The 122,955-nt window shown below is 55.1% G+C and overlaps 2 protein-coding genes across 12 annotated transcripts; one reads left to right on the forward strand and one right to left on the reverse strand.

The window, feature by feature from the left end:
• The first annotated feature begins 9,956 nt into the window (after positions 1–9,956).
• CAMK2B (calcium/calmodulin dependent protein kinase II beta) lies at positions 9,957–98,601 on the forward strand. Of its 10 annotated transcripts, XM_068972868.1 has the most exons (20): positions 9,957–10,021; positions 42,484–42,578; positions 59,489–59,548; positions 65,309–65,363; positions 69,410–69,475; positions 74,741–74,813; positions 77,985–78,087; positions 78,180–78,263; positions 78,968–79,062; positions 79,226–79,348; positions 79,787–79,870; positions 80,665–80,707; positions 81,632–81,706; positions 86,597–86,634; positions 86,791–86,862; positions 88,323–88,367; positions 89,990–90,038; positions 97,792–97,867; positions 97,995–98,089; positions 98,369–98,601. In XM_068972868.1, exons 1-20 carry the CDS (start codon positions 9,957–9,959, stop codon positions 98,599–98,601), a joined length of 1,629 nt encoding a protein of 542 aa, XP_068828969.1. The 10 variants fall into 10 exon arrangements, with proteins under 10 accessions (XP_068828969.1, XP_068828977.1, XP_068828971.1 ...); XM_068972876.1 differs by lacking the exon at positions 86,791–86,862 and having other exon boundaries at positions 98,073–98,089; XM_068972870.1 differs by lacking the exon at positions 81,632–81,706 and having other exon boundaries at positions 86,594–86,634.
• Positions 98,602–103,525: 4,924 nt separating this feature from the next.
• YKT6 (YKT6 v-SNARE homolog) lies at positions 103,526–112,508 on the reverse strand. Of its 2 annotated transcripts, XM_068972663.1 has the most exons (7): positions 112,332–112,508; positions 109,883–109,965; positions 108,570–108,670; positions 107,452–107,556; positions 107,124–107,189; positions 105,695–105,796; positions 103,526–105,028 (listed from the first exon to the last, which is right to left on the reverse strand). In XM_068972663.1, exons 1-7 carry the CDS (start codon positions 112,433–112,435, stop codon positions 104,993–104,995), a joined length of 597 nt encoding a protein of 198 aa, XP_068828764.1. In that variant the 5' UTR covers positions 112,436–112,508; the 3' UTR covers positions 103,526–104,992. The 2 variants fall into 2 exon arrangements, with proteins under 2 accessions (XP_068828764.1, XP_068828765.1); XM_068972664.1 differs by lacking the exon at positions 105,695–105,796.
• Positions 112,509–122,955: the final 10,447 nt, after the last annotated feature.

Genomic DNA, 122,955 nt, shown 5'->3' on the forward strand with positions numbered 1-122,955 from the left:
AATAAATAAAGACATAAATTAATTAAAAAATAATGTTCAAGAAGGTGAAAAGGCAAGCCACAGAGTGACAAAAGATACTTCCAGTGCATGAATCTGACAAAGGATCCTGATCTAGAATATACAAAGAATTTCTACAAGTCAATAAGAAAAAGACAGACAATTAATAGAAAAAGGGGGGAAAATATGAACTGCACTTCACAAAAAGACATATCCAAAGGTTCCTAAAACATATGAAAAGGTTGTCAGGGACATGAAAGTTAGGATCACAGTGTAACACACACCCACCTGAATGGCCCAAAGTTTTACCAGTTTATACTCCCTAGACTATGGAGCAGCCCAAACTCACAGTGTCGGTAGGAACGTACTTGGTAAACACCACTGTGGGAAACCTTTGCAGATTATAAGTTGTCCTCTCTGAGATTCCAGTCTGGTCTGTCACCCACAGCCTGAAAACAGTTATCTCGTACATTTTGTCCAGTTTTATGGTTATCTGAGGAAAGGTTACTCTAGTTCCAGTTCGTCCATAATATTTAGACGTGGAAGTCACAAGTAAGCTTCTTTTTTTAAATTATTTTAATTGTAATTTTTACTTATTTATTTAGGCTCTGCTGGGTCTTTGTTGCAACATCCGGGCTTCTCTAAAGTTACTGCTCATGGGCTCTAGAGCTCATGGGCTCAGTAGTTGCAGTGAGAGTGTTTAGTTGCAGTTTGTGGGGTCTTGGCTTCCTGACCAAGGATCAAATACAAGTCCCCTGCGTGGAGCATGGAGTCTTAACCACTGGCCCACCAGGCAAGTCCTGAAAGCAAACTTCTTGATGGAGAAGGTGACGCTTGTCTCCACCCCCTGCTCCCACCACCTGTGATACTTCTCTGCCTGGACACTTCTCAGGCCTGGATTCCAGAACGTCTCCTCTCTGGTTCTCTCACCCTCAGTTTGCTTCTTATTTTTAGTTTTTTGGCTACGACATATGGCTTGTGGGATCTGGGATCTTAGTTTCCCGACCAGAGATTGAACCCAGGTCTCAGCATTGAACATGCTGAGTCCTAACCACTGGTCCACCAGGGAACTCCTGGCTTTTTCCCTCTGATCTCTTTGAGCACCCCTTCCTCACCTTCCTGCAGGCTTCCCCTGGAGACCTACAAATGGCCCTTTACTCTCTTCCAGGTGCATTCACTATTGCTCCCGCCCACCTCCGTCACATAATTCCCTGGTCCGGATCTTCAGTTCCCATCTTTGCTCTGGCCTGAGGGCCTATCTTCACGTGACGCTGCAGGTGGTGGTGCCAGGAGGCTCTTTCTCAACACCGAGAGGTGGAACTTACTACCTATACCTCAAAGCCGTTCCTCTCTCGTGCTGCCCCCTCAGCAGGGTCATGCAACATTCCCCCCTCTCCCGACTTCTCCATTGCAGGGGCCACCAAGTCATAATTCCAAATGGATACGTTCTGTGCTCGGTTGCTTCAGTCGTGTCTGACTCTTTGCAACCCCGTGGACTGTAGCCTGCCAGGCTCCACTGTCCATGGGATTCTCCAGGCAAGAGCACTGGAGTGGGTTGCTGTGCTCCCTGCAAGGGATCTTCCCGACCCAGGGACTGAACCTGCATCTCCTGCATTGGCAGGCAGATTCTTTACCCACTGAGTCACCTGGGAACCTTCTAGCTCCCTGCCAATGACAGTAGCTATTACTAGTATTGTTAATATTAACATCATGAAGAAGGTCAGATGTGCAGTTTCCAGGGTGTGGCCTTCAACAGTTTCTCTTGGGGGGTGAGGGGAAGGTGAGGAGGTTTCAATAGACCCTGGTTCCTAGATGAGGACAAGGATCTGCATGGCCCCTAGGCAGGAAGACCTGGACACCAGTCACTGTGATAGAAACCCAGTCATGTTGCAGGGAGCTGCTGAGGTGTGAAGGGAGCCTGCCTGGGGACTGGCTGCCGTTGGGTGGCTGCTTTAGAGCCTACCCAAGCTGCTGTTCAGCAGGCCGGCCAGCCAGTCTGCTGAGGCTCCAAGGGTATGGAGAGGGCTTCTGTAGTCACCTCCCTGAAGGAGAGGGACCTTCTCCTTCTGTGACTGTCCTGTATGTGTCTGTGTTAGTCGCTCAGTCATGTCTGACTCTTTGCAACCCTCTGGACTGTAGCTCTTCAGGCTTCTCTGTCCATGGGGTTCTCCAGGCAAGAATACTGGAGTAAGTAATCATTCCCTTCTCCAGGGGATCTTCCCGACCCAAGGATGGAACCTGGTCTGCCGCATTGCAGGCTGATTCTTTACCATCTGAGCCACCAGGGAAGCCCATGAGTGTCCTGTATGACAGCCCCCAAATTGTTGTGGCCTGCTAGCCTGGGGGTGTGGTGCAGAGGGGTCAGAGACTGGGGAGAGTGGCAGGAGGGCTGTATCCGTGGTGTAAAGCTTCTCCTGACCCACTAGGAAGGCCAGATGCAGGCGGGAGCTTGCAGAGGCCAAGCACCTTGGGCTGGGGTCTGGGCAAGAGTGAGGCTACTCCATTCTGTGGGCCTCAGGGCCCACCCACAACTTCGCTTCCACCCACTGCCCTCATGGCCTCTGGGTGAAGGAGAGCCCAGACACCTGGGAGACCCTCATGGGATGACTGCAAGAGGGGGAGGCCCTGCACCCAGGCACCTCAGAGCAGGGCCCAGGGGAGTCCTGGCAGGATAAGGGAACGTGGTCCGAGAGGGAGAGTTAAAAATGCTACCTCCCCTCTGCTCCCTGAGACCCAGGCTTTGTTCCTGCAGTTAGGAAGGAGGACCCGGCTAGCTCAGAGGTAGGCATTGGATCCCTGGGGCCAAGACCTGTGATCTTACAGCTCTGTTTCCATCATTGGACTGCTTTCAGGTGGCATCGCACAGCTACTGGATCACCTGCCCCGAGGCCTGGGGAGGGCTTCCCCCACCACTCTCCTACCCCTAATCCACTGGGCCCCACCACTATCAGCCCCATGCCTCAGAACCGTGTGTCCTCGTTAGCAAAGTGGTGACCACGTGCCCACATATGGAAGGCTCCAGCTAGACTAGCACTTGAGTTACTCTGGCTGTTTGCTGCCTGGCCGTGGCCTGACACCTGTAAGGGTGCGCATGTCTGCAGTGTCCCGTAATTACGGTGGCTGTGTGCAAACTGCATTATATTTGGCTCCCCCCACGCACGAGGCTCTTGTTTCCACGGAGCTCTCCCTCCCCATGTGTCACGTGGCCTGGTATCTCCATCCCTTCCTCCGCGGATCTGCCAGGCCAGTCCCAGAGGGGGGCGATTTGGGCTGTTTCCAGTTTTCTGGTTTATAAATAACACCGCTGTGCATGTCTTTATTACAAATCCTTCTTTCCTCTGAAACCCTGAATAACTAAGCCCCACGAGGCACCGGTGCCCAGTGAGCACATCCTTCCAAACCCTCCTTGCTTTCTGGCGCATCCTACCTGCGCTGCATAGACCCTTGCTATGGGCGCTGGCCTGGCAAGTGCACAAAAGGGCACAAGGGGCGGGAACGCAGCCTCTGCCAGGCTCACGGGCATAAGCAAACCAAACAAAAAGTAAAGGAGGAGCACCCAGTATTTCTTAATGTTTTATTCCTTTAAATTTGCAACGAACTCTTCTGTGCAGCTGGATAGAGGTCAGGTGCAATGCGCCCTGGTCAGTCCCCAGTCATGGCTGTTACTTCTGTTTGTTTATCTTTTTTTTTGGTCATATTTTCATTGGTTTTTTTGTAGTACAAATATAATATGTGAAAATATTCTTGTGCAAAGTTCACTATAGCTTTTGCATTTCTTCTATGGTATTTTACTCTTTTTTTGAGTCTCCATGAGTCATTTATATTTTCCTAGAAAATTTTCCATTTCAACTATGCTTTTCCATTTATTGGTAAAATGCTGTGCATGATGTTCTTTTGTGATCATTATCTCTTTGCTTCATTTTTGTCTTCCTTTTCAACTGTTTTTGGACATATTTTTGCTATTGGCCAAACTTGTCAAAAGTTTGTCTATTTTACTATGAAATTTTTTTTTCAAATTTTTGGTATTACTGGTTAGTTGAACTTAGCTTGTTTTTTATTTCACGAATTTCTCTTTGGTTTTATCACACTCCTCCCTTTACCTTTCTCGGGGTTGTTTTTCTTTGCCAGTGTCTTCAGCTGTAAATCTCAGCTTATTCTCAATTTCACTCGTTTTCTGGTAAATCAAACTGGCTTACCTCCTAGGAACACCGCTTGGCCACACCCTACAGCCTATGAGGCACGCTGGTTTCACTTGTGTCCGTCCATGTTTCATTTTTGTAGTTTTTGTAGTTTATAAGTTACATTTACTGCCGAGTGGATTTATTTGGCTTCCTTTAGTTATTTATTTTTTAATATTATTGCACTGTTGCCGCTGATGCCTGCTTTTGTCAAATTTTTTGAGACACGCTCTGTTTTCTGATCCTCGGCCAAGCACTGAGACTGTTCCATGTGACTGAGAAGAACATGTATTCTCCACAATTGATGCCAACATTTTGTGTAATTTTAAAGTTCGGGGTAATTTACATACATAATGATATGTCACTGGCATGTACATTACATTCACATAAAAATGCACTGATTTTAAGAGTATGGTTTTTGTATAGTGTATGATTTTGACAAATGCATACCCTTGTGTTGTTGTTTAGTCACTAAGTCATGTCCAACTCTTTTGCGACCCCATGGACTGTAACTCGCCAGACTCTTCTGTCCAGGGGATTTCCCAAGTAAGAATACAGGAGTGCGTTGCCATCTCCTTCTCCAGGAGATATTCCCGACCCAGGAATCAAACTTGTGTCTCCTGCATTGGCAGGTGGATTCTTTACCACTAGCGCCACCTGGGAAGCCTACCCTTGTGTAATCACAAAGAAATAGAGACCATTTCTACCACCTCAGAATCTTCCCTCAGGCTGCCGGGAGCTGATCTCAGCATTCCCTGAGCCTCTGCTGTGCAGCCGCTTTTATGATTTCTATAACCATGGGTTAGTTCTAGAATTTTGTAGAAATGGTATCTTGCAGCATGTGTTCTTTGTGTCTGGTGTCTGGCTTCTTTTATTCAACTTTAGTTCTGAGAGATTTGCTCATGTTGTCAAGTGTATCAGTAGTGATTCTTATTTACATCCACCGATTTGTTTACCTGCTCTCCTGTATACGGACATTTACATCGCTTCCAGTTTCAGCTGCCATGAATAGAGCTGCTATAAATATTGCTGTACAAATGTCTTTTTTTTCTTTTGATGTACTTTTTTTTTTCTGTTGGGTAAATACCTAAGAGAGGAATTAGAGGGTCATAGGGAACGTATTTGGTTAGCTTTATAAGAAACTGCCAAACAGCTATTGAAAGTGGCTGTCCCTAATTCTGTACATTTTCGTTTAGAGTATTTTGCATCTGTTAAAAACAATAAATCCTAACAGCTATTAGATATTAGCTCCTGTCACAAAGCAGAGACTCTCCGTTGGGATCAGAATTAGATCCCTGAGCTGGCGTGTACTCAGGCCCCCGCCTCTTTCGATAGCAGTGGGCTCTGCAGACATTGACTCTTTAGGACTGATACCCAGAGAATTGGTGGGCCATGTCACAGGCCAGGTGGCAGAGAATTCTGCTTGTCCCCAGGATGCATTTTCCCCTCTACTTCAGTGATGGCTCTCCATATTTTAGCTGGGTCAGGACTTTTTTCCCAGGATCTTTTGCAGCTAAGTGAAGTCATGGATAGATTCTGGACAATGGGCTGTTAGGGAGAGGGTCATGTGACCAAAAACGGATGAGGGCCCTCAGACCATCCTCCCTTTTGCTATCTGGCCACTAGGAACATGGATGTGATGGTAGGGTCACCATCACCACCATTATCACCACCATCATTATTACCATTACCACCATCATTATCACTATCTTTAAAACTTAACATTCAAAAATTAGGTCAAGGCATCTGGTCCCATCATTTCATAGCAAATAGATGGGGAAAAAGTGGAAACAGTGACAGATTTTATTTTCTTGGGCTCCAAAATCCCTGCAGACAGTGACTGCAGCCACAAAATTAAAAGATGCTTGCTCCTTGGAAGAAAAAATATGACTAACCTAGACAGAATATTAAAAAGCAGAGACATCACTTTGCCAACAAAGATCTATATAGTCAAAGCTATGATTTTTCTAGTAGTCATGTACTGATGTGAGAGCTGGACCATAAAGAAGGCTGAGGGTCGAAGAATTGATGCTTTTGCATTCTGGTGCTGAAGAAGACCCTTGAGAGTCCCTTGGACAGCAAAGAGATCAAACCAGTCAATCCTAAAGGAAATCAACTCTGAATATTCATTGGAAAGACTGATGCCAAAGTTGAAGCTCCAATACTTTGGCCACCTGATGTGCAGAGCCGACTCATTGGAAAAGACCCTGATGCTGGGAAAGATAGAGGGCAAGAGGAGAAGGGGGCAACAGAGGATGAGATGGTTGGATGGCATCACCAACTCAATGCACATGAGTTTGAGCAGACTCCAGGAAATAGTGAAGGACAGGGAAGCCTGGTGTGCTGCAGTTCACAGGGTGGCAGAGTTGGACATGACTGAGCGATTTAACAGCAACAACCATGATCACCATCACCAACTTCACCACTATCATTGTCGTCATCACCACTATCACCACTACCATCACCATCATCACCACTGTTTGTCATCATTATTATCACCATCACCATCACCATCATCACCATCCCCCACCGCTACCATCCTCTCCCCACATGCCTGCCACCATGTCCTGCACGGCCTGCTGTGTCAGGGCCAGTTGACTGGAGATTGATGAACTAGGGTCTTCCTGCTCTTCCAGGCAGACAGCGGGGCCTGGGAGAAGTGGCAGCAGTGGCATCCCTCCCATGACAGCAATCCCTTCAGGCAAGGGGGATAGGGAAGGCCGTGGCTTTCCTGGGAGAAGGAGCCCCATGTGCAGCACTTTTGGCTCTGCAGATGTGATGCTTGTTGCCATGGTGACCGTCCTAACAATAACCTCCCAGAACTGATCTTCCCCACACCCACCCCAGCTGCCACCTGGGAGGGAGAGCCCTCCTTACTGACGAAAGCCAGCTAGAAAGGATGAGGTGGGAGGTAGAGATGACGTGGGGGTGCGGGTGGAAGAGGGCCCTTCCTGCAGGAGGGGTGGGAGGCCGAAGCCAGATGAGAGGGCTTCTGGGGCCTGGTACTCCTGAAAGTGTCTTGGCTGGCAGCCTTCTCCCTTCCAGCTTTTCCACTCTGCTGGAGAGGAGCCTTCTGGGTCTGGAGGTGGAGAGTGGGGTTGAGAGGTGGGGCTGTATAGGCAGGGACAATCTGGGTCCCTTTGGTAGCTCACTCCTTCTCAACTGTGATGCTCTGATCACCCTGCTATTCCTGCCACCTCAGGGCCACTTGATGTCATGCCTTTAATGTCCCAGCCCAGAGGAGGGGCTTCCCTGTTGACCTCCAGTGCTCACAAGAGCGACATGGGGGCCTCAAATCACACCCTTTTAGTGACTCTGACTTCTCATGTAAACTTGATCTGGGCAGCCTCCCCACCCAGGGGAAAGGACCTCAAAACAGATACCCAGAGTGCTGTGGTGTCCTTGCCCAGTGTGGCAGGACATTGTGCATGTATGTGAGTGTGTACTGGGTATGTATTGTGTGTGTGTGAAAATAAAAGAGAAAAGCGTCTTAATGGGGAAATAAGGTTTGAGCCCCAGCCACTTCTTGGCTGCGTGGCACTGGACAAGTTACTTCACCTCTCTGTCGCTCTGCTGTCCCACCTAGCAGCATGGGAATCATAATAGTATATGCTTCCTAGGACTGGTTGAGAATTCGATGAGATAATACGTGTAGAGTGCATGTATGTAAGTCACTGCTGCCATCATGTTTTAATGCCACTGTGTCGTGGCATGGACTCGCACTGGAAGGAGCGTGTGTGACCCTGGCAGCGTGCAAGGTCTGCTTGTAGCCTGGAGAGAGCCTGATTTACTGAGGGGTGCAATTTTGTTTTGTTTGTTTGCTAATTGTATTCTATTGTGTGGGACTGCCTCCTTCTCCTTCCGGAGCTCAGAGCCGTGCAGATGGCCCAGCATGTGTGGGGAGAGGCCCCTGTGGGGCAGAACACAACCCCAAGAGCAAGCCTCTGTCAGTCCATGAGGGGCCTCCAGTCCTCCCCCGGCTGCCCCAGGAGAGGTGGGCGGCTGCCCATTGGGAGGCACCTGGGGCACTCTGGTTCCAGCACTGAGGCCTGGAGGTGGTCTCACCTCTGCCCTGCCCTGCAGAGATCAAGGCCACGCCCACCACGGGGCCCTATCTGCCCCCAGTCCGGATCTCACCTTGTCCCCTAAGTGTTCCTCAGCCTCCAGCCCTCTTTCGGGTACAAGTTGGGTCCGCAAAACCAGCCGGGACTGGGACTAGTCACCACCTGGTGTGCTCACCTGCCTGACAGCTGTGTGCCAAAGGCATCCTGGTCAAGGAGGCCCTGGGTCCACCCCTGTCCCCTAATCCCTGCATTAGATCTTCTATCCAGGAGACATTTATTGTGGGTTTTGGAGCCAGCCCTGGATTGGCCACCAAGCTGAGAGAGATGAGCAGGACAGGCCCAGACCCTACTCCTGGGGAGCAGTAGTGGCTCCTAGCAGGGCAGCAGAACGACCCAAATCCAGGGCTGGCGGCTGGAAGCTTTATTTCCTCTGGGCCTGCCCAAGACTCACTCTGGCCCTCTCCTCTCTGAGGAGTGTGGGGGTGTGGAGCCCAGTAGATTGTCTTTGCTGAATTTGGAGTCCTGGTTCTAGATGGCCGCCTAGGTGTGGCCCTGGGAGAGGCTCTTCTGTGGGAAACGGGGTCAGCCCAACCTCTCCTGCGCCTCCTCCTGCTCATTGTCCTCCTCTCCAGGGCCACTCGAGATAGACCGTCTTCTTCCAGGCCAGAGCTGGGAGCAGGAAGGTGGACTATGCCTGGGAGAGGAAGGACGGTACCTCTACCTGGGCAAGGGGGCTGTGAGCTCTCAGGACCCCAAGATGCTGATGGACCAAACACTGTTCCCCGATTCAGGGCCCTCTTTCTGAATAGGAAATGTCTGTTCCTGGGACCTCTGCTCACAAGCCTCCAGTGCCAAGTGCTAGGAAGAGGGAGGGGCTAAGACTGCGGTGGAGCAGACAGCCTCTACCCTTTCATCTAGTACTCCCTGTGTCCCCAGTGTGTACACCTGGTCCGGGAGGCTCCTGGCTGGCTCTGCCAGGGAGGCTGGACCGTGTGGTGTGCAGAGTGGTAGAGACGCGGGCCGGGCAGGGGGAGTCCCGTGCATGTTCTCGTGGGGCTGTTAGGAATGAGTCTGTAGAGGGAGGGCTCTCCCCCCTCCCATGTGCACCTGCGTCCCCTCTTGAGGTCCAGGTCGAAGCAGGCCTTCAGAGGAGAGAGGGGACTGCGTTCGTTGCGTGCAGTTCCCTGTGTGTGCGCGCGGCAAGGGGGTCGCCAGGAGGCAGCGGAGAAGCCAGCTCAGGGAGCCAGCGGTTGCCCGTGTGCGTGGCCCCAGGCGCCTGGGCGCGGGTGCGAGTGCCGGCGCCGCAAGTGCAGGGCGAGGGCGCGGGTACGAATGCCGGAGAAGGAGTAGGTGCGAGAGCGTGTGCAGGGCGCGAGTGCGGGTGTAGGTGCCGGCGCAGGGCTCAAGTGCGTGTGCGGGTGCGGGGCGCGTGCAGGGGGCGGCGGGCGGGGCGGGCGCGGCGGCGGCGGCGGCGGCGGCGACAGCGGCGCCCGCGCTCCCCGCGCGTAGGTGTGCGGCGCGCTCCTGGCGGGGACGGAGCGCGCAGATCTCGCGTGCGCTCGCCGCCCGGCGCAGCCCAGCCCGGCCCCCGCTCGGCGCCGCGAGCCGAGGTGTCGCCCGCGCCCGCGCCCGTGTCGCCGCCGTGCCCGCGAGCGGGAGCCGGAGTCGCCGCCGCCCGAGCGCAGCAGAGCGCACGCCGAGCCCGCCCGTCGCCGCCATGGCCACCACGGTGACTTGCACCCGCTTCACCGACGAGTACCAGCTCTACGAGGATATTGGCAAGTAAGAGCTGCGGCGCGTGCGGGCCGAGCCGGGGACCCCGGAGGGCGCTGAGCTCCGAGGGTGGTGATCCTGGCGACCCAGACCCTCTGCGCCGCCGGCTCCGGGCGCACTGCGGCCCCGCGCGCCCCCGGCTGCTCCCGGCTCGGGGCCCGGAGCGCACGGCCCCGCGCGGCTTCGACCCCCAAGCCCCGGGGCCTGGCCGCCGGACAGCGGCGCGTGCGGCCCTACCGGGCCCTGTCCGGCACGATCGCCGGACCGGAGGCCCCGGCTCGAGGCGCGGGGCTCGGCGCAGCGGGGGCGGCAGCAGGTGTCCCCGGAGCGCCCGGCAGACGTGACGCATTTGGCGGCGGGAGGTCAGAGAGGAGCCGCGCGCGGTTTCGGCCGCGGGGCCTAGAGCGCGGGGGAGGGGGCGGCCCTGGCCCGGAGTGTCGTCCCCGGCGCGGGCCACGTTGTCCCCACCCCCACCGGGCGGCCGGGCGCGGGGGCGGCGGGACCTGCTCTGCGCCTGCTTCTCCGCGTGGCTTCATCTACGCGGGGGGTGCCCGTTGCGCTCCGCGCCGCGTGGGAACAGCCTCTGCTGTGGGTCCTCAGGAGATTTGGGGTTTTGAAGGCTTTCCCCCTAGATCCTTCTGGAAAGAGGAGTCTGGAGAGCTGGGGGCTGAGGTCAGGGAGCTGGGATCAGGTCACGGGGGTGAAGATGAGGAGGTGAGGTGGGAGCTTGATGGCCTTCAGGGTCGTGGGGGTGGGTGGGGGCGCAGTTCTGTAGAGTTATTTGTGGGGAGGCAACGGGGCGGACTTTGAACGCTCTTTTCAGGTAGGGCATTGTGGAGGGAACAGGTGGCTCCTGGGCTCTGCTCACCGATGTGAGCCGTGTAGGGCCCTAGACGGGGCTCTGCCGCCGGGCTCTACCCCGAATCCGATCGGGGGCTCCTCTCTGGCCTGGGAGTCTCCACTCTGTGAATCAAGGTGGCTTCACCTGGCATCTCCTGGTCTGGCTCCAGAACTCCTGAAATCCCTCGGTTCCAGCTTGGCGGCGGCCAGAGCCCCGCTCTCCGCCATCCTCCCCCATCCCTCCGGCATGGTGGGGGCGCTGGCGAGGTTTCCTCTTACACCTCCAGCGGCAGATCCCTTTTTCCCTCTTTATTAAGAAACGTCTGTGGTGATACCTTGTGTTGGCGAGGGATGCTGATCATTGATAATTGTGGGTGAGAGCTGGGAGGAGTGTGGGGGCGTGTGAATTCCCCAGTTCTCCCTGTACGTGGGGCAGGATGGCAGTCAGGCCTGGGGGGCTGAGGAGTGGAGTGGAATGGAGGAAGCCCATGATGGGGTCGGAGGAGGCTGGGCCCTGGGGACTCAGAAATTCCTCGGCCCTCAGGTGGGGCTGGTTGGGTGCCTGTTCCCAGGGCGGGGGGGGGCCTGGAGAGCAGAGCAGAGAAGGGGGGAGGGGTCCAGCACCCAGATTGTGTATACAGCTGAGGCCCTGAGGAAGCTTCCAGGGCTTGTCTGGGACCAAGCCTGTGAGGATAGGGTGATGGGCTGGTGGTTCTCAGATGGGGACAAAGCAGGGGGCGGCTGTGGGAGGAAGGTCACCCCATTCTAGAGGACCTTCTTGTTGTTCCTCTGTGCCTGGGCCCTCCCGCCAGGCACGCCGGGTCCCCTTTGCAGAAGTGCCTTGTCCTGTTCACCCCGTCTCCTCTGCCTGAAGCTGGCTCCACCGACCGCTCCTTCACTTTTCTGTGAACCTCTTTGGGCCAGCGGCCTGGCAGGGTAGTCGTCCCAACCCCAGGCCTCTAGTTCCAGCGGCCACAACTGGTTGTCCTGGCTGCTGCCATCCACACCCACACTGGGGGATGGAGGTCCCTGGGACTGCCTTCGGGGAGGGTGTTGGGGTGGGGGGGTAGACCCTGCAGTGGAAGCCAGGCTCCTCTCCTGTCAGCAGGAGTGTGAGCCGTTGTGGAAAGGAAGCCGGGGGCCTGAGGCTTGATTAGGTGAGGAAGCGTGGCTGTTGGGGGGGACCGGGGGCCTGGGAGAGGAGGGGAAGGTACCCCATCCCATGGGCTGGCCTAGCACCCCTTGGCAGAGCCTCCAGACACCAGGCCCACTGAGGGATGCCCAGGGGCCTCTCATAGCCCCGCTGGGTGGGGAGGAGGCCAGGCCAGTGCAGGGCGAGCTGCAGTGGGGCAGGTATCAGGAGGGAGGGTCTGGCACTGGGGCCACCACCTCGGCCCAGGGCTGCGGTCCTCAGTGGCCATGTCGGCAGTTGTTGACAATGCCTGGCCTGCCCGACACACAGTTGGTATTGCTTCCTGGTCCAGGTGGATGAGTCCAAGTTTATTTAAAGCTGCAGCCCCTGGCACCAGTCAGGCGACACTGAGCTCCCTGCCCGGGAAGGGTCGGGCCTCAGGCCCACAGCTGCTCGCGTGACATGGCCACTGGACTGTCCCCTTCCTGCCCCGTCCCTTCTCTACATCATCGTTCCCCCCCCCCCCGCCCCGCCCCACCGCCTGCCGCTCCCCGCTGTCTCTGCGTGGGATCGGCCCTTGGGGGCCTGGGCTTTGGGTTCAAGGGCCAGGAAAAGCTGTTTTCTGGGGTTCTGTCCTTCCTTGCCTGGCCAGGGCACAGCTCTCCAACACCAGCATACAGGTAACAGCCTTAACTTTGGCTTTAAGTTACAGACAGTTATGGATTCAGGCTGCGGAACACTCAGCCCAACACTGAACTGGCCAGCAACATGGTTTAAAAATGTTTCATACTGGATAGATTTTTTTAAATGGAACAACTTCCAAGAGTAATAAAATAAACACTCGTATCTCTTCTACCTGGAATTGGAAACTGTTTCTTCTTTTTCCATTTTGGCTTTCAGTTCCGTTCAGTCCCTCAGTCCTGTCCGACTCTTTGTGACCCTGTGGACTGCAGCACACCAGGCCTCCCTGTTCTTTAGAGTTCTTTAAAAAAATATATCAGAAATAAAGCCTTACCAAGAAATGTTAAGTAACCATTCTCCACCAGCAGCTGTGATGTGTTCAGATTTATGCTTTTAGACTCTTGGTTCATTTGCACACAGATAGAGTCACAACTAGCATACAGGATTCTTTGGGGGTGTCTTTTTAACTTTATATAAAATTTGGAAACTTGCGCTTTCCCCAGCTTAGTCTTCCGGGCGTCTGTGTGTGGGGACACTGTCTGGCCTTTCGCTGCTGCTCTGTGTAGTGACCATAGTACCTGTAGTACAGTGTGTTCCTCTCCTCGTGGCAATCTCCATGTTGCCAGTGTTTCTTCCAGTCCCACCGTGGGTTTGCCTGTGCCCAGGGGCTAGGGTTTCCTCAGAGTTTATCTCTGGTGGTGGGGGTGCCAGTGGGGGTCTGGACCTCGGTCTCCCCTGGGCCCACTCCCCCACAGCCCCTTTCCTGGGCTTGGTGCTGACCTCCTTGTCTGGCTGTCTGTCGGGTAGGAATTTTGTGCATTTTGTGTTCAGGCTCCCGGAGCTTAGACTCTGGGGAATCATCCCCTTTAAAATCTGAGTGATCCCCCTCTCCAGGAGAAAGCTCCCACATGGCTTTGGCTGTAATTCAGGGGTTCATGGACCCCTCCCCTTGAGAGAAGGTGAGCCCCACTGTAACAACCTCTAAGTGGCACATCACTTTGAACGCCTGATTTTATTTAATTCGAGTTGCTTGGGAACCCTCCCCCCCGTACTCCCCCTCCCCATTTTATAGACACAGAACTGCAGCTCAGAGAGAGTGGACAACGTGCCCCCGTCAGCTAGGAAGGCCCCCCACTCCCAGTCCAGGGCACCCCTATCCTTCCCAGCTTCCCCCGAACCTCAGGCAGGCCTCGAGCTGACCTTGGTGTGTCCTTGACTCTATCCAGTGTGCCCCAATTGGGGGAGAGGAGGTCCTGTCCTGGGGTGTGACCCCTCAGCGGGAGGATCATCACCATCTACATTCTGTGCTTTCTTGACATCCTCTCCACTAGCCACCAGCCTGCTTGGTGGTTAATAGATAAACTCAGGAAATTCAGAGCAAATCGATGGTGAGCCTCCTGAGCGCCAAAGCCTGGTTGCCAGGGAAGAGAGGACTCCGGTGGAGGAGGAATCACTGTGTTTGCTTTCTCCCGCCCTCAGGCACATCGGGTGCTTCCTGCCCCAGGACCTTTGCCAGTGCTGATCCCCCCTCCTCTGATGGCCCCACGGCTCATCCCCCTGGCCGCTCCCTTGGAGAGGTTCTCATGCCCGCTTCCTGCTCCTCCCGCACCTAGCCTCTCCCTGCTTCTGTCTTCCCCTGTCACTGGGCACCATCTGACACAAAGGCGGGTGGGTGTCCGGCCCTGCCCACAGTGGAGTTTCCTGCACGCGTGAGGAAGGGGTGAGTGAACCTGCCAGTGGCTTCTGCCCACTGGGCTGGCCCCCGGGGTTGGAGTCCAGATGCCTAATGTAGGGTATTTAGAGAAGAAGTCGCACATGTTGAGGCTGCTGTGAGATGCACATGAAGGTGAGGCTAGTTTAGTTACTATTGAACGGTATTTTTATACCATAACCTACTTTGCTGAGAGCTAAGAATATATCTTGTGCTTGCTACCTGCACTCTTTCTCTCCTGGTAACAGTCGCTAGCAATTAAATGGTGCTTATTACATTAAGATGCTTGATCTGTGAAATAGGTACCGTGATTACTCCCAGTTTGGAGAAGAGGTGCTTGAGACTCAGAGACACTTCACATGGGGCTAGGGTTTGAGTCTAGGCTGTTGACTAGAATCTACTTTCTGCTTCTCTCAGAAGCTCATGACCCTACTCCATTCTGTGTTTTTAAAAGGCAATTATTCCGCTCTCTGACTCATGGCCCGCTTGTGGTCCACTCTGACCCTGGGCTTCTCAGGGTCTCACTTGTCCTTAACAGGCTGCTTGCTGAGCCCTCTTTGTGCTTTTCCAGCACAAGGCATTGCCCTATGGCTCCTTTTTATAAAGACATCATTTCCTGTGGTTGTCCCTCTGTGACAACCAATACTGTACCCCCATTTGGGGCCAGCAAGCCTTATTTGATTTTAACGATTAAATAGACAACAGGGATAATATCTTAAAAGAAAAGTCAATACACAACTATGTGCAGTAAATGTGACTCCTTCACACTCAAGTTTATTCATTCCACAGAGGAACCTGGAGTGCCTGTTTTAATGTTAGTATAAGGATATGTGTGGTGCATATATATGTACACATTTGTATACATGCATAGACGTCACACACATATATATGGTTTTAAAACACAGTGGAATCACCATATATGTGATTCTGCAGTTCGTTTGCTACTAACACTTTTTCATGATGATCCCTCATGTCAGAGAGACTTTTCTTACAGCTAAGTGCCTGCCAGTTCTCTTAGAATCAAGAGATGGATGTATATGTGGTGGCCTTATTTTTAAAACCCCAAATGGGGACCCATTCTCTGACAAGACAGAGGGAAGAGAGGATGCTGTGTTCGAAACAGGGGCTCCCAGAGTTATCAGGAGGGCATGATCGTGGTGGATGAGGGAGCACTTCTTGGCGGGGTCCTGGGTTGGGGCACAGGGGTCTTGATCAAAAAAGAAGCCAAGAACATAGTCCTCTCCTTTTTTTTTTTTTTTTAATCTGACGAATCCCCCAAGAGCCTAGGCAAGAGAGATGCAGTGTTGGATTTTCTTTCTTCTACCTAAAGTGACATTCTATCAGAGATGGTTCGCTTAGAGAGTCCATATTGAGTTGCCTGGAATTTATCAAGTGCTTCAACAAGAAAGAGCAAGTGGAGGTGACATGAACAGTGTCTGCTCCCTGGAAGCATCTTGTCCTTCCCACTGCTCTCTGAGGCCGCCTGGTCCAAGGCAAGAGATGAGGCCTTTCTGGAGATCTCAAATATATTTTCAAAATTTTTAATTCCTTCTCTCTCCCCGCCTCAAAATGGAATCCGATTTAGTTATTTTTAAAGCATCTTTCACAGCTGCAAGTCACTTTGTTAGTGTAGAAATGTAAAAATGCATTATGTATCAACTTGGTTTTCCAAAAATTACCATATTGGCATGTTACAGAGAAATGTATATTTTATTCATATAAAGATCTGAATCTGTTTAAAATGAAAACATCCTTATTGGCACTAGTGGTATTCCTAGGTTCTTAACTTTTGGGTGGCCTTTGTCTCCTAGGTTAGAGGGTCACTAGGTCGTTCAGTGGCCAAAACTCCTGGTGGACTGTTTTTTGTTTTTTTTTTTCGCATTGACATAATGATCCGAAAATAACTAAGTTATGCTTCTTTGTTAAGCCAGATACAAGCTTTTGTTGAATTCAGGAACAGATTGGCAATAGCTCGGCATAGATTTAAGAACATTTTTTGGAGAATACATAAACCATGCTGTTCTACAGGCCTAATTTGAGAACCACCTCCTTTCCCTGCTTTATGAGCAGCCAGTGAGCCCTGAGTCGGGGAGATGCTGTGACCATTCCCACGAAACAGGAAAGATGTCCTGTTTTTGGATGTAACACTCTCCATGGTGTTGGGCATATCCAGGTTGGTGCCTGTTTCTAGTGAAGAGCCAAGGGCAGTTCCTACCTCCCTGTCACTCAGCCCACGCTGAATTCCAGGGCTTAGAACCATGCCCAGTGCATAGTGGTGCCCAACAAAGTGGCTTTATGTCACCCACTAAAAGATGGGGGCCCTTCAGGTGGTTGGGGGCAGGAGGTGCTGGTGGTCTCGGGGGTCTCAGATGGCTGGCCTGAGTGGCCACCTGTCTTGTCACCTGGTGAAGGGTGGCATGACTTGGGTGCTGGCCACAGAGCTGGCTGCCAAGAGGTTGAAGCATTTTGCCCATTTCTTAGTGAAGTTCTTCATGTGGCTTTTGTTCTTGTACACTGAGGTGCATGCAGCCTGATTTTCAAAGCCCTTGGTTCGATCTGAGACATCTGTTAGGGGCTTTCCAGGTAAAGAGTTCTGGCCTAGTTGGGAGCAGTACCTGCTGAAGAAGGCGATCAGGGTGGTGCATCCTAGCCCCTGGCTGCACCTGTAGACCCCACCCCAGACCTGCTGAATCAGACCCAAGGAGAGTGGTTGCCCCTCAGTGGTGATCAGTGGGCAGCGCAGACTCAGACCCTGCAAGGGACCTCTGTGCGCAAGGCCAGGTGCCTGCGCCTGCTCCCTCCCTGGGCTCTGTAAGAGCCTTACTTGACCATGCATTTGGAATTTGCCTTCCTTTTTTCGGACACTCAGTATTACTCCTTGACCCTATCCAAGTCATCTGGAGCAGAGCTTTCTAGAAGAAACAAAACTTGAGCCACAAATGTCAGGCATAGGTGTAATTCAAAACTTTCTGGTACTTGAAAAAACCTAAAAAGAAACAGGTAAAAAGAACTTTAGTAGTGTATGTATTTAATTCAGTTTATCCAAAATATTGTTTCAACATATAGCCAATACAAAAATTATTGTTAAGCTATCTCAAATTTAAAAACATATTGTTTTTGGAATCTGTTGTGTCTTTTTACACTTGCAGCACATCTTGGCGTGGACCTGCCACACTTCAGGCTGTTAGGGCTACACACCAGCAGTGGCTACTCTATTGGGCTGCACGTGTTTAGAGCTTTAAGATCATTCCTGTTATTATTACTGTTACTATTTGCAACTTTTCTGGTTTATTTTGCTTTACTTCAGATTCCTTCACGCATCCAGCAAATCTGCCTGCACACGTATCATTTGCCAGGCATTTTCTGTGTGCTTAGGAAACAGTGAACAAAGTTGAGGGTGCCTGCCATCGTAGAGCTTATACTGGTGGGAGAAACAGGTGGTAAACCCTAAACAAATTATATGATGGGGTAGAAGGTGATTTATACTTCTGATTTTGGGTTAAGGAAACTCGAGAATACCAGTTAGCAGGAAGGTTGTAGTTATAAAAACAGTGGTCAGACCAAGAAAAGGAGAGAAACCTCAAATTGCCAAAATCAGGAGTGAAAGAGTGGATATTACAACTAATCTTGTAGAAATAAAAGGCTGATAAGGGAGTTCTATGAATGACTGTGTACCAAGTGAACGGTAACCAGATGAAATGGACAAATTCTTAGAAAGACAAACAACTGAAATTGACTCAAGAAGAAATGAAAACTCTAAATAGACTTGTAACAATTAAAGAGAATAATTAATAAATTAATAAAGTTTTAATGTCCCCCCAAAAAAGTCCCTTCAGTCCAGATAACTTCACTGGTAAATTCTATCAAACAGTTAAAGAAGAATTAATACCAGTCCTTCACAAACTTCTCCAAAAAATAGAAGAGGAAGGAATTCTTCCTAACTTACTCTGTGAAGCCAGTAACTACCCTGATACTAAGGCCAGAGAAAGACATCTTAAGACTATAGACCAATATTCCTTTTGGATACAGATGCAACGTCCTCAGCAAAACACTAGTGAAACAAATTTAGCAGCATAAAAAAGGGTTCATTATGAGGAAGCAAAATTTATTCCAGGAATAAAAAGTTGGTTCAAAACACAAAATTCAATCAATGTGATATGCCAGATTAACAGATTAAACAAAGAAAGTATATGATCATTTCAATAGATGCAGACACAAAGCATTTAACAAAATCTAGTACTTTTTCCTAGAAACACTAAACAAACTAGGGCTAGAAATGAATTTCTTCAACTTGATAAAAGGCCTCTATGAAAATGCCACAGCTAACATATTTAATGGCAAAAAACTGAATGCTTTCTCCCTAAGACCAGAAACAATCAAGAGTGTTCTATTCAACATTGTACAGGAGGTTCTGGCCAGGACACTTGGGCAAGAAAAAGAAATAAAAGGTACCCAGATAGGAAAGGAGTAGGTAAAACTACCTCTTTTTACAGATATCGTAATCTTGTATAGATAAAATCCCAAGGAATCCCTGAAAAGCTATTAGAACTAAAAAATGAATTTAGCAAAATTGTAAGATACAAGATCAAGATACAAAAATCCAATATGTTTCATTACACTCACAATGTTCAATCCCAAAATAAAATTAGGAAAGAAAATTCATATTTTAAAAGAATAAAATACATAATAAGAAAATTTTAAAAAGGTAATGCAAGAGTTGAACATGGAAGACTATAAACTACTGTTGAAGAATATTAAAGATCTAGATAAATGGAAAGACGTTTTATGTTCGTGGAACTGAAGACTTAATATTGTTAAAATGGTAGTATATGCCAAATTGATCTATAAATTCAATGTAGTACCTATTACAATTCCAGCTACCTTAAAAAAAAGAATAAAAAATAAAAAATTAAATTTGTAGGGACATGTAAGGGGTCCAAAAGAGCCAGAACAATTTTGAAAAAGAACAAAGTTGGAGGATTCCTACTTCCTGATTTCAAAACTAACTATACTGTTATACCAGTCACATCAGAGCGGATATTGTCTGGCATAAATGTAGGTATAGTGTGACTAAAGGATAAACACATAGATCTGGAATAGGATTGAGAGTCTAGAATAAACTCATATATCTATGGTCTGTTGATTTCTTTTGACAAGGATGGCAAGACAATTCAATGGAAAAAGAATAATGGTTCCTTTAACCAGTGGACAAGTGGGCATCCATGTGTGAAAGGATGAAGGTGGAACCCCATCTAATGCCAGATACAAAAGTAGATAGGACTTCCTTGGTGGTCCAGTGGTAAAGAATCCATCTGCCAGTGCAGGGGACATGAGTTTGATCACTAGTCTGGGAAGACTCCACATGCCATGGGGCAACTAAATCTGTGTGCCGCCACTACTGAGCTCTGGAGCCCACAAGCTGCCACTCCTGTGAGCCCATCACTGCAGCTGCCCATCACCGCAGCTGCCCATCACCGCAGCTGCTGAAGCCCAGGCAACCTAGAGCCTGAGCTCTGCCACAAGAGAAGCCGCCGCAACGCGGAGCCCATGCTCTGCAACTAGAGGGTAGCCCTCACTCTCCGCAAGTAGAGAAAAAGCCCTCACAGCAGCAGAGACCAAGCACAGCCAAAAATAAATACATGTTAATAAACAAACTTTTAAAAATAAATAAAAACAAAAAAGATATATTAGTGGTCAGTAAGCACACAAAAAGATGCTCAACATATTTATCTCAAAATGGCCTAATTGTAGGAGCTAAAACCAAAAAATTTGGGGGAGAAAACTTAGGAGTCAATCTTTGTGACCTTCGATTTGGCAATGGTTTTTTTTTGGGTACAACACCATAAAGCACAAACAACAAAAGAGAAATAAATTGGACTTAATTAACATTAAAAAAAAACTTTTGTGCTTTAAAGGACACCACCAAGAAAGTGGAAAGACAACCCATGGAAAGGGAGAAAATATTTGCAAATCATATATCTGATAAGGGAACTTGTATTTAAAATATTTTAAGAGCTTACTACCTAACAGTAAAAAGACAAATGACCTAATTAAAAAATGGGCAAAGGACCAGAAAAGATATTTCTCCAGAGAAGATATACCAGTAGGCAATAAACATTCAAAAGGATGCTCAACATCATTAGTCATTTGGGAAATGCAAATGAAAATCACACTGAGATCCCACCTCATTTCCACTAGAATGAGTAGAATGAAAAAGACAATGTCAAGTGTTGGTGAGGATATGGAGTTGGAACCCTCATGTGTTACTGGTGGGGATGTAAAATGGTGCAGCTGCTATGGAAAACAATCTGACAGTTTCTCAAACTGTTCCCTTCGTAGGTATGTACTCAAGAGATATGAAAACATGTTCCCAAAGACATACAGATGGGCAGTAGACACATGAAAAGATGCTCAACACTGTTAACTATTAGAGAAATGCAAACCAAAGCTAAAGGGACTTTCCTGGTGGTGCAGTGGTTAGGAATCTGCCAGCCAGTGCTCAGAGGACACAGTTCGATTCCTGGTCCAGGAAGATCCCACATGCCATGGGACAGTTAAGCCTGTGTGCCACAACTCCTGAGCCCATGTGCTGCCACTACTGCTGCCATGCACCCTAGAGGCCATGTCCGCAAGAAGAGAGAAACGACTGAAACTGGCCCACGCGCAGAAGAGAGGTGTAGCGCCTGCTCACTGCAACCAGAGAAGGCCCTTGAACAACAAGGAGGGCCCAGCACGGTCAACTTGCTAAAAAGTCAAAACTTCAGTGAGGCATTGCCTCACACTAGTCAGAATGGCCATCATCAGGAAGTAAATGTCTATAAATAATAAATACTAGAGTGAGTGTGGAGAAAAGGGAACCACACTCTTGATGGAAATATATTGGTGCAGCAATTATGGAGAACAATATGGGTTTCCTTAAAAAACTGAAAATAGAGTTACCATAGAATCCAGCAATCTCATTCCTGTACATATATCTGAAAAAGATGAAAATTCTGATTAGAAAAGATCACGCACCACAATGTTCGTAGCAGCATTGTTTATTATAGGCAAGACTTGGAAGCAGCCCGAGTGTCCATCGACAGATAAATGGATAAAGAAGACATTGTACATATATACAATGGCATGTTACTCAGTCATGAAAAGAATGAAATAATGCTATTTGCAGCAACATAGATGGGCCTAGAGATTATCATACTGAGTGAAGTCAGACAGAGAAAGACAGATATCATGTGATACTACTTATGTGGCATATGTGGAATCTTAAAAAATGATAAATGAACTTATTTACAAAACAGATGCACAGACATAGAAAACAAACTTATGGTTACCTAAGGGGAAGGGAGCAGGGGAGGGATAAATTAGGAGTGTGGGATTAACAGATACATACTTCTATGTATAAAATAGATAAACAAGGACCTACTGTATAGCACAGGGAAATATTAACATATTTGATATCTTGTGGGGAAAAAAGCACACATCTGCACAAAAACTTGTTCATAAAAGCATTATCCACAATAGCCAAAGGGTAGAAACAAACCAAATGTCCATCAACTGATGGATGCATAAAGAAAATGTGTTATTTCCACACAATGGAGAATTATTCGTGCACAAAAAGAAATGGAGTACATTATGAGTCAGCTTGTGGTGTCTGAGGGCAGGGTCCACGATGCCGTGGCCAAGACACAGCAAACCACCCCCCAGCTCCATCTCACACCGGGACACCTGTCAGCATGCCCAGAAGCAACTGAGAGCTGCCTGGGAGCTGCAGGCTGGCATGAGCTAGACAGTGGGGGTTAAGAGGCTGGGAGGGGAGACCCACAGACCTCCCCCCGTACTCTGCCAAGTCTTGGTTGGTGTTTCGTTTCCCACAGCCTGGACTGGCTTTGGGTCCAGAGTGGTCTCAGAGTGAACACAAGGCCATGATGAGCAACAAGAGGCCGCACCCCAACTCCACCCCACGACCCAGACCGTGCCCCTGGACACAGCTCCTGAAGGTCCCATCCTCTCACCTCTCACCTGGCCCTGACTAGGGGAGGAGGGTTATGCCGGATGGGTGCTGGAGGGTGAGGCTTCTCTGGGAGCAGGAAGGGTGGGTCCCAGTGGGTGGGGTGATGGGTGAGGGTGGAGGAGGAGGACAGGCTGTCAGTGCGATTGGCAGTGATGGGAAGGGCTGGAGTAGGGGTGGAGCCCAAACCCCAAACCCCCGGCTCTGTGATTCCGGGAAGTCTGGTTGCCTCCTCTCTGGGCCTGCCTTGTGTTTTTCCTTCCTGCCTGGGTCCTCCGCCTCACCTCTCCTTACCTCCTTCTCTTCTCCTTGGCCCCTTTTCCAGGCTCCCATGTCTCCCACTCCTTCTGTCCCCTGGGGCACCCCCAGGGCAGGCTGTGAACCCTGCTGGCCTCATCCTCAACTCCCTGGCTGAGGAAGGCCCCAGAAATCCAGGAGCCGGGAGTCCCTAGGAGCAGGGCCCGGCTGGGAACCCAGAGACCAGGTGCCACACGGGGTGAGTGTCCTCCCACCCTTTGTGGAGACCCAGTGGGGACGGACCCTGCTGGAACACCTCGAGCTCAGGGTTCCACTTCGAGGGACCAGTAGGTGTCTTGGCTTCAGAGCTCTGGCCCTGGTGTTGATCCATGTGCTGGGGCTCTGCTTGTTTCTGTCCTGAGTGGTCCGCTTGGGACTGTACCATCCATGATTCCTGGACTGGGATCTGGGTGCTGAGGCCAGGGCCCTGCAATCTTGCCATTCCAGCGTGGGGTGGGCTCCAGTGTCCCCTATCCGTGCCTCTTCCTTCCCTGAGGGTCTCTGGCCCCTCGAGTCTGGGCAGGGCCATGGAGCAGCAGAGAGACTTCCAGCTTGCAGACCGTGGTGCCTGAAGGGCGGTGCTTTTCACAGTTCCTCTGTGGCCTGAGAGTGGGCGCATTCGTACACTTGGATTTTTATTTTCTGACCCATGAACAAATGCTCATCTTGACTGATTGCCTGAGGGACATACTGCCTAGGACGGCCTGTCTTGTGGGAGTTAAGCTCTCTTTTCTGCCTCTAGTTTAGACTTTTCTTCCCTTCCTCCTTCATCGGCATACAGGCTCTTCCTGGTATGGTGACCAATGGGCTTTCCCTTCATTTTGCTGGCTGGACCTTGTGGAGCAGGGACTGGGGGCTGGGTTGGTCCATCTGTTTCCCTTTTCCTCTCCTTTGCTTACTTAAAGGATGCTTCAGGGTCTCTCCATAAAGAAGGCTGAGCACCAAAGAATTGATGCTTTCGAAGTATGGTGCTGGAGAAAACTCTTGAGAATACTTTGGACTGCAAGATCAAACCAGTCAGTCCTCAAGGAAATCAACCCTGAATATTCATTGGAAGGACTGATACTGAACCTGAAGCTCCAATACTTTGGCCACCTGATATGAAGAGCCTATTCATGGGAAAAGACCCTGATGCTGGGAAAGACTGAGGGCAGGAGAAGAAGGGGATGACAGAGGATGAGATGGTTGGATGGCATCACTGACTCAACGGACATGAGTTTGGACAAACTCTGGGGTATAGTGAAGGACAGGGAAGCCTGGTGCACTGCAGTTCATGGGGTCACAAAGAGTTGGATGCAACTTAGTGGTCGCACAATAAAGGAGTCTCTCCTGAGGCCGTCCTGGGGTTGCCTTCTCTGGCCTGCCCGTTCTCAGGCTCCTCTGCCAGATTGAGCTGTCATCTGAGTTCCAGTCCCCTCTGCTTTCCCATCTCCTGCATCTCCCAGCCTCGACGGTCAGTACAGGCACTGGGTGGTGGTCTGGGTCTTGCTCTCCCTGGGGACTTCTGTGCATCACCTCTTGGAGTGCACAGGGTCTTCACCTTGGTTCCCCATTGGGGTGCTATCTGTGTGGAACCCCTGCACAATCTCCAGGTTCCACTGCACCTAAGTCAGTCTGGGGCTCCCAGGTGAGTGGACACCGAGGCCTGGGCTCTGTGTGGCAGGGCTGTCGAAGTGGGTCCTTACCAACAGGAGGGGACAGTCACGAGTGTGTTCTCTTGGGGATAGTGGGTTGGTGCTGCACTCCTGGGCAGAAGAAGGGTCACCTCTCAGAGCCTCAGTCTCCTCATCTGTGAAGAGGGTATGTCATTGTGAGGTCAGCCACACAGAGCAGGGAGCTGACCAGGTGGCAGAAAGGGCAGAGCCCATGCCCGGCCTGGAGGCCTCGGTGCTTCAGCTTTCTCTGCACTGTCTCTGGGGTCAGGGCCTGGGAGGAGGGGCTGGGGTGACCATTAAGGAGGACACAGCCCAGAGCCGAAGAGGGGGCTGTCCAGGACACCAGTATAAAGAGGGGGCTGTCCAGGACACCAGGGCAGAGCAGTTGGCATTATGGACCAGCCGCTTTTCTGTGCCCAAACTAAGGAGGGTGGTTCCAGGCCAGGTGGGACAAGGAGGACATCCATGGGCAAGGCATGCATTTGCTGCCCACTGGGTCATCTCTGCCCTGGCCTGGCCCACAGATCAGGGACCCTGTCTGTACCTGGCAACACTGAGCCCATCACAGCTGTTCCTTTCAGTTCGTGGTTTTCTGTCTGGGGTTGTTATGCTTTTTTTTCTCTAAATGTGCCTTGTTTGTCTGCAGAGGTTAAGGTATGCCACGTGGTTCTAAAGGCACTCCTTTTGAAAATTTGACTTTAAAGTTAGCAAGACAAGTACCAGTCTCTTTTATTTTTTTTATTAGTGATTTCTTAGACGTACAGCTACATATCCTACCAGTCTTCCTCTTTTTTTTAATTGTGGTAAAATATATATAACATAAAATTTGCTGTCTTAACAATTTTTAATTGTGTAATGGTGTTCAGTACATTCCTGTTGTGGTGTTACCATTGCCAACATCAATCTCCTGAACATTTTTATCTGATAAAACTGACTCTGTCCCCATTAAACATCACAAACTTCCCTTTCCCCCAACCCCTGGCACCGACTATTCTACCTTCTGTCTCTGAATTTGACTGCTCTGAACATCTCATGTAAGTGGAAGCACACAGCATTTGCCTCTTTGTGTCTGACTTATTTCTCTCAACATACTGTCCTCAGGTTTTACATGTTGTAGCATGTGTCAGAATTTCCTTCTTTTTTGAGGCTGAATGATATTTGTTGTATGGATGGACCACATTTTGCGTATCCATTCACCTGTCAATGGACACTTTGGGCCTCGCAGCTGTTTTAAAGGACATAATACATGGTCTCCTCCCATTGGCCATGACTTCTCAACACTGGGCTGTGTGGCTTGGGCCACTGTGTAATCTCTCTGGGTTCAGTTTCCCCCTCTATAAACCAGGAAAGTGAAAAATGAAAGTTTTAGTTGCTCAGTCGTGTCTGACTCTTTGCGACCTTATGGACTGTAGCCCACCAGGCTCCTCTGTCCCTGGAATTCTCTCGGCAAGAATACTGGAGTGGGTTGCCATCCTCCAGGGATCTTCCTGACCCAGGGTTTGAACCCAGGACTCCTGCGTTACAGGAAGATTCTTTACCGTCTGGGCCACCAGGGAAGCCTGATAAACCAGGAGGTTTGGGTCAGATGGCCTTCTGGGGTCCTTTGTGGCTCCATGAATTGATTCTGTGGAAATCCCATTTCCTTCCTCTGAGCCTTGCCACAAAGCTCACCTGTCAGATGCTCGGGCATCCGTGGGTCAATCACACAGTTATTTGCGTTCCTGGAGAATACAACTTAAGGAGGATGAAGTCTGATTGACCCGAGACATAAAAGAAAAACAAGTCCCTAGAGCTTTCATGGATATGCCCACGCCTTCCAGGAAGAAAGAATCAAATGGCCACGAAGCCCATCTTCCTAAGCTCCAGATCCTGCTGGGTCTGGGCCACCATGGGTGGTGAGCTGCTGTCTGTGTTCAGAGCATCTGTCCAGGCAGGTGGTGCTGCTCCCATGCCCGCCCAGATGCCCTGCCTCCCGCCAGGGCCACTGAACCTTCCAGTCGCTGTCCCTCCTCCCTTGTCTGCCCCTGCTTGTCCTCCGTGAGCTGCGCAGCCTCAGCAGTAATTTCAGGCCCCCAGGGGGTTGACTCAGTTCTGTCCCCATCGGTGGCTGCCTGGCACTGTGGCGAGTGGGGCGGACGTGGCTTTGAAGAGCTGCTTTTGAAGGTTGCTCTGTGGGCCGCCGGCTCACAGACCCAGGCTGGGAACACGGTCCCAGCTGCTGCGGCTGTGCGTGCATTCAGCGGTCCCATGGCTTCTGAATCGGCCCTTGGTCCGTCCACGGTCACACAGGGAGGGCAGCCACGTGGGCTGCTTTCTGGGCTGCACCGGCCCTTGCAGTGATGCTGGGCGCATCCAGCTGTGGGGATGCCGACCGGGTTCCGTGGCCCTCCAGGGTGGCCCCTGAGCATGAAGGTAGCAGATGGAGACACAGCTGGAGACGGCCCTGGGCTCAGGTTCTAATAAAGGCGTCTTAAGAGTACAGTGAGGCCGCAGGTCTCTGCCTCTGTGGGGTGAGGCGGGCGGGCAGCTCCCCAGAGCCTGCTAGCTGAGCACCTCCATGGCTATACAGTCCTGTCATCTTCACAATCAAGGGGACTTTTACTTCCTTCCCGTAATATGTTTAATGCTTCTGAAAATACCAAAGTGTTTACAGTTATTTGGTGGTGAAACAACTTGGCCCTCTCTGTCCAAGTGTCAGTGAAAGGGAGGCCCATGATGTGACAGCCTGCCTCTGTCCAGAGCACCCCAGATGGCTGGACCAAGGGCAGGCGTGGGTGTCCAGGCAGGGCCAGGGCCCTCTCTCTGAGCTGGTTTTTCTGATGGAAAACAGGTGAAAAGTCCGTAACGGTTCTCGGAACCTCTATGGTCACCGGTGTCTGATAATTCAGGGTGAGTTGACTTCTGCTTGCTGGGCACTCGAGGGGAACATCCAGGTACCCCAGGCGGGGCATGGGGCCGGGAGTAAGGAGAGGAGGGCAGAGACCCAGGACGAGAGCCTTGAATGGGGTGCCGCCTGCACACAAGGTGGTGGAGGCCCCAGGCCTCTCCAGGCCTGGATGGGGCTTCCTGCTGCCCTGCCCCCAAGCTTGTTGCCAGCTTCCCTTGACAAGCTGGAATCCTGTGCCATCACGATTCTAGGGGCCAGCAAGTGCAGACCCAAGCCCTGCCCTTGAAGCATCCCAATTTATTTCAGGGGCCAACAAGAATGTGCCTTGCTACCTCTCTCCCAAGCGTGTAATAAGCCTCCTGCTCCTTGCAGGTGGGCCACGGAGGCTGCATGTGGTGGGGAAGGGTTGCCTTCACATATAAAGAGGTCCTACAGGTCAATAAGAAAAGAGCTAAAATTCCAACTGAAATATGGATGAAGGACCTAAGCAGGCAGCTCACAGAAGATGAAATGGAAGTTCTTTCAGGTGGCAGAAACATGAAGAATAGAAATGAAACCAAAGCCACTGCTCTCTTGCCCCTGGGTTCACCTCGTGCTTCAGGTATGAGATGGGTTTTCTGGGTGACCTGTGGGCTGATGAGGCCACCTCGGTCAGTCTCCAGGCTCAGCTACCCTGAAGCTGATGAACAGAGGGCCTGGGCGTGGGTGGGCCGGGCCGGGCTGAGGCCTCTCAGTGTAGGCAGGAGAGGAATTCTAGAGATGCGGGCGCCTCCTCCTCCAGTACTGAGCTGTGCAGTTGCAGAAGGCCTTGCTTACCCCTCCTGCTCCTTCTCCTATTGGCCTGTCAGCATGTGCCCCACTCCCCAACCATGGGTTGAGTGGGGCCCTAACTCTCCCGTTACCCGCTCCCCCAACCCCCTCTGCAGAGGTCACTGCAGGGTGCAAGGCCAGGTCCAAACTGCAGGCTCTGCCCTGGCCTGGTGGGAGGAGGGGCCCCAGGCATCAAGGGGTCCAAGGGGGTCCAGGGCCTCCTTTCATCCTATCCCACCTCTGTCCTTGTTTTGGTCTTTGCTTAATGCAAACCCTCAACTTGAGTCATCTGGGGAGCTTGCTGCTAAAGATTGTACCTGAGAGAAAGAGGGAGGAGAGGGTCAGACAACAACACAGAGAAGGGGAAGTGGGGTGGGTGAGAGCAAGGAGCATGGAGGTGTGAGCCTGATCCCACAAGAGGCCCAGGAATGGCGGGTGCCCACCGAGGCTGCATCTGACAGGCTGGATTTGAGAGGAGCCCTTGGCAGAGATCAGCTCTTACCTTGGGGCCCTCTGTTGTCCTGGGACAGCCTGGACTATCTGCCCTCAGGAGGCCTCTGGCCTGGCCAGGATCTCATCCACCCCACCCCTTTCCCCACATTCCACACCATCCGCAGAACGGGAGGGGAGTGGTGGGATTCCCTGTTACAGTCCCCTCTCTAGTGACACCTGGTCAGTGTTAACAGCTGGGCCGGGGATATCCTGAGCCATGCTGCTTCCCCATTCCTGTGGTGTAAATACACCCAGGTCGAGCTTGACATCACCAGAACATTTGGTTTTGTGTAGCCAGTAAGAGCCGGCCTGTGAGCCAGACCCCTGGGGAGGGTTGAGGGGAGTGGGAGGGAAGCCCCTGAGCCTCGGCTCTGGCCACGAACTCCCAGCCCCTCCTCTCCCAGACGCAGCTTCTCCTGCTCCTTCTCTGCCCCCGATGGAATATTCCATCCATCCCCACCCAACCCCCTTTCTTTCTGAGCCAACAAAGGGCACCTGGTAGGTGAATGTGCAGGAAGGGTGGGCGGCGGTGCTGGCGATTTAGTCGCTCAGTCGTGTCCGACTCTTGCAACCCCATGGACTGTAGCCCGCCAGGCTCCTCTGTCCATAGGATTCTCCAGGCAAGAATACTGGAGTAGGTTGCCATTTCCTTCTCCGAGGGATCTTCCCGACCCAGGAATTGAACCCAGGTCTCCTGTCTTTCAGGCAGATTCTTTGCCAACTGAGCTATGAGGGAAAATCAAAGGGAGGTGTGCGTTTAGGTCCCGCCTCTGCCACCCACAGTACCACGGGCTCAGCAGGGCATTGGTGCCCCCACCCTTCCCATCTTCCACGGGGGCCCTGAGAGCCCAGGGGACGGACACTGTGGAAACTGTAGACGGCAGTCCTGGACGCTGTCAGGCTCACGCCTCCATGCTCCCAGCACCCTTCTCACGTTGTGTGGGTCCTCGGTCACGCTGGAGTGTCACGGTTTCGATGTGACTGATAGACTGGTATTTTCCTTAGGCATTTCTACATGTGGCTAAAAAAATCCCCCAACCCCAATGTCTATCTTAAAAATACTTCATTTTCCTCTTTATACTTAAAAAAAAAAAAGACTGAATGGACTCTTTTAGAGCAGTTTTATGTTTACAGAAATATTGTATGGAAAGTAGAGAGTTTCCGTATTTACCTCACAGCCGGGCCCCAATTCCCTTTCCCGTAACCATCTCCCTTTGGACGTGGTACACTTGTTGTGGCTGGTGACCAGTGTGGTTCAGGATGCTTTTTGTAAAGCATGCAGTTAATATTAACTGAAGTACACAGTTGCCACAGGGTTCACTCTGTCCACAGCTCCGCAGGATTGACAAAGATACAGTGCCATGTGCCTGTCATTACAGTATTTCAGGTCCTCTGTGCTCTGTTCATTCCCACCCCCCGACCCTCCAGAGTCCCAGAAAACCACTTCTTACTGTCTCTATAATGTTGTTTTTTCCAGAATGTCATGTAGTTGGAATCATAACAGTATGTCGTCTTTTCAGACTGGCTTCTTTCACTTAGTAATATGCTTTTTTAAGATTCCGTCATGCCTTTTTCTGGCTTGATAGCTTGTTTCTTTTTAGAGATAAATAATACTTCATTGTTGGGACATCCCAACAATGTCCATTTACCCATTCATTCTACGAAGGACGTCTTGGTTGTGTTTAAGTTTTGGCAGTTGTAGCTACTATAACCATTTGTGTGCAAGCTTTTGTATGGACATAAGTTTTCAACTCCTTCGGACACATACCAAGGAGCAGGATGGTTGGATCATATGGTAAGAGTAGGTTTAGTTTTTTGGAAACTGCCAGACTGTCTTCCAAAGCGGCTGCTCCACTTTGCATTCCCGTCAGCAGTTAATGAGAGCTCCTGTTGCTTTACGTCCTCACCAGCATTTGGTTTTGGTAGTTTTTTGGATTCTGTATATTCTGATAGATGTGTGGTGGTATCTCATTGTTGTTTTCATGTGCATTTGATGACGTATGATAAGGAGCATCTAGTCATATGATTTTTTTACCATCTGTATACCTTCTTTGGTGAGGAGTCTATTAAGGTCTTTGGCCTATTTTTAATCAGGTTGTTTGTTTTATTATTATTGGATTTTAAGAGTTCTTGATATATTTTGTATACAAGTCTTTAATCAAATATGTGCTTTGCAAATTTGCTTAACTCATCTTTCAAAGAGCAGAAGTCTTTTACTCTGATGAAGCTTAGCATATCAATTCTTTCTTTCATGGATCATGGTTTTGGTGTTGTATCGGAAAAAGTCGTTGCCAAACCAAAGGTCACCTAAATTTTCTCCTATGAGATCTTCTATGACTTCTGTAGTTTTGCATTTTACATTTAGGTCTGTGATCCATTTTGAGTTACTTTTTGTGAAAGGTGTGAGGTCTGTGTCTAGATTAATTTTTTGCATCTGGATGTTCACTAGCTCCAGGACTGTTTCAGATTGTTCAGACTGCTATAGTCTGGTTATAGCATCCATAAACTGGGTGGCTTATAAACAACTCATATTCGTTTCTTACAGTTCTAGGAACTGGAAATCCAAGATCCCAGCTCTGGCAGATTCAGAGTCTGGTGAGAACTTGCTCCCTAGATGGTCATTTTTATCCTGTGTCAGAAGGGGTAGAAAGATTTATCTGGAGTCTTTTTTATAAAGCATTAGTCTTGTTAATGAGGGTTATGCTGGCATGACCTAATCACCTCCCAGAGGCCTCACTTCCTAATACCATCCCACGGGGGTTAGGATTTCAACATATGAATTTGGTGGTGGGGGATGGGGAGGGGATGGACACAAACAAATATTCAGTCCATAGCAAACTTCAGTTTTTGAAAAGACAGTCTTTTCTTCTTTGAATTGTCTTTATTTCTTTGTCAAAAATTTGGTTACTGTGTTTGTGTGGGCCTACTTCCAGGCTGCCTATTCTGTTGCATCGATCTACTGTCTGTTCTGTTACCAAATCACACTGTCTTGATTCCCACAGCTTCACAGTCTTGAAGTCAGACGGTGTCAGCCCTCTGCATTTGTTCTTCTCTCATCAATATTATGTTGGCTATTCCGGGTCTTTTGCCTTTCTGTCTGCCACACTTGATCTGAACCAAAAGGTTGAGAAGTGCTTTTTGCCTCTCCATATAAACTTTAGAATTTGTTTGTCAATAGCCATAAAATAACTTCCTGCAATTCTGGTTAGGATTACATTGAATCTATAGATCAGCTTGGAAAGAACAGACATTCTGACATCAATCTTCCTTTTCATGAAGATGGGATATCTCTCCTTTCATTTACTTCTTTTATTTCATTCATCAGTATAGTACATATTTTATAGAGTTATACCCAAGTATTTTATTTTTTTGGTGCTAATGTGAATAGTATTGTATTTTTTATTTCAAATTCACCTACTTTCTCACCAAAACTATGATGTTATTTGAAGGTTTTTTGGGTAAATGCTTGTGGTAGACTGAACTGTGTGTCCCCCCAAATTCATAGGTTGAAGTCCTACCCTCTATATGGCTGTATTTGGAGATAGGTTCTTTAGGAGGTAATTAAGCTTAAAAGAGGTCATAATGATGGGGCTCTAATCTGATAGGATTGGTGTATTATAATGAAACAGTCTCAGATATGCAGATGATACCACCCTAATAGCGGAAGGCAAAGAAGAACTAAAGCGCCTCCTGATGAGGGTGAAAGAAGAGAGTGAAAAATCTGGCTTAAAACTGAACATTCAAAAAACTAAGATTATGGCATCCAATCCCATCACTTTATGGCAAATAGAAGGGGAAAAAGTAGAAGCAATGACAGATTGTATTTTTTGGGGCTCCAAAATCACTGCGGGCAATGACTGCAGCCATAAAGATAAAAAACGCTTGCTCCTTGGAAGAAAAGCTATGACAAACCTAGACAGCATATTAAAAAGCAAAGATGTAACTTTGCTGACAAAGGTATGTATAGTCAAAGCTATAGTTTTTCTAGTAGTCATGTATGGATGTGAGAGTGGGACCATAAAGAAGGCTGAGCACCAAAGAATTGATGCTTTCAAACTGTGGTGCTGGAGAAGACTCTTGAGAGTCCCTTGGACTGCAAGGAGATCCAACCAGTCAATCCTAAAGGAAATTAACCGTGGATATTTGTTGTAAGGACTGATGCTGAAACTCCAATACTTTGACCATCTGATGCAAAGACCCAATTCATTGGAAAAGACCCTGATTCTGGGAAGGATTGAAGCAAAAGGAGAAGAAGGTGGCAGAGGATGGGATGGATAGATAGCATTGCCGACTCAATGGACATGAATTTGAGCAAACTTCGGGAGAGAGTGAAGGACAGGGAAGCCTGGCATTCTGTAGTCCATGGGGTCACGAAGAGTCAGACACAACTTAGTGACTCCACAACAACAAATGTAGAGTTTAGTGGTACTGAGTCTTTTCACAGTGTTGTATAACCATCACCAGTACCCATTTTAGAGCTTTTCATTACCCCAAACAACAACTGTGCACCCATTCAGCAATCTCAGCGCTTCCCACTTCCTCCAGGCCCTATCACGTTCCCTGGGCTGGTGCCCAGCCTCTTGTTTCCACTGGCTTTGCTGCCTTGAGTCCTCCCGGAAGCTTCTCAAGGATGTCTATACCTGGTGGAACTGGGCCCTGAGGACCCCGGCTACGGCAGGGGTGGTGGTGGGTGGGTCTGGCCAGTATTGAGGCTGACAGTGTGAAGTGTGAGGCCTGAGGGTTTAAGAGGAACGCAGTGTCATGGACGCGTGTCGAAGTTGAGTTACACTCACGTGTGTGGGACTCATAAACTTGATGTGACTGTATAGCGTAATGATGATGACATTAATGCCTGAGAAACATGAAAGGGTTACCTTTCGTGGTCATTTACATCTAAACCTCCTTAGGCTGTAGGGTGCATCTTGTCATAAGCCTTATGTGGTCAGGACACAGCGCCCTCTCTGCTCACGGAGTGTTCCATCTGCTCTCAGCATTGTCAGAAATGTGAAGAAAACGTCCCCTCTGAATTGACATTCCTGGCTCGTCCACCTGACACTCCACTCCCCAGGGCATCCGGGAGGGCCGTGGGGGGCCCTCAATGCCCGTGTGGTTGGGGAGGGGGCATCCGCGGGGAGGGGCGGCCGCTGTAGCCTGGGTGCTGTTCAGAGGGGCAGAGAGAAGAGGAGGCCCCGCTTGGGTTTTCTCCATCTGAGATGCGCCCACAGACTCCTGGGCAGCACCACTGTTCTTGCGTGTGGGTAGGCGTCCTCAGGTGGCATTTCTGTCCTACTCTCGCCATTTGTTTGCTGATGGATTCATTCGATGCTGAAGCTGCACACTAGAACACCTCCCTGCCCTACCCGCTCTTGGCCCTCTTGAGGTTTCTTTGGGTAAAGATTTCTCTGATCAAAGAAGTTGGAGAAAGGCTGCACTTCACACTCACTAGTGGGAAATTCACAGTGCAGATGACCATGTGAAAGGCCCTGAGAAGTCCTGCGACAGAAAAGAAGGGGAGGAAGGGAGGGAGGGAGGGAGGGAGGAAGGCACTGTTTAGCTTAATGGTTTCTAAACTTATTTGCCCACAGAGCCCCCTTTGTACCTAACATCTGTTAGCATCCTGTGGAATTAATATTTGAGGATGGTAACTGGGGACATGTTTGCCTGGTACACACAGGGGCAGACTCTGACTCCCTAAGGCAGAATGGAGAATCAGCATGTGCTGTGGGTTGAACTGTCTTCTTAAAATTCAGATGTGGTGTCCTAATCCCAGTACCTGAGAATATGACCGTATTTGGAAATAAGGCGGTTGTAGATGTAATTAGTTATGGTGAAGTGGATGATGGGCCTTCATCCAGTACAACTGTGTCCTTATTTTTTATTTATTTATTTTGGCTGTGCTGGGGCTTCATTGCTTCTTGGGCTGTTCTCTAGTTACGATGCACGGGCTTCTCATTGCTGTGGCTTCTCTTGTTGTGGAGCATGGGCTCTAGGGAGTGCAGGCTTCAACAATGACAGCATGTGGGCTCAGCAGTTGCAGTTCTCAGGTTCCAGAGCACAGGCTCAGTAGTTGTGATGCTCAGTTGCTCAGCTGAACTCAGTTGCTCCGCAGCATGTGGGATCTTCCTGGATCAGGAATCAAACCCGTGTCTCCTGCATTGGCAGGCAGATTCTTTACCACTAGGGAAGGCCCCCGACTTTTCCTGTGTTTCCTTATAAAAAGGGGAAATTTGGGCACAGGGAGACACACAGGGAGAATGCCATATGAACATGAAGGTGGAGATGATGCTTCTGCAAGCCCAGGATCCCCCGTGAAGCCCCAGAAGCTGTCGAGAGGCCTAGAGCAGGCTCCCACAGCCTCAGAAGGAACCGACCCTGCCAGCACCTTGGTCTTGGACTTCTGGTCTCCTAACTGTGAGACAATAATCTGGGGTTTCAGCTGCCCAGCCTGTGTACCATGTTGTGGGGACCCCTGTTCACAGGCACTGCATGGATGACTTATGACTTGAGTTTCTGGCCCAAGCTCAGAGGTCGGGACCGAGGAGCTGCCGGGATTCCAGAGAAGGACCCTGGAAAGGCCAGGGACGGACAGTGGGGCAGTGGCAAGAGCTGGCATTTTCATCGCTGGTGTGGTTGTAAATCACCCAGCGATTGTGCCTCTGGAAATCAACTCTACAGAAATAACCAAGATGTTTACGGCAGGCATTTACGAGAAGGGAAATTGGAAACATCCCAAATGCCTGCCAATCGAGGAAGTGCTCGGCTATCCGTGGAAGGAACGTTCTCTACTATGAAGATGACACGTATATGATCTAGGTCAGGGAATGGGAACTGTGTGTGAAGTGATGTTAAATATAAAAGGCCAAACACAAAGCCGGAACTCATCCGCTGATAAAAGGCATGCTGGGAGGCTACAGAGACCACAGTGATTTGGGTGTTCACAAACAAAATTAAATGTTGTCTACCATCGGTTTCTAGTTTGGCTACTTCAGGTCCTGTTACAGAAACCCAGGATGTTCTGGGTTCAGGGCAGGAGAGCGACATGGTTCTCTGAGCTCCATGGACTGTTGATGATGGACAGCCCTTATGGGCCTGCGGCCTGGACATTACTCCTGTGCTGGGCCCTCCTGCCCCTGCCCAGCATGGCACACATTTGCCCAAGTCCTATCAGAGCCAGCATGCTCTCATCTGCCCAACCCCGAGGCCAGGGAGCCAGGGAGGGTCACATACCCTCCTGGTGCCCACCAGTAAAGCAGTATATAATGGCCAGGTGGTACTGTGGTAGAGTTGTTTGCAGGGTGGGAAAGTAGTAAGAGGAAGAAGCAGAATATAAACAGCAAGAGATTCCTGAGTGTTGGTGAGGAAAGCCTTCCTGTGGTGTAGACATCACCGAGACACATCAGAGCATTGTGGGACTCTAGCAATGGGTTCTGAAAGTGGAGGCGGCTTCAACTCGCTCTATTGAAACCACCTTGGTTACTCTGTTTTCTGCCTCAAGCGTGGATTCTGTTTTTAAAATTATTATTATAAGCAAGAAAAAGCCCCCACAACAATTTCATGTACAAGTCCCTATTTTCTACTGAATCGCTTAGGTCCAGATTACAAATATAAACGGACCTCCCCTGTCATTTTAATCAAAGGTAGAAAAAATTTTTTCGCTACCACGCAAATAAGCAGCAGCTTGATTTAGTTGAAATCCACAAATCCAGGCAAGCGGAGGGCCTGGTGTGGTGAGTGAGCATGTCTGCTGGGCTGTCCAGCCTCCCTGCCTGAGCCCCTGGCCCAGACCCTTCTGAGCTGAGCCCACTGGGGCGGCCCAGGCTGGGTGCTCAGGCTGCTTTAAAAGAACACCCGTTTGTTAATGTACATGGAAAACTGTTGAACCAGCCGAGTGCATCTGCCGCCTGCTTAGCCCGTTCCAGAAAGATCTTTTGTGGATCTGCCTGGGAAATTGGGGGGCCAGGATGGCGGTTTTCACTGAGAGGACATCCCAGGGTCTCACTTGTGTGGAAGCCTTTACAACACAGATCAACAAGGGTCTGGTTCTTTTACTCAGCACTTCTGGCTGTTTTTGGCCCTACAATTTAAGAAACCCATGGACTGGTCCACATGTGATGTGGGCCCTTAGCTCTGGCTGGTTGTCAAGCATTCCTGCTCCCGAGCATCCAAGTTAGCAGAGTGCAGATGGGGATTTCCCAGGTTGTTCAGCCACCAGGTGTGTCTTCAACAGGGCCGTGTCAGCCCTGTTGGCAGCCAGGCCAGTATCTGCGAGGCCAGGACAGGGCAGAGAGCCGGAGTCAGGTGCACGGGCCCCGTCCTCCAGTGGACCACAGATATGGGGGTGGTGGAGAGAGGAGATGCTGCACCCCTGGAATGTACACCAGGAAGGAGGCAGTGGAAGTGCCGAGTGGCCGTGGAGGAGCAGAAGCAGGGGATGCCCAGTTACATGAGTCTGATGCCTGCTCTGCGCCAGGGCCTCCACACGCCCTGCATGAGGAAGCCCCAGGCCCAGGATGCAGGGTCCCAAAGTGACGTCCGTTGTCAGTGCTTCCCTGTTCTGCAGCCCCCACTGTGGGGACAAGGTAAGACCAGACCCTCCTGCCCATCAGCCTCTGCCACCAACACCAGCTCAGCTCAGTGGGCAGAAGGTAGGCTGGGCCCCTGGCTTGGCCAGCAGAGCAGGGAGGAGGCAGGTCCCCAAAGCAAGTGCCATGGGGGCTGCAGGAAATCCATGTCAAGGGCAAGTTCCAGGTGGCAGCAGGTGGTCAGGCATGGGGGCAGCTAAGAGCCCTGCAGGTGGAAACCCAGGCCAGACCCTGTCCCCCGAGGGCCAGTGGGCTCTCTGTGTCCAGGTGAGAGGTAGGGTCAGGGCATACCCTCAGGTTGGATAGGGAGGAATGAGAGAGTAAATGGGGCTGGGAGCCACTTGCTGGCTTGATGCTTCTGCCCAGTGTGGCAAGAGAGTGACCCTCGAGTGTCACCATGGGCTGGCATGGCTGTAGCAGTGCTGGGCACCCACATGCAGCTGACCAGACCCCAGGCAGCTCCAGGGTTCATTCCCCCACCCCACCCCCATGTCCCCTGGCCAGCCTCTCTGCTGTTGCGGTTCCTCAGTAGACTTTCTATAAATGGCTTTATGAAAAAGTGTTTTCTTTGTTTTATTAGCTTTACTTGATTCATAAGAGTCCCCACTTGGTGCCCAGGAGGCTCCTGATCTGATCACATTCTTCAGATAACTTTAAACCTGAGTGCAGCAGCAGGTGCTCCACCGGGCATCTCATGGTGACCTCGAGGTCCAGGGGAGCCCCCACCATGCCTTCTCCCTGAACTTCACCCCCACCCGGACCCCCACCTTTCTGACTTCTCCCCCACAAGCTATGCCCCAAGTGGCGTTTCCAACCCTGCAGCTGGCCGCCACCTGCCATGCCATTCGTGGATGACTAGAGCATCAGGCAGCCTATCCAGACGCAGTCCAGGGACTGTTGCCTCCCCACCTGCCTGGTCTGTGCCCTGCATCTGCACCCCGTAGCCCCTGTGGGCAGGGTGGGCGTCTGCCAGGCTCCTGGTACATCAGTGGCCCTCTGCTTTGATCAGGGGCCCCATGGCCTCAGCCCCGCAGGAGACATTCTCCACCTACAGGCACTCCCCACCCTCCCACAGATGCTAGTTCACCCCACCAGACGCCCCTTCCCCATCCAAGGAGGGCTTGGGCGCTCACCCTCCCCTGCTGGCCTGCTCCCCAGAGTCTGACCCCTCCCAGTCTCTCCCTGTCTTCCCAGAAGGCTGCCCTTTCTTGTCCTGCAGGCCTGAGGTATGCTGAAGCCCAGCACTTCCACTCACTTCCACTCATGGTGCTTGGAGGTCAGCCCTTACTCTCTTATCACAGTCTGGACCCTCTGCCTGTCCCCAGCATCTTGATTGTCTATGGAGAGCCACAGTGGAGGGCCAGAAACAGATAAATTATTATAATAGAGTGGGCAAAGTGAGCCAAGACATGTAGAGTATAGTGTCTGGTGGAGACTGAGCTGACTTCCTGTGGCAACTGGAGGTGTTGAATTGGGTCTTGAAGGAGGCATAGAAGTTGGCTTGGTGGCAGCGGGGTTGTGCTTTAGGATACAGACCTAGGTTCTTGTCCCTGTCATTCTCTCAGTAATTGTAAATTTCAGGTGGGTAGATGCTGCACATTTCGAAGGAGAATGGCGCTGGTGCTCACCTTACTGACTGTTGTCTGTGATATTCGAGATGTTGGGGGCCTGGCCCATGGTCCTTACTGCACATGCTTCTTAGCATCGGGTCTTCTGGGGAGCCTGCTTGTGATCCACATCAAGCAACTGGCAGAGCCACTGGAAAGGGGGTGGATGCCTGGGGAGGGGGCAGAAGGAGATTGGGAATGGTGGTGACTGAGAAGCTGGCTTCAAGGATGGGAGAGGGGAGCTGGGGGAGACTGGCCTAAGGAGCGGTGGTCATCAGGGGGCCAAACTGCTTTCCTGTGCTCTCACTCCAGGTAGTGAAGCCATGGAGCGTCCTCTAGCTTGTGAGCTTTGTCAGGCACCTGACCAAGCTTTCAGGGAAACTTCCATGGGTCTTGAGCTGGAAGACTGAGTTCCGAGGGCTCCCTAGCGTCCCGGCTGCTTCTCCCTGCTCCAGGCACAGCCTCAGCTGGCCCAGGTCCTCCCTCAGAGTTAATGGGCACTGGGGTGCAGGTTTGGGTGACCAGGAAGACCAGGGTGGGGTGACCAGACTTGGGGGAGGGTAGGGCATCTCTTTCTAGAAATTTTTTTCAAGCTGGAACACAGGAGCAGGAGAAACCCTACCCCATAGGGGCTTCCAGAGATGCCCCCATACTCAGCAGGCAGGACTCTGGGAGAGAAAGACCTGCGTCCAAGAGCAGTCTGTTCTCCAGCCTGTGTGCCACCTGTAAGGTCCATTATTGAGCGCTTGCTGGATGCCGGGAGCTTGCCTGCCACGTTCCTGGTTGCCTCCAGAGACTGGCTTCTGCCTGCCTGGCTCTGCGGTCATCTCAGACCCTTGCCATCATTCACCCAGAGCCCCCTGCAGAAGAGACAGCGGAGTCTGACCCGGAAGGACATGGGGCAGCAGGGCAGCTTGTCTGGGATGGTCCATCTGGCTGTTCCTCTTGTTCACTTTAGGCACACCCTGCCGTGTACCCGGGAGGATTCCCGGCTCACTGTCCCTTGGTCCTGTACTTACCCTGGCTGGACAGCAGCAGGTGGACAGGCCCTGTAGGCCCCTCCCCACTCCAGGGACGAGCTCACCTTTGGGCCCCATGGTTCCTCACCCGGCGCCCACCAGGCTTGTGAGCAGCCCTCTGGCTGTTTGGAACTTCCAGCATCAGTGGGGATTGGATTCTGACACTGGAAGCCCTGACTATTCCATGGAGGCCTGTGAGCCGGTGCTTGGGTGTCCATGCCCTTTGGGGGCCCGAGCCCTTTGGGGGCCCGAGCATGAAGGTGGCAGCTCAGCCCTATGCACCTGATACCCTCCGCTCTCCTGGGCAGGAAGTGGATGGGAGGACCAGGGATAGGCTGGGCTGGTGAGGAGGAGGCCAAAGCAGCCTCGGGCAGGCAGCCACCTGGGGCCTGGCTCAGTCTTTTGGGGCCTGGCTCAGCCTTTGCAGTGGCCCCGTGAGCATTTGCTGCTCCTTGGGTGGGTGGGGAAACAGGCGCAGAGGGTGCAGCCAGGAAGAGACAGAGCAGGGTTCAAACCCAGACCTGCTTGAAGCCTCAACATGCTCTCTCCCAAGCTAGTGTCACTGATCAAAAAAAAAAAAAAAAATCATCCTTTCTTTGTTTTTTTTTTTTTTTTTCTTAAAATAAAAGAAAATTTTGAGACTGCAGCTCATACACAGTGAGAAAATCACACAGGACAGAGGATGTGGAGTGACTAGTGTGCCAGACCCCAGCTCCCTGCCCCCGCAGAGGCAGCCACTGCTCAGTTCTGACTTTGAAGAAGCAAAAATATAGCTCTAAGCACACCTATTGATCATAAAGACCTGGGATGTTAAGAAAATGTTCAATTAGATCTAGTGTAATATTTGCTTTTTCCCAAGGAAGTGAATAGTCCATTTTAATGAAGTTTTTTTTTAATTGTATTATTCTTATTGCTATTTTGTAAAGGCAAGTTAGACTTTTAAAAAATTTCGTGTATTTGTTTTTGACTGTGCCGAGTGTTGTGGTGGTGCGCAGGCTTCTCACGTGGTGCCTCTCCTGCGGCAGAGCATGGGCTACTGGGCGTGAGCCCAGTAGCTGTGGCTCCTGGGCTCTACAGCGCAGGCTGCATAGCTGTGGCGTACAGGCTTAGTTTCTCTATGGCAAGTGGGAGCTTCCCAGACCAGAGACTGAACCTGCACCCCCTGCGCTGGAAGGGCAGCGTCCTAACCACTGGACCACCAGCGAAGGCCCCAAAGTCTTATCCCAAAAAGGATTATAGCAGAAATGTGTTCTCTGTTTAAGACATTGCTTTCCCGTCACCTGGAGCCTGGGCTCAAGCAGCTGGTGAGCCTCTCAGGCTCTGTGGGCAGCAGGGGCGGCGCGGGGGGTGGGGTGGTGCTGGGTTCCGACGGGGGCTGTGCCTGCAGGGCCTCTGGGGAGGGAAGACAGAGGAGGGGCCTGTGGTCAGGGGTGTCCCCCGCCCCACCGGTCCATGTGCTCAGCCTTTGTGCCCACCTCCCATGGCAGCCTCCAGTCTGGACCCTTCCCCAGACATTTCCTGTTCTGGCTTTGTCTCATACATGCTGGGTCTAATGTTCTTCGAAAATGATCTCAAATCAAATTAAACCAGCGGTGGTGACAAGTCGAATACCGTGGAGGATCTTCTGATGGACCCCAGGCTCCCTCTGGCCTGTGCTCTCCGCCGGCCCCGGGACCCTCACAGGCCTGCTCTCGGGGCTCTGGCTTGCTCTGCCACCTCCTGCACACCGTCCTCCTCTCAAGGGTCAGTGTTTGGGGAGTCACATGCAGAACCTCTCAGTGACCTCGGCAGCGGTCACCCCGCCTTTCAGGTTTCCTTCTCCCAGCCCTCCAGGCTGGTCCCTGCTCCTCTCAGAAGCGCTGATGCTGTGGGTAGGTAAACGTCTCCTCCGCTGTGGGACTGGCCGCCTCTGCTGTACAGTGGCAGTGGAGGATCTGGGGGAGGGGCCTTCGCCTCCAGCTTTGCAGCGTAATTATGTGATGCTTCTTCTTCCCTCCAGAACCTTCAGTGAGTCCCCACAGGCTGTGCCTCCCTATTCCACCGTCTGTAGCCGGGCCAGCGTTCATTGCTCTAGGAGGACCCTGGGTCTCGAGGACTTGGCATAGAGTGAAGGAGGGTGCTCGCTGAAAGGCCCCCAGACAGGCCCTCAGTCCTGCCGGTCTGTGAGGATGCCAAGGCTGGGGGTCTCACAGGAGCTGAGTGTGCCAGTCAACTGGGATCTGCCAGCTGCTGGGAAAGAGGCCCCTATGGGGCTGGCACGAAGGGTGGGGGGTGTGGAAGTCTTTTGGGGCGGGGTGCCCCTTCCTCAGGGCTTCCCAGGTGGCTCAGATGGTAAAGAATCTCCCTGCAATGCAGGAGACCCAGGTTTGATCCCTGGGTCAGGAAGATCCCCTGGAAAAGGGAATGGCTACCCACTCCAGTATTCTTGGGGCTTCCCTGGTGGCTCAGATGGTAAAGAATCTGCCTGCAGTGTGGGAGACCTGGGTTTGATCCCTGTGTTGGAAAGGTCCCCTGGAGAAAGAGAATGACTTACCACTCAGTATTCTTGCCTGGAGAATTTCACAGATTGAGAAGCCTGGCGGGCTATAGCCCATGGGGTCACAAAGAGTCAGACATGACTGAGCAACTAACATTAACACCAACTAACACATCCCTTCCTCACACAGATCTCTGCCCGAGGCTGGGCATCATGACTGAATGCTGGGTTTTCACTGGGGGGATTAATTGCCTCTGTTTCCTTGTTTCTCCCCCAGGGGGGCTTTTTCTGTGGTCCGACGCTGTGTCAAGCTCTGCACCGGCCATGAGTATGCGGCCAAGATCATCAACACCAAGAAGCTGTCAGCCAGAGGTAGGGAGGGAATGGCTGTGATGGCCGGCGGGAGCCGGGGCAGGGGGAGCCTGTGCTGGGGTTGGGGCGTGGCCTATGGCTCCCTGGCGACACGGAGCGGGATTCGTGGCTGCAGTGTGGTGTGAACGGGGTTCATGGCTGTGCAGGGCTGGGAGCAAGAGGCACCCACGCACCCTCACACCTGGAATTGCACTCTTGCTCTTGTTCAGGGGCTTGTGGAACCCCCGTCTCTTCTCCCCAGGGCTGGAGGGGAGAGGCATGCAGCCAGGTGGCTGACATGGTCAGATAGTGTCATCTGCCCAAGAATGTGGGCCAGAGGAGGATGTAGGGACCTGAAGACTTTGGATGCTTGAGGGGCCACCTGAATGGCATGTTTCCTGACTCGGACCCTGCCAGTCTTCTAGGCCCAGGGATGCACGTGGGGACTCATCTGACTGTGCTGGGAGGGCTGGTGGGGGGGGTGCCTGCAGGGGTGGATGTGATGCTGGCCACGAGCTGGCCTTGGGTATGTGGCCTCACCCCATCCGGCACTTTCCAGGCCCTTGCTGGGGGACAGCCTGTTCTGGGCAGACAGACAGACCCCTGATCCAGTGGTGTTCCATGTGGTGGGGGTGGGGCAAGATGTGGGGGGAGGGGATGATATGCGGTGAGTGAGTGTGACAAGGCCATGGTGGAGGTGCCGCTCCGAGCAGGTGAATTCAGAGCACAGAGGTGAGGGGACAAGGGAGGGGAACCAGGGAAGGAGTCTGGCGGGACCTGCCACTCCTCAGTGCTGTGGGGATCCCATGGATCTCCAACCCAGGATTGGACAGGAGGGGGCGGATGAGCCTTGGGCAGATAGTGCTGAGTTAAGCCCTCTCTCACCTCCTCCCATGCACACCCACGACCCTGGTTAGCATCCAGACACAAATCTAATTGAGAGGCTCCTTCTCCTCCAAAAGGCCCTGACTGTCTGCAGTCCTGGACCACATCCCGCCCCACAGTTGGTGCAGAGAACACCTCTGTCTGTGGGGTCTGCAGCTTCTAGCCCAGCAGCCTGCGGGGGCGAGCAGCTGAACCTGCTGTGTGGTTCGCTGAGCCGTGTGTGGGTGTTTGGGTGCCTGCTGTGTACCAGGCCTTCGGGGCTGTGTTTCCAGGGGCAGGCGCTCTGGTCCCAGCCCATGTTGAAAGGCTGGTTGTGCACCAGTGGGGTCAGTGCTGCGTCCTCATTTTTGCTGCGGGTGTTAGGAGGGGACGGGGTGACACAGGGCACTGTGGAGACAGGAGGTCTTGGAGCCGGTGCAGCCCTGGGGCATGTGTGGTAGGAAGGCTCAGATCCTGCAGCTGGACTGATAACAGCAGTGACACGAAAGCTAGTATTTACCAGGCGTTTGCTGTGTGCACTGTACTGCCAGATGCAGGGCTGCTTCTGTGTCCCCTGACACTGGGTGGGTGACACTGGTCGGATACCGTTGTCACAGGTGTTTGGGAGCTGTGTCTGCATACGTTGCGTTTCTAAAGCAGTAGGAGCACTCTGCTTCATTCCCCCAGGCTTGTGCCAGGCCACAGGAGGCAAGAGAGTCCACCTTCAGGTGCCCCCTGGACTGTTGAAGGAGACCTTCACTCATTCGCCAGCTTTACCCAGCGCCTCCCACGTGCCCGGCACTGAGGACGGGGTGATGAGCAAACACATCCAAACAAACCACTCCAGCCCCATCTTCGGGGTGGGAGCCCAGGGGAGAGCACAGGAGATTGGATGGGTCTTGAAGGATGAACAGGAGTTTGTGAGACTCAAGCAGAAAACCACTTGAGTATGAGTATGTTTCCATGGAATTGGGCAGCTCCTTACAAGTATATTCACACTCTACTGTTTATACCCTTAAAGTGAAAGTGTTAGTCGCTGAGTCATGTCCGACTCTTTGCGACCCCATGGACTGTAGCCTGCCAGGCTACATGGGATTTTCTAGGCAGGAACACTGGAGTGGGTTGCCATTTCTTATTCCAAGGGATCTTCCCAACCCAGGGATTGAACCTGGATCTCCTGCATTGCAAGCAGATTCTTTACTGAGGATCAGGAGCCGTGGAAGTCCGAAATTCCCCCATGTTCCACGATTACTACCTGCTCTTTCTTCTGCCCCCACAGCAGCAGGCCTGCTGCCCGCTTCCTGACGGCCAGCCTGCTCTCTGCCCTTGAGTCCCAGAGGCTGGGCCAAAGAGATCCTGGCTCACGGCGCCATTGTGGGGCTGTGCAGACCTGGGGCTCCGTCAGCCCTGCTTCCAGCCTCAGTGTCCCAGCTGGATGCAGCCCGGGCTGGGCGGTGGGAGACAGGGCAGCTAGCCAGGGCTGGTCTGGAATTGGAGCAGCCAGCTCTCGCCTGCTGTCACCTCCCCTCAGGAGCACTTCCCCTGTGAAGACACTCCCTGCTTTGCCTCCGCACTTGGGCCCTTGCATTGCTCAGGTCTGTGAAGGTCTTGGGCATTCCCCCCAGCCTATTAAACTCATTATCATGGAAAATTTCAACCACCCCCAAATATAGATAAAATGATAGAATGAGCCCCCAGCTTCAACACAACAGTTTTCAATACTCGGGCAATTTTGTTTCATCGGTAACCCTCCGCATGCTCCACCCCCACTCACATATCTTGCGGCAGATCCCAGACTACCTGTCATTTCACCACAGTGATCAGCGTGTTTCTTTAGTGGAAAAGGGTTCTAAAACCAACCAGCCACCTCCCTGTATAGGGACCCAAGGGTCTTCTGGCCCTCCCCAGCCCCTTCTCAAGCTGAATGGGCAGCTGGAGGGGTAAGAGGAGAGGGTCTCGGACCCCTGACCCTCATCTTCGTGCTGAGTGTGGTCCAGCAATGGGGTTTGGCTCATGGGTTTGGTTTGGTTGCTATGTGGCCTTGGCCACATGGTCCTGACTGCCTCAATGTGTGACCTTGGCTGTGTTACTTAGCCACCCTGTACCTCAGTTTTCTCAGTTGTAAAATAGGGATAAATCTAATCGCTACCCAGAGGGGCATTGTGAGGGAAAGAGGAGTGAGGTGCTTTGGAGTCAGCCTAGCACAGTGCTGCCCAAATACCTTTTGCTTTCTTTTGCGTTTCTTGCCAGACTATCTTGCCCAGCCTGCAGGCGCTAGGACTCCTCCTCCAGGAAGCCTCCCTGGGTCCTCCCAACCAGCTTAGAAACCGGGAAGCCCGAAAGCAGTCACTTTACAAATTTTTCCATTGATCATTTGCTCCTTGAGGGCAAATGCAGAAGTTCATCTCTGCACCTTCCCAGCTCCCAGCCCAGAAGCTGGGAAAACACATGTATGAACATCCCACCCTCTTCTGACTACCCTTTGAGGGCTGGCTACATAAAACCCAAAGTTCTCACCTGGCCTGAAACTGCTTTCGGCCCTGTCTCCTCTCTCCCTCCCAGCAGCTCTGGTCAGGCACTGGCTTCTTCTGGTTCTATATACCCCAGCGCCTTTGCACATGCCTTCTCTGAGGCTCAGACAGTAAAGAATCTGCCTGTAGTGCAGGATACCCGGGTTTGATACCTGGGTCAGGAAGATCCCATAGAGAAGGGCATGGCAACCGACTTCATTATTCTGACCTGGGAAATTCCATTGACAGAGGAGCCTGGCAGGCTACAGTCCATGTGGTGGCAAAGACTTGGACATAACTGAATGACTAACACTTTCACTTTCCTTCTAGAAATGCTTTTCCTGAACTTTGTACCTGCTTAACTCCTGTTGATGACACTTCCTCAAAGGGATCTCCCTTGAGCCTCCAGTAGGAATCTGGCACCCAAGCACCCTGTTTTTATTTGATGGCTGTCTCACCCACTACACTGCCAGGCCTTGTGGGCAGGGCTTCATCTGTTTCGTTCACCATTGTATCTCCTACCCTCCACCCAGGCCCTGAGAGGTGGGGAGCTCTCCATAAATCTTTTGGAATGAATGAATGCTTTGAGTGAACGGATTTTGAAGGAGCAGACAGGCAGCCTGTGCTGGAGTCAGGTTAGTCTCCCAGGTGTGAAGCTGGGACAGGGATTGGGTGGAGCAGTGTCTAGAAGGTGTGCTCCAGGGTTGGGTTTGCAAGGGAGATCCCTGGCCACCACACCCCTGAGCATCTGGGGAGTCCAAGTCCAGGAGAAGTTCTGTGGTGAAGCCAGAGAGTGGTCAGGAAGCAAGGAGGGGAGGCCCGGAGCCCGCTGCGCCTCCCTGAGTCCTGGCGTTCACCTCGCAGCCTGCACCTGCTGCGTCCTGCAGGGTCAGACTTGATCCACACAGAGTCCTGACTCCAGACAGCGCTCCCTCCTGAGAGAGGCCATTCAGAAATGCTTGCCCCAGCTGTTGTCCTGGAAGGTGGGGGCAGGGGATCCATGGGTGGGGAGTCTGCTAGGCAAGTGGGAGAGTGGGGAAGTGGAGACTGGACTCAGAGGTTGGAGGGGAAGCCCCTCTTCTGCCCGCTTCATTTTCAGTGCAATGTGGAGGGGCCTCACCCAGCCCTGCAGTGAGGGGGGTCCACTCCTGAACCGAGGAGACTGGCTTAGCCTTTCAAGGCTTCCAGTGATAAAGAAAGCGGCAGAAGGATGCTGGCGCTGGACACAGAAAAACTGTCCCATCTGGTAACTGACAGTTCTTGGAGCCACGAGGACACTGCAGATTACATCCAGCTTGTGCCAAAGGCAGTAAGAGTTAGATTTTTTAAATTTAATACTTAATTAAATAGAGGATTGTGAGACATTCAGAGTCTGTGAATGTACTGAATACTAAGAGATTATTAAACTACCATTAACAAAAGCAGTTAGAGGAAAATTAATTGACGGGGGTGGTGGGGGTAAGCCGCTCATCATCAGGCACTTATTGTTGCTCCCGCCTCCCTCTCCCCTCCCCTTGCTCCTTGTTGGCACCAAGTGGCTGCTCTTTAGGGCTCGTTTGGTGGCCATTTGGAGGACACCCTGTGGACCGAGCTCTGTTAGTACTCGCGGGCCCCTAGCAGGTGTCCCAGAAATGACCCCGGTCAGCAGCTGACCTAGAGGAAGGAAGGAGGGACACGGCTGCACCGGAGCGAGGGCTCAGGCCCCTGGGTATTGTGCCCTGACCCTCAGCAGCATTTTCGCGAGGTCAGTGGTGGGAGGCCTGTGCCATGGACCAGGAAACAGAACCTCACAGAAGCAGAGTGGCCCAGGAACCCATGGTTGTGATGAGCAGAGCCTGGGACGCTGGCAGCTCCAGTTTTCACCCAGCTGCCGAGGGTCGAGGGTCGAGGGTCACAGGGGGATCAGGTGGGAGGGCTGACCTCCCAGGTGGGAGGCTGACCTCATAGTGGGTGCTCGCAGCCCAGCTGGGAGACTCACCCTACCCGTGAGGAGGCTGAGGCCACGGATGAGATCCGGGCTCACCTCTGACCCTCCTCCTGACCCCAGGCTGATGCTCGGTTTACCTCCAGCTACCTTCACGTAGGGTCACGCCCTTCGCAGGGTCCAGATGGCCCCTTCTGCCTTGGGGGGCGCCCCTGTCGGCGGCGGTGTAACGGGGAGGAGTTATCTGGTCTCTAGGGGCTCTGGGGCTGAGCCTGCACCCCTGGCCAAACCGGCCCGGGCCCCTGCTTTCCTGCTGCAACCCGTGCTGCCGGTTTCCTGTCGGCCCCCACGACCCACAAGCGGGAAGACATCCCGAGACAGAGGATAATGGGCGCCGGGAATTCGCCGAACTGGGTTACTGGAGGACGCGCCGCCGGCGCCGCATTGCAGGGGCGGCGGAGCATGCGCAGCGGGCGCTGGGGCGCCCTCCCTCCTTTCCTTCCCTCCTCTCCCCTCCGCTCCCCACCCGTCCCTTCCCCTTCTCCCCCCTCCCTTCCCCTTCCCTCCCTTCCCCTCCCCCCTCTCCCTCTCTCGAGCACCCCTCCCTCACCTGAGCACCCTTACGGGGGACATTCCGCAGCCACGCCCCCTCCCTTGCAGCTCCCAGGGCCCCAGGGTCCCAGGGCCCCAGCCAGGGCCTCACTGTATAATGTCCTAATTTCAAATAAAAAATGATTTTTTAGAATAAGTATGTCCTAGGCTCCCAGCCAGCCTTTGGTGCACCTTGCTCTGGAGGACCCTGGGCAATGGGAGGGGTTTTCCCTACGGACCCCGAGGGTGCAAAGGAGTGGGGGTCCCTCCCTTTGCCCCAGGGTCAATCTTTAACTGGACAGACCCATTTATCCCAGATTCTGTTGTCAGGGCGTGGGTTTGTGTGGAGTTGCAGGTGTCCTGGTGCAGGTGGGGAGGGAGTAAGAGGGAAAGTTGGGGGCTCTTGTGGGAGGTGACCCCCCCATTCCCATCCCACTGGGAGGATGGAGGAGCAATGAGGGAACCAGACTGGGGTGGCCAGATTTTGCAGTTAAATTTGAATTTCAGATAGGCAATAAAAAATATTTGAGGACAAATATGTCCCAAACTGCATGGGACATGCTTCTATTCGAAAACTGTTTACCTGCGCTTGGGACATATTTATATTAAAAACATACTTGTTGCTTATCTGAAATTCAGATTTAACTGGTCTTTTTTTTGAGCACACCATGCAGCATGTGGGATCTTAGTTTCCCAGCTAGGGATCAAACCTGTGGCGCCCTGCAACAGCAGCATGGAGTCTTAACCACTGAACCATCAGGGAAGTTCCAAACGAGCCATTTTGTGTTTTATCAGGCAGTGCTAAACAGAACTGTTGAGAGAACACGTCTTTGTCATTAATTTGTTAACCAAACAGGCTAAGTCAAAACTACTCCAAACTGGGCGAAGGCAGAGGAGGAGAAGAAAAGGAGTGGGGCCAGGCTCTGTGGGCAGGAGTCCTCGGGGACACCCCCTCCGTGTTCTTGGTGGCCTCGCCTGTGAGGAGGCGAGACGGGGACACCCCCTCCGTGTTCTTGGCGGCCTCACCTGTGAGGAGGCGAGAGTGGCAGCTCTGGGGCCCTGCTGATGCTTCAGGGGTGTGTCTGGTTCTGGGGCAATGCTGTCCCTGTGAACCCCGGGTCCCATGGGCTCTGGGACCTGCTGGCTTGGATGATACACATGCTCTGTGTAGTCAGGCCGCAGCAGTTCCCATTAGGCTGTAGAAGGTCAAAGGAGTGTGGGGAGGTGGCCCAGCCCCAAAAGGAGGGTTGGTCCAGGGTTATTGGGAAATGTTCCTGAGCTCCTGGACTCTCTGGAGGTTGTTTCATCAGTTGTTCCTGTCATCCCCCCAATCTGAAGAGCTCCTTCCTACCACCCCTGCCCACCCCACATGCACCAAGAGCTCCCTCCAGGGGTTCAAGGGGCACCCGCAGGTTTGAGGACCCTATTTCTGTCCCACTTTACAGCTGACAAAACTGAGGATATGACAGGATAGTCATTTATGGTCGGATCACCTCTCTTTTTGCCTGTTAGTCAAGGTGGGAGCCCGCCATAGGATTGTGGGCATGACCAAACCCAGGACAGGCAGCCCAGAGAGCTGAGGTGGGCGGCAGGCTGCGCCACACAGGCTCAGGGCCCGGGAGGCCACTGCCCGTCACACAAGCTACGCAGGACAGAGTGAGCAGCCGACTCCCCGAGGCAGGCTTCATGGTGATGAGAGAGCGGGGTGCCACTCGTTCCCCCAGGGGGCCGTGGTCGCTTGTTTGAATAATTCCTTGCCTGCAGGGGGCTGAGGCCACCAGTGGGGGACAGGTCAGGTCCGAGCCTGGGAGAAGTGCCACTTGGCTGGAGGAGCAGGGTGGGGTGCCTACAGCTAGGCCATTAGGGGCCCTCCCGGTTTCACCAGACTTCAGGGCAGTGCATCACACGGGCCTCAATCATGAGATGCCACGTCTTTCTGCAGTGGTAACATGCTGGGTAATGTTGGCTTTGAGCCTGAAGAGGGCGCCTCAGCTCCCTGGAAGAGCTGCTGAAAGGCCAGACCAGAGGGACCATGGAGTGAGGGCTCTGAGGACCACATGGCCGGCTCAGAGGTCTCAGTACAGTGGGGTGGGGAGCCGCAGGATGCCGGCCGAGCTCCCAGGCACCTGGCAGCTTGTTCCTGCCCCTCGAGAGCCCTTTCTTTGTTGCAAAGAGACAGTGGCAGCTGCAGAACGCACACAGGTGCCCTTGCTGGGCCGTGTGGCTGCCAGGCGATGCTGGTGTGATAATTGCTGGTTGCCTTTTAGAAACAAAATCTGCTACAAGAAGCTACAGTGGCAGCTGTTCTTTTCATCCTCATGGCCCTGCCGGTGCCACCAGGGGCTGCAGCAAGACTGGACTTCCCTGGGGCCTCCTGTGCTGGATGCAGAGCAGGATGAGATGCCCCCAGGACCCTAGGCGCTCCCTGGGTGAGCAGGCTGGGCTCACGCATGTCAGCCAGCCTTCAGCAGAAGCCTGGTGGGAAGGGTGAGGCCTCTGGACCAGTCCCCCTGGGTAGTGGCCCAGCCCCATCCCCCCACCCTCCAGCCTTCCTGGGCCCTGTCGGAAAGTTGGGAGCGATGTTAATAACAGCCGAGGGCCCTTGGCAGTTCTGCAGGCCTGTGAAGAGCCCAAGAGCTGGTCCGTAAACAGCAAGCGCTAGTTGCAGTGGTCCTGAGGCACTCCTGTGCCCTGTAGTGGAGGAACCACCAGGGTCTCATACTGTGCTCACCTGCGAACTTCATCCTCCCCCTGAACCAGCTTGTATCCAGTGACAGTGATGGGATGGTCAGGCCCTGTTGCAGGACACTGCGCTGCCCCTGGAGTCGGGCTGGTTTGTCCCATACGTCCCAGGCCTGGGAGCCCTGTCAGGAGGCAACAGCCCCCGAGGCCCTGGCCTGGTGATGTCCTTCCTGAAAGACCTGTCCTCTGCAGCCTTCCATCCTGTGCCTAGAAAGGGGATGAAGCCGAGGTCGGAGCCTCCAGCATCACCGTTGCTGGTCCGAGTAGTTGTGACCAAATGCCAGGGGTCCTGCACCAGCCAGAGACAGAGCCACCCCTCTGCTGGGTCGGGGGAGGGCAGATGCCGACGCTGTCCATCTCGGGAGGTTTGAGGAGAGCTCTAGCCTCCGGGGGGAGGGGGAAGCTTCCATGTCCTGTTCTGTGTCCAGCTGTTGGCTTTGCAGGGTAGGCGCGGCCCAGGCTCCCTTTCCCTCCAGGCGAAACCAGCAGTGGGCTCAGACCGGCAGATGCTGGTGCTTACTCTTGAACTGGCCTATGACTGCCCTGGTGCACCCACCCCCAGGCCTGCCCACCCCCTTCCTGGGACCCAGAGGATCCTATAGGTGGTGGCACAAAGTGCCCAGGCTGAGGGCACCGTGGAGGGTGCCAGAGTTTCTGCTGTGGACTCCATTGGCTGCTCTGAATGTCCAGGGTATTCTGTCAGATTCCGACCCAGCAGCTTGGAACCATAAGAGCTGCCTGCCTGTGTTCCCGTGCTGTGTCCCGCTGGACCCTCACAACTTTGGGAAAACGTGAGTTAAGGACTTTGATACTGGGTAGTCATTAACATGAGCCTAAATGAAATGGATGTGGACGTCCATGAGCCTGCAAAGACTCTAGAAAGCTCTCTGTGCCATCCGATGGTGTAGGCGCTAGAGACAGGTGGGAAGGAGAGGAGGGCACCCTGAATGAGGAATCCCAGGGCCCAGTGGGGCGGGGCACCTGGGGCACAACGGGTCCTTGTTCTCATGCACAGCCATGGACTCCCACCTCCCTTTGGAAGAATAGAAGCGCCTGGAGAGGAGAGGGGAGCCAACTGCTGGGGGCCTGAGTGTTGCCTTGGAAAGAGGCTGGAGGAGGGAAGCAGGAAAGGCAGGGAGGGTGACAGGCCAGGTGCCCAGCTCTGCAGGGCGGGCTGCGGGGAGGGGCTAGCTTCTGGGGCAGGGGCCAGCAGTGGGGGTTTCCTCTCTTCGGTGGCCTCTCTCTGGACACACTCCCTAACTCTTTTCACACATGGGAAACAGACTCGGAGCGCAAAGCTTGGCCCTATTTAGGGCCCTGTGCCCAGTATCCCCGTGGTCACTTGAGTCTGGCCCATAAGTGAGCCTCCCATGCCCAAGCTTGATGATGTTGGTGTGAGCCCACCAGCCTGGAGGAAATGGAGCCTGGGCAGCACCCAGCCTGTGGAGCCAACAGCTGGACACAGGATAGGATGTGGGAGCTACCTGCCACCCCCTGAAGGCTATGGCTCTCCTTAAATCTCCGGAGATGGGCAGTATCAGTGTCTGGCATCCCCCCATCTGGGGGAGGGTTGGCTCTGTCTCTGGCTGGTGCAGGACACCTGGCATTCGGTCACAGCCGCTCAGGTGAAGACAGGAAGGCAGCCGAGGGCAGGCGCTCCTGCTTGGGCACCCCACAGCTGCGTCTTCCTGCTCTGGCCGCACTGCATGTTCAGGCGGGTGATTCTATAGACAAGTCGCTGCCTGGGGCCTGGCCACACACACACTCCCACACCTCATAGCCTGAGAGCTGGCCCTGTCCACCCCTTCCCTGTGGGCACCCTTCTCCCCTGAGACCTCAGCCACAAGGGGCGGGTGTTCCACACTTCATGCAGGAGTGAACCCAGGTTGGGGCTTGACCCTGATATGACGCTTGGACTCCCGCTGGCTCAGTGTCCAGTAGCTGCCAGGTTTGGTGAGGTGTCCTAGGCAGCAGCCACAGTGGCCCGTGACCTCTAGCCGGTGCCCTGACATGTTCCAGCCTCCTTGTCCCCGGCCAGGGGTCCAGTAGCCACCCAGAAGGAGAGAGCAGCCCAGAGCCCCCTCCATGAGCTGGGCAGTGTGGACCTTCCATGCAGGATTTCATGTTCGGTCCAGCATGACAACATCCTCACTTCTGACTTCCTCGCTTGTCCCAGGCTGAGCCGGGGGAAGCGGGTGGCAGCCCCTCCCGGTGGCTGGGCCTCCTGTCCTTCCTCCTCCCCTGCCCGGCACCTCGCAGGTGTCCTTCTGCCGGTCACAGCACTGCTGCTGCTCCTGGCAGCTGGCGAGGGGCCAGCCACCCACCCACGTCCCTCCTGTCGCCCTTCTCCTGGCTCCTTTCACCCCCCACCCCACTCTGCTGTGAGTCACCCACAGCCAGAGAGCAGGTGGAGGCTGGGGGGTTGGGATGGCAGCTGTCACCGGGCCTTGGGTCCAGTTCTGATCTTGGGGACACAGCTCTTTGGGTGCCTGTTTCCTCTGCCGTGACTGTGCCCCACCCCGCAGGGCGCAGGCATCCTCTCCCACCTCCAAGGGCTGCATCTCCCCTCCCGCCCTCAGCAGCCTCCTCTTCGTTCTTGACTCAGCTCTGGGTTCTCCCATCTGGGGGTCTGTGGCTGGGGGCGCCCGCCTCGCTGATGAGTTTAGGATAGTGCAGAGCTGTTTTGAGTCTCCCGCTGCCGTTCTTCAGGGCATCAGAGTGAAACAGCTAACGCTGAGACCACCAGGTGGCGCCCGCGGCCCGATGGCTGTGTGTGGCCGCGCCAGCCCCTTCCTGCTCCTTGGGGGCCCCCTGCCCGTCTCCTTCATGGTGGGCGGTGGGTGCCAGCTACAGCGCAGCCCCAGTTGGACCTCTCCCCGCCTCCTGGGGCCTCTTAGGGTCTGGGAACTGCACTGTGCCACCTCCCTTCCCGGGTCCCCTGGCCACCCACCTTGGGGACCTCCAGGATGCGGGGTGTGCCTGGCACTAAGGTCAAGGTAGAATCACTCAGAAGCTTCCAGGCCCCTTGTTGCTAGGGACACAGGCTGCGGAGCTGTGGGGTGAAGCCTCCTGGGCTGTGGCAGGAGCTTAGGGTGCAGGAGCCGCTGATCACAGGTCCCATGTAGCTGGTGTCTTTGACTAAAGTTCTTTTTGTTTTGTTGGATAAGCACTTTCTTGGGGGTATAAAAGAATGCTGTGTTTTATCAGTGGAGTGTTTCTCGGCAGGAGAAATAAATAGCTTGTTTCTGCCTCTGCTGACTCTGGGGAGCAGGTGTAAATGTCATGTGTGTGTGTCAGGTTGCCCCAGACGCACCACACCAGTCATCTTTGGCTACCAGCCCACAGGTACTTAGGTGGATTTCCATGGGTGCGGATGCATAAGATGCCTGAGCTTTTACAAGATGCCTGAGCTTTTACAAGATGGCTGAACTCAGGAGTTCCCCTTTAGAGCATGACATCAGAGGGGCTGTGGGAACTGAAGCTGTACCCCCAGGAATGGCAGACTCCTCCAGAACCCCCCTCTGGCATCCCCCGTGAGTCCTCCCACCCCCTACCTGCTGTCCTTGGGGCTCATGGTATTGCTGCTCTACTCCTTGGGACCTAGGATGGGTGTCCCCGGGCTTCCTGGGACATGCTCAGTCTGTGGGTGGGAGGAGGGCAGAGAGGCCTCCTTTCAACAGGGTGGGCTTCTGGAGGCTGGAGGGAGCTTGGCTTGTGCCCTCACTCCCTGGCCCCTCATTCTTCCACACCCTGTTTCGGAGGTTACCCTGAGACCCCAGAGGCAGTGTGCGTGAGGGGAGATGAAGGGATCAATGCAGGGGAGGGGGCCCCACACTGTCTGGGGGCAGGATGTGTAGGGGTGTCAGTGGGGTGGATTCTCAAGGCTCGCTCATCCTTGGATGCAAAGCTGCACAGGTGTGGGACACGTGTCAAGCCACACACCAATGTTAGGAACTAAACACTAGCTGACATGGCAGTGAGTCCCAAGCAGCAGGTGTCTGGGTCTCAGGGCAACTCTGGACACCCAGACCCTCAGGGGCACCAGGCCACAGCTCTGGGAGGGCCCTTTTGAGTCTCTTGGCTGGGCTCAATGCCCCCATGACCTCTAGAGCCCTGGAAGTTGCTGGTTGGCCCCTTTTGGGGTCACTCACTGCCCGCCCAGCCAGGACATCACTGCAGTGGGCATGGCAGGGCCTGGCTGCTCAAGAGGACTCTTGGACTTCCCTCAGGAGGGAGCACCAGGCTGGGGTGCCCAGCATGCTGAGGGGTCCTGGTTGGGGTGGGCAACCTTCTGACCGTGTTTGCTCCATGGGCCTGCTCGGTGGTCACTGCTGTGGTCTTCTGAGTCCAGACAGGTCTCTGGGGCCAGAGTTCCGGGAGGGAGGTGGGTAGCAGGCTGAGCAGGTGCAGCAGCCCCGAGAAGCCACAGAGCTTGCTCAGGGTCTCTGGCCCATCAGATGTCCTGTCCACCAGGGGACGGGTTAGGTGGAGTGTCCTCCCAGGTTCTCACTGACAGTGGGAGGCACTTCTTGTGCGAAGCAGACTGGGTTAAATTTGACTCCCCCAACCATGTCTATGGTTGTCTATTATTATGTTAATTTTGAAATTCAGAGACTTTGTAGAGGGGCATCCCTGGTAGCTCAGCTGGTAAAGCAATGCAGGAGACCCCAGTTCGATTCCTGGGTCGGGAAGATCTGAGAGCAAATCAGAGGATGTGGGCAGAGCTGGGATGCTGGGTTCTTCCTCCCACGGCCACATGCCTGGCCCGAGGTCAGCCTACTGGACCCGAGAGGGACAGCCTCCTCCTCCAGCCCCTTCCTATGGTTTCTGATTCCCATCCAAGGTCACAGAATATCAGCTTAGATTTTCAATTTCAGGACAAGTATTTCAGCAGCTTTTATGACACACTCTCATCATATTTAACCACTGACTTTGTGATTACTGTAGACAGGACCAAATTAAACAAAACAAAACAAAAGAATACTTTTCCCTGTGAGAAAAGTAACACAAGGTTGTTGTCAAAGTTGGGGGAAAAATATAAAGAATAAAACTTACTCATAATTCTGCCACCCAGAGCAGAGCAGTTACGATCTTGATGAGATGGCCGCACTTGGACTTTGACCAACTTAGAACATGTGTCGTGATACAGAGTTTCAGAGCTGCTCTCTGGTCAAGTGCTGCTGTGCCTGACATGGAAGGGAGACAGCCAAGAGGGTCAATAACCTGCGTGGCCATGGGGTAGACATCTGCACCTGGGCTGGGCAACCTGGTGCCCCTTCTTGGCCCTAAACGAGTCATTTATCCCCCAAACACACTCAGGAGTAGAGCAAGATTTTTTGGATGGGGCTCTGCCATTGGTGATAAGACTCAGTAATACAGTTGTTTAAATTATCTGCTTCCCAAAGATGGGTCTCCACATGAGTTTTCTCCTGACTTATTTATGACTTATTTAAATCAGGCGATTTTTCCAGGAAAGACGACCACCTCTGCTCTTATCACCTTACCGTCCTGGGCTTTCTCTGACCTCAGCCTTGCTCCAGCCCTGTCTGCATGTAGGTGAGCTATTCATGAGCCATCCACATCAGGAGGAAATGAGCTATGACATTATGGGGACAGGGACAAAATTGGAATATGGACTGTAGGTTGGACTGAGTATTGTATCTGCATTGGATTTAGTGAGTAGGGTAACTGCATTGAAATTACGTAAGAGAACGTCCTTGTTCTTACAAAACACACACCGAGCTGTTAACCTGGTGAGCGGACATGAAGTGTGGGGCTTACTTGCTCATGCTGCAGAGGAAGTTAGTACATGCATAGGAAGTACAGAGATTATACAGAAATGCCCCATCCATTAGCACTTTGTGCTATTCTTGCAGCTTGAAGTTTGAAAAAGTCTTCAGATAGGGTGAAAAAAAAAAACACTAAGCAAGAACAGAACAACGCCCCGAGCCCACCAGCCTGCACCTCCAGGCCTCCTTACGCCTGGCTGTTGCAGGAGCCACTCCCCTCCCCTCTAGGGTGAGGCTCGCAGACGGGACCCTGACCCCCACCCTGTTATGTTTGGCGCTGCCTGTTTATGAGCTTCATACAGGCGGGAAAGTGGAAGCCACGCCGCTTGTGTGCTTCTGTAGCTGTTTTCCACTTCTCCTTCCGAATGGTGGGTGACTCTTGGGCTGCATCTTGTCTACTGATGCCGTGCCCACCCCACAGCAGCGTGGGGAGCGTTTGCTGCATTGGGTATGGAGGTGAGGGCAAGATGGAGATGGAGTGAGGCGAGGCGTACGGGTCTGTCCCGAAGGCCCACCCACTGCCCTGTGGTTTTGCCAGAGCCCTCCCAGTCACAAGGGGTCTGGAAAGATAGGTGGGAGCCAGATGAGCAGCTCAGGGAGGTGTTAGCATTTCCGGGGCGGCAGTGGGGGTGCAGGGCGGGCTAAGTGCCCATCCTGAGAGGAGGGAGAGCCTGCTGGATCTCCTGGAGATGTTCTGTCTGCAGGCATGACTTTCCCCTCTCTGAAAGGGCACGCGCCTGTCTGCAGGGTATGTCCATGTTCAGGGCTCTCCTGAGGCTCCCAGCCCACCACCATCACGCAGCCCAGGGGGAGCTGACTGTAGAATGGGCCAGGGGCGCCCTTCCTGCAGGAAGACTTGGTGGCTGGGTCTTCCCCATCCCCTCAGTCTATCCCGCCTCCCAGCAGAGCCAGGGATGGGCGGGCAGGTCTGAGGAGGCCTGGCCAGTGGCTTTACTGCTTCTGAGAACATATCGTGATTAGCCCATGAACTGTGTCCCGCTAGTGGGGCTGTCGGGACTTCCCTAGTGATCAGGTGATCCTGTGGGCTTCTCGGGTATATTACTGTCCTCAGCCCTCACTGTGAAGGGCCCAGGGCAAGCAGGGGTGGGGGCAGGTGTTCCAGGCCCCGGACACCCCCTCTCCAGTCACATCCCACCCCGGGGCAGCCTCCCTCCTGATCCCCTGCCTTTGTTCGCCGTCCAGCCACACCTCTGTGCCAGTGCCCTGCTTGCTGGCCTCGAAGTGAATGAAGTGCAGTTTGGGCCTTCCTCTGTGAGCGGCTTGTTCCACTTGACCTCACGTTGGGAGACTGTGGTGATACGCACACGGATGGGTGTGTTCTGTTGTGTGATTTATTTCTGCCTTCTCTGGTCAGTGGAAATAGGTTTTTGTGTTTTTCTGGTTTTTGCCATTATAATCTCATCAGCTTTTAAAATCCTCCTGGCACCTCTGTTTGTTTGAAAGATAAAACTTCTGGCTGATAAGTTTCTCAGCCCTTGGGGGCAAGGAATTGAGGTTCTGTGCTTCTGGGGGTGGAAGGAGGCACCCAGGGCTGGAGTGAGGAGGGGTAGTTTCAGGAGCAGCAGCAGTCTTGCCTGGGGCAACTTCCTTCTGAGGCTTTTTTTTTTTTTTTTGATGACTTAGGGAATTTTTATTTCTCTCAAGCTTTCTGAGTAATGCTTGGTAATTTTTAAGACTTGTCGGAAGTCTCCCATTTTGAAAATCTGGGGATCGTGTTGCATACCCATGACCACTTTGTTTCATAAATTTCAAAAGCACTCTCCAAAACATAATTTTAGGGAGCCTCATCTTACCTGTGTAAACATTTAGATCCTGTGGAAGGTCCTCTGAGGCCTTGACTCTTCTTCCTGCTGACCTGGCATCGACACCAGGACCTGTCAAAATCCAGGCCTGTGTTTTGTAGGTTTGTGCGTGGGGTTGAGGGGCGGGTTTGTCAGGTCACACATCCCTTCCCCAGATGTCCCTCCAGAGGAAGGCCTGGCCCCAGGCTGACCCCGCACACTGGTCAGACGCCCCCAGTCGGCCGACAGCGCTGCTCTGCCAGCCCACGGCTGCCTCTGATGAACAAACTAGGCCTCAGCAGAAAGCTCCACAGAGAACAGAATTAGGACAGATAAGGAAAGGATTAAATTGGTGCTGTCAGTTCTGTTGCTGACAGCTGGCATTTTTTCTTCCTGCATCACGTGGGGGAAACTTTTGGCCCCGAGTGAGCACCAACTATGCCTCCCACGGGCCTCTCACTCCAGGCCCTGGGCAGCCTCTTCCAGCACCAGCGCTGCCAGCTGGGGGTCCGGGCGTGGGTAGGGGGCCCAACCTGACGTGTCCCCTGGGCAGGTGGTGGTCAGCCGGGTAGACATTGCAGGAAGTGTTGCCCACGTCCCCCGCCGTGAGTCCCGTGGTTGGTCGCCCGTCCCGCATGCCGTCGAGGGGCTCCAGGGCGCCACTGGCTTCAGGGTCACAAGGTGATGCTGTGTCCCTTTCTCTCCCCAGATCACCAGAAGCTGGAGAGAGAGGCTCGAATCTGCCGTCTCCTGAAGCATTCCAACATTGGTGAGCGGCCCGCGGCGGGGTGGGAGGTGGGGAGGGGGTCCCAGCTCTCCCATTACAGACAGCAGGAGGACCCTGAATGCGTCCCTTTCCTTCTCCATTGAAGTTTCCCACCCTCAGGCCCCTGGAAACATCTCCTCCTTTTGACCCAGAGGGATTCCTGCACAGACTTTGGGGCAGCCCCCTGGGGGAGGTCAAGGCCGGGTTCCTTCTGGATGGGTCCCTGCCCACCACTCTGTAACTCTGTGCCAAGATTCTGGTGATAACACACAGGAGCCTAACATTCTGGCGCTTCAGAAAAGCAATGTGATGACCTGATTACAGAGAAAAAAGTTTGGAAACCAAAGACCAGTCAAAGACTGGCCCAGCCCTAGCCTGAGCTCTGAGGTCTGAGGACCGAGGTCTGATTCTGGAGGACCTCTGCTCTCCCCCAGCCCAGGGCTCTTGGAACTGCCATCTGGGGTGGGGATCAGCTGCCCTGGGGGCCCGCGGTCCCCGGAGCCCACGTGTTGGCCTCAGGGAGTGTGCTGCCCTGCCTGCGGTAGGCCCCTTCTTTCTGCAACCTCCAGACTGAGTATGGACTCAGCCCAGACACAGTCACAGGAGCTGCTGAGACCCCAGACCCCGGAAGTCGGTGCAGATTTCCTGGGGCCTGTCAGCCTCTGCCCACCCGCCTCAGCTGTGAGGGGCCCCTTGACCCCACAGCACAGCTGCCTGTCCTTCTTCACTTATCCCTATAGGGACTTCTGAGGAGCCCAGGACCCAGACCTTGCCCACACTGGGAGGTAGCCAGGAGACACAGAGGGGACGGTGGGCCTGTGGCCTCAGAGGCACCCAGGGAACTTGTCAGGGTAGATTCCTGGGCCCTCTCACTCATGTTTGACTCAGGTGCACCGGAATGGTGCCCAGGACTCTGTTTCAAGGGGCGCCAGGCTGTGCTGAGCAGCCGTGTCCAGGCCACTCCCAGACCAGGGCCTCGGTTGCAGGGAGGGCCCGGAGGGACCCTGGGAAGAACTGAGAAGGCTCCCTTGGGAAGCAGGGCATAAGCTGTGAGGGCCCTCGTTTCCCAGGTGGTGTTCAGAGGTTTGGAGCTCAGAGACCTGGATTCGGGCCCTGCCTTCCCCGCCAGAGAAGCCGTAGCAATCACTGAACTGCTCTGAGCCCCAGTCTTCTTGTTCATGGACTGGGTGTGTTTCACACATGTGTCAGTGATCCAGGCTTCACAACAAATTACCCCGTAACTCAACCAACAGACACTGATTTTCTCTGTGTCTGTGGATTCAAGAGCAGTTCAGCTGAGTGATTGAGGCTGCCACACATTTTATGGGATCAATGCTTTTGTTCAATACTTATTATGACGTTTAAGACAGCAGCAGCAGCAGGGTAGGATTCTCTTGAGTCTGGGGGCCTGGGGCAGCTGGGCAGGTGGCCTGGCTCTGAGCCAGCCGTGCTCAGGGCTCCAGAGACAGACAGACAGAGAGGGTGACAGAAAGTGAGAGAGACACACAGAGAGAAAAAGACAGAGAAGCAGAGACAGAGCCAGAGGGAAACAGAGAGACACATAGAGAGACGGAGAAAGAAAGAAAAAGAAATAAAGACTGAGACAGAGATGGAGAGGGAAGGAGAACAAGGAAGACCGTGCCCCCCAATTGTGTTAAAATATACAGAACAATATTTATCAGTTTAACTCTTTTTAAGTGTACAGTTCTGTGGCGTTAAGTATGTTCACATGTTATGTAACCATCGCCCTTATCTGTACTCAAAACGTTTTTCATCATCACCAGTGGAAACTCTGCATCCGTTAACACTGACCCCCACCCGCACCCCCAGGCCCCACCACCCACCATTCTGCCTTCTGTCTCTATGAATTTGACACCCTAGGAACCTCATCAGTGGACCAAACCATGTTTGTCTTTCGGGGACCGGCTTATTTTACTCAGCCTGGTGTCCTCAAGCCTCATCCTTGCCGTAGTAGGTGTCAGAGTTTCCTTCCTTTTTAAAGCTGAATAATATTCCACTGTGTGTATGTTTCACATTGTGTTTATCCATTCCTCCGTCAGTGGACACCCGGCCTTTTTCTGCCTGTTGGCTATTGTGACTAATGATGCCATGAACATGGGTGTACAAGTCTCTTTCTGGATCTCTGCTTTCAGTCCTCTGGGGGTAAACCTTGCAGTGGAATGGCTAGACCATATGGTGCTTCTGTGTTTAACTTCTAGAAGAAGCACCATGCCTTTTGATGGTTTGGTTTGGAAGGGGTGATGCCGTCACCTTGCCTTTTTCTGTTTGTTGGAAGGAGCCCAGCTCTCCTCTTAAAGGAGGCTCATCAGAGGATGGGAATGCCTCTCATAACCAACACGGTAGCACACAGTGTCTCCTGGCTGCTGGCTGGGCTGTCCGGTTAGGAGCGGGTACCCAGAGTCAGGCCCCCAGGGAGCAGCCCACAGGCAGAGCCCCTCACCGCTCTCGGGGCTTTAGTTTCCATTCACAGACAAGCAGGCACCTGAGCAGAGGAGACAGGTGCGAGCTGCCTTGGCAGTGCCCTGTGTGGGTACACTGTGGGGACTGGGCAGCCCCACTGCACCATGTGGTTCCCCAGGAAGCAGGCCAGGGTATCCAGGATGGACGTGAGCTCCAAGGCCTCAGTGTGGATTGTACCATCCATACACATGTCCATGTTGTACCCGACTGTCCGGGAGGTTGGCCGCCTCCACCTGGGCTCTCTGGAGTTTCTATTCAGTGCGTATTTCCTACTGCTGGCGGGTGCCTGGAGTGGAGACTTAGCCGAGGGCAAGGCTTCCTTCACTCTCACCTCAGTGGTGGGCTGTGGCCACCCTGAGAGGTTGCAGCTCAGCAGGTGAGCGTGTCCCAAGCTTCCCTCCCTGCCCCTGGAGCTGTGGGTGACAGAATAAACAGAGCCCATGGTAGGCAGAACCATCTACAGCCTTTTAAAATGGTCCCCATCAGGAGTGAGTGGAGCCATCAGCCTTGACTCCGAGGAGGGCAGCCCTCCGCCTCCGCAGCCTTCTTCCATTCTCCTCTCAGCCTTCTTCCAGCCTCCCCTCTGCACACTGACCCCCTCTCTCCTGGGCCTGGCTCATGGATGGCAAATTCCCACCTCCTGGTTTCCAGGGCTGGAACTGCCCTCCCTTGCAGGATAGTCCATCTAGTAGCTGGGCAGGTGGGCATCAGGGAGTACGATGGCCCTGGGAGGACTTCCTGCCGAGATGAGGCGGCCAGTGCAGGAATGGAGGGTAGAAGGTCTCCAGTCTCTGACAGCTCAGGGCCCATGCCACCCTCCACAGCCCTTCCCTCCCAAAGCTGATCATATGATAGGTCCTGGGGTCCTTCCTCCCGTTGCAGTACTGCAGTCCGTGGAGGGGTTCGAGGGGCAGCTTGGGAGGGGCAGAAGGACCAACCCCACTGAGAGCCCCCTGGCCTGGGACTCCGTGTGGTCCCTGGAGAAGCAAGCCCCACAGTGGGAGGCTTGTCCTGGGGCTCCTGATACCCCCTTGTGGCTGTTGGTATCCCCCAACCCCTTGCTCCCAGGCTGGACTCTCAGGAACTACCTGGAGTCTAGTTGCAGCCGCTATATGTCACCCGCAGTATTATTTACTTACTGTTTTTACTTAAATAGATTCTGTGACAATTCCCTTTTTTACTTAGTCCCGTCTGTGAAATCACGGGTCTTTTGTGCTAGGTGGGTGTTCTTCTAAACCATTAAAGTAGTACATAACTATTTTTTAAATGTTAAAAATATTCAAGTGAAAAAAAAGGGAGAGTGTGTGCATGCGGCCTTGACTTTCAGGCTGAGGGTCCTGCCAACCCCTTCTCACCTGCTCCAAGGAGGCAGGGTCTGAGGGCAGGGGTGGCCTCCATGCGGGGGAGGAGGGGAAGGTCAGCAGGACCCCAGATTTATGGACCCCTGGACTCCCCTGGGGAAGGAGGATTCCCCTGCATGGGAAGAGAAAAGGGTCCCCCCAGGAGTGTCCCCCTGGGGGTGCTGTCTGCAGGCCTGGCAGGGTGGTGGAGGCAGACCCCTCCACTCCCTTCTCCTTCCACCCTGGGCCTCTCTTTGCTTGGAGTTCCAGGGGACGCGGCTGGGGGCAGGGGAGGCTGCTCAGAGGGGCCGACCTGTTGGGCCCCCACCAGAAAGGAGTCGGCGTGGGGAGAGTTTCACTCAGTGATTTTGCAGGAGAGTCCTGGAGGAGGGCACAGTGAGCCGGCGGTCTGTTGTATGTTAGGCAAGTGCAGACCCACCTGGTGGAGTTGAGGTCTGGATGGAAGCGAGAGGGTGCCAGGTGTTGGCCCCGGGACCTGGGTCAGATGAAGCTGGATACCAGCCCCTTGAACAGAGAGATCCAGAGCGAGCAGTGGGTGGGGCAGATGGTGAGAGAAGCAGGGTGTGAGATGAGGTGCCCCCTGGAGCCACCCATGCACTTTGCCCTTAGTGACCAGGTGCCCTGACTGCTGGGAGTGAGGCCTGCTCCCCGAGCCAGGCTTTGCTCGGGGGCAAAGGTTGGGGGCCATTGTAGCCAGATTGGGGTTCCTGATGTGAGGACCCTGCTGGTGGGCCCTTAAGAAGTCCAGAGCTGGAGGAGAAAGGATGCCAACAGCCAGCTAGAAACCAGAGCAGCTTCGAGGGCATGAGGAAGGGACCTGTGGGGCCTGGGAGAAGCCTGCTCTTCACTCTTCGAGCTTCCGCAGCCCTTCCATCGTGGCGGAGAGCAAGACTGCTGGGAGCCCAGGGAGCAGAGGGGCCAAGCGGAAGCTCTGTCCACACCGCTGCTCAGTGTTGTGTGAACTGTGTGGCCTTGAGCCAGTCACTACCCTCTCTGTGCACCAGCTGCTGCATCTGTAACCTCTCAGGATAATTGGGATGGTTACTGATGGGCGCACTGTAGGTTTCTGATACAGAAGGCAGGATGTATCACCTGGCGGGAAGTGTCCAGAATTCCCTAGAAATACCTGCCATTTAGTGCCGGGCATATCTCCAGCTCAGGGAAAAGGAGGCCTTGGAGTTGTGTTCTGTGTGCTGAAATCTTCCTCGCTGTTCACTCACTCATTCATTCCCTCATTCATTCACTTGTCAACTCCTAACCAGCACAGCTCTGGCCAGGCCTTGTTCAGGCTCAGAAGATGGAGAAAACAAACTGAAGCAGAGAGGGTGTGCATGGCCGTGGCGCCATTATGCTGACCCTGCAGGATCTGGAGTGGGAAATCAGGGTCTGACTCTTTGGCAGTGATGCCATACAGGGCCCCAAACAGGTGGTCCTCCCCCGGGGGTCCCTGCCACCTCAGCCTGTCCTGACGGATTGGCAGTGGAGCCCTCCGCCCTCCTCTCCCATGAAGTCCCTCAGCGGCTCCTTTCTAGTCCTGGTGGTGTGGGCCTTCGTCCCCATCCCACCCCCTCCTGCGGTTCTCTGGTGCATTTGGGAGCAGGGGACCTGGACAGGGACTGAGAGGGGACTGGGTCTCCCTCCTGCAAAGGAAAGGAAAAGAAAGGAAAGACCAGACCTTCGAGGCCCTTGGATGCTGGCTTGGGGCCAGTTGGCCTGAAGGGCCCACGGCTTACCCCTCAGACTCTGCCTGCAGTGCCCACCCGGGCCCTCCCCAGCCTGAACTGTGGGAAGCCACAGGCCCTTGGCATGGTGGGCCCTCCTTGGAGGGTTTGTGCTTCTGGCTGTGGGCCTGTGAGTGTCTGGGCAGCGTGGGTGGGCCCCGGGCTGTTGCCCCTGCTCATGGCCTCTCCTGTTCCCACAGTGCGCCTCCATGACAGCATCTCCGAGGAAGGTTTCCACTACCTGGTCTTCGATCTGTAAGTGCCGGAGCCCAGGGACGTGGGCTCTCGTCTGCTGCCAGCATTGGGCCTGGGCTGGGCCCCTCGTAGCCCTGGCAGACAGCCATCTGACTCCTGGGTCACCTTACCCACCAGCTTACCTCGTTGGTTTGTTGGCTTTGCATTGGTGTATGGAATCCCCCGGGGATGGGATTGCCCAGCTGGGCCCGTTCCCGACTACCCAAAACAGAGTGTGCTGGAGGCCAAGGCGGGAAGGAGGGAGGGAAGGATCCTGGAGGAATGGTCTGGCCCTCGGTCTTCCGTTACCTTCCTTGGTGTTCTCATCACTGCTGCACTGGGGCCCACGGGCTGGCATGAGTGTATGCTTGGGTGCATAAGACTGCCTGTATGTTTGTGATTGTGTGTGTGCATTCATGTATGTTGATGAGCAGGCATCTGTGGGTGTGATTTGTGAGGGCATGTGCATGAGTGGGTTTCAGTGTGTGCATGTGTGTGTGATTGTATGAACACATGTACACGTGTGATTTGTGGTGTGGGTGCATGTGTATGTATGTGAATGTGTGTGTGAGTTGGTGTGGACATGGGTGTGAACATATACATGTGTGCATGGGTGTATGTTGGCGTCAGCATGTAAGAGTGTGTGTATGATTGCCTAAAGTGTGAATGTGTAAATGATTTGTGGGGGAATGTACCTGTTGGCATGCATGTCCACGGGTGCATGTGTGCACATGCATGTGGCTTGTGGGTGTGTGTGTGCATGTGTGTGTACATGCATATAATCTGTGGGGTGTGTGTGCATATATATCCACTCTTAAAAATCATACATGCATGTGTGTGCACATTTGCATGTGTGATTTGTGGGGGTGGATGTAGATGATGGATGTGTGATTCGTTCAGTGTGTACATGGGTGTATATGTGCACACATGTGTGTGTGAGCCGTGCTGAGTGAGAGCATCTGGGGCCCCTGCCTCCTCTCACTTCCTGCTGGATTTAGAAGCAGTGATCTCATCACCTCACTCCCCTACAGCTCCGGCTGAGCGGGGCTCTGTTTAGCTGTCCTGAGTTAGCGTGACTTGGGACCCTGCGGTGGCCAGAGGTTGTAGTTTGGGGTGGCTCCATGTGGCCTCTGGGAAGCCCAGCCCGGGGACCCTAGCCATGGGGACAAGATGTGTCTCTGAAGGGACCTCCTCCCTCAAATGACAGATGCCTCGGCCATGGGGTGTGGAGGCCTGAGGAATGAACCTCTGGCCTACTTGGGGTCCTCTGGTCAGGAGATGCTGGAACTGTCCCCCAAAGCCCCCCATGTCCCACAGGACACCACTTCAAGACACCAGCCAGGTGCCCAGGCTGACCTGTGATAGAACTGCCTGTGCTGGGCCAAGGCTGTGCCCTGAAGGTTCTGTTTCATGGACCCTTTGCTGTCACCCCCGTGGGTCCCTAGACCCAAAAGCTCCACCAGCTTTTTTCCAGGAAATACAGAGGCCCCGGGCTGGAGGGTGGCCATGTCCAGGCCCCTGGTGGCTGACAGGATAGTGTGTGGGATTCAGGAGCAGACAAAGGGGAGAGAATGATGTGTGTGCAGGTGTGCGCATGTGTACATGTATGCATACCCATGCAAGTGCATGCCCTAGTGTGGGAGCGCCTTGACTCTCCTGGCTCAAGCAACAGGCAGGTGTGGGAAAGGCTCTGAGAGGGGCTGGTTAGAGGAAACTGGTGGGTGTGTTTGGAGCAGGTGGGAGGAGGAAGGCCCTGGGCTTTGCACATCCTCCCCACAAACCACTGTGGCCCTCAGGCCTGTTGAAGCTGCCTCTCTGGGGCATCCAGGACACTGCTAGGCCTCAGGCAGTTGTTTTGTAGGGGCAGGAGGGCCTGCACAGAGTGGGGGGCTGTGGAGGAAGAGGGGAGGAGTGGAGGCATGGAGATGCTGCCAGGCCCTGCCGCCCCCACCCCCAGCCCCACGCAGCCTTCCTGGGCCGCACTGTGGACCCTCTGGGACTCTGTGGCCCCAGAACTGGGGAGAAGTGTTTGGCCTGAGTTGGCATCACCTTCAGGAGGCCCCTGGACCTAGGCGACTTGGGGGGCTCTGCGGATTCGGGGGCTGACAGATTTCCCCACTCTCTATGCCTCAGAATGTCACGTGGCCTTGGGGACCATGCCTGGGGACAGAGGAAGTGGCTCCCCGGAGGCTGTGGCTGCAGCCCAGAATTGGCCATGCTGAGTGGCTGGGATCTGAGGAAAGGGAGAATGCTGGTTTCCAGACCATGCCCTTCCTGGCCAGCTTGAGATGGCAGCCCCGTGCCTCCCCCAACCAACTCCCTGCCCTGCAACCCTGGACCACAAGGCCCCTGATGCCCGTCAGCACAGCTGGAGCCTCCTGTGGATGTGAGGACCCAGAGGTCTTGTCCCCGGCTCAGGGCAGGACCTACTGGGCTGGGGGGCTCCCTGTGCCCCTGTTGCAGCCCTATGGCCTTTTCCTCTCTGACCTGTGCTTGGACTCGGGGCCTGCAGATCCTGACCTGTGAATTGTGGGTGCAGAAAATAAACAACGAGTCCTGTTCTGGGCTGGACCTAGTACGCCATCCTCCCGCTCCACACACATACATGTGCACAGGGATACACAAGCACACCCAGACGTATGAGGCTCTGCTCCCTTGGACAGTCACCTGCTCTGAACCTTGTTGTTGTTCAGTCACTTAGTCGTGTCCGACTCTTTGCAACCCCATGAACTGCAGCACGCCACCCTCCTCTGTCCTCCACTGTCTCCCATAGTTTGCTCAAATACATGTCTGTTGAGTACATGATGCTACCTAACCATCTCATCCTCTGCCGTCCCCTTCTCCTTTTGCCTTCAATCCTTCCATCATCAGGGTCTGAGCTTTAGTCTCCTCCAATGGCAAAGTGGAACCCTAAAAATTCACTCACTACTGGGGTAGTTGGCTTCCATCAGGATTTGAGGGCCAGTATCTAGCTTCCAGCAGGGGCATCCTAGCACTCACTGCATCCTCAGTTTTGTGTTTCTCTAAGAGAGAGCCTGCCCACACCTGGGCCACTGTTCAGCAGTGCCCATGCCTGTGGTCACCGTGGACCAGCCTGGCCCTGAGTGCTGGGCATAGAACAAGGCCAACCCAAGCCCCAACTCCCAAGAACGAATGGGAACTGAGATGCAAGTGGGGAGATTGCAGCATGTGGGGCCAGCACAGCTGGAGGGGGTGTGGAGGAGGGTGTGTTTGCAGAGGGAGTGTCTCTTGGTGTCCTCACAGGACACGGGAGGGAGACTCTAGAGCTTGCAGGGGTAGGAAAGCTCTAGATGGACCTTCTGGTGGACTTGGAGCTGGCCAAGTGGGATGAGGGGCTTGGACAGACCCAGGGATTGAGCTTTCCTGCTCCCCTGTGCATCCAACCTTGGCCACTGCTTTTCGCCTTGCTGTCCACACTCACATTCTCAGCCAGGGGATCCTGAGTGGCTGGAATCCCTGCTGGGCTCCCTGAGGCCCTCCAGGCAGTGGCTTCTGGTCTGGGCAGGGAGTCCATCCTGACCTTAGGACCTGAAGGCTGCTCCCTGGGCAGGGGACAACCGGCGAGAGAGTGTGTGGATGGAGGTCCTACCCTCTTTCTGGAGACGGGACTTTGAGCGCCTCGTGACCTCACCCACCAGGGAGGCCACATCCAGGCACTGTGTCTTCTGGCCCCTCCGCCTGTGCGGGGGCCGCATCGCTGGCCTTGGGGGGTTCCAGGAGGGCCAGCCAGTTTTTCTCAGGCCGGGAATTAGTCACAAAGCCTGAGTAACAGTGTAGAGGCCTAGAACAGACTCCTGCTGGGCTGCCCACTCTGAGAAAGTCACTGAGCTCACTGAAGCTGTTTTCTGAGCTTAAGAGACCAGTGTCACGGAGAGGGGAGTGTCAGTCCTGGGCAACTCTGGAGATGGAGGTGCCGGTGGTGCTGGGGGTTTGGAGGTGAGGGCGGTGGAGATGGTGGTGGTGATGATGAGCACGGGGTGGAGGTGACGGTGGTGGGGGTGGAGGTGGTGATGGGGACAGAGGGGCCCTCTCTGCTCTTCTCACAGGGTCACTGGTGGGGAGCTCTTTGAGGACATCGTGGCGAGAGAGTACTACAGTGAGGCGGACGCCAGGTGGGTGTAGAGCCTTCGCGCGCTCCCTGCCCCTCTTCTCCTGCCCGGGCCTCCCTCCCTAATCCTTGCTCCTCCTCCTCTGGCCCCATCTTCTCTCGTGCACTTTCTCCCTGACATGGTCCAGGGCGAAAGCCCTGCTCGGAGGTCCTAGGGCCAGGGTGGGGGCGGGCAGCTCGTGTGTCCCAAGTCAGGGAGGGCCCAAGCCTGCCCCAGGGTGGGAACTGGCCCACAGAGGGGCTCTCCTGGGGTGGCTGGTTGGGGGAGAGCGGACGGAGAGTGGTGGTGGGCCTCCTCTAGCCCCTCTAAGACGTCTGACCAAGGCCTTCCCCTTGGAGACTCACAGTTTCCAAATGCGTTTGCCCAAGACAGGCCAGGAACCCCTTTCTGTGACATCCTCCCAGGGTTACCTTGGAGGCAGAAAGGGAAGGGCATGGGGGCCTGGGCTGGTGGGAAAGGTGCCCACTGGCCCTCCTTGCTGGGCTCCCTGGGGGGCAGTGAGCAGGAAGCCAGGGCCTGAGGTGAGGGGTGAAAGGACTTTATCAGCCCTCACGGGGGAGTTGAAGGGGACTGACGTTTTCAGACATGCTGTCTGCAGTGAGGCTGCTGGGACTTTAATGAATATGTATTCCCTTTCTAATCAACATTATTTTAACAAGTAGCTATTTGTGACTGGCTTCTGCACCCCCGGACAACCTTGCCTGTCAGTGACAGCCTGAGCCCCCTTGAGAGGGTGGGAGTGGGTTCTGGTGTCATCCAGGCCCCCACCTGGGCAGCAGGAGGCCAGGGGCTTGGGGGGTGCTGCGTGGGGTGTTGGGGTCTGTGGTGGAGTTGAGGGGCTGGTCAGGGCTCTGGCTCCTGAAGATACAAGGGCAGTGGGTGCTTTCCTGAGGCTCCTTGAAGAAGGGCGTTCACTTTTCATAGCAGCCTGGGAACGGCTTGGGGCAGAACCCAGACGAGGAGGGCTGCCTTCCGGTTCTGCCTCCGGTGCCCCCGGTTGCCTCAGGGGTGCAGGAGGGCTTACCTTAGCTGTTATCTTTTTCCCCTCCTGGAGCATCCTCCCAGGGCTCCTTGGTCCTCAGTGCCCACCATGGAGCACGGCCTGGGGCCTGGCACCTTCCTGCACTCCGTTGGGGATGGTCTTGCTGGAGAGGGGATGTGACCCACAGCGGAGCCTTGCTTTCGGCTGGGAGGCCCTGTGCCCACCTCCACCCCCACACTCTACGTCCCCCAACCCCCCAACACCTTGTCCTTGGATCTCCACCCTTGCCCACTCTCACCTCCTGGCCTCATCTACTCCAGTGCCCCCGCTTCCGCCCCTCCCCACCCTTCCAATTCTGTGGCTGCCTCCTGCCCGTCCAGGTGGCAGGGATCTGGATCTTCCTCCCTGGGCCTCTGTTGTGGAGGCTTCTCTGGAGTTTGGGTCCCCCCACCCACCACCAACAAATGCTCAGTTTCCTAGGCTCCACCTTGCTGGTAGCCAGACCATGAGGAAGAGGGTGAGAGGCAGCCACTCTTGGGGAATCCCTCCCAGCCAGCCCCACTCATTAAACCTGTATGTCTGGCTGTCGTTTTCGCCGGGAATCCTGGCCCCTGGAACTGTGTGTTTGACCTTTGTGTTGGTGCTTAGCTTATAGGCAGGAGGGTCTGAGAGAGTGATGTGGATGATGTCCATGTGGGTGGGTCACCCACGGGCATCACCAGGAGCTCTGGCAGAAAGGGGGGGTAAAGGCCTTCTCCCACTCTGGGAGGGTGTTTCCCCTGGGGACTTCCTCTGAAAGGGATCTGGGCTGTGTTGAAACTGGAGCCCTGGACACCTGGCGAGGGTGGTGGGCACCTCCTTAACCACGATGCAGTCTGGCCCCATCTAGCGCACCCCCCCTTCCAGGGCCTTGTCTGGGGCCATGCTGCTCAGATCTGAGCATCTGATGAATTCCTGAAGTGTCCCATCTCTGAGGAAGAAGACGCAAGGCAGGAGTTGCTTTTCGGAATGCTTTTCTAACCAAGAAGGCTGGAGATTCCTTTGAAGAGAAAGCAGAATCTTTATTTTGGAGTTTGTGGGGGTCTTTTTTTCAAACCTGGGAAAGCAAAGTTCAAATCCATTTTTAAAAAACCCTGAAAACAGTATGGTTCATGAGAGGTGCTTGGGGAGTGTGTGTGTAAGAATGCGGGCTGATCCTGGGGGAGGAGGGGGAGGAGAGAGGGAGAGGGAGGAGGAGGAAGAGGAAGGGAGGGAAAGGATTATATCCCAGGTAACAGCAGAGCCTGGAACCAGGAGAATAATGTCCAGGACCGGCCAGCATCTGGAATGACGCTGGGGAGCAATTCTGACCACAAAGTGACTTTCTAAACTGTTCCGTTTGAAAGGAGTCCTCATGAGGAAGACGGTATAATGTAAATGCAAGGCAGAAGGGACCTCGTGACAGGCCAGTCAGTCTCATGTTCCCCAAGGCCCTGGTCTCAGACTGGAGGCCAGGGTGGGAGCAGGCTGAGAAGGGCACCAGGAGCGGTCTCCAGGGGTCCCTGGATGGTGGGCTGCCCGGAATGGGCTGCTCTCCAGGCGCATGAGAATCCCGTCTACCTGCTGGCTGTGGAGGCCACTTGCCCATCGGTCCCAGAGATGCTGTGAGGAAAAGGCCTGGGAGACAGGCCGGCGCTGCCATGTGGGCTATGAGAAGGGGCATACCCGCACAGGTTTCTCTGGGGCGGGGCTTGCGAGATGGGCGGACAGGGCTGTGTCAGAACTGTGGGGCTTGAGTTCAGCAGCCGGGCTGAGTCCTGGGATGTCCAGGGAGAGATGCAGACCAGTGCTGGGTCAGCAGGTGTAGTCACCCCATCCTGCCATGAGTTTGGAGCCTTGAATCCTCAGGAGGGGACATGGAGGAGGACAGAGAGCACTGCCCACCCATATCTGAGCCGATGTATCAGTTGGTGCTGCAGCAGGTGCCCCCCGGGTCCAAGAAACCTTCCTGCAAGGCTGAGGACACAATGAGAGGAGAGAACTAACATGCCTCTGCGGTCACGGAGGCCACAGTCCAGTGCAGAGATGCACGCCACCCAGAGCGCAGGACCGCCACGTGACTGCAGGGGGGACGACGTGGGAGCCCCAAGCTCGCTCCACACGGAGGAATGTCTAGAGAGCGTCCTGAGGTTGAAAGCGGAGGCAAGGTCATGAGGGTGAAGAAAGAAGATGGGATTGACCCAAAACTAACATCAAGACTTGCAGGGGTCTCAGCAGGCCTGAGGTTGGAGCCAGGTCAATCGGGCTTTCGGGGAGTGGCCAGGGGACTCCAGCCTGTGGCTCTGAGGACTGCTGATGGTGTGGAGGAAGGCTTGGGGTTCCACATGGATGGCAGGGAACACAGCTCAGGTGGACACCCCCAGGGGCAGAACCAGGGTCTGGCCACAGCAGCAGAGGCAGGGGCTGGTTGACCTGAGGGTCCCTGAACCCCTGGGTGGGGTGGGGTGCTGCAGTGAGCAGGTGGTCCAGGGACTCAGGGCTGAGCTCCAGGAGGATGCAGTGATGCCGCAGCACGGCTCCCCAGGGCTCAGATTCCCAGGAACTGGGAAAGCGAGCGCCCCCTGCCTGGGGCCCCGGCTCAGTGGCCTCAACTGCAAACGCTGGGGCTTCCTCTGGCCTCTGCCTCCACCTAGTGGCCTGTCCTGACCTCAGAGGCGCTCCCCAGACCTCACGGCTGAGCTCTGCCCACGAGGAAAGAGGCCCCTGGATGAACTTGCCCTGAGGAGCAGCCTGGAGGGGCTGAGCCCATGTCTACAGTCTTGGGAGGGCTGGTAGTGGCTGGATGTGGAGCTGGGGATACAGGGATGAGGGTAGATGACCACAAAAGACCAAGGCTGGCAGATGAGGGCGTGGTGGGAGGGACAGAAGCAGGGAGGGAGGCCCTGGGAGCAGGTGGGACAGGAGAGCTCAGGGCTTGGGGCGGGGGTGGGGTTTCCAGGCCTTAGAGGCATCTGAGGGGAGGGGCTGCTGGGGGACTGTTACCCACAGGTTTGGGCCTAGCTCCTTCTGACCCCATAAACCTCAGGCAATCCATCATCACTAGGACTCTGAGGTCTGGGTTTCCTCAGGGTGGACACTCAGGTTACTTTTCTGTGTGGTCAGAGCTGTTTAAGAACACGGGCTGATTTCTTATCCCTTCTCCTGGTTTCTTGTCCCTTCTCTTGAGTTTGCTGTTAGGAAAACAAAGTCCATCCTTGCAGCTGACTTTCAGTCACCTCCCCGGTCTAGCCGCGGCAGGGGCGGTCTCGCCTGTGCCTGCCTCTCCCCCACCAGAGGGGCTGGGGCCAAGACCCCAGGGATGGGCTATGGCAGCCTGTGGCACGCCTGTCTCTGGTGGCTGGTAATGCTCCGGGGGTGCTGTGGAACCCCAGGGGGCTGTGCCTGCCTCTGGGGGCGGCTGGACACTTCCCAACCACCTAGAGGCGGCAGGAGCAGATCAGTGGGGCTGGGGCATCTTGGTCTGGAGGCACCTGGGTCTGAGGTCTAGGGCCATTGCTGAAGCCCAGGTGTGGGAGATGCCTGGGGAGAGCCTGGACCTTTCTCTCCAACCAGTGATGCCTCAGAAGGCTTGGGACTTCTCCCTAATTTGGAAGGAAGCCCCTGGCTTGGGGCCCTGGATAGTGCCAGGCTGCCCCCAGCGACCCCAGTGCTGCTATGGAGCTGAGCTTTCTAGCATGGCAGCCAGCAGCCAGCGTGGACGTGAAGTTTATTTGAATGAAATGACACCCGCTCTCACACACGTGTGCTGGTGACTGCAGTGTTAGCACAGCCTCAGAACAGAGAGGGGCACTGGTGCCCAGGGCATCACCCCCGCACCGTGGCCCTGGCCTGCCCTCTCTCCTTTGCCTTTCACCTCTACCCTCCCCTCCTGTTGTCTGGGTCTCCAGCCTGCCTTGCAGGGTGTAGATTCAGCCCTGGCCTTCCTCCCCAAGGGCACCCAGCTCAGGGCCAGGCATGGCCAGCATGAGCCTGGGGTGGATGCCGTGGGGTCAGGCATCTTTCCTCTGCGGGCCTGGTTAGAGGGGAGGGCATGCCTTGTGTTGACCTTTGAGGGTGAAGAGGGAGCCCTAGAGGCCCCCTCCTAGCCAGCGTCTCGTCTCCCATGTGGCAGGCAGCACCTTGATCCCCTGCTTCCCCTGGGCCCCCGCTGGGCTGGAGACCCCACCACCCCCACACAGCACCCTTCTCCTGCACCCCGCCCACTCTTCAGGGGCCATCCGCACTAATGCGCCTGCTGTTTGCTGCAGTCACTGCATCCAGCAGATCCTGGAGGCGGTTCTCCACTGCCACCAAATGGGGGTCGTCCACAGGGACCTCAAGGTGAGTTCCCCCCCGCTCTGTGCCAGGTGTCTGTCGTCTGTAACTGCATGTTGTGTTTAACGGGAGGCTCGGGGGTAGGGCAGTGCACCAGAAGACACGTGTGTGCGGGGGATGTTTGCATATGTGTGTTCCTGTGTGTTTTTGCATGGAGGTGTGTGCCTGAGAACATGTGTGCATGTGTGCGCATGTGCATTGGCACATATGAGCATGTGTGTGCATGTGTTTGTGTTTGAAGGTGCGTGCTTGTGAGAATGTGGGTCTGTGTGCACACATGGACATGTGTGTATGTGTGAGCATGTGTACATATGCATGTGTGTGAGACTGTGTGTGTGTGCATGTGTGTTTGTGTGTGTGTGCATGCATACATGTGTCTGTTCACATCCCTCCCAATGCCTCTAGGCTTCAGGGCTGAGAGGGGACAGTTGTCAAGAATCAGCCTAGTAGCACATGTCCACGTGGGGTCTCACTTTCTGGACTCCAGTTGAGATTCGGACCTGGCAGGAGGGACACAGAGAATGTACCCGCAGGTGGGGCTGATGCCTTGGGAGCAGGAGGTGAGGGGCCAGTTTGGTCTCTTCAAACTTCCAGTCCTTTCTGGTCGTCTCTGGCCGTTGGCTCAGCTCTGGGCAAACTGCAAATCATTTAAAACAAAGGTTGTCACCCACAGGCTTCTGGGTGGTGGGAGGGGCCTTCAGGAGGAGCTGCAGCCTTCCCACCTCCCCCTTCCTCCTTTCTGCCCTTCCGCCTCCCCCTTCCTCCTCCTCTCAATCTCTCCTCCTTTCTTTGACTCAGCTTTCTCCAAGTCTGAGTTTGGGTCAGTTTCTTCTCTTGTTGGTTTTGCATGGGGTGGGGGGAACCCGGGCCTGCATCCCTGCTGGTGGTGTTTGAGACCAACCTTCTCTTGGGTGCTAGGGCTGAATGGAGTGCCCTCTTTCTGGGGCTACCCAGAGGTGTGTGTGTGTGTGAGCTGATGCTGTGGAGCTGCTCTTGGGGGGATGTCCCGCCAGGAGCAGGCCTGGGACGCTCCCACTCGGCATGTGCTGTGTGGCCCTCTGTCCTCTCATGGGTCTGCCCAGGCTCCCCGCCTGGACTGCCTGTCCTGTGGGTGCTCCTCTGTCTCTGTGTCTTGTCTGCATGGGCCTCACTCAGGGGCCTCTGGGAGGAGGGGCTGCAGGGAGAGGACACGCATCCCTCCTTCATCCTGGACCTTATGATGCGTAGCAAACCTGGAGTCCAAAGCTCCGAAGTGCAGATGGATGCTCTCCCCATCCAGGGTGTGGCCTGAGGGCACACAGAATCCTTGCTGAGAAAAAGAAAAAGGGGTTAGGGCCAGCTGGTCTCCTCTCTCCCACCAGGTGTCGGGGGGAGCAGGCTGTCCCTCCTCCTCTAGAGAGGCCTCTGTCATCTTGGCCGAGACAGACCTCCAGAAGCAGCACTGTGGTGGGTCTCCTCTCAGCCGAGATGTGGAGGGTGGGGCGAGCAGAGGGGCTTGGTGCCATCTTGGTGGCTGTGAGGGAGCCAGGGTGGAGCCTGGGGGTGGGAACATCCCTGTGCAACCCAGCTGGGTCCCCTCCCTCTCCTCCCAGGGAGGAGCCTTCTTGCCCAGCTCTCCCCAGGGACCAGGTTCCCTTAGCTCCTTCTTCCCAGAGAGGTATTCTAAGTCACTTCAGTTGTGTCCGACTCTCTGTGACCCCATGGACTGTAGCCCACCAGGCTCCCCTGTCCATGGGATTCTGCAGGCAAGAATACTGGAGTGGGTTGCCATTCTGTCCTCCAGGGAATCTTCCCGACTCAGGGATTGAACCCACGTCTCTTATGTCTCCTTCACTTGTAGGCAGGTTCTTTACCACTAGCACCACCTGGGAAGCCTAAGAGTTTCCTTGGGGTGGGAGGAATCTGATCTGTAGAAGCTGAGTCAAGCCCCCAGCTGCAGACCCTAGCCTATAGTATTTCAGACTTCTTTAAAAAAAAAAATTTTTTTTTTTAAACTTGAAGTATTGATTTGCAATGTTGTGTCTATTTCAGACTTCTTGGTCTGGGGTTTGTGGGGAGGTAGGGGTCCCCCTGCCCTACTCACACTGGAAAAATCAAGGTGTTTAGGGGCCTCCCGGCCATGCTGGGCAGACGGGGCTGAGTATCCCCAGCACTTGTCACCTGGAGTGACGGAGCCTCGACCGCCAGCTGTGTGGGGCCTGGGAAGCTCTGGTTTCTGCCTCATGGGCTGGCACGCTTCATCTATGCCCCACGATTTGTCCTCACATCCCTGATGTCCAAGCAGCTTAACTCAGTTCGGTTGGCGGCATTTGTCTTTCTTGGTGGCACTAAGGTGGGCAGCATGGTGTCAGCAGACCTTCCTGTCGGGAGGGTGGCCTGGTGAGGGGGCTGAGGGCCGGGAGAGCCCTGGGCAGCCAGGGATGAGGAAGTCCAGGGGCTTTGAGCTCTGAGTGCTGCCCTCTGGGAGGTGGCGAGGCCGGTGGGACAGGCTGGGGTGGAGGAGCCTCGCCTGCAGGACACAGCGCGCAGGGAACTCCTCGGGCCTTCAGGCCAAGTGTTTCCGGTCACGGGGCAGCAGCCTCCTCGGCACCCCACTGGGACAGGGATGAATACCCTTTCTTCCGGCATGAGCAAGGGTATTGCTCCCTGAGGCTGGGAGGTCGGCACCCTCCCCTCCTGTGAGCAGCCAGCCCAGGGCTGGTGGGACTTGGATGTCCTACTCTGCTCGGGCCGCGGGGGCCCTTCGTTGTTCCTCCTTGCCCTTTGAGAGTCTCCATCCTGCAGGAAGTGCCTGAACCTTCCAGCAGCTGCTCTCATTGTGCGGCCAGCCTTGGTCGGGGGGAGGGCAGCGGGGGTGTGGCCCCGCATGGCCTGCTGGGGCCTCCAGGATGTGCTGTTTCGGTCCCAATGCCCCGAATTCACAAGCTTGCACTTTTGAGAACCAGCTTCCCTCAGCTCTAGGGCTCACGTCCCTGCCCCTGGTGAGTGGGGGACAGAGACTGTGGGGTGCAGGCTCTGGGGTGTGCTCAAGCCAAAGGTGTCAGCCATGCTGGGGGACACCCATGTGGTCAGGGGACCTGTGCACCCCTGTCTGCCAAGGGGTATTCTGTCCCCCTCTCTCTGGTGACACCCCTGGGTGTAAACTCCACACCCTTGGGCTGCTCACCTTCCCCACAGCCCGAGAACTTGCTCCTGGCCAGCAAGTGCAAAGGAGCTGCAGTGAAGCTGGCGGACTTTGGCCTGGCCATCGAGGTGCAGGGGGACCAGCAGGCGTGGTTTGGTGAGTACCTGGCCAGCCAGCTGGCCGGGGGACAGGGCAGGGGTGTTGGCCGCCCCTGTGGTCCTTCACACCACCCTTTCCCCTCGTGCTAGGGTTCGCTGGCACGCCGGGCTACCTGTCTCCAGAGGTCCTGCGCAAGGAGGCGTACGGCAAGCCGGTGGACATCTGGGCGTGCGGTGAGGCTGGTGTGCTGGGCGAGGTGGGGCTGCGCCCATAAGCACCGCACCAGACCCACACCTGGCTGCCCCCAGCTGGGAGCACCCTCCCCACCCAGACCGAAATTACTAAGACAACCCTGGCTGTTGCCGAGAAGCCCGCCACCCCGTTGCCCGCCCTGCACTCAGCAGAGCAGTCTGGAGAAGGGGCAGCAAGTGCCCGGATGGTGGATGGATACTGGAGGGGCGGGGGCTGTGTGGACCACCCTGGCAGGGCTGCTTCCTTGCCAGGGGTGTCTCCCCGACAGTCAGTGCAGTGGAGGGGGCTGTTCTCGGGCCTCCCCTGTGAAGTAGGGTCAGGAGGCAGAGGGGCTGTTTATGCCATTCTGCAAACATGAGGGTCTCCAAAGAGGGACACTGATTGACGCTGGCTGTGGGGATGGAGAGGAGGGGGCGCTTGAGGACCCCAGTGTCCTCATGGGACTTGCTGGCTTTGGGCAGCGACTCCCCCCCTAGCCAATGCTGAGAAAATAGCGGAGGGTCCTGTAGCTGTTAAGTACCAGGGCTGGGCATCTGACTCCCATCCTGGGATCACACGCCAGACACCTCGTGGCAGCATGTGACTGGTGTGTGGCTGCGCTAGTGGGCTCTGCTGGGCTGCTGGGCTGCTGGGCGTGGGCAGCGAGGGCAGCAGCGTGAGGTCCCGGGCTCTTGGCTTTCCCCAGGGGTGATCCTGTACATCCTGCTCGTGGGCTACCCACCCTTCTGGGACGAGGACCAGCACAAGCTGTACCAGCAGATCAAGGCTGGGGCCTACGACGTGAGTGCCAGGACCCCCGATCCCTCCCCATCTGGGGGAGGCAGGCTGGCAGAGCCAGGGTGTGGGGTGACACCCCTGTTTTCAGTTGGGGCCCTTTGGAGAATTCTCTCTCCTGTCTGGGGAGGGGGCTTCAGGCTCCCCTGTGCCTGGTTTTCCTTTCTAGTTCCCGTCCCCTGAGTGGGACACGGTCACTCCCGAAGCCAAAAACCTCATCAACCAGATGTTGACCATCAACCCCGCCAAGCGCATCACGGCACACGAGGCACTGAAGCACCCGTGGGTCTGCGTAAGTCGCACCAGCCCCGGACCACCCCCTAGCATGTTGACCTTGGGCCCTCTCCTCGAATCCAGTGGGTTGGTCCTGTGGTCTCCTGAGGGCTGTGTGGCTTGGGACGTGCTGGTGCTTTAAAGGCCTCAGTCCCTGGGAGGACAGGAGCTCCGTGAGAAGAGGAGGCGCCGTCTAGCGTTTGAGGGGATGGAGTGGCAAGGAGGGTGAGGGCCAGGTGGTGGTGGGGACAGGTGGAGTGGACGGCCATGGGAGGTGATGGTCTGGGAGATTCGGCAGGCCGTGGGGACAGGTGGCCTCCGGCTGCACCAGAGCCCCGGGGGTGCCGCTGCCCTGAGCCACTCCCTGACCTCCCCTCTCTTGAGCCCCCCTTGGGGTCAGAGCTGATGCTCCTCGGGGCTCCTGGCAGTAATGCCCGCCCTCGCTCCCTCCCCGCAGCAACGCTCCACTGTGGCCTCCATGATGCACAGGCAGGAGACCGTGGAGTGCCTGAAAAAATTCAACGCTCGGAGGAAGCTCAAGGTGAGACGCTGGCCCCAGTGTGTGGCCAGCGTGCCCTGCCACGCTTACATGCTCACGCACCTGGAGGGGCTGAGGGCCCCACACTGGGGGTGGCTAGAGGGGTCCCAGCAGGCCTGGCAGGGGTCCTAGCCACCCAGGACAGGCTGCTGGTTGGTGCTATCCCAGAGCAGGTGTGCCAGGTGGACTTGGTCCCTTCCACAGCAATGACACCCAAGGTGCCCAGATGTCGGCTGGCCCCTCCTCAGTCCCCCACGCTGCCCGTGAGGTCTTCCTAGGGCTCCCTTGTGGCAGGGGGCTGGGAGGCATGCCCTGTGGTCGGCCATACTGTCTGGGTGGGAGTGAGCTGAGAAACTTCTGACCCGGGGCACTTATGGTCAGGAGAGCAGCCAAGCTCTGCTGCTCAGAGGGGCAGGAGGGAGGGGGCCCTGGGCAAGGAGGCTGTTGGGCACCAGGCCCGTCCTGCCTACAGGCTGCTCTGTGCTGAGGGTGAGTGTTCAGGCCTGACCAGGACCCTGGCTGCTATGCACGCACCTCTCAGGGAGAGGAAGGGCTGTGGGGAGAGGCAGACCCCCAGCCTCAGTGCCCCCAGGGGTCTTGAAGCACTTTAGAAGCTTCGTTTGGGGGATCGTTTAGGGCCCAGGACAGGTCACTGTTAATTCTGCATGAGGTGACTTGTCTGGGTGCAGCTGGTGGGCATGTAGAACTCTTGCCTCTCTAAGAGCCCTTGAGCCCAGGTCCAGGGGTTGTGGGAGGTGGGGGTCTCCGCCTGGCCTCAGCCGTGTATCTCTCTCCAGGGTGCAATCCTCACCACCATGCTGGCCACACGGAATTTCTCAGGTGAGAACAGCCATCTCCAGGAGCAGCAGGCCTGCGGCGGGAAGCCTGGGGAGTGACCCGCCACCAGCCGCCTGCCCCGTCTTCGCCCCCACAGTCCCGTCCTCTGCTGCCGGCCCGGCCCGGCCCAGCCTTCCTCCCTCTGAGACCCTTGGGCCTCAGAGGAGGCCTGGGCTCTGGCCGGGCCCCCCGAGGGCCCGTCCCTGCGTGTTGGGTCTGTGTCTGAGCTGCCTGCCGGCGGGCCGCAGTTCCGTGTGTCTGTCCAGGCGTTGGTCGGCACCTCTGTGGCCTCGTTGTTGTCCTGAATCCTCTGAGCACACGTTCTGTGTTGGGAGAAGGGAGGCGAGAGGAGGCTCCGGACATGCTGGCTGGCGGCCGCCCACTTGGGCACGAAGGGTGGGCAGGGCTGGGGGCGTGCGGCCGCTCCGAGGGCCTGTCGGAGACCCTGAGGCCTCGGGACAGGGCAGGTGGCGGGGACAATGTCCCCCAGGCGGGGCTGCCGCCCCCTCGCTCTCCTGTGGCTTGTCTGTCGCCCGCGGTGCCGGCGCGGGAGCGTCTGTGCTCGTCCTCGTTGTCCGTCTGCGTCGGCACCCGCCCCACCCTGTTGCCTTGCTGTGATCCTGTGCTGCCGGGCCGGGGGGCATGCTGTCACACCAGTACTGATAGGACGTGTCCTGTCGCACGCCCGGCCGGGCACCCGGAAGGCCCCGCTGGGGTTTTCCAAGGAGAAAGGAGGCAAATGCTTTTCCCAATGTCAATCGGTCTCCATCTTGTTTTCACGCTCCTGTGAAAGGGGTTCTGGAACCATCCGTCACCTAAACCTTGACTCTAATCTTCTTCTGCTTCCTTTGTCTCTTCTCTCCCCTCACCTCGCCCGCCCCTCGTCTGTGTCCGCCCCTCCCCTCGTCTCTAACCCGGTGCTAACAGTGGGCAGACAGACCACCGCTCCGGCCACAATGTCCACCGCGGCCTCCGGCACCACCATGGGGCTGGTGGAACAAGGTAGACGTCCCGCCTGTCGGCATGCAGCTCCCCTCGCTGCACGCAGCCGCCAGCAGGGCCTTGAGAGCCACCCCAGAGGCCCCGGGAGCCCCTGCTCCCGCCGTGGACACACGCCCACCGAGCCCCCACCCTGGGCAGGGAGCCAGCACCCATGTCCCAGCAGCCTCGCCTGTTACAGGAGGGGCCAACCAAGGTGACCCCCGAGCCGTGTCACCCTGCGTGCATTTGACTGAATTCTCCGGCCCCGATTCCTGTGTCTGGGGGTCGGGAGACCCCCACTCCACTTCTGCTCCGAGCCCTTTGCTCTCTGAGGCTCACTCCCCACTTGTCTGTCAAGAGCCTGTTTAGAAAGACAGGAAATCTCTTTTCTGGGGCTGCTGCTGGGGGGTTTGAATCCCGAATGGGAACCCTGGGGAGAAGGGCGTGGGCAGAGACTCTGGCCCACGAGAGCCCACTCGCCACCCCATCCACCCCGAACTTGGCCCTTACCTGCCCTCAGGGACATGCACTGTACTCCCGGCCACTCATACTCCGTATGAGGCCAGTGGTCTGTACTGGCCACGTATGTCTGCCCTGTGAGCCCCAAGATGTGGCCCTTGGCCTCCCAGAGGATGACTGAAGGCCTCCTCTTGGTTTCCTTCTATGAGGTCCCTCACCTCATCCCCCAGCCCATGAGGGGAGCGGCAGAGTCTGCCCACCTGCTGCCCCTGTCTGTGAAGGGCAGACCCCCAGGGAGTCACCGACTGTGACCTTGGCCAGACCCCATGAGGCTAGACCCCAAGACCTCCTAAGGGGCCCACGGCCCCAACCCAGGCCGAGGGTGGCATGAGCTTAGGGGGGTGGAGCTGCAGCTGAGGGCCAACCAGGTGCTCCCCAGATGGGGTCGTGTAGCTAGAAGAAGCCCTCTTTTCCTGCCGCTGCCTCAAGTGTCCGCGGGGACAGGGCAGATGCCCAGCTGCTCCCAGGCCTAGGCCCTTTCTTCCCTACATGTCCAGCCTGGCTCTTTCCCCCGACCCTGCAGGATGCACAGGCCAGCCTGCCACCCAGAGGACCCCAAGTGCTGCCTCCTGGGGCGCTCAGGGCAGGGCCATCCTGGGTAGGAGGGTCCACGCTCCTGTTGTGAGCCCAGTGAACAGGTCCAGCAGGCCAGCCTTTCAGGGGCTATCCTGAGTCAGCTTCATTTTCTGGGCCTTTCTGGAGCACCTGGGGGGAGGGAGGGGCAGAGGGGCAGGGAACGGTGAGACTAGGGGCTCCTGGTGAAGACCGAGGGCGGTGAGCGAGGCAGGCGCCTCTGAGCCGCTCTATGCCCGGGGCTCCCACCTGCACTGCCCGCTGCCTGCAAGTGGATGTGGGGCATCAGTGCATGAGGCCGCGAGCATGTGTGGCTCTGCCCTGGGCGCCCAGGGCCTCTGTGTCCTGGGGTGGTCCATGCATGTGGACGGAGCCCAGCATGGCTGTCCGTGAGTGACGAGCTAGGGGATGAGGTAACGGCTGGGCCCTGTGGGCTGAGCCCTCACAACCCTGCTAGGGCAGCCCACTTCAGCCAATGTGCTGGACCCAGCAGACATGGCGGGTGAGGGGGCTCAGCCCCAGGGACATTGCTTCTCTGTGGATGATGGCCTCTGGGGTGACATAGAGCGCTCAGCCAGTGGATGACTGGGTGTCTGTAGACCTCTTGCAGTTCATCAAAGCATCCTGGTTGGTTCCACTTGGCCTTCACCGAGAGGAGACAGCCAGACTGCTGGGGTTCAGCGACGGCGTGGCCTTGAGGACCCAGGGCGGGTTAGGGCGGAGGGCTCTGCTTGTCTCCCCGGGGGTCTAGGATGCCTAGTTGGTTCACCTCAGTTCCTGCCACATAGTAATGAATTTGACTTGAGAAGACACGAAGAAACTCCCTATGCCTTCAACCACTAGAGTAGATGGGAGTTAACAGGATCCTGGTTCATCTCAGCCAGAGATGTGAATTTCTGGGAAATGCGGCGGACAGGAGCTGTGGTCAGGATGGAGGCAGCTGTGTGCCCAGACGCGGAGGTCTGGGGATTCCCAGGGAGGGGCATGTGGGAGTCAGTTCAGAGAACAGGTGTCTGCTCCAGGCTTCCTGGAGCCTGGGCCGTGGTGCGGTCTGTGTCCCCAGAGGGATGGCTTTTAGGGAGCGGAACTGGTACTGTCTTGAATAGCATGGTCTGGAATGTGGGTTCTGACAGAATCAGGGACTGAAGGGGACCCTCCTAAGACCCAGGGCTGTCCCAGGTCTCCATTTGCCTCCACCCAGGCTCTGACCCACAGGCCCCCTTTCCTGCCCAAGAGGAAGCCCAAGGCACAGCTGACTGCACTTCCACCAGGGCCCTGAGCTGGCCCTGGCTTTACTTCTCAGACTGGCACTGGCCTGCGCTGGTTTTGAAGAGCTGGCTGGGAGTGCCGCTGATCACTGCTGTGTGGCACTGGGAGGTGACTCTCCCCAGACTGCCCACCTTAACTTGGGGGCTGGGGGTGAGTTTGCTCACCTGCTCAGCTCTCACGACAAGTGCCTTCAAGATGGAGTGGACACCACTTTCCTCCAGGCCTGTCCGGCCAGCTGGTTTGCCAGCACAGACAGGGTCCCTGGGCTCTGTGACCACAGCATGACTCCCACTTCAGGGGCGGCGGCGCCCTCCTTGCACACTGGAGGTGAGAAGGGAGCAGAGAGGTGAGGTCAGCAGAGGTGGCCTGCTGCCCGGGAGTCAGGCTGTTGGCCCTGGAGGCTCAGGAGTTCCCACATCTGACGGGCTGGGTGGTTCCTCTGTGGTGAGTTACAGGGAGGCAGACGTGGCTGCCACCAGGGGAGGTTTTCCAGTATCCCCCCATTGGAAGTGGGCTGTGGGCCCAGAGGCCTGCAGGGCAGGGCTGCTCCGGCATCAGGGTGTGGTCCTGAGACCAGCCTCACCAAGTGAGACCTCTCTCTTGGGAGGATGAACAGCAGAGCGGCCAGGCTGGGGGGATAAGAAAAGGCCTGGGGTCCCTTCACTCACTGGGATCCTGTGGTAATTCTCATGGGGTGAGGCCTGCCAGATAAGAGTGGGGCCAGGAGTCCAGCTTTTCATTAAACTTTGCCCTGTGAATCCTAGAAGGAAATCAAGGGTATTGGGGGGCTTTGGGGAGGAAGCCTGGGGACTGAAGCTGCGCCCAGTGTAGCGGTTCTCCGATGACCCCACATTGGTGTCCCCATACAAGGCCCAGAGGGCGGCGATGGCCACCTGGACAGGAAAAGGTCATCAGCAGGTGGGGGCCCAGCAGCCGGGGACTGGCCTGGCCACCCTACTGGGGACCTTGATCAGTGGTTCTCAAACTGAAACAGTATCAGGATCCCCCAGAGCAAATGAACGATTAAGCTGACCCCACCCGGGAGGTCTGGGGCTGGCCCAGGCTGTGATGCAGGTGTTACTGGCGGGGAGCGATAACGGCTACATCCCTCTGGGTCTTAGTGCCTGTCTTTCTGATGTACCGTCCAGAATCAGTAGTCTCCGGGGATGTCCCCAGCAGCAAAGTGCCCCCCGTAGACCTGCTGGGGCTCCCCGGTCCCTCTAAGCAGGGCTGGTTAGCCAGAGCTTTCGGAGCCGGCCGTGGGGGCTGTGCCACCTTCTTCCGGGGCAAGGGACCCTGCCCCTGGCATCTGACCCGGGCTGCTTCTCTAACCTGCACCGGCCGTCCTGGGGCACCGCTTGGCGTGAGCGTGGGCAGGGCGGGCGAGGCAGGAGCCGCTGAATCCGGGCTGCAGACTTGTGCTCCCTGCCTGAACCTCCACAAATCTTGTTTTCTCTCTCTCTTCCTTCCTTCCTCATTCCCTCTCTTCCTCTCCTCACCTTTCCTTTTCCATAAGGTAAGCTGACTTCTTCTTTTTTTTTAAGTTCTGTAATTAAAACTAACTGCTGTGGAGGGGGCAGGCGCTGGAGGCTGAGGGCCTGTGGAGGTGTGGCAGGTCACACCTCTCAAGCTGGTGCACAGAGAGGCAGAGTCGCTGAGTGGGCCGTCCTGACCTCTTCGGTGGGGTGGAAGGTTGGGGTGAGATGGGCCGTCTGCTGTGCATCTGAGAGGTGGTGGGACCTTGGGGTGCAGGTGGCCTTTTGGACCCTCCCCCAGGCGTGTCCTCCTGTTGCCCTGACTCAGAGCTCAAGGTCCTTGGTGGATGGCCCCTGTTGGCCCTGTCAGTGCCACCAGAGCAAGGCCAAGAAGTGGCCCAAGGCCGGGGCTAGGAGGGAGAATGAGGCTGCCCCGTGTGTGTGCGTGCTCTGAACCAAGAGGCATGGCCTGGGGCCTGGCCATGGGGGCAGAGCTCCGAATGCTGTCTGCCGAGGGAGGGGGTCTGGGGGGCTGAGAGCAGGCAGGCACCTGGGCTTGGGACAAGTCCCTCCCTATGTGGGTGGCCGGCTAGAGCCCGCTTATCCCTGCCTAAGAACATGGAGAATCACCGGGAGGTGCCCACCACCCCAACCTGTTGCCCTGTCCTGTGTTCTCATCTGGGGCGAGGGCAGTGCCCTGCCCTCCTTTCGTGGGATCCCACGTGCTGCCCGCCTGGAAGTTGAGGTCTCAGGTGGGAGGAGAAGTCTTTTTGTCCTCCAAGGTCATGGGGGAGGGCTGGGTGAAGCCCCTGTCCTGGGGACAAGGGTCCTCAGGCCGCCCTGGCCAGGCTGCCCGCAGGGTGGCCCTGCTCAGCACTGGGCACAAACCTGCTCTGTCCCCAGCAGGCCCCAGGTGGCAGAAGTCACCCTGCCTTGGGACTTGGGGTGGCCCGCTCACTCGATCTTGGGGACCTGGGCTCCTTACAGGCACCCAAGGTTGCCTCACGCCAAGGGGGTGGGCTGCAGTGGGAGCCAGGCCTCTCACTCACCATGTCTGTTTTCTCCAATGCAGCAGCCAAGAGTTTACTCAACAAGAAAGCAGATGGAGTTAAGGTGAGGCACTTGCTTGGCCCAGGGGGCAGTGGTTGGCTCCCTGCCCCAGCCTGCAGCGTGGCCCAGTCCCCAGAGCTCCTCTGGGCCTCCCCCATCTCGAGGAAGGGGTATGAGCCCTCATTCTCTCCCTAATGGCCTCTCTTCCTCTCTCTGCAGCCCCAGACGAATAGCACCAAAAACAGTGCAGCTGCCACCAGCCCCAAGGGGACGCTTCCTCCAGCCGCCTTGGTACTGAACCCCTCTGCCCCCTACTTCCTGGCCATCCTCTCCTGTACCCCGGCTGTGTGGTGGTCACTGTCAGGAGGCCTAGGGTAAAGCCAGGGTCTGGCTCCCAGCCTGTCTCTTGACAGACAACAGCTAGCCTTACTAGCCCCTCTGCCCTGGGATGTGGGGGTAAGGGAAGACCTCAGTTCATGCAGTGCCAGGGAACCCATCAGGTGCAGTAGACAGGCCCCTGCTGACTTGTGGTCAGCAGTGGGAACCATCAGGGGTCCGGTGAGACTGAGACCCAGGGTCCAGGCACCAACCTCAGTTCCTCTGCTCTCAGGAGGCTGGCCAGGAACTCAGCGGGGCTGGCTCTGCAGGGGGTGTGGTACAGGCTGGGGGTGGGGACAGACTGCCAGCCCCTCCCCTGGGTTGTGCAGGCGGGGGGGTAGTGCACTGTCTGGGAGGGCGGGTTTTGGTTTCTCCCTAGGGAGAATGGATGAGCCTGGCTTTAGCTTCAGAGCCCACCCAGTGATCTGGAGGGAGACAGAGACCCCTTGGCTTTCCCTGGTGACAGCCTAGCAGTGGCTGTGGGGTCTAGGGCAGTGGCAGCCATGGTGTTCCCCATGAGTCCATGTGCTACAGGGAGACACGCTTCTATGGCTGTGCTGGCCTGTGGCTGCCTGGAGGGTTCAGGGGTTCCCCTGATGGGGAGGGGTGGGCAGACATGAGATCACAGGGACCCATCAGCTCCAGCCTTCATCTGGAGGGTCCTGTCCAGGGGACGGAGCCGGTGGTGCAGGGGTGTGGCCAGTAGCACGGCCCTCCTGCCCAGGCTGCTGCGTGCCTATGGTGTCTCGTGTAGAGCAGGCAATCCCAGGAGGTTGCGGTTTGCTGGTCCACAGGTCCTGAGTTTGCTGAAAGTACACTTGGCGTCCCCACGGGCCCCAGGCCCTGCTACGGGGAGTGAGCCCTGGACTACCTGTGGGGAGGCTAGATTTGCCAAACGGACATCCACAGCGAGTGCAGGTGTCGGGGGTGGCCTTGGCCCAGGAGGGGAGGGTCCCACACGCCGGCCTTGTAGCCAGCCCCATCTCGGACCCGTCCATCCCATGTGCCGCCCCCACTCCATGACATCTTCAAACCTGTGCCCTGCCCGTGACGGGCAGGAGGTCCGGCAGCAAAGAGAGAGGGCAGAGCGCCCAAGGCAGGGACCCCAGCGTGCGGCTTCTCACCCCCACCCTCAGCCCCAGTCTCTCTATTGGCCTCTCGTCACTGGTGCCCTCGAGGCCCTGGGCTGGTCTGCTCGTTCCATCTGCATCGCCCCAAAGCCCTCTCCAGCTGCTCCGCTCCCTGCTGGCCATCTGCCTCCATCCTGCTCTGCTGCCGCCCGCTCCTCTCCTCTCCCAGGCTCCTGCCTGGGGGCCTCTGCTCTCCTCTTCTCACTGCGCTCTTTCCTTCCTCTGTGCTTCCTTCTTCTGTAGGAGCCTCAAACCACCGTCATTCATAACCCAGTGGACGGGATCAAGGTACTGCGCGTTCCTCGCCACGCTCTCGGGGGCGTCTGCTCAGCCGGGAGGCAGACCCCTGGCCCTGGGGAAGGTCTGGGATGTTGACCCTGGGGAAGCATTTGTGCTGAGACAGGTGTACTGTGACCGGCCCCCCTCGAGGACAGAGCCCCCAAGTCCACGGGCTGCTCCTTTGGGGAAAAGCCCCAGGTGCCGCCCTTGGAGGCACGGTTGTACCAAGTCCCCGGCAGACACGGGAGCCTGGGCTTCCTGCCATCCTGGGCAGGGTCCGCTTCTCAGACCCTCTCTATCCTGCCCTGGAGGGTGGCCAGGCCCAGCCTGGTCAGGAGCAGCCGAAGGCAGGGCCCACTTCAGAGGCTCAGGGTGCCAGAAAGAGCCCGGGTGTCCTTTGCGGCGTGTGGCCAAGGGCTGGGAGTTCCAGGGGAGAAGGGCCAATGGGGGCTGCCCTGTGTGCCCCCCAGTGTGGGGCCAGGAGGAGGGGGACAGCACAGACCCTCCTGCCCTCACCCATTGCTCACCTCTGCCCGCCGTGCCCAGTGCTTCCCGCTGAGCTGACCCCTTCCTTGCTCTTCCTCTGCTCTGGCATCAGCTCCCATCCCATCAGCATTTTCACCCTGTGGCCAGGGAAGGGGCTGGCTTTCTGGGGTGGTGGGAGAGCTGGGTGGGCAGCCCAGCTGCATTTCTAGGACCTCACTACCTTACCCCCACCCAGACTCCCACCTGGGCCTGAGATCCTCAAAGGGTCCCCACACATCCCGGCCACAGACCAGGACAGGGGTGCTGTGGGCCACTGCATCTGGGCTGACCCAGCCTCGAGGTGCTAGGAAGAGCCTGGGCGTCCACGGTGACTCAGGCCAGGGATAGGTGCTCCTGGGACCTGGTGTCTGGGGTGAGGTGGTGGTGGTGGTGTCTGCCCTCCCTGCAAGGGGCCTTGAGGCAACATTCTGTGATGTGGGCCCTGATCTTACAACCTGTAGATGCCCCATTTCTGGCCCAGGGCCCAGAGCAGTGTCTAGTAAGGGGGTTGTGGCGGGGGGAGGTTCCTTGGGAACCCTGTTAAGATGTTCCTTCTGAGAACAAGCAAGCTCTCTGGGAACTCGGTCACAGGTGGAGGGCATCTGGTTTTATATCTGAAGGGCAGCAGGAGGAGGTGCTGGGGCTACCTCTCTGCCCTTCAGGCCACCTGAGAGGTAAAGCCAGGCCTGGCTAGATGGCCCAGGCCTGGGGAGGAGGTATGGTGCTGCCGCACTCTGACCGGGCCGGGTCAAGTTTCCCGAGGACCTGCTGGAAGCTTCCACCCTGTCTGCCAAAGTGGGCGGGCTGTGGATGCTTTCCTGCTTCCCCAGGCGTCTTGGAATTTTAAAGAAAAACCCAAAACAGTTTTTATCTTGTTAAAGAGTGTCTTCTGAGCATGCTAATCTTTCCACTGGGCGTGTCTCATTGGCAGAAGGAGAAGTTGGGGTCCTCAGCTGTTGGGGATGTGAGTGGCCCAGCCTAGAAATGGGTGACCCCTGGGTCTGGCGTGAAGCTCCATTGCTCCCTGTGGGCTTCTGGGGTTGGGGCCTGGGCCCCGTGGGAGCAGAGGCCATGTCCTGACCCACTGCCTCCCCGTGTCTCCCCAGGAGTCATCCGACAGCACCCACACCACCATAGAGGATGAAGACACAAAAGGTATCCAACCTCCCCGCCTGCGGGGCTGGTGGGCAGGCCACTGGCAGGTGGGGAGCTGGGACAGCAAAGGCCTCGTCCTGCGACGAGGGGCTGACTTGCTCAGGCCTATAGCCCCGGCCGAGGCTGGGTGCAGACTGGCACTGGGCGGTCTCGGGCAGAGTATCCAAGCAGAGCCTGGCGGACCTGGGCGCCCTGACCAGTGTGGAATCCACTGCCCTGGACGGGACCGTTCTCTGCATGGGCCCCCAAGTTGCTCCGGGGGCTGTGCACCCAATTTCCATGGTTGAATTTGCTGTTTCTTCTCTCAAAGGTCCTTAAACCTGTGCCTACCCAGCTGGCAGTTGATACATGGATGGGCATCAAGGGGCATTTCCTGGGCTCATTGTTGGGGGGCAGGTTGCAGAGACGTGCGGCCCGTTCCCCACTCAGGGATCCCAGGCCAAGCTGGCTCAGGCTCTGTCTGGCACCAGTGCCCCAGGGTGCTGGGCACTGTATGCTCACCCTGGCGCCCCTCTTCCACCCTCAGCTTTCTCAGCTGCCCCAGGGAGTGGGTCTGGTCTGCATTCTACCTAGGCCAGGTGACTGGCCTCCGCCTGGGGAGCCTGCCCCTCAGCCACACTCTACGTAGATGAGCGCTGGGCTGGAGGTGGCCACTCTGCCAGTTTGGGAGATGCAATGACCCTGTCCTGAGTATCCCCCCCTGCCCTAGAGTGGAAGTGAGCTAGCCCAAGGCTTTGGCCTCTGGATGTAGAGTGAGTGGACATTCGTGTGGTTTCCCCAGACTGTGGGCCCTGAGCCATCGGCATGGAGCTTGGAGGTCACGCAGACCTCCCCCAGGCCCTGTCCTTGCATGTCTGCCCTCGCCCCAACCAGGCGGGGGCCTGAGATGGCCTGAGACTGCAGAAGCCCGGGGGAGAGGGCCAGCCAGCCAGCCTCATGCCAACCCCTTGTCTGGCTGGGAGACGATCGGCAGATGCCTGAGGGACCTCACAGGGCAGGGGCGAGAGGAGTCAGCCTCAGCTAGGCCATCCATCACATGCAGAGAAGCCCCGGTGGGCTCAGGCCTGCCCTCTGCTGGTCCTGGCAGGCACTGTACACAACCCTCCTGCCCCGGGTCCAGCCCTGCGGGTAGTCCTGTGTCTTCCTCACACACCTGCTGTGATCTCACAGCCCTGGGCACACGGGGGTGACGGTACCCCAAGAGCCCTGGACCCCACCGTGTGATTCTCCAGCTTAGCCTCTCATCCTCCTGCACCCCCTTGTCTCTCCTGCGTGTGCTCACCTGCCTGTGTTCACGTCTCGTCTGTCTGCCCAGCCCCCAGGGTCCCTGACATCCTGAGCTCCGTGAGGAGGGGCTCGGGGACCCCAGAAGCCGAGGGCTCCCCGCCCTGCCCGTCTCCGGCTCCCATTAGCCCCTTGCCCACCCCATGTAAGTAGCCGGGCCCTGCTGCTGTGGGGGTCTCCTGGAGGGGCTGGCAGCTCCTCTGAGGGTTCACTCGAGGGCCAAGGGCCAGCCGAGCTCGAGCACCAGCCTGCCCCTCACAGCCCCTCAATGCAGCTCCCCAGCACCTCTGCCCCTCAAGCTGGGCCTTCTCCACTGGCCTGGGGGGTCTCAGGGCCGGGGCTCCTTGGTCCTGAGACACGCCCTGGGGTGGGAGAGAGTGGGAGGCCTGCTTCCTCTCCACCAGCCTGCCCCGCCGCCTCCTCACATGTCTGCTCCTGTCCACCCCAGCCCCCAGGATCTCTGACATCCTGAGCTCCGTGAGGAGGGGCTCGGGGACCCCAGAAGCCGAGGGCCCCCTGCCCACCCCATGTAAGTAGTGCCCCAGGCCTGCTGCCTCTGCTGCCAAGTGGCTCCTGCATCCTGCCATGCACGGCCTCAACTGCCCCTGGACCAGGCTGCCAAGGCCTGGCTAACTGTCCGGCCTGGCTGGGCGTCAGGGGGCGCACGCGCTAACTCCGCAAGGCAGCTCTCCCCCGGCTCCCCCACCCCCACCTCCCACACGGCTCCCTGCACTGCTGTCCAGCCCCAGACCTCACCCCCTGAGGGTCTCCCACACCCAGAGCAGCCATGTACCCTGCCCCTTGGGCCATGGGCCGTGACCTTGTCAGTCACGTTGACTTCATATTGGCCCCGTGCCGGGCATCCAGGCATAAGGAGCTGTTATAGAAATCCTCTCGACCAGAGGCCTGTGGGTTTAAAGGAAGAAGAAAGGGCCCGGCCTCCCTGCAGAACTACTTTTCCAGAGGGGCCGGGTGTTCTGTGCACTCCTCCACTCACCCATCCCGTCTCACCTGGGGGTGCCCACCCGGGCCTGTCCCATGCGGGACTACTCTCCTCTCCCGGGCCAGGCTGCCCTTCTATGGAGGGCACCCTCCGCCCACAGCAGCTTTCCCCACCCCCACCTGGTCAGACAGGTGCAGCTGCCTGAACAGCCCTGAAGCTTCCCCCTCGTCCCCCATGCCCCTCTCTGTCACCCCTGTCCCTCACGTCCCCCTCCACCCCCCACATCCCTTCTCCATCCCTCTCTGTCCCCTCATGACCCCTCCGTACCCCCCCTCCCCACTCTCTCTGGCTTGGCTCATCAGCCCATAGGTTTTCTCTCCTGCGTGTCCCCCGCCTGCCTCGTGTTCACGTCTCGTCTGTTCCACCCCAGCCCCCAGGATCTCTGACATCCTGAACACGGTGAGGAGGGGTTCGGGGACCCCAGAAGCCCAGGGCCCCCCACCCTGCCCGTCTCCGGCTCTCCCAGGCCCCCCACTCACCCCGTGTAAGTAGCACCTTGAGTGGCCCCGCTGGCTGCTCCTGGGGGCTCTCAGGTGTGGAGACCTCCAGCTGCAGTGCGCCACCCCCTGGCTCTGGGAAGGGGTCGGCTCCTGGGGGGGGACCCAGGGAATGCCACACAAAGCTGCCGTTTGGCTAAAGATGCGCACCTGTGGGGAGAGAAGCAGGAGGCGGGTTTCCCTGAACTAGAGCCTCCCTCCCAGGGGCTGTGAGCTGCAGATTTCTTCCGTAGTGGTAGTGAGGATGGGGCGCGGGCTGTCTGGGGTTGGCCCTGGCTGGTGAGTCTAGGGCTGGGGGCGGGCTGGGGGCGGGCGCTGGGCTGGGCTGCCTCCCCGGGCAGGGAGGAGCCACTGCTGCCGTCTGCAGCCCGTCTGCCGGCTGCTCGCCAGTATCGCTTACAGGGATGGATGACATCCCAGGACGGCGGCCACCCCCTCCTCCGGGGAGACACCGGGCTCTCAGAAGCGAGGCTGCTTCGGGGCCAAGGGCCGGGCATGGCTGGGGAGAGGCTGGGTGAGTGCTGGGCTGTGGGGGTGCCGACCCCCGCCGCCCACGCCTGCCAGCCATGCCTGGGGGCCAGGGCGGGGGTAGGTGGATGGGAGGGAGGCCCTGGGAGCAGAGGGGAAGGCCGGGGGTTTGGGGGTTGTGGCCTGAACTCAGGCTCTGCTAGAGGAAGTAGAGATGCGTCTCAGAGGTGAGAGAGCAGAGTCTCGCTGGTGGGCACACAGAGGAACCTGTGCCCGTCCCCAGTTGTGCGTGGTTTTGTTCGAGTTTAGAGGCCTCCATGTCCCAAAATCTGGGACCCTCGTGGCCCCTAGTTTCACAGATAACGAAGCTGAGGGTAGCGGATGTGGAGGGTTGTGTCCAAGGGGTCCTTGCAATATGACCCCGGTCCAAGGCCATGACCCACCTTTGGGGCATGCCGGGCCCAGGTTGGGAGCTCCGAGGACAGGCTGATGGAGTGGGGGAGGGGAGGCACAGCACAGGCTTGCCCCTTTGAGGGTCTGTCCTGAGCCTGACTCTGGAGGTAGGGCCGCAGAAGGGGCTGTGACCAGGATTGAGTGGAGGGGACCTTGGGGCCTGGACTCCCGGGACGTGTGGCCGGGCCAACATGGTGCAGGGGAGGGACAGAGTGCTGGGTGGGGGGCACCGAGGGGAGGGGTGGCCCCTATCAGTGTCCGTCAGAAAGAGGGGTCCTCCTACCTCCTGCCCTTCCACCTGGGGTTCCCAGCAGCCAGCTTCCTTGTGTGTGTGGGTCCTGGGTGAAGGGATGCAGGTCGGGCCAGCCTGGAGAAGGGACTTCTGAGTGGCCATTTCGGGGTGAGTTCTGGCACTCAGTGGGCCAAGTGGGTGAATGCCAGAGTGGAGTGGCCCCCCTTCCCAGTTCTGGGGCCAGGGACTTCCCCCACTGGCACAGAGGCCTGGGTGCAGAGGGCCATCCTTGGGCTGGGTCACGGGCAGCCTCCTTTCCTGTGAGCCAACCCGCCAGCTGTCAGGGGTAAATGGGTTGGTGCCCATTGGCCTGCCCTGAGTTCTCCATAATCGGGGATTATGCACAATCCAGGCTGATCCTGTGCAGCTGCCTCCCTGGTGTGGCTAGGGACATCCTGGCGCCCCTGCAGCTGCTTGGGGTCCACCTGGGGTCACTAGGGTCCTCTTGGACCCTTTGCTAATGTCTGGGCTTCCCTGGCCTGTTAGCTCTCCCCAAGAGAGCCAGAGTGGATAGGGCTTTGATTCAACTCTGGGACTTCTCCCATGCCAGACTCTTGCCCATGCACCTCAACTCTGTTTCTGGAGTTGCCTGGTGGAGGCAGCTTGTCCTTGATAGCCAGCCCTCCCCCTACCCCCGCCAGGAGTCCCTTTGCGTAGTGTGCCACCTGGGGAGGCAGGATTGCTCTGTATAGCAAGGAAGGAGAGGGCAGAGTCCTTCCACAGGTCAGGAACGTCTGGCTCATTCCTGGGCTGTGGCTGGGCTTGTGCAACCTCAGCTTTCCCATCTGCAGAATGGGCATGGGGGCTATTTCCCGAACTTCAGACTTTGCAATGTGTTCTGTGACCTTAGAGCTCTATTTACTTAATACTTTCTTTTTACACCGACTCCATTTTTAATTATGATTTGTTTAAAAATACTATTACCTCATCAAGTGGAAAATTCAGCCCACTTACCATGGTGCAGTAGGGTGATCATAAAATCAGAGTGCTTGGGGAAACAAAACAGAAAAAAAGGTCTCAATTCCAGCTGCAAGGTTATCGGCTGAGGGCTCACATTTGGAGGGGAGACAGCTCACGCTGTCTGTCAAGAGGGGGATTGACAAGTGTCTGGGATGTTGGGATGTGTAGACGTCCCCTTAGCAAGATTAGCAGGATGGCCTGGCGCTGACTCACGGTGGGAGGTGGGCGCTCCTGAGCAGGGGTCTGACGTGGTGCTTCAGGAGGGAGGCAGTGGGGTCCAGGGTGACCGGCCGCCCAGGGCAGGCGTGGGAGGGGCAGGCGCCGGGTGCTGCTGTCAGACAAGCCCAGGGGCCCTGGCCCTTGGGGTGGCATCTGGTGGGGGAGCTGGGCTGCAGTAGGAGATCAGAGACTGAAGCTTGAGGCCACTTCCAGGAAGATGACAGGTGAACTGGGAGTGGGGGTTGATGAGGTCCCAGAGGAGAGAGGGCCCTCAGAACTGGGAAATGCCCGGGCAGAGGGCCGAGAGGTGGGGAGGCTGTGGAGGAAGCCCTGAGAGGGGAGAAGCTGTGTTATGGGGTGGGCCTAGGTGGAAGTGGGTGTGCTGAAGGAGGTATGAAATAGCCAGCAGGTGAGGACAGGGACCACCCACATGTGTCTGTGCTGGGACAGAGCTCTGCGGGTGGACGGGGGCATCAGGGCAGCTGGGCCCCCTTCCTGGAGGCCAGCTTCCAGTGGGGGCCTGGGTTCTGCAGAGACAGCCTGAAGCCCAAACCCTGTTACAGTCCAGACATGGAGTTCTGTAAGGAAAAAACAAATAAACAGAAGCCAGCAGAAACACAGCCAGTGCAGAGAGAGGGTCTCTTCTAGAAGGGGAAGCATGTGCGTGCTGGCAGGTTGGCGTGCACATGCACTACAGACACACACACAAGTACACACCCATGTGTACGAAGGGGCACATGTACGCACATGTGCGTGCACGCACTGGACCCCTCGGGTGTCACAGAGCTCACCCAGCAGCCACTGTCCAGAGCCAGTGCCGCACGACCCAGGCTCCCAGCTCACACATGGGCACGCTCCCGCTCACACGCAGCATCTCCTGCTGTAGGCTCTGTCCCCTTCCCGTCTGAGTGCCTGGGAGAAGGGAACACCCAGACAGCCGAAGGTGCTGATGGGATGGCCTTGGGCATGTGCATCTTTGGGAGCTGGCAACCCGCACTCTGGGAATGTAGGCCGTGGATCAACTCACACGTGTGTGGAGCCCAGCTGCACTGGCAGCTGGACGCTGGAGAGCAACAGACGCCTGTCTTTAGGCTTGGTCAGGTGGGAATGTGCATCCACAGGAGTGGCCCTGCAGAGCGCCTGTGGTCCTCCTTACTGCGGGGAGCAGAGGGACACAACGCCCGTGTGAGGGTGCGCAGATGCGTGGCGGGCATGGCCGTGACCGGGAAAGGGGCTGCGCAGAGAACTGGGGTGCTGCCTTCAGTGCTCTTCTTGGGTCTGGGTTTTGTTGCTGGCGTTTACTGCGTTACGGAATCACCACGTGTGGGTGTGTCTGTGGCTGTGTGCACACGCACATGTGTGTGTTTCCTGTGTGCCTTTGGGTGTCGATGTATCTGCAGAGGCGTGGTTTAGCACCTAACTCAGGATGGTACTTCTTTGGGGAGAGTGAGTGAAGAACAAGATTCCAGGGAACACGGGCACCGTGACTTTATGTGGAAGTTTTTCTCTCTTTGGAAGAAATCTAAAGCAAATATAAAAATTGTCAGATGTGAACCAGCAGGGCGTGGGCTATATTATTCTTTGTGCTTCTTCCATGTGTTTAAAATATGTAGCCTGAAAATAAACGGTAGTCTAAGAGATAAAGGGGGGCCCCCAGGCGAGCATCCCAGGGACTGGGTCAGTCTAGGACCAGAGGTCAAGTGCGCAAGAACCTGGAGAAGGCTGCTAGCCCAGGGCCTCAGGTGGAGGGTGCAGGATGGAAAAGCTATGCCAGAGGACTGGCCTGGGGCCCAGGACCACAAACAGGTGGAGGCAGGAAGAGGCGGGAGGCCAGCCGGCAGTCTGTGGGGCTCCACGGAGAGAAGGCGGTGAGGCCCATGCTCAGCTTTCCACTGGGCTCTGCTTCTTGGCCTTCGCACAGAGGCCTGGCCCTGCAGCCTCCAATCCCCTCCCTGCTTTGTGAGTCAGCCCCTAGTAGACACCTGGCCCCCCCCCACCCGACCCCACAAGAGCTGTTGGGTGCACGGAGGACTAGAGAGCAATGCCTGGGGGGCAGGAGCCAGGAAGGCTGGTCACAGTGTCACAGGGTCATCCCCTGCTGAGGGCCCAGGGCATGTGCCTGGGGGGACTGGGGATGCAGAGTGGTCATGGCAGGCTTTGCTCCCCTGACCTGCATTTTCCAGACCGGTAGTTCACTTTCACTATTCACTTTCATGCTTTGGAGAAGGCAATGGCAACCCACTCCAGTGTTCTTGCCTGGAGAATCCCAGGGACGGGGGAGCCTGGTGGGCTGCCGTCTATGGGGTCGCACAGAGTCGGACACGACTGAAGCGACTTAGCAGCAGCAGCAGCAGCAGTGCTATGGATGCAGTATGTGTCTCATTCGGGGATATTGTATTTAAGACGAACAAGATGGAAGCTCGTTGGACTTGGAAACCGGGAAGCCATGGGTGGCCTTGAAGGGAGCAGTCTGAGCTGGGCAGCCTGGAGATGGGGATGGAGGCGGGGTACTTTGCCTGGACGCTCCTGGGCGGGCACAGGTGGTGTGTGGGTCACTGGGCAGCTGTCTCCCTGCAGCGCGGAAGCAGGAGATCATCAAGATCACGGAGCAGCTCATCGAGGCTGTCAACAATGGTGACTTCGAGGCCTACGCGTGAGTCGGGGCGCCTGGCCTGTCCTGGGGTGGGGGGGGTGGACCTGGAGGGCTTCCCCACAGGGAGGGGGCTGGATGGAAGCACCCGGTTCTGAGGGGCCCCTCCTCACCTGGGTCTGCCCCCTAGGAAAATATGCGACCCAGGCCTGACCTCGTTTGAGCCTGAAGCCCTGGGCAACCTGGTTGAAGGGATGGACTTCCACAGATTCTACTTCGAGAACTGTGAGTGAGGGGCAAGGGGGCGGGTAAGAGGGTGGGTACCCCTGGAAAGCCCACGGACCCCCAGTCAGGGGCCCAGGGAAGCCCTGTCCCCTCTGTGCTCAGGGTCAGCTGGCCACTGCTCCACCCTCTGTGGCAGAAACCCCCAAGCCACAGGGATGAGGGGCGAGGACACATGGGGACAGGGAGGGGGAGCCAGATGGTGCTCTTGGGGGAGGAGGCTGGGCTGGTAGAGGGGCTGGATGGGGGCAGGGACAATGCCAAGCCCCTGCCTGCCCGCAGTGCTCGCCAAGAACAGCAAGCCGATCCACACAACCATCCTGAATCCGCACGTGCACGTCATCGGCGAGGACGCCGCCTGCATTGCCTACATCCGCCTCACGCAGTATATCGACGGGCAGGGCCGGCCCCGCACCAGCCAGTCCGAGGAGACCCGCGTGTGGCATCGCCGAGACGGCAAGTGGCAGAACGTGCACTTCCACTGCTCGGGGGCGCCCGTGGCCCCGCTGCAGTGAAGGTGAGACCCTGGGGGAGGGGACCGCAGCCTGGGGTTGGGGGGGCTGCAGCCTGGGGGAGGCGGTTGGAAAGGGTGGCTGGAAGGGGTGGCCCAGCAGGTTCCTGGGCATAATGCAAGCCTGGTGTTAGGGGAGTGGGGGCGCTGGGTCAGGGCCTCCAGGCCCCTTTCTGGGCAGCCCTGCAGGTGCCCACCTTGCAGCCACCAAACCCGGGTCAGACGGAGAGCTGCCCCCAGAGCTGACCTGCTCGTCCTGGCACCCACTGTTTCAGAGCTGCTGCGGCTGGTTTCACCACGGGACAGACTCGGTGTTTGGAGCCCAGCTGCCCTCGGGCGCACGGCCTGCCTGTCGCATGTTTGTGTCTGCCTCGTTCCTCCCCTGGTGCCTGTGTCTGCAGAAAACCAAGACCAGATGTGATTTCTTTTTAAAAACAAGATGACAACAACAACCACACACACAAAATTGACGTCGATGAAACAGAAAAAAAAAAACTAAACAAGGGAAAAAGCTGTAAAAATCACTGGCATTTGTGGGGCTTCGAACCTTCCGGCCGCACCCCACCCAAGCTCCACGTGTCTGTCCACTCCTGGCCGCCTCCAGGGACTGGCCGGGGGAATGAACTTGTCCACCAGGGCCTGCCGCCCGAGGAACAGTGTTTGCTAGGCGGTGCCCACCCCTCAAGGAGTCTGCATCCTCCCTGCCGTGCATGGCTCCTGGTCAGGCGTGTCAGGTGTTGTCGGGGGAAGGCTAGGAGGTGGCAAGGGGGCCCGAGCACGGCTGACTTCCCTCCCACTTCCCTCCCCTCCTCTCTTCCCCGAGAAGGTGTGGATGTGGGCTCCCGGTGTTCCCAGCATGGGTGAGCAGTGCAGAGGCTGGGCCAGCCTCTCTGGGAGGATGCTGAGCCATCCAAGGAGGCTCAGGGATCCAGCTCTGGCCCGACCGGGGCCAGGGTGGTGCGCTGGGGGAGGGGTTGCAGGGAAGCACACCTTCGTTTCAGATCTCACACCTGGCGGGAGACATGGGCGAGGACAGTGCTGGCAGTAGCCCGCTGAGGAAGGGACCCCCTGGACTGGCCTCTCTTCTGCTTGGGTACCTCTCCGTCTTTGCCCACCTTCTCCCCCGTCCCCATGTGGGTGTGGGGCAGTAAGGAGAGAGGGGTCAGAGATGGGCAGGTGTTTCTGGCTTCCAGGTTGAGGCAGGGGCCAGGCAAGTGTTTGCTGAAGAGGCTGCACTTTTAGAGTTTGGGCCAGAGCAGCAGGGAGCAGAGGGCTGCACTGGGCTGCGAGAGACAGGGATCCTGGGGTGGGGAGGCGGGTCCCCCTGTGTGCCAGTGGGCACTCTGGTGAGCCTCTGGGATGGGCCGCGTAGTCAGGTGGTGGCAGAGAGCCAAAAGCATTTGGCCTGGCATGGGGATGGGTATGATCTGGCCTCCTGGGCTATACTCGGGAGGTGGTCAAGGGCCATGATCCCAGAGGTGCAGGATGCACCGCCACCCCAATATCTGCCCCTTCAACTCATGTTGTTTTCAACAAGGATTTTCTTTATCTTCCCCCCACACAAGCCAAGGGAGGGGCCCAGAGTGGGGCACAGGACACAGGATGCTGGTCTCCAAGGGGGACTGTCCACAGATAGACGCTCAGAGTGGACGCTCACCTGCCTGTCTGCGGCTGTGCTCAGGACAGCCGTCCCCACCCGTGGACACAGGGTGAACATCTGCAGGGCTCCCTGGGCCTCGGGCAGCGGCGGGGTTTGCCGTGGACAGTATGCGGCCCAGCCGCCCTCACCTCCTGGGGCCTCCTCCTCTCCTCTCCCTGCTCACCCGTTCTCTCCAGGGAGCTGCCTGTCTGGGATAATTTGGGGATTTTTTTTTTTTTCCTGGGGGAGAGTTCTTTTGCATGACCCCTCATGAGCAAGCCACACCCGCTCTTCTAGCTAGATGTCCGTGGTGTGGCGGCGTTGGCCGGCCCGCCCTGCAGAGGGTCGGCTGCCCACGGTGCTGGCCGGCCTTTCCTCTTCTCTCTTTTTGCTGAGTTTCATTGTCTTTTCTTTCTGAGCCTTGTAAGTGTACAAAATTATTATTTTGTTCTGTCTCGGGAAACTGCAAATAAATGGAAAACAGGACAAACTGCTTCAAGTGTATCTGGGTGCTCTCTGCCAGGATCTAGCTGACCCCTCACCTCGAGGCAGGCCTCTCCCCTGCTGTGTGGGCCCCGGGCTGGCCAGACTGCAGCAGCCCTAGGCCAGATGTTCCCAAGCCCATCCTGGGTAGTCGGCATGCCCAGGTGGGGTCCCCGGGAGGCCACAGGTCAAACTCTGCCAGCTGCTCCCACCCCGCTCCGTTTTCCCCAAGGCCTGTTAGCCCCAGACACAGGAACCAAAAATGACGCCTTGAGTCCTAGGACCCCCAACCTCTGGTCACTCTAGCAGTCTCTGAAGATGAGATCAGGAGGGCAGATCTAAAGGGAAGAGCTCCAGGCCCCAGCCCTGTCCGTTCTCTCCCTCCACCTATCTGGTCTTTGTGCGTGTTGCTTGGGACACGTGGTGCCTGCAGCCACCAGGGCTGCTCCTGTGGGCCTGCACGCAGGCTGTGTGGACAGCACACAGACACGACACCAGCACCAGGAGCAGAGTGGTGGCTGCTGGGATACCAAGATGACCCAGCAGGCGATGACCACCATGGCCTAGAGAGGCTCCCATGAGGAGACCCAAACAGCAGAAGCCCAGAGCTGAGACCTGGGAGATGGGGGATGCCAGGTACAGAGGCTCCCAGGTGGCCCCAGACTGAGGGGCTTGAGGGCCCAGGTCGGCAGAGCCAGGCGCTCCCCACCAGCCTTCCCTCTGCAGCTCACCCCTGACATGGAGGGAGGGACATGGCACCCAGTCACCCACTGCACCCCCACAACACAGGGATACAAAGCCTCTGGGCCTTCCTTGGGAACAATCCCAGCCTGCACTGGCTGAGAGCGCTGGCCACGTGCCTGCCTAACCACGTGGCCATCCAACCTGTCTGATCGCCTGACCACTTAGCCACATGGCCGCCCGACTCCACGGCTTCCTGACCACATGGCCACACAGCAGCATGGCCACACGGATGCAGGGCCGCCTGCTTCTCTGAACATCTTCCTTCACGGCTGCACACATTTAGGCCCTGCCAGGCAAGGGCTGTTGGAACCTGCCTGTGCTCCACTGGCCCCTCAAAGGCCTCGTGCCCTCCCCACTCCTGGGCAGTCCCCGGCAGTCCTGCTGACACCCCAGAGACACCCTCATGTTGAGATGGGCAGCCTCCCCTCTACTCCTGGTCCCCAGGTGCCGCTGCCTGTCTGTACCTCACACCTTAAGCTTTCTCAGGACAGAAATATGGGCTTCCACACAATCTGATACACCAAACACACCCACCCAACGGGTCCAAGTGACTTCTGACGAGGCGGTGCTGCCTCAGGCCTGCTCAGTCCTGTCCACTAGGGCACAACCGGCCTCCTGGTCCAGCCTTGGCATCTGGTTGCAGACACCTTCAGATGGGCCAGGAGGCTACCTTCCTGGCCCTGTGGGTGGTAGCTGGCAGGGGCTCTCAGGTGTGCAGGCGGGCATGAGGGCTGCTCAGGGAGCACCAGGGCAGATCGGAGAGCTTGGTGCAGAGAATCTAGGACAGAGCCAGTGAGCAGAGTCATCACCATCGCAGTATCTAGGGCTCCGCTCACCTATCAGCTGTAATCCGAGGCTGCTTTCCAGGCCAGGCCTCCCTCTGGGCACTCGCCACAGCCCCACCCCACCCCCGCTGGGGATCCTGCAGGAATCCTGAGGTGGACCAGCACTCTGAAACTGTCCCCTGGCACCCACGCCCCCAGCAGGGATGGCAGGATAGGCAGAGGGAAGTCAGTGAGGGGCCTTTCATTCGTCATTTTAAAGAGCACCTGCTTTGGGCAAAGCTCTCTGGGCGCATGCCCTGGTGAGTCCTCTGAGCAGGAAAAGCCGGAAACGCCCAGGCTACTCCCTATTCCAGGGGTCTCCAAGTTGGTCCCAGGCCAGCAGTGAAATAGGTGAGAAGCATGCACAGTCTAACCACCACCTGCCGAGGACATTCCCTAAACTAGGACCAGAGTTGCCAGCCTGCAAGAATCCGGGGGGCACAGGACGCTCCACACCCCAGCAGACAGATCTGGAGTTTCTGGGTGTGTGGCCGCGGCTCTGTGGCTGTGAGGAAGCCTCCCAGGTGGTTTCTCCGGTGCAGTGAGGACCAGGTCACAGGACTCAGCAGGACTTCTCTACTCTGGGGCTCCCTCCCCTACTTCCTGCTAGAAAGGTCTAGGGGGTGGGGAGGGGGAATGGGGGCATTAAGGTAGAGGCTGCCTCCCCCCAGGATACGGCAAACCCCACACTCAGCAGGGGCACAGCATGAGGGGCAGGGCTCCCGTGGAAAGGGGTCCCTGTGGCTCAAAGCACATTGTGTGCTTAGCTGCTTCAATTGTGTATGACTCTTCTGTGATTATGGACTGTAAGCCACCAAGCTCCTATGTCCATGGGATTCTCCAGGCAAGAATACTGGACTGGGTTGCCATTTCCTACTCCAAGGGGATTTCCCTGATTCAGGGATCAAACCCGTCTTACGCCTCCTGGATTGGCAGGTGGATTCTTTACCACTAGTGCCACCTGGGAAGCCAAAAACAAAGCACAGGACTCTTGGAATTTCCAAAGACAACTTTATCCAGATAGGAACCTTCCAAACAGAACACAGAGAAAAGTTAGGCAGCAGTTATTAAAATACACTTTGCCAAATGATTTAACATTAGAAGATGAGAGGAGCTGGAGGAAGGGTGGCTGCAGAGGTCTCGGCCAGCCCTACTCACCCTTGCCACCCTCTTCCCAATCTTGGCCACCCCCCACCCCCCCACCCCCAGTACCCTCCGAAGTGGGAGGAGTCAGACAACTCTCAAGCGTCCCTAAGGGGTGGTCATGGGCACCTCAGAGACCAGTGAGCAGGCCAGGTCTGCGCCTGTCAAGGGTAGACATGGCAGAACTCACATGGGTAGGCTACTTTTAGGCCAAGTCCTCTGGTGGTACAGTGCCCAGAGAAAATGAGCAGCTGGCAGGTAAGCTTCACAGGGTGGGTCCTCGGAGGCCACGCAGATCCCACCTCTGGCCCATGCCAGGGAATTCAAGGCCACAGGCACTTCCTGTCAGGCTCCTCGACAGGGCAAGAACAGCACTCAGGGAAGGACACCGGAGGATGAGACCACACTGACTGATACCGCTCCAAAAGGGGCGTCCACGGAGACTGATTCTCAAGGTGTGTCTTGAGCTGGCGTCCTCAGGAAGCGCAGCAGGGCACTAGGAGGCAGTTTACAGCATGGCAGTAGGGCCCAACGGACCAGCAAGGCTGAGAAGAGCCGGAACCTTCTGGGCTACGGCCTGGGTTGCTCCCTGCACCTGTTTTTAGGGCTGGGCCTCAGAGCCATAGGCCTCATGCTGCTGGGGGCGGGGGCGGGGGCGGGGTGCTCAGCAGTGCTTCTGCTGGGGGCTGGGCTGGAGTGTGGACAGCTCAGACCACAAGTGGACGTTGGGAGCCCCCAGGCTGAATAGCATCTTCTCTTGGTGCCTAGTAATGGTGGCCACAGTGAAGGTCACTTGCTAAGACATAAGTCCCAGGTGATTGTCAGAACAGTCTTTCTTGTCACCAGAAAGGCAAGTGACAACCATTCACGAGACTGCAGCACCCGTGCTCTGATCCAGATGCTCAAAGCCAAACGGCAAGTCAGGGCAAGTGCCCCCTCCCCGACTTCTAGGGTTCTTTACCGAACTTGCTTGCTGGATGGGTATCGCAGAAAGTCAAAGTCAATCTCAGCAGGAATGCAAACCAGGTCTCAGAATTTATGAAGTCCAGTAGCTGTCTCCTCCCAACACGGAAGCACTGGCCTGAGGCCCCCACCCCGACCCCACGCCCACTGCAGCCCCACAGTGGCTGTCCCTCCCCAGTCCTGGAGTCAGGGCACCCTGCTCCTTGTAGTGTTAATAGTTAGTATACAGACAAAACCCACACATGGAGATCCACAAAGAGCTGGCTCTGAACCCCCCATGGGCCTTGCACAAGTTGGATTAGAAACGAGCCCTGCAGCCTCTACGGAGTCATTGAGCTTTATGGTTCCATTTGGCCCCCAAATACACATTCAGGGGCCTCAGTATCTTTTCAAAAATAACTACACATGTGAATTTGAACGTTCCCCACCCCCAGTTCCCCATCCACCCTTCGGTTTCTCCCAGGAGCTCCAAAGCCGAAGTTGAGTCTGTCGAGTCTGTCCCACTTGGGTTGTTACGAGGTGGCTCTGCTTCCTGGGGGGCCGTGGTTCCGATGTGAATGATGGTGACATTCCAGTGCAGGGGCCTCTGCTGGCAGCCGTCACATGATTGCACAGCATGAGTTTTGTTTCCGGGCCTTGAGAGAGACAAAACAGAGCTGAAGAGGTGGACCTCAGCACACGTAGAACTGGGAGCTCTGAGGGGACCAGCTGGCTTTACGAGGGGCTCTGGAACCACCAAGGAGAGAGAAGCGGAGGGAAGCCATCCAGAAGTAGTGCACACTCCCAAGATTATTCTGTCCACCTTCCATTAACGCTATCGATAAGGAAGGAAACTTCCTGTTGTTTAGCGAAGTATAAAGAACAGGAATGTCTCTTCCTTCGCTCCAGCCTTGACTCCCCATAAAGTTATCTGACCCCATGGGGGGTGTTTCTTACTAAGGATATCTTCAGAGAGCAGAGAGGTACCCACTTGGTTCATGGGGCGTCTGTTACCTTATCCTTCACCTCCTGTTCAGATACCTCCTAACCCCACAGGCATCTCCCTCCAAGGCCCATCATGACAGCAAACGTGTGTGTTGACCAAGCAAATGCAGCACCCCTACCGTCCAAAAGGTTAAACACTCCAGTCCAAGTTAACAAATCAGAAGCGTCGGAACCTCTCTGGGAAGGTGGCATACCTCAGACAGCAGGGGTGAGGAGGACCCATCTTCACCTTGGGGAGGTTGGGGGAGGGAGGAAGCAGCCCAGAGGCAGGGAAAGCCGAGTGACGGGGTGCCCAGGAGCGGCCAGGCCACACTCACCGTTTTATAGAAGGCTTTAGACTGTATTCCCAGCACTTCGGATTTGGATACCAGGTCATCGAGCTTCTCACCTCGTTCTAATAAAGACTCCATGGTGTTGTGCTGGACAAGAGGAAAGACACAAAAGAATGCCTTGCTCTGTTCACAAGGTGAGCAGACGCCAGTCCCTCATGAAGCTCAGTCACAGCAAGGTGCTTCCTTTGGCCTCCTCCCCCACATATGAGCATCAAGACACAGTGACCCAGACCTGTGGAGGACACAGGGCCTAGTGACCTTCCTGGAGGATCTAGAAGGTTCTAACTGGACATAAAGCACTGCCCCCAAATCCTCCAAAGCACAGGCTTAGATAGCCACACTCCAGCAGAGGTCCCCTGTGCCCGTATTTACATACACATTCCTACTGCTCAGCCGTGTCATGCTTCTTCCAGGGGAACTGTGTCTAAATCTCACGACTATCAGCTCTGTGAGAGCACCTCTGCACTTAATGCAGACAGACCCTTTCCAAACACATGAGGGATGGAGGTCCTCACAACAGCCCCTAGCCCCGCCATCAGGGCCATCAGGAAGTGGGTGACTTGCTCCCACCCCAGATGGCCACTGCTTCAACTGCAAGGCCCTCAGAGGCAATTGGCATTACCCTAGGTTTGGACGTATGAAATGGCACAGAGTGAGAAATGAGCAAAAACAGTCTTTATCTCTACACACGGCTGAGCAACTCAGATTTCCACCATAAAAGGTTAACTGGATCAAGACATGAATGGGATGGATAAAAGGCAGCGTGACCAGTAATCCAGATTTTACCACTGCAGCCAGAATGGGCTGGGTGACCTGGACCCATCTGTCTGTGGAGAGACAAGGAAGGACAGCGTGTGTGTGTCCCCTGCCTCTGTGTGCTTGCTCACAGGACTGAGGCTCTGAGGCAGCAGAAGGCAGAGACAGGGCTTGGTTAGGAAACGTGGAGAAACGTTACAGAAGACAGAGAGGTGCCTTAAGACTGTCATCTCTTAACTTTCATTCCAAAGCCAAAGGTAGCTCAGAGTTTAAAAGCAAAAGCAGAAAACAACACTTGCAAACTAGATTTCAGGTAAAATGCAGGGTTCCTGCTCTTCTGAATCAGACCTGTTTCTGACTACTCGGGACCTGTATTTAGTCAGAGAGCCTCAGTCTGCACCGAAACCCACACTCTGAAAAGAAGGAACCTGCTGGGCTGTGGGTCAGGCTAAGGCAGGCACCATGGAGGTAAAACCGCAGAGTGGCTGTCTGAGCGAGTCTGGCTTTCAAAGCCTCTGATGCACAGGGACAGGTGGGCCACCACCACTTTCAGAAGTGCTTTGACTATAATTAAAACAAGAATCAGCTATGTGGGCTTGACTGCTGGCAAATCTTTTTGCCTCTGTTTCTGAACTTGGTCCCTAATTTACTTACTTACCAGGATGATCTTGGTCTCATCCAGTTCAGCCTGCACTTTAGTCATGGGGTCAGCTTCTCGGGGGTTCTAGGAAAGAAGCAAAAATAAAAACGTCAGGACTGGAGTGGCTGCCTGGAAACAGGGCTCAAAACCAAGGAAGCTGGATATACTTTCAGAAGTTAAAAACCACAGGCTGCTTAAACACATACTGCAAAAGCAAAAGCCTGCTTAGGAGCTCAGGTCTTATGCGGGTTCCTGTGATCTTCAGGATGACATCAGCCTTTACATCACCCAGAGTCACAACCATCAGAGCCGTTGGCTTTTCTGCTTCACAGCCTTTGCGCCTTACCTGGTATCTACTGAGCTGACTGTCCAGGCCTGTGTACTGGATAGTATCAGGGGATCCAGTTGGCCAGTCTATCCTGTCGACCTGCTTGGAGAATTCGTCTAGTACCTGCAAGACAGAGGCGCTCAACAACAGCCCCATCTCAGTGCTCATCCGAAAGAGGCTCTCAGGACCCCAGGACCCACAGAGGAAGGCAGAGGAGGATGGCTAATGGCAAGGAAGAAAATCTAGGTCCAAGTTTCTTCTTCCTCAGTACTCTTGGAATTAAAATCCAAGTATGCCCAGCCTGATATGAATCTCATCTGGGAATGATAAATTATTAGAGATGCAAATTACAGATTTCCACTTTTCTCAGGTTGTGAATTTCCAGGAAAGAGGATATTGGACCTTATTCAAAACAATTCTTCAAAAAAGGTAATCAGATCCTTTGAATTTAAGCAGCCTTTTGAATTTAAGCAGCCACCAGACTTCATGCGCTTTTATGCATGAGTGTTTTAGGGGCTGTGGGGCCAGGGTCTTTGAGGAGTTTATCATCTGCACCACAAAGAAACACACTGAAGAATGAGGAGGCACCAGCCCCACACTGGGGAAAGAAGCAGCTGTAACTGCAAGACGGGCCAGCAGGGGGACTCCTTGAGCAGAAGCGCGGCTGGTGGGGAGGAGCCTGGTGTGTGCAGAGATGGCCTGAAAGAGGGGAGGAGGGGAAGAAGGGAGGTGGGTCATGGGGCAGAACATGCAGCCTAGTGTGGCTCAGAAGGAACTGAAAGTCACGACTTTCAGGGCGGAAGCAGGAGCAGAGCTGGCAAGAGGATGCGAAAGCACAGCCGGAGCTGACCCGAGGGCCCCACCGGGAAGGGGAGATGCTGGGACCCTGTGGCTGACAAGGAGAGCCAAGATGGCCCCAGGGACACTAGCAGGATGAGAAGCAGAAATCAGTTGGGGACAGGGTAGGGCGGGATGAGACAGACAGGAATGAGAAGGCTCCCAGACTGTCTCTTGGTTTAGAGTGAGGAGACTGAAAGGAGGCTGATTTTGGACACACTATTTCATCCCTTACGTCACTCCTGGCCCCAGTCCACGCCTGTCTGCCCAAGTACAGTCCAGCCAAGCTGCAAACTCACCTTCTCTAGCAAGGTAAAAGCCACCCGGGATGGGTATTCACTGTCAGCAATGACCACTCCCGCAAGACTGTCATTTCTCACGTAGACATGGCACAGATATTCTAAGGAGACAAGAGGATGGCAAGAGAGCTTTAGACTTTCTCACCCGCCAAAGCCGCTGGACTGATACAGTGCTGGGCTTCTGTCTTCTGCGTCAGCAATGCGGCTCTGAGCCAGGTTTATGGTGAAACCCTGCACATAGGGCAGCATGTGTAGGGGCTCTGAGGGCAGTGTGGACAACACCTGCTTCAGGGTGAGTGAAAGTCCTAAGGCCCAGTGCGCGAAGCCAGGGTTGAAGGATCACTAGTGGCACAGAAACATCCCAGGAAACGGCCCCAAGGGCTCGTCTGAGTCCCACCCTGAGCTTGAGGTCAGGCTCCCCTGTGTCTTGGAAACTGCAGCCCTCAGAGGTGCTCTGCTCTGCTCCCAAGCTGATGGAACTTTGGACAAGCTAAGTGGCTTCCATTTTCATATATACACAACAAAACTCGGTAAAAGATTTCCGGGCTTGAGGAAATCACCTGTCAGGGCCCCAGGCTTCCTCACTACAGTAACCTAGCCTGCTCCACGCTGTGGTGAGCCTCAGCGGGGACGGGGCAGGAGAGGGAGGAAGAGATAAAGCCCATCCAGAAAAAAATGAGCCACTGCTGGCTGGGGTCTCAAGTACAACTGTGCTCAAGTCATCGAATTATCAAAAGGTACAGCCTGTACAGGCCTTCTGCAAAACAGTCACAATCCTTGAAATGATTTTTTGTCATTTGGAAAGGATTCAGAGATGACGTAGCTAACCAAATGCCCCTAAAATAAATGCCTAAAAATTCTTACAGGAAACCTGAATCATGAAGAAGAAAAAACTAAGGTCATGAGGAAAAATAAGGGGTCTCCAGGTTCCTGGGCAAAAGCACTAAGCAGCACAGAATACAGTATTTCCTCAACAGGGCTGGCTGGAGGTCCTTTTCTGAGATGTTTACAAATCCAAAGGCAAAAGAGGACAAAGCAGGAAGGCTGCTTACTGCTCCAAGAGAGGCAGACCCTAACTGTAAGCAAGTCTAAGCTTTTTGGGGTGATTTAGCCAAGCAACCGACATACCAACAGTGGACAGAGAATTTTGCATAACAGGAAACGGAGGAGGAGGGAAGAGAGAAGCCAGCAGAGGATCGTGGTCCTGGGAGCCCTCTCCATCACAAGGCAGCCCTCCTGTGGACAGAGCTCTAGGCCACCTGAAGTGGGGTGGCCGGGCCAGCACATGCTTACAAGGTGAAGAGTCCTCTTACCTTGTTCTTTCACAGAAGCTCGGCTGCCTTTTGCTGAGCGTTCCACAATCAGCTGACTTGTGAAGGTCATGAATTCCTGAACGCTAAGAAACACAACACATATTACCTGTTCCTGTCACCTTGTCCCCAACACAATGCAAAGTGACCCCTGAGCTTATACACCAAGGAGACATTGCTTCCTGGTTTCACTCCTTCCCTCCCAACCTTAGGAAGAACTAATAAACACTCTGTCGATGATCATGAATACAGACAATTACACATCATCTCAACCATTCAAACCACATTTGCTTGCTACCGAGCAGACCCAAACAACCCACTTTCAGACTTCTGGGGAATCTTCTACAGGTTATAGTTAATTTAACGTTTTGGTCAGGGTATGATTTGGGACACAGCAGAGAAGCAGAGGCCAGCTCCTGTTCTCAAGGCTCCACTAACTCCCAAGAAGCGGGAAGAAACAAAATCTGTGATGGAGACACCTAAGTGGCAAAAACTGTTCAGCAGACGCACAGTCAGTTATGGCAGCTGCCACACGCTGGACCCTGCAATGCGACAGGCATCCTCAGTGAATGCTGGCTCTAGCCTCAGGTCGTCTGGGGTTAATCCGTGGTACGGGCCTGGGACACTGGATGGAATTGAGGGCAAGGGCTCAGCCAAGACAAGAAAATGGAAAATGGTTTGTACCACGGCTGAGGGAGAGGAGGAGGTTCATGGGCCCAAGAAAAAGATGTGGCCAGAATGGAAGAGTCACAGGTGACAACAGTCCAGCTGGAGGAACCAGAGTTAACAAGAAGCCTCTGACCGGAAATGTCATATAAAGGGCCGTCAGTGCAGGGTCCTGACTTGTGGAATCCACAGTTGGTTCCAGCAGATTCATACACTCCTGAGATCACACCAAGAGCCACGCAGCAGAGTGAGGACTCACGATGTCTGGAGTGGACTTCCCCAGCTGGGATCCCAGCTCCACCACTTACGAGATGTGTGACCTCTGGTAAGGGACTTACTGCACCACGCTTTGTCTACATATTGAGACGTGCTGTGATGACTAAATGAGCACTTAGCATGATGTCTGGTGCATAGTATTACTTGTTATTATTATCCTGAGAGAGTGAATAGGACCAGAAAAATCCCTTAGAGGAAAGTCTGAAAATAAGGAAGTCCTTGCAATAAAACTAAAAAGAGACAGAGCTTAAGAGTAGAAATATAATTAGACAAAGGAAGAACTGCATTCATTGTGACATTCTGCATACAAGAGCCAGAAAAGCTGGAAAACGTTTTGAAGGCCTGAGGTTCGCATTCTGGTAATCATAAGGTGGGCAGGACAGAAGACAGGAGGACTTATGAGAAAAACAGTGGGCTCAACTGGATTATGTGTTGTTTTAAGAGACACTTGTAGAGATTCCCCTACAGTACTGCAGTTGTGTTAATCACCTGAAACTGGTCTGGATACCGAAAACCAGTGAGATGAAAGTCCTAAAGTGAAATCTCTGAGGATCGTCAGTAAACGTGGGTAGGGGAAAGAGAAAGGAAAAGAATCAAGAGTTAACCAAGTTAGCACCCAAAGTTTCATCACAGAAAAGCAGCAATACAGAACAGAGACTCGAGGTCATGATAGAGAATGGTAAGTACCAAGAAGGACCCAAAAAGCAGCAGCAAATTTCGACAAAATAACAAGAGGAATTGTTTGAGATCCCGCCAGCAAGCCACTCTCATCAAGAACAAAACCCAATGAAGTAGTGAAAACAGAATCCAGGTGCTACCAGACCTGGAGACTGGGTGACTACAGACACAGACTTTGCAGGGTCTTTCTCCTTTTGTGCCTGAGTCACCACCACCCCTCCCACGAACAGGCTGTGGTACTTCCAACACACACTTGATTGCATTAAAGTGCCTCGCAGATGTTCAAAGGCTTGTAAGCCCTAAAACCTCCATGCTTCCTTTCAAATCTTCACTGTAGAACCCTTTTGTACCACTAGAGCCCAACCGTTAAGAGCATACAATTTGGGTTGGAGTCCTGGCTGGTTTGGTATCCATCTCCTGGGGCCTCAGTGACTTCCTCCATAATATAACAGAGTGTACCAGGAACTCTCACACCGAACTGTTGGAAAGCCCAGCCAGATAATACAAACGTGGCGCTTAAGGTGTGGCACGTGAGCTTCCTAGGTCAGAACCACTGAGTGGGAGTTGCTGGTTTAAAATACAGATTGCTGGAACTCAACTGGGCGTGAACCTCGGGGAATCTGTACTTTTTCAAAAGCCCCCGGTCATTTTTATAAGATAGAAAATGTGAAAAACCCTGATTACGGACTACATTCCAGAATGGGCTACAGGCCGAGGAAAAGACCACCGGCTCCAATGCGGGAGGCCAAGCCCCGGGCCTCGATTCCCGGGCGGTCTCCAACCCGGACCCCGGGCCTCCCCGTCCGGGCGCCGCCCTCCAGGGCCCGCTCACCTGGATCTCTGAAAAAAGCTGAAGGAGGACACATCGTATGCGGCCTTGAGCAGCACCGTCTTGGACTCGCCTTTATACAGGACGCTTAGGCTGTACAGCTTCATGGCGCCGGGCCCTTGGGCCGGCCACCCGCCTGGCCGCGGCACCGGTTCGCAGGGAGCAGCGCAGCGCCGCCCCTCGAGGCCGCCGCCGGCTGCTGACGGGTCGGCCACCGGCTTCCTTCTCCTGGCTCGGGGTCCACTTCCGGTTCCGGTAAGGGGCTGCCGCCCCAGGCCTAACGGAGTCTTTTCGTGCCCCGGATGCAGAAAGCAGCAACCGGAAACACGAACGAGGGGGTGGTGCAGGGTCCTGCGCGTGCGCGTGAGGGGCTGTCAGGGATCTTGTAGGCACCCTTGCTGTCTCACTGCGAGTCCTTACCATTCTCCCGCTGTCCTTATCCTTCCGAGGCCTTCTCCCTCCTTCCCTAGCCGTCCTGAGTCCTCCCAGCACCCCCCTGCTTCTTCCCGGCCCTTCTGAGTACTGTAGGAACACCTGTGTCCCGGGGGCCGTCCTTCCTGTGAGCAGTTAGACCCAGAGCCCCACCCACACGCCAGTACTTTGTAAACCCTACACCTGGGACTTTGATTTACGCGCGAACTGCGAAAGTGTTTTGTAAATCAGATCTCCTTTTTGAGTGAAAGGCAGGGACCTTTTCGAGGCTCCTGCCGGGAGGTGAAGGCTTGCCTCTCATTTTCAGTCAATTGAACCCTCTCTTGCCCTTCCCACTCCTGCTTCCTGCCTGCGTGGGAGTAAATTTCTGGACACAGAACCCCCTCAGCATGAGCCTGCGGGCTTCAAGTCTCCTGGGCCTGCCAACTATCTGTGAAATCAGCTGCCCAACCACTGATCTGGGAGCCAACTGCTAATCTCAGAGTAGCAGAGCCATTTCACTTCAAAAGGAGGAGAAACTCAGCTCCAAACTGAGGGAGCACTTGGCATACCATGACTTGGAAAACCTCATTTTGTTTGAAATGTTGGAATAATGCTTTTTCAGTGGATGGGGGTGAATGAGGCTCAGTTCTCTGAGGTTTAGTTCAGTCGCTCAGTCGTGTCCGACTCTTCGCGACCCCATGAACCGCAGCACGCCAGGCCTCCCTGTCCATCACCAACTCCTGAAGGCCACCCAAAGCCATGTCCGTTGAGTCCGTGATGCCATCCAACCATCTCATCCTCTGTCATCCCCTTCTCCTACCTTCAATCTTTCCCAGCATCAGGGTCTTTTCCAATGAGTCAGCTCTTCTCATGAGGTGGCCAAAGTATTGGAGTTTCAGCCTCAACATCAGTCCTTCCAATGAACACCCAAGACTGATCTCCTTTAGGATGGACTAGTTGGATCTCCTTGCAGGCCAAGGGACTCTCAAGAATCTTCTCCAACACCACAGTTCAAAAGCATCAATTCTTCGGCGCTCAGCTTTCTTCACAGTCCAACTCTCACATCCATACATGACCACTGGAAAAACCATAGCCTTGACTAGACAGACTTTTGTTGGCAAAGTAATGTCTCTACTTTTTAATGCTGTCTAGGTTGGTCATAACTTTCCTTCCAAGTAGTAAGCGTCTTTTAATTTCATCGCTGCAATCACCATCTGCAGTGATTTTGGAGCCCAGAAAAATAAAATCTGACACTGTTTCCAGTGTTTCCCCATCTATCTGCCATGAAGTGATGGGACCAGATGCCATGATCTTCGTTTTCTGAATGTTGAGCTTTAAGCCAACTTTTTCACTCTCCTCTTTCACTTTCATCAAGAGGCTCTTTAGTTCCTCTTCACTTTCTGCCATAAAGGTGGTGTCATCTGCATACCTGAGGTTGTTGATACTTCTCCTGGCAATCTTGATTCCAGCTTGTGCTTCCTCCAGCCCAGCATTTCTCATGATGTACTCTGCATGTAAGTTAAATAAGTAGGGTGACAATATACAGCCTTGACGTACTCTTTTTCCTATTTGGAACCAGTCTGTTGTTCCATGTCCAGTTCTAACTGTTGCTTCCTGACCTGCATACAGATTTCTCAAGAGGCAGGTTAGGTGTTCTGGTATTCCCATCTCTATAAGAATTTTCCACAGTTTATTGAGATCCACACAGTCAAAGGCTTTCGCATAGTCCATAAAGCAGAAATAGATGTTTTTTCTGGAACTCTCTTGCTTTTTTCAATGATCCAGCGGATCTCTGAGGGTAGTACATGTTTTATCTTCTTGTTTCTTAAATGATATGTTATCAGAAAGCATCTTGCAGGACAGACACAGCTAAAAGGACCTTGATCTTTGGAAATTGGCAGGAAGGTTACCCAACCATCATGCTAGAAGCAGCCAGAACTGAAATGATGGGAAAGAGATGGTATGTTTGAAAAACCAACAGCATCCCTCAAAACATGACTCTAAATCAGAGTGTCTCAGTCTTGTCACTGTTGATATTTTGGATTGGATAATTCTTTGTTGTTCGGGCGGTCCATGAATCGTAGACAGCATTTCAGGCCTTTCCTCCCGCTAGATGCAAGTGGTACCCCAATGGCCATTTGGCAACCAAAAACGTCTTGGGACATTGCCAAATGCGCTATTCTGCTGGCTGAAGGAAGTTCCCACCACCTGCCTTTTCACTCAGCACCCTCCTCATCGACCCTGGGTGTTTTCAAGTGTAGGGGTGTGCAGAAGGGTTTTTTCCCATACGCGACATTTTGGTACCAAACTTCAGGAACAGAGAGGCCAATGCCAGGCCAGTGTCTCTAAAAGACAGGATGTTGAACTGTGTGTAACCCATCCTGACTGCACTGACATAGTTTCCCTGTAGGGGGCGGGTGAGAGCCATTTCCTAAGAAAATTCTGAGTCCGTTTTTTGTTTTTTGTTTTTGGCCACTGACTGGCAAAGAAAAGGAGGAATCAGGCGGATAGTGTTTGGTTGGAATAGATTTAAATGTATTCACTTGAAACATAGTACTAGTCATCCTGAACTTTCCCTTATACCAAACACTTTCCATATGTGACCTCATTTAATCCTCACACAAACAGGAAGATACTATTACCACCTTACAGATATACAAACTGAGATTCAGGTTAAGGAAATTGCTGGTAAGAGGAATGTGTCAACACCAAAACGAGGAACAAATTCTCTCATACAGCTCTAACAGCTCTCTCCCCTCTTCTGTGGCCTTGCTCACCCGAGATAGCCTCTCTTGGTCTATGTGGTTACCAATTCCCCAAGTTCATCTGTCTTACTGAAAAGTAAGACCTACCTTCCACTTCATCACCCCAGAAGTTATTCAACTTGGATTCAATCCTAGCACTGCCACAAACCACAAAACCACAGAAGTGAACAAGCCATTAACCCCTCTGAGTGTGTGTGTGTCTTTCTCTCATCTGTAAAACTGAAAAAATGTCCTTCCCATAGGCACATTGCTAGGAATGATAAGACTTATATTCCAAGCTCTAGTCATATAGATGTTTAACAGTATTGTTACCATTCATGACAAAAAAGGAGGAGAGATCATGGTAGGTTATAGGGATGCTGCAGGCTATAGGAAATGGAGATTTGACAGTAGGCTGAAATCTAAAGAAGGGCTATAGGTTGCAGAATGGTATTTTATCTATTTAAATTTAGTGATTTTGATCATGGTGTTATAATGTAAGTGAATTCTTTTTTTTTTTTTTTTTTAGGAAATACAAGTTGCTGTTGTTTATTCACTGATTTGTGTCTGACTCTTTTGCGACCCCATGGACTGGAGCCCACCAGGCTCCTGTGTCCATGGGATTTTTTAGGCAAGAATACTGAGTGGGAGCAGGAGTGGGTTGCCATTTCCTTCTCCAGGGCATCTTCCTGGCCCAGGGATTGAACCTGAGTCTCCTGCTTGGGAGGTGGATTCTTTACCGCTGAGCCACCTGGGAAACCCATAATATATTTAAAGGTAAATATGATAAAGTTAAAGAGACAGGATGAAAAAGAGAACAGTCAGGATGAAGGGTATCCAGGAGTTTGCTGTACTGTCCTTGCAGCTGTCCTGTAAGTCTGAAATTATGGGGCTAGGAAAGATTGTAGGGCAGGGGTGCTGACGTCATACATGCAGCATCTACACAGGCAGGGGTGGCACAGGCCCCCTGCAGTGCTGGGCCCTACAGACAGAACCGGAACAGGGCTGTCCATGACAAATGGCTGAGGGTCTCTAAATTAGCCCCTGCTGGGCAAGGCAGACTGCTACCCACCTTTGAGGCTTTGCTCAGCTCACAGAAGGTGCTCAATTTAGCTGGACAGTGGAAGCGTCTAGGGAGTCAGATGATAGCTGGCAGAGGGATGTCCCTGGTGGTCCAGTGGTTAAGAATCCACCTTGCAAAGCAGGGGAAATGGGTTTGACCTCTGGTTGGGGAACTAAGATCCCACAGGCCACGGAGCAACTAAGCCCATGCACTTCAACTACTGAGTGTTTGTGCCACAACTGGAGAGTCTGCATGACTCAACAAAGATCTCGCGTGCCACGGCTAAGACCTGACACAGCCAAACAAATAGACAAGTAAATATTAAAAAAAAAAAAAAAGGCAGGCTGAGGGGCATACCCAGGAGGCCCAGCCCAGGGGGAAATCCAGCCATTCAGTGGCCTCAGTCCCCATACCCCCTTGTCTGACCAGTCAAGGCTAGGGCAGTAGGGCTGTTTTCACTCTAAGCCTAACACCAGCCGCCACAGATTACCCAGGAAAGGGGCCTTGAAAGGGGCCATCAATGTAGTCAGGCTTCCAAAGAGTTCAGAGCTGCTGCTGCTGCTGCTAAGTCGCGTCAGTCGTGTCCGACTCTGTGCAACCCCATAGACAGCAGCCCACTAGGCTTCTCTGTCCCTGGGATTCTCCAGGCAAGAACACTGGAGTGGGTTGCCATTTCTTTCTCCAATGCATGAAAGTGAAAAGTCAAAGTGAAGTCGCTCAGTCTTGTCCGACTCTTAGCGACCCCATGGACTGCAGCCTGCCAGGCTCCTCCGTCCGTGGGATTATCCAGGCAAGAGTACTGGAGTGGGTTGCCCTTGCCTTCTCCGGAGTTCAGAGCATGTCATCTTAAATATGCTGCTTTGACATATTATTTTGAACCAACACTCATCTTCTTTAGTTACTTCTCCACAATTTACTCTCCCTACCCAACACCATTGTCTTGTCAATTCTTCACAAATTTATTGCTTAAAAAAAAAAAGGTATAAAAGCTTTTTTTCTCATCACTTCTTGGGGTCTTTATTCTCTTGTGAAGGCTCCTATATTCAACTAAAATTTTAAATAAAACCTGTATGAATTTCTCTTGTTACTGTCAGTTTAATTCTTTGACCCAGCTGGAGAACCAAAGAGGGCAGAGGAGAATTTTTTCTGAGTAGCTCACCAAATCTAAGGAGCACGGACCTGATGCCATCCACCAGGGTTGACTAGCAGACTCAGTCTCCAGGGATGCTGCTCACTCCCGTGACCGCTTACTCACCTGTCCTGTGCTTCCACCAGTTTCTCCAGGCCACAGGGAAGGCATACATAGCGCTGCCACCAGCCCAAAGGGAACAGAAGGTGTCAGATCAGGAGGGGACGGGGTATACTATGAGAAGGGTTACCGGGAGGCAGTGGACAGGAAGTGATCACAGCCAAGGAAGACAGGACCCAGCTGGGAGTTCCCTGAATAGAGGGACAGGCCCCCTCAGAATTGCCTTGCCAGGATCCATATTTGCAACACCAGGCACCGCTCCCCTGCTCTGCATCTAGGGATGGATACAGAGCCCACGCTGGATACACAGTCATTTAGACTAGTGACTCAACCTGAGGCACCTTTACCACCACTATGTGGTGGCCTGCACTATGGCCTGACCTGCACAAAAACGTGGGAGAAATTCTGCAGAATAGGAAGGAAGGCAGGGAGGCAGGTGGAGGCCGAGCAAGAGGGACAGAGCCAGCCACCACAAAAGAGGAGTCTGGGCCTTGCACCAGCCTGGTCGCCAGGACCTCTGAGAGCAGAAAGCAGAATGGGAGACATCACAAAGGAAAAGGCACTATGAAGAATCTAAAAGCACAACCTATTGAGGGGACTGCGAGCCCCCTCCACAGCCTCTTCTATCCCCTTCTGTCCCCTCCCTTTCCCCAGCCTTTCTACCCGCTGAAGCTCTGCATCCCTGCTAGCACATGGGTGCCAGAAAGTCTGAGCCAATCAACGTAAGGCCTTCCCTACTGCCTCAGAGATTGGTCTACAGTTGGGCACCTAACCCAGGCCTCAGCCAATCAGTGCAGACCACAGGATAGGCTATCTAACCAGGGCACAGTCCAAGGCTTTGTGTTTAAGGCTTGGGAGAAGCAATGGGATTTGCACAGATGAAAAATGTCAGTGAACCTCAAACAGTAGGTACAAACTTCTGGTTAGACATAGAAGATGAAATAAATATGTTTATATGAATTCCACTAGAATGACAGAAAGAGAGCAGGAGAAGGACAAAAAATGGGAGATACTAACCAAGGTGGAAAGGTTTAAATTAATGAGAGGCGCAGGTGATGGGGGTTTAGCAGAGTGAAGGGCTGAAACACCCAGACCTGGATGGGGGGAGGGGAAGCAAAGGGAGCCGCTCCCTCCCCTCCTGCTCCACAGATACTTTAGGATGCAGGACTTCACTTTGGAGACTTGAATGCTCAGAGATTTGCCCTTTTGAGACCTCCAAATTACAACCTGTTGTTTCGAGTAGTCCCTGTTGGGTAAATGTCTCCTGTGGGGCCACCCCCAAGGCTCTGACCAGTGTGCAGTGTGTGGCTGCCCTTGGATTAGGTAACATATCATCTGTGGCCAGGGAGGGCAGGGCTCTGCAAGAGGATTGCCTTGTCTCTTGTCCTTGGGGGGATGGTGAGCATCATAGTTCTTTCCAGCCCAATCCTTGAACTTCCCCAATCTCAGTGAACTTATCTGAAAGTGGTGGGGGAAAAAGTGGTGAAAATAATACCACCCCTGCCTACTGCCTCAAGATTATCTGATCAAATGACATAATGAATACAAAAGTACTTTGTCAATCATAAACATTTTAATCAATAGTAGTTATAATGACAATTTCTCCTTCTCCTATTAAATATATTTCCTTTCTTTAGGAATAAATCTAATAAGAAATTTATTTATCTATAAGAGAAAAATAATAATGCTGAAGGGCATAAAAGAAGACCTAAGCAAATGTGGCATGCACCAAATTCTGAATGAGAAGACTTGATGTTATAAAGATGTCAGTTCTCTAAAATGGATCTCCCAATCCACAAATTCAATGCCTCTCCAGTGCAATTATCAGCAGCATTATTTTAGTGAAATGGGATGAGTAGATTTTAAGGTTTATGTGAAAGATAAGAGGCTTATGGTAAAAAATTTTTGTAGGGAAAAAAAAGGAGATGTTTGTTCCAACAGATATAAAGAAAGCTAAAAAGTTATGCTGACTGAAAGAGTGTGGTATCCACAGGAATGGACAGAGAGATGTCTAGTTCATAGGCAACTCTGGGGCTAAGACAGGACAGGCAGAGTTCTAAGAGTCATGTTTACATTCAGACAGTTTGTCACTGACATGGGTGGCAGCTTAAAAAAGAAAAAGAAAGAGAGTAAAAGGAGAGCACCCGAAGGTGCTTCTTTCCATCGTTGTCCCAAGTTCCAGAAAGGATGATGCTCAGCCAAAGAGGCGGGATGCCTGCTCCTCGAGTCACCCCAAGGCATTATCTCTGGCTGGGAGCCCAGTCAAGATGGCAGCTACATGCTGAGGGGCTGGGGCAGAAAGCCTCACATCTCAGAATCAGAGAGGAGGGGAAAGCCTACTGGATGCTTCCTGAGCAGATGGAGAGGAGAGCCTCGTGAGGTGGCCTCGGCACGGCTCCTCCCAAGTCCAGCTTCACTTCCTGGAACACCACAAAGTGCTTAGGTTAGCTGTGCTTCAGACTTAGCCTATGTGTACACCTGCAGGGTGACCGGAGCTGAACCGTTCCCTCACTACAGAGAAATACAATTCTCTGTTGTGAGAACTGCGGTGCAGTCAACAACACAAGTCAGTGGGAAAAGAATAGCCAACGAGTATTAGACTCCTCAGTTCAATTCAGTTCAGTTCAGTCTCTCAGTCATATCTGACTCTTTGCAACTCCACGGACTGCAGCACACCAGCCTTCCCTGTCCATCACCAACTCCTGGAGCCTGCTCAAACTCATTAGGCTCTTACTCTCAAATTATGCACTAATTAGAGGGACAAAAAATGCTGAACATTAACAAATTGGGAAAATATTAGAAGGAAACGTGGAACAACATTTTTCTAATTTGGGTGGAAAATGCTTTTCTTAATAAGACAAGAGCTTCACAAAAGAAAGCAAAGAATAAAATTCATAAAAAAATAAATATTATGTGATGAAAGACATCAGTGATCAAGCCATATGCTTAGCAATAAATGGGGGACAGGTATTATAGCATATTTAACAAACAAAGGATTATTAGTAACTATGGATGGAATATAAAACTAGTTAATACAAACTGAAAAGTAGAAGACAATTTAATAACAAAATAGTTAAGTAATAAAAACAAATCATCCTTAGAAAAAGAAATACAAATAACTATAAACATATGAAAAGGTGTCCAGCACTTTGCAATTCAAATGATAATGAAACATAACAGATAAGTAAAAGTTACGAAGATTCATCAACTCATGGATTGGCCAGCATGAAACCAAACTCCCAATGACTGGAAAGATTAACTGTGAAGCCATTTGAGGGGGTAATGTAGTCCTCTGCGAGCAATCCTAAAATGTGCCCAGCATCTGACCTAGCAAATCAGCCTCTAGGAACCATCCAGAAAAATCACATGCATGTGTTGACTCTGGTAAAAGACCAAGATTTGCAATGGAGAAAAACTGAAACTGCCCAGATGACCATCAGTACAAAAGAGGCTTAAAAATGTTCCAGCGGATCCATCTGGAGAGTTCTCCCTGGCCACTCCTCCTGCTCCCTCTGCTGGATGCTAGTGGAGCTCAGATTTCCAGATGGTAGGCAGGGAAGGCAGTGACTAAGCTTGAGAGTGGTCTGAGCACGTGTGGCCATGCCAGTGGCTAAGCCACTCATCCCCTCTCCTCTGGTTCCCAGGCCCTGGGGGCCTCTCCCCCTTAGGACATGAGTTTGGAAGACCCTCTGAGTCTCCCCTGGGAACTGGACAGGTGGCAAAGTCTACAGCAATAAGGTGATCGGGCTGTCGCTATGGTGATGTCAAGATGGAGGCCTTTTGCCATCAGCCCCAGTTTTCTGCATGGCAGCTCTAATGACAGGATGGTCAGCCCTGCAGAGGCCGGAGGGCCTGAGCACAGAGGCCTGCTCCTGGTTGCCATGGCAGCGTGGGCCCTCGCAGGAGCGCAGAACGCCCTGGCAGGAGAATTCCCCACTCCACACCTGGTCGGAGCAGGAAGTGTTGGGCGGTGACTGAGCCTCAGGGAAGCAGGTTGGTGTGTGAGAGACGCACAGTCGTCTGCAACCTCATGACTCAAAGGCTGTCCCCCAGACACCGGAGGAAGGAGGACCTTTTCTGCTGAGTCTGTTTAGAGAGCACCACGCCGTCACAGCTCAGCACAGCCCGAAGAGAAAGCTGACCAGCCCTGGGAGCCCAGCAATGGCCCTCCCCCGACCATACCTAGCCTGACAAGGCCTCAGTGGGGAAAGATCCCGACTATGACCCAGGAGAGAAAGCTGGAGAACAATGAAAAGGAGGAAACTCTGTGATTGAACATCAAGCCGGAAACCAGCCAGAAGGTGGACCATACTCAACCAGATACCTGGGCCAGCCGTGACCCTTGGTTGGGAGAAGGCTGGGGATATTTCTGCCTTGGAAGCCTGTCGAGGAACGCTGAGGGGTCCCAGCTCCCCTGGGCTGGCTGCGGTACAAATGCTGGATGACAGAGCCAGGATGGAGATCACCAAAAAGGAAAAGGTAGCTCTCTGCCACATTCAGTTTTCTAGAAGAATTTCTTCCATCTTCTCGCATTCAGTGGTTTGTTTAACTTGACCAAGTGTTTGTGCCTCCGTAGCTGAGTGTATGCGCAGGCGCTTTAGGGACAATCTGCTGGGAGTGAATTGTGGGGCATTGACTGGGTTGGGCACGCTGAGTCCTCTCCCTGCTGCTCTAGAGTCCAGCCCTGTGACCTGGGAGTCACCGCTGCCAGGAGGCCTGGGAAGTGAACCCTGTTGGGTAGAGGGTCTGGGGAATTTAAAACCCCAGCTGGGGAGGGGGGGTGGGGGGATGTGGGGTCTTAGTGGCAGAACCAACTACCTAGCCACGAGGCAAGGCTCAACAGACATCGTGAGAGCTCTCAGATGTCCGCACCTCCCCGCAAGAATCACTTAAGCCTAAGAACCGTTGCTCCTCGTAAGAAGTGGAGAGCAGTTACTTTTTCCAAAACAAAGAAAAATCCAGACATCCTGGTAGCCAGCTCTGTGCCCAAGCAGTGAGGAAAGGATCCAGAACTGGTGACAGGGCGGAGGGGAGCGCCTGCCTGCTCCCCTCAGCCAGGCGGGGCGGGGGAAATGGGGGAGAGGGCCCGGATCCAGTGCCTTTGGCATGGTTTCCCCCTCACATGTCTTTTCTTTTCCTTCTTCTGTGAAATGACGA

The sequence above is a fragment of the Capricornis sumatraensis genome, chromosome 5 (assembly GCF_032405125.1).
Source record: "Capricornis sumatraensis isolate serow.1 chromosome 5, serow.2, whole genome shotgun sequence".
NCBI classification, from domain to species: Eukaryota; Metazoa; Chordata; class Mammalia; order Artiodactyla; family Bovidae; genus Capricornis; species Capricornis sumatraensis.

Bases quoted from the DNA above. Each gene is read 5' to 3' on its own strand.
- YKT6 (XM_068972663.1), bottom strand. From the start codon at position 112,435: ATGAAGCTGTACAGCCTAAGCGTCCTGTATAAAGGCGAGTCCAAGACG. The intron at 108,671-109,882 runs GTAAGAGGACTC...TTGTCTCCTTAG, and splicing joins AGCTTCTGTGAAAGAACAAG to AATATCTGTGCCATGTCTAC. The intron at 105,797-107,123 runs GTAAGTAAGTAA...CCTCTTGTCCAG, and splicing joins ATGAGACCAAGATCATCCTG to CACAACACCATGGAGTCTTT.
- CAMK2B (XM_068972868.1), top strand. From the start codon at position 9,957: ATGGCCACCACGGTGACTTGCACCCGCTTCACCGACGAGTACCAGCTC. The intron at 79,349-79,786 runs GTAAGTCGCACC...CCCTCCCCGCAG, and splicing joins TGAAGCACCCGTGGGTCTGC to CAACGCTCCACTGTGGCCTC. The intron at 80,708-81,631 runs GTGAGAACAGCC...CGGTGCTAACAG, and splicing joins GGCCACACGGAATTTCTCAG to TGGGCAGACAGACCACCGCT.